Source organism: Musca domestica, unplaced genomic scaffold (genome assembly GCF_030504385.1).
Source record: "Musca domestica strain aabys unplaced genomic scaffold, Musca_domestica.polishedcontigs.V.1.1 201, whole genome shotgun sequence".
NCBI lineage: Eukaryota > Metazoa > Arthropoda > Insecta > Diptera > Muscidae > Musca > Musca domestica.
The window spans coordinates 1-101,711 of record NW_026712252.1 but is presented as its reverse complement, the minus strand read 5'-3'; the positions used below and the strand labels follow the sequence as shown (position 1 = coordinate 101,711).

At 37.6% G+C, this 101,711-nt stretch overlaps 9 protein-coding genes across 9 annotated transcripts; 7 read left to right on the top strand and 2 right to left on the bottom strand.

Moving 5' to 3' along the window:
- The first annotated feature begins 4,392 nt into the window (after window positions 1-4,392).
- Window positions 4,393-4,677, top strand: LOC131802396 (enhancer of split m4 protein-like). The gene has a single exon (XM_059122590.1). It carries the CDS (start codon window positions 4,393-4,395, stop codon window positions 4,675-4,677), a length of 285 nt encoding a protein of 94 aa, XP_058978573.1.
- Window positions 4,678-8,071: 3,394 nt separating this feature from the next.
- LOC101888374 (enhancer of split m4 protein-like) lies at window positions 8,072-8,401 on the bottom strand. The gene has a single exon (XM_005187137.2). The coding sequence runs from the start codon at window positions 8,399-8,401 to the stop codon at window positions 8,072-8,074; it is 330 nt and encodes a 109-aa protein (XP_005187194.2).
- Window positions 8,402-12,645: 4,244 nt separating this feature from the next.
- LOC131802395 (enhancer of split m4 protein-like) lies at window positions 12,646-12,992 on the top strand. The gene is made up of 2 exons (XM_059122588.1): window positions 12,646-12,870; window positions 12,915-12,992. The coding sequence occupies exons 1-2, from the start codon at window positions 12,646-12,648 to the stop codon at window positions 12,990-12,992; spliced, it is 303 nt and encodes a 100-aa protein (XP_058978571.1).
- A 4,588-nt stretch (window positions 12,993-17,580) lies between these two features.
- On the bottom strand, window positions 17,581-17,910 carry LOC131802394 (enhancer of split m4 protein-like). Its single transcript, XM_059122587.1, has one exon. It carries the CDS (start codon window positions 17,908-17,910, stop codon window positions 17,581-17,583), a length of 330 nt encoding a protein of 109 aa, XP_058978570.1.
- A 2,558-nt stretch (window positions 17,911-20,468) lies between these two features.
- On the top strand, window positions 20,469-20,792 carry LOC131802370 (enhancer of split m4 protein-like). Its single transcript, XM_059122557.1, has one exon. It carries the CDS (start codon window positions 20,469-20,471, stop codon window positions 20,790-20,792), a length of 324 nt encoding a protein of 107 aa, XP_058978540.1.
- A 2,715-nt stretch (window positions 20,793-23,507) lies between these two features.
- Window positions 23,508-50,558, top strand: LOC131802403 (neurofibromin-like). The gene is made up of 24 exons (XM_059122594.1): window positions 23,508-24,026; window positions 29,138-29,284; window positions 29,350-29,876; window positions 29,940-30,045; window positions 30,107-30,573; window positions 30,630-30,951; window positions 31,014-31,566; window positions 32,575-32,722; window positions 32,787-33,266; window positions 33,330-33,881; window positions 33,942-34,076; window positions 34,144-34,812; window positions 34,914-35,140; window positions 36,209-36,623; window positions 36,685-36,876; window positions 36,943-37,204; window positions 37,270-39,093; window positions 39,160-39,426; window positions 39,491-39,769; window positions 39,850-39,945; window positions 45,325-45,414; window positions 49,189-49,391; window positions 49,456-49,811; window positions 50,163-50,558. The coding sequence occupies exons 1-24, from the start codon at window positions 23,967-23,969 to the stop codon at window positions 50,282-50,284; spliced, it is 8,499 nt and encodes a 2,832-aa protein (XP_058978577.1). The 5' UTR covers window positions 23,508-23,966; the 3' UTR covers window positions 50,285-50,558.
- Window positions 50,559-68,289: 17,731 nt separating this feature from the next.
- Window positions 68,290-68,754, top strand: LOC109613370 (enhancer of split M1 protein). Its single transcript, XM_020038075.2, has 2 exons — window positions 68,290-68,592; window positions 68,657-68,754. Exons 1-2 carry the CDS (start codon window positions 68,379-68,381, stop codon window positions 68,692-68,694), a joined length of 252 nt encoding a protein of 83 aa, XP_019893634.1. The 5' UTR covers window positions 68,290-68,378; the 3' UTR covers window positions 68,695-68,754.
- Window positions 68,755-76,357: 7,603 nt separating this feature from the next.
- LOC101889256 (enhancer of split mdelta protein) lies at window positions 76,358-77,445 on the top strand. Its single transcript, XM_005187142.4, has one exon. The coding sequence runs from the start codon at window positions 76,897-76,899 to the stop codon at window positions 77,437-77,439; it is 543 nt and encodes a 180-aa protein (XP_005187199.1). The 5' UTR covers window positions 76,358-76,896; the 3' UTR covers window positions 77,440-77,445.
- Window positions 77,446-87,723: 10,278 nt separating this feature from the next.
- On the top strand, window positions 87,724-88,798 carry LOC101901371 (enhancer of split mgamma protein). Its single transcript, XM_005187127.4, has one exon. It carries the CDS (start codon window positions 87,819-87,821, stop codon window positions 88,473-88,475), a length of 657 nt encoding a protein of 218 aa, XP_005187184.1. The 5' UTR covers window positions 87,724-87,818; the 3' UTR covers window positions 88,476-88,798.
- Window positions 88,799-101,711: the final 12,913 nt, after the last annotated feature.

Genomic DNA, 101,711 nt, shown 5'->3' with positions numbered 1-101,711 from the left:
TTGTGGTGTTACGATTTGGAAACGATTCCCACGCATAGGAAAAGTGAAATATGACGCGTGGGGTTGTTTTTCTATTTTGTTTCGTTTTGTTCGGGATCCTTAATAGAGCATGTTTATTTTTGCTCACGAGTGATTGGGAATGCTTGCTGTTGTGTGCCATGCCAAGTTATGGAATTGCGGCTTCGTAGCGTGTTCCATAGTCGTGTGTTAAGCGCTAGTTAACACGAGCTTAATGGCTTGGCCGTTTGCCCTCAGTTTATACTTGCCATTTGGGGTTTTCTCTAGGGCAAATACAAAATTTTGAATAGGATTTTTGGAAAGATTTGAGGTATCATCTTTTTTTCCAGGAGGATTTGTATTCATTATAAAGTGTTAATGTGGTCTTACTTTGAAGAGTCGAATCTGAAAAGATTTTTGGCTTGGCATGCCTTTTATGCACTTGCAAAATAGTTCCATAAATCAAAGTCCCCTTTCATATGACATCCAGAATGTCCTTAGGAGACATCCGAAACACATATTAGGGCATTTAATTATGGGAAATTATTATTGTGTCCCTTCTTTGGTCCACTTGATAAAAAAGAGTTCTGCAAACCAAACACAATTTATGTGGCCACATCACAGACACAGCCAGAAATGCATTTCGTAGCTATTTTGGGATGGCGCCCAACAGTCCAAAAATGAGATTTTCAAGCAAAATTTTCTGCGAATATTAAATAAATAATATTTTGAGAAATGGTTGTTTATCGGCCTTTTTATTTGAAAAAAAAAATCTTATTATTTATAAATTAAATAAATTTATCATTTCGGAAGGCGTGCCTGTCTGTATTCTAACTTCTTCGGTGGCAACCATAATTGGTGCTTAGTACCCCAAAATTCAAATGACCTCTTGGGACTCCAACCCAAATTCCTAGGGGACCACTAAATACACATGTTGGGAGATTTAATCAGGGGAGTGTTTTGTTTGGCTCCTCACTTGTTCACTTCCCAAAAATGGTATTTAAAACCAGTTAATTTTATATGGCAGCCATAATCAGTACTTACATCACCAAATGAATCAAAATCCTTGGGGATTCCTAATACACATATCAGGGTATTCAATAGGAGAGATTTTCGTTTTGCTTCCTTTATTTTTTTTCACTTCATAAAAAGTTCTACATATCCTGGACATTTTATTTATAGTTGGTGCTAAGTACCAAAATCCATTAGGCTTTTGAGACTACAATCAAAGTACTTAAGGAACATCCATCTAATACACATATTAGGCTATTTGATCAGGACAGAATTTTCTACTGTCTTCTCATTTGATCACTTCTTCTAAAAGTTCTTTGAAACCAAGTATTTTTATGTGACAGCCATAATCAGTGCCTAAGACTCCAAAGCTTGAAGACCAGAGGAGTATTTTACATATGGAAGGCCAAGGGGGTCTTCTATAAGAGTAGGTGGAATGAATCACCAGTTCAAGGCACCTTTTATGGATAAATGCTCTTTAGACCTAATGGGTCTTCTATGAATAAAAAAAATCAAAGGGGTTTCTTAGATGGAAGGCTGAAGATGCCTTCGAGAGGTCCATTGGCCTTTTTGGACTGCTATCAAAATTTTCAGGGGATATTTTTACATACATATTAGGATATTAAAGAAAATGTAGATAGACTGTATGGGCCATTCAAGGAAGGCTGCTTATGTCTCACTAAACCTCCCCTTGGAACGTGGGAGACCGTTGCAAAATTAGTTGAGAATCAAAGGAACTCTACAAAAATTACCACAATGAACCATTTGAAAAATGCACCATGAATTTTATTAATGCAATCCTGCCATCACTGGGTATTTGCTTAAATTATTCACATTAATATTCCATTGCTGTTCGTGTTCGATTTTTTGATGGAATCTCAACATTTGCATTTTTCACTTCAAAATGTAATAAAATTCCCCGTTTTTGCAAGAAATTCCCTCCAACATCAGTCCGATCGTACTTTGAATAGCTGCCATTAGAGATTGTATTTAAATGTCAGATTAAGACTAAGTAAGGAGTCGCCTTGGAAAATTTACAGGGCTAACAGAGTCATGTGTATTTTTGGCAGGCTGGCTGTATTATTTGTCCACTAGTTCTAGAAAAACTGGTGTAGGAATGAATTATTGATATATAATGATGAGAAAGGGTTTATAGAGCCAGAGGTTTGGGTAATTCCCACTATAAAGCCGCAAAACATGGTGTCCTTGCCTCATCTTTAAGGTATTTTTTTCCAAACCAAACATACACATTAATGGAGATCCCCTCTTGCAGAATATCAGGATACAGTATTTTGTCAATACACCTGAGGGGCGTAGGAGTCATTCAGTCAAACAACGAATGAAAAATACTAATCCCACATATTCTTGGTGGCAACAACCATAATAGACCCTGAGAAAATTCAATGGTATCAGAGGTAATAAACATATTCAAAATTACCTCACTTGTATTTGTATGCCAGGTTGACACGGGGGTAAAGAGTCGCCTTGGAAAATTTACAGGGCTTACAGAGTCATGTGTATTTTTTAGGTTGACTGTATTACTTGGCTACTAGTTCTAAAAGAATTGATATGGGAATGAATTATTGATATATAATGAGAGGTAAAGGTTTATAGAGCCAGAGGTTGGGGTAATTCCCGCTATAAAGCCGCAAAACATGTTGCCCCCCTCCATCCTTGGTAGATTTTCCAAACCACACATATAATTAATCAAGATCCCTTTTTGTACAATATCCGGACAAAGTATTTTGTCAATTCATCTGAGGGGAGCGTAGGAGTCATTCAGTCAAACAACAAATACAAAATACTAATCCCACCTATTCCTGATGGCATCAACCATAATAGACCCTGAGAAAAATTCAATGGTCTTAGAGGTAATAAACATATTCAAATTTACCACACTTGTATTTGAATGCCAGGTTGATACGGGGGTAAGGAGTCGCCTTGAAAATTAACAGGTTTTACAGAGTAATGTGTATTTTTTTTAGGTTGACTGTATTATTTATCCACAAGGTCCAGATAATTGGCATAGGAATGAATTGTTGATATAAAATACAAAGGTAAAGGGTTTTTAGAGCCAGAATTTTGTGTAATTCCTACTATAAAGCCGCAAAACATATTGCCATCCCCACCTTCTGGTAGATTATCCCAAACCACACACATTAACCAAGATCCCCCCTTGCATAATATCAGGATACAGTATTTTGCCAATTCAGCTGAGGGGGCCAAGGGGTCATTCATTCAACAACAAATGCAAATAATAATCCCATCTACTTTTTGGTGGCATCAACCATAATAGACCCTGACACGAATTCAATGGCATTAGAGGTAACAAAGGTATTCAAATGTACCTCATTTCTTACAGAAACCGAGTGGACCACTTCTCTATAACATACCCGTGCTATTAATTAGAGGCGGAAAGTACTGAATATTTTAAATCTTCATTAATAATGTATTCCATGGAGGCATAACATTCCCCTCAATATTTGGATAGGTGATACTCTTTAAATCTATTACTCCCATACACACCATTTTCTATTATGAAAAACTGCGCGACAACGGCATCAAAGAAAAACTGCAGAGGAATCCCAGAAAGGCACTTGTTTTCAAATATGGGCGGCTTTACTACCTTTTCAAATATTTTGATAATGAATTCCACCATTAACTGAAATAACACCTAATGTTCCACCTAATACAATGGCTTAAAAGCCGGTGGAACCCCAAATTGATATTTCTTGTTTTGAAAAATCATTTCACTTTTGGGCACGAGCCTAGTTTGAGTTTCCCAAAAGCCATGGGTTCTTTTTTGAAGATTCAAGTCATCCATAAAAAACTTAGTATTGCCTTATATTCCCCCATACTTTAACAAAACTAACCTATCCTAAGAACCTAATTGACTACTTTCCTATTGCCATGAGTTGCGTGGGAATCACTTCGAAACCTTACTTTCATTCTTATTTCATTGGCATTTACGAGTCCTGGGAAAGTAACATTTTTCCTGTCCACGTGCAAAACTAACAATTTGAAGAGAACAACAACAAAAACCATTTCAAATCCTAATCTCCTTTGTTTAGAAATGATTCAGTAAAATTTCGAATTTCACTAGACGTTCCCACGATCAGAAAGGTACATCACACACAATTGATAAGTAGAGTCTTTTGCCCAGGAGCTGGTAGATTTTCTCTTACCTGCATGTCCTTGCAACCTGGCTGAGAGTATAAAAGGCCCAACACTCCCGGAGTACAGCATCATTCTCATTCGATTAACCTTCTTGTAAAGAACTCACTCTGAACATTAAACATTAAAAATGTGCGTAGAAATCACACAAAATCAATACCAAAACATGGATATCATCAGCATCTCCCAAAAGAAAACTCCAGCAGCAGCATGAAGAAGCTGTTCAAACAAATCTTCAAATCCAAGAAAACTGTTGCTGCCTCTGACTCAATGGAATCCTTTGAATCTTTGGAAAATAGCCGCAATGCCAGTCTGGAATCATCTTCAGATTGCGGCTCAATGGAATCTTATGACAACGACATCAATGAATCCTATGAAAAGCAGGAGGAATTTGATTACCCCACCACCGTACCGGTTCACTTTGTACGCACCGAACAGGGCACCTTCTTCTGGACCTCTGCTGCCTATATGCAAGATCGTTGGGCCCAGGCTTAGATTTTTCTTATTTTGCAAATTGGAAAAAAGAAATAATCTTTAGATGTCTTCCGAAAATGTCATCAACTGTTATATGAAATCAACAAAAGAAGCTTTACAAAATCTGTGATAATTTATGAAAAAACAATATTTTCCAAGAAAATAATTTATTATTAAAAAAAAACAAATGAAAACAAAATATATTTTTACAAATTTAAATTTAATTATATGATTTTTTAATTTTCATCATGGGATTTGGGCGGGATGTTAGAAAATTAAAAGAGGCCGTGGAGAGTTCAATTGGAAATATAAAACTAATCTAGGCTTCCAACAAAAATCCTTTAGAATTAGGGTATCTTGTGAACTACAAGTCTTCTAAATAAAATGAAGCCACCTACAGGTCTTCAAAGAAAGATGGCGTTCTATAGGTCTTCGTTTGAGAGCGACGGTTGAGGATCCAAAGAGTAAAGAGGGCTATTGGAAGTTCAATGGAAAAGTTAAAAAGTCCTGACTTCCATAGCCATGGCTTTCTTCTAAATTAAGATTGGATAATTATATGAACTCTTCCATTTGTTCGTATTCTACCAAAAAATATCATCTCCATGTATTCTATAGAAAGAAGTTCTTCTCTAGAAGTAATTCTACAGATACAGGCCTTGATAATGACAAACTATTTATAAGGCTTTTTAAAGGCCGGTAGTTAATTAAGAGGTCTTCTACTGATCTTCTGTTGGCCGATCTCAAAATTCAATAATTGACAAGAGAATTTCTTTAGAGAAGAATTATAATAGATCTGCTATAGAGAGAAGATCAATGCTTATATATAATACCTTTTATAGATAGAAGACCGTTTAAAAGCCCCGATATTGACAACAACTCTTTTATACTTTTCACAGTTCGCCAGTTGATTAAAAGACTTCCACTGAACTTCTTTAGTTAAAATTCCAAATTACGACATCTGTAAAGAGAATAATGGACAGAAGATTTTCTATGGGGAAGAAATATCAAAACTCTCTTATAGAGGGAAGATCCCTAGATAGCACACCTTCTACAGCATTTAATAGATAGAAGACCTTTCGTAGGGAATTTTATAGAGGGAATACCTTCTATAGATCTCCTATACGAAGATGGGCTTCAATAAAGTTTAGATGTTCTACAGTTATTTTATAAAGAAAAGCTGTACTAGATTTCTTCTATAGGAAAAACGGTCCACCGGTCTTCTATAGACAAAAGATATTCTCCATACCTTCTGCTTATAGGAGGCCTACTGGAGATCTTTTTAGAAACAGAAACTCTAATGGGCAATCTGCAAATAGAAGACCTTATAGGGATCTTCTGTTGTTAGAAGATCTTTTTTGGATCTTCTCTAGTTAGAAAGTATTTTAGGAGTCTTCTGTAGGTAGAGGACCATTTGCAGATCTTCTATACAATGATCTTAACCAGGGACTGACATTTTACGGGTCATTTATAGATACGTTTAACATGTCTTCATCAGAGAGGGGGATTATTTCCCAGTTCTTCTATAGAGACGAGACCCTCAAAACTCTGCCATAGCTACATCTTAAAAAGAAGTTTTATTTAGAGGGTTTCTTCTATAGGACTTTAAGAAAGGAATGCCTTTTACGGGGTTTCTTTATAGAATATATGTTACAGGTACCCCATTGAGGGAAGATCTTTGAAGGTCTTCTCTTAATATAAGTCCTGCTGATTTGTTCACATAAGGATATTTTCTTTTCTTATAAAGAATGCTTTTTATAGAAACTCTGAAGAAGGAAAATATTCTATTGGTCTTCTCTCAATAGGAGCCCGTTTGATTTTTCATATAAGGAGACTATAAAAAAACCTGGAGAATTCTTATTCTATGGAGGTTCTGTAAAAGTATTCCCCCATTGAACATTTTTCTCCGCAGAAGCTCTTTTCTGTATTGATGAATTATAGTAAATCACGTCTATTTTGAAGACCTGTAAAATATCTCTTTATAAAAGGCCTGCAGAATATTTACTCTCATTAAAGATCTGTTAAAGATCTTCTCTCAATAGAAGTGCTGCAGATTTTTTCTCACAAGGATATTTTTCTTTCTTTACATAGAAGACTTTTATGGGAGCTCTACAGGAAGAAGATATTCTATCAGTCTTCTCTCAATAGGAGCCTGTCTGATTTTTCATATAAGGAGACTATTCGAAAATTGTCTCTCTGTAAAAGAGTTCCGTCTATAGAAAACTTGGTGGGTTCTTATTCAATGGAGGATCTGTAAAAGTCTTCTCCCCTTGAACACTTTTATTTGTAGAATTTAGTTTCTATATTGGCGACTTATGGTAAACTACTCTATTTTGAAGAGCTGTAAAATATCTCTTTATATAAGGCCTGCGGAATATCTAGATTTCATAGAGGTCTTCCTTCTTTACATAGAAGACCTTTTATAGGAACTCTACAAAAAGAAGATATTTTATTGGTCTTCTCTCAATAGGAGCCTGTCTGGTTTTCATACAAGGAGACATTCTGGGAATTGTCTCTTTGTAAAAGAGTTCCGTCCATAGAAAACCCTGGAAAATTCTTACTCTACAGAAGATCTGTAAAAGTATTCGACACTTGAACATTTTTTCTGCAGATTTTTTTTCTATATTGATGACTTTTGGTAAATCGTCTCTATTTTGAAGACCTGTAATAGATCTATTTAAAGAAGGCCTGCAGAATATCTACTCTCACAGAAGATCCTCTCTCATAGAAGATCTGTTGAAAGTCTTCTCACAAAACCTGCAAAATATTTCTCTAGAAATGATATTTTCCTTACCAAAAGATCTGTTCAAGGCTTTCATTTCATATGAGAACTGTAAAGGATCTTCTCTGTTTAGAACGCCTGTAAAAATCGTTGCTCTATCCTTAGGATCTTTTATTTAGTATAAAGCCGCAGTAGTTTCCCCTTCTTCTATTATAAAGGCCTTCATGAGGTCTTCTGTGTAAAACATATGTTATAGGACTTCTAAACTGTAAAATACCGTCCTTCTCAAACGAATACCTATAGAACGTCAACTTTGTTTGAAGACCTGTAGAGGGCTTCATTTTGTCTACAAAGCTTGTAGTTCATAAGGCAATCCTAATTCTAAAGGATTTTTGTTGGAAGCCTAGATTAGTTTTATATTTCCTATTGAACTCCCCACAGTCCTTTTTAATTTTCTAACATCCCGCCCAAATCCCATTATAAAAATAAAAAAAATGTAATTAAATTTAAAATTGTAAAATATATTTTGTTTTTTTTTTTTTTTTTTTTTTTTAATAATAAATTATTTTCTTGGAAAATATTTTTTTCTTAAATTATCACAGTTTTTTGTAAAGCTTGTTTTGATGATTTCATATAACAGTTGATGACATTTTCGGAAGACATCTAGAGATTATTTCTTTTTTCCAAAAGAAAAATCTAAGCCTGGGCCCAACGATCTTGCATATAGGCAGCAGAGGTCCAGAAGAAGGTACCCTGTTCGGTGCGTACAAAGTGTACCGGCACAGTGGTGGGGTAATCAATTTCCGCCTCCTTTTCATAGGATTCATTAATGTCGTTGTCATAGGATTCCATGGAGCCGCAATCTGAGGATGATTCAAGACTGGCATTGCGGCTATTTTCCAGAGATTCAAAGGATTCCATTGAGTCAGAGGCAGCAACAGTTTTCTTGGATTTGAAGATTTGTTTGAACAGCTTCTTCATGCTGCTGCTGGAGTTTTTCTTCTGGGAGATGCTGATGATATCCATGTTCTGGTATTGGTTTTGTTGAATTTCTACGCACATTTTGAATGCTTGGTGTTGAAGGTGAGTGAGTTCTTTACAAGAAGGTTAATCGAATGAGAATGATGCTGTTCTCTGGGAGTGTTAGGCCTTTTATACTCCCAGCCAGGTTGCAAGGACATGCAGGTAAGAGAAAATCTACCAGCTCCAGGACAAAAGACTCTACTTATCAATTGTGTGTGATGTACCTTTCTGATCGTGGGAACGTCTAGTGAAATTCGAAATTTTACTGAATCATTTTTAAACAATGGAGATTAGGATTTGAAATGGTTTTGATGTTGTTCTATTCAAATTGTTAGTTTTGCACGTGTGCAGGAAAAATGTTACTTTCCCAGGACCCGTAAATGCCAATACAATAAGAATGCAAGTAAGGTTACGATGTGGTTCCCACGCAACTCATGACAATAGGAGTGTAGACAAGGCAATAAGGTTCTTAGGATAGGTTAGTTTTGTAAAAGTATGGGGAAATATAAGGCAATACTAAGTTTTTTATTGATGACTTGGATCTTCAAAAAAGAACCCATGGCTTTTGGGTTTCCCAAAAGGCTCGTGCCCGAAAGTAAAATGATTTTCAAAACAAGAAATATCACTTTGAGGGTTCCACCGGCTTTTAAGCCATTGTATTAGATGGAATATTAGGTGTTATTTCAATTAATGATGCAGTTCATTATCAAAATATTTGAAAAGGCAGTGAAGGCAGTACTTAATTTGAAAACAAGTGCCTTTATGGGCTTCCTCTGCAGTTTTCTCTTTGATGCCTCTGACACAGTTCTTCATAATAGAAAATGATGTGTATGGGAGTAGCAGATTCAAAGAGTATCCCTTATCCAAATATTTGAGGGAAATGTTATGCCCCCATTGAATAAATTATTAATGAAGATTTCAAATATTTAGTACTTTCCCCCTCTAATTAATAGCACGGGTAGGTTATAGAGAAGTGGTCCACTCGGTTACTGTAAGAAATGAGGTAAATTTGAATAACTTTGTTACCTCTAATGCCATTGAATTTTTGTCAGTGTCTATTATGGTTGATGCCACCAAAAAGTAGATGGGTTAGTATTTTGCATTTGTTGTTTGTCCGAATTACCCCTTGGACCCCGCAGCTGAATTGACAAATTACTGTATCCTGATATAGTGCAAAAGGGATCTCGATTAATTTATATGTGTGGTTTGGAAAATCTACCACAAGGATAAAGGGAGGGCAACATATTTTGCGGCTTTATAGTTGGAATTACCCAAACCTCTGCCTCTATAAACCCTTTACCTCATCATTATTTATCAATAATTCATTCTTATGCCAATTATATGGAACTAGCGGATAAATAATAAGGTCAACTTACAATAAATACACATGACTCTGTAAGCCCTGTAAATCTTCCAAGGCGACTCCTAACCCCCGTTTCAACCTGGCATCCAAATACAAGTGAGGTATATTTGAATGTCTTTATTACCTCTGATACCATTGAATTTTTCTCAGGCTTTATTATGGTTGATGCCACCAGGAATAGGTGGGTTTAGTATTTTGCATTTGTTGTTTGACTGAATGAATCCTACGCCCACTCAGATGAATTGACAAAATACTGTATCCTGATATTGTCGAAGAGTGGATATCGATTAATTTGTATGTGTGCTTTGGAAAAAATTACCACAAGGAAAAGGGGAGGGCAACATGTTTCGCGGCTTTATAGTGGGAATTACTCAAACCTCTGCCTCTATAAACCCTTTACCTCATCATTATATATAAATAATTCATTCCTACACCAATTTTTCTAGAACTAGTGGACAAATAATACAGCCAACCTCTCAAAAACTACTCATGGCACTGTTAGCCCTGTAAATTTCCCAAGGCGACTACTTACCCTGGTGTCAACCTGGAATTTAAATACAATCTCTCATGGCAGCTATTCAAAATACGATCGAGCTGATGTTGAACATAATTTCTTGGAGAAACGGGGAGTTTTATTGCATTTTGAAGTGAAAATGGAATTGTTGAGATTCCATCAAAAAATCGAACCCAAACCGCAACGGAATATTAATGGGAATAATTTAAGCAAATACCCAATGAAGATTGCTCCAATACAATTTCAGAGTGCATTTTTCAAATGGTTCATTGTGGTAAATTTCTGTACAGTTCCATTGATTCTCAACAAATTTGCAATGATTTCCCAAGTTCCAAGGGGAGGTTTAGTGAGACATAAGCAGACTTCATTGTACGTCCTATACAGTCTATCTACACTTTCTTTATTATCATATTGTGTGTGTAAAAATATCCCCTGATAATTTGATAGCAGTCCAAAAACACCACTGGACCACTCGAAGTCATCTTCAGCCTTCCATCTAAGAAGCCCCTTTGATTTTTTATTCATAGAAAACGCCATTAGGTCTAAGAGCATTTATCCATAAAAAGGTGCCTTGAACTGATGATCCATTTCACCTACTCTTATAGAAGACCCCCCTTTGGCCTTCCCTATGTAAAATACTCCTCTGGTCTTCAGCTTGAAGTTTTAGGCACAGATTATGGCTGCACATAACAACACTTGGTTTCAAAGAAATTTTAGAAGAAGTGATCAAATGAGAAGACAGGAGAAAATTCTGTCCTGATCAAATAGCCTAATATATGTGTATTAGATGGTTGTTCCTTAAGTACTGGATTGTAGGTCCCAAAAGGTTGCTGGATTTTGGTACTTAGGACCAACTATAAAATAAAATGTCTGGGATATGTAGAACTGTTTTATCACTTTACCCCAAAGGAAGCAAAATCAAAATCTCCCCTTATTAATACCCTAATATGAGGATTTCGATTCATTTGGAGATTTAAGTACTGATTATGGCTGTCTTATAAAATGCCCTGGTTTTAAATACCCTTTTTTGGAAGTGAACAAATGAAGAGTCATACAAAATATCCCCTGATTAAAACCCCAACATGTGTATTTAGTTGTCCCCCTAGGAATTTGGGCTGCAGTCCCAAAAGGTCATTTTAATATTTGGGGTCTTAAGCATCAATTATGTGTACCACCGAAGAAGTCAGAATCCGGACCGACACCCCCTCCGAAATGATAAATTTATTTACTTATATTCGCAGAACATTTTACTTGAAAAATCCCATTTTGGTCTGTTGGGCGCCATCCCAAAAAAAAGCTACGAAATGCATTTCTGGTTGTGTCTGTGGTGTGGCCACATAAATTGTGTTAGGTTTACAGAACTTATTTTATCAAGCGGACCAAAGGGGGGACACAATAAAAATTTCTCCTAATTAAAGGGCCTAATATGTGTATTGGGATGTCCCTAAGGACATTCTGGATGCCTGGATGCTTTGTTTTATAGACTTATTTAGCAAGGGCATAAATGGAATTCAAAGCCAAAAATCTCTTCAGATTCAACTCTTCAAAGTAAGACCACATTAACACTTTATAATGAATACAAATCCTCCTGGAAAATTGAGGTAACCTCTTTCCAAAAATCCTATTCAAAATTTTGTATTTACCCTAGAGAAATCCCAAAGGCAAGTACTAACCGAGGGCAAACGGCCATGTCATTAAGCTCGTGTTAACTCGCGCTTAACACACGACTATAAAACACGCAGTGAAGACCTAATTCCATAACTTGGCATAGCACACAACGGCAAGCATACCCACAATCACTAGTGAGCAAAAATAAACATGCTTGGTAAAGGATCCCGAAAAACCGAAACAAATAGAAAAACAACCCACGCGTCGTATTTCACTTTTCCAATTGCGTGGGAATCGTTTCCAAATCGTAACACCACAACACAATTCTTACTGTAAGGGAATTTAGACACGATCCTAAACAAGCACAACACATGCTGACACATAACCTCCAACAACACCAGACGATAATAGCAAACAACAACTACATCGACATTAACAAGGATCACAAATTATTTGTCTAAAATCATTTTTTCAAAATTTCACTGAACGTTCCCACGATTCGAAAGGAAAATCAAACAATGGACAGACAGGCTATTGTTTTAGGAGCTGGTAGATTTTCAACTACCTGCCCGGACATTCTTCCCCCGGTTCTCACTAGGATATCCAAAACGGCTGAGGGTATAAAAGGCCAGGGGTTGCTAAGGGTACAGCATTATTCTCTCGATAACATTTCACCTAATCACAACCATTCCCTTACACACCGCCACACCAGCAGCATTCAAAATGTGCGTAGAAATTCCTCAATCTCCAGAATACAACAAAATGGATATTTCCAACAAGAAACCAACCACCATCGCCAGCTACAGCATGAAGAAGTTGTTGAAACAGATTTTCAAACAACAAAAATCCAAGAATATTGCAGCCAACTCAATGGACTCCCTCGAATCCTTGGAGAATAGCCGTAATGCCAGTCTTGAAATGGATTGTTCGTCATCATCCATGGAATCATTTGAAAATGACATCAATGAACAAATCTTGGCTGAGGAGGTGGAGCAAACCTATGTTCCAGTACATTCATTCGCACCCAACAGGGTACCTTCTTTTGGACCTCGGCTGTTGATTATCAATTGAGCTGCTTGCAGCAACAAGATCGTTGGGCCCAGGCTTAAGATGTGCAAAAAATCTACCTTCGAAAAAAAATCAGCAACTTCTGTCTTCCATTGAAAATGAAAAAAAAAAATAATTTAAGAAAAGCTTTAAAACAAACTGTGATATTAAAAACAACTTATTTTTAAGAAAATTATTTACAAAACAAAAAATGAAAAAGAAAATATAATTTTTACAAATTTTAACTGAGTTTTTGATATTTTATTTTTTAACATGGGAATGGGGGAGAAACTTCAAAATTTTCGTTGTTATTTGGTCAAGAGATTTTTGTCATTCATCCCATTTTGGTGTTGAGTTGAAATAGAGGTTCAATAATGCGAGGGCCAATGTCGATGGTCCACAAAAATCTGTTAGCTGATATAATTTGTACCCGGCCACTGCCACCTATCGTCCCGTTTGAGAACTATACATTGCAATGGGTTTCCCTTTAATTGTTCTTGATATTTCCCACTAGATGGAGCCTTGCTCCGATTCTCACTGCAATGTTGCTCTATGATGTTAATTTTAAGTTTAGAAAGAGAGACTTTTCAATTACTTTCCGATTCTTCTGGACCTCCATCTATAGAAGACCCCTAGTGTTGGCTTATCTGTAGAATAGTCACTCTGAATAGAGGATATTTTTTGTTTTAATTTATAAAATACATTTCTTTGACCTTTCATCCAAAGAGGTTTATTGGATGGTCTTTATAGAGAAGGCATCATCAGTCTTCGATTTAAGAAACCCCTTTGATTCTTTAGTCACAGAAGACCTCTATTAGGTCTGAAGAACTCTTATCCATTAAAGGTGCCGCTGAAATCTTTTGGATCTCTAGAGCCATTCTAAATTTAACAAAAATCAAGTAAACTACTAATCCCCTTATTGGATACCCTAATATAAGTGTTAGGATGTCCCCTAAGTATTTTGATGACAGTCCAAAAAGGGGCCATTAGTCTTTGGAGACTTAGGCACCTATTATGGCAGCCACATAAATGACTTGACCTTTAAAGAATTGAACAATCGAGAAGTAAACTTAAATTTCTCGGCCGGTTAAACCACTCTTATATGTGTCTTCGAAGTCATTTAAATTTTCGAACTTCAGTACCAATTATGAATGTTATATAATAATTGACAATAGGAAGACATAACAAAAAGTTCAGAAAACCTTTTTGATTTTTTATTCAGTGGGGCTTCAGTCCCTTATTGGGGCTGAAGAACCCTTATCTATAAAATGTGCCTCTGAACTGATGATCTATTTGATCTCTTCTTGCTCCTGTACACTTTGGTTTTCTATCCTTAGAATTCCACTTTGGTCGTCTAGCTATAGAAGACCCCTTCGGCCCTTCATATATTGATGAACACTTGGTCACTAATTGATTGAAGACCCCTTTGGTTGGTTAGAGAAGGCATCTTCAGTCTTCCATCTAAGAAACCCCCTTGATTTTTTTTATTCAAAGAAGAACCTTATTGGGGCTGAAAAAACCCTTATCTAAAATGTGCCTCTGAACTGATGATATATTTGATCTCTTCTTATAGAGGAGCACTTTGGTTTTCTATCTTTAGAATTCCACTTTGGCCTTCTAGCTATAGAAGACCCCTTCGACCCTCCATCTATTGATGAACATTGGTCACCATTTGATTGAAGACCCCTTTGGTTGTCTATCTATACTACACCCACCCTTTTGGTCTTCCATCTATGAAAGGTGGTCCTTTTGGTCCAGTAGTCCTCTTTCTGAAGAAAATCTCCTTAACTTCTTTTTATAGAGTACCGCTTTGTTATTCTGTCCATAAAGAGACCATTTTGATCTTCTATCTATAAAATACACCATCTCTCCTCAGAAGACCCTTTGGGTCTTTTAGCTATACAAAACCTCTTGGTCTTCTATTTATACAAGACCCCTTCTGTCCTCCATCTATTTATGATGCCTTGGGACTTCTATTTATTGAAGACCCCTTTGGTTGTCTATCTATACTACACCCACACTTTTGGTCTTCCATCCATAAAAGGTGGTCCTTTTGGTCCAGTAGTCCTCGTTCTGAAGAAAACCTCTTTAAACATCTTTTTATAGGGTACCGCTTTGTTTTTCTGTCCATAGAAATTTCCCGTCGATCTTCCATCTAAAGAGACAATTTTGATCTCCTATCCATAAAATACACCATCTCTCCTCAGAAGACCCTTTGGGTCTTTTAGCTATACGAAACCCCATGGTCTTCTATTTATACAAGACCCCTTCGGTCCTCCATCTATTGATGTCGCTTTGGGACTCCTATTTATTGAAGACCTCTTTGTTTGTCTACCTATCGTAGACCCACCCTTTTGGTCTTCCAGGTGCTTCTGGTCTTCTATCTGAAAAATACATCTTTGGCATTTTTTCTGAAGAAGACCTCTTTCAACTTCTTTCTATAGAATACACCTTTGAAGTTCTGTCCATAGAAAATCCCTTTGGTCTTCGACCCATAGGAGACTCCTTTGGCCTTCTATCTATAGAAGGTCCATTTGGTCTTCTCTAAATAGAAGACTTTGTTGATCTTTCTGTCATATAAAAACCCATTCGGTCTTCAATTTTTAAGAGATATTTCATCTAAAAAATTCCCTATTTATAAAATATGTCATCTACTTTTAGAAGACCCATTGGTCTTCTAGCTATTTGTAGTAGACCCCTTCGGTCCTCCATCTACAACTCGGGACTTCTATTTGGCTGTCTATCTATAGTTCACCCACCCTTTTGGCCTTCCCCCTATAAAGGACCTTTGGTCTTCTATCTGAACAAGATACCATTGGTCTTCTTTCTGAAGAAGACTGCTTGATTACCCCTTTAATCATCCATCTATTGATGATCCATTTGGTCTTCTATTTATTGAAGACCCCTTTGGACTTTTATCTGTAGAAGATCCCCTTGGTCTTCCATATATAAAAAAGGTCTTTTGATCTGAAGAATATCTCTTTGAATTTCTTTCTATAGAATACCCCTTTGGTGTTCTGTCCATAGGAGACCACCTTGGACTTTTTTTCTATGGAGGACCGCCTTGGTCCTCTATTTATTTATATTTGGTTTTCTTTCCCATTGACCTTCCACCTAAAAAAGACTCCTTTGATCCTTTATTTATAAAATACAGGGTTGCCCATATTCGACGGACCCATCTGGCAACGCCATAACTTTTAACAGAGATGTCACATCGATTAATGACATACCGCGTTTGAAGTGTCAGTCCAAGCAGATTTTTACCATGAACCAACACACCATTAAGCGTTTATACGAAAAATTTCGACTGGTAAAGCTCTTTCTAATCCGAAGAGGCCATATAAAAGTCGACCAAGGCGATCGGACGAGAATATCGCTGCCGTACGAGCCAGTGTTGAGAGGTCCCCAAGAACATCCCAAAAACGCCGTTCTCAACAGTTGGGCATGGCTCGGTCCACTTTAAAACGGATTATTCGCATTGATTTGCATTTCTTCCCGTACAAAATACAATTGACGCAAAGAATGTTGCCTGTGGACAAGCCTCGTCGATTGGAATGGGCCCATGGGTCCGTCGAATATGGACAACCCTGTACATCCCGATATTCGGTATTTTTATGATTTTTGCCCCACTTTTTCAAGGATTTGTCTGAAAATTGGTTCTTCTGTCCATAGAAGACCCCTTTGGACTTTTATCTATAGAAGACCGCCTTGGTTCTATATTTATAAAAGACCCCTTTGGTCTTCCATCTGGTCTTTCTTTCCAAATGATCTTCCACCTAAAGAAGACTCCTTCGACCTTCTATTTAGAAAACACACCAATGGGACCTTCTATCGAAAGAAGCCTCTTTGTTCATCTATCATTAGAAGACCCCTTTGGTCGTCTATCCCCTTTTGGTATCCTATTTATAGAAAATTCACTCGGACTTTAATATATAGAAGACCCCTTCTATCTATAAAAGATCCCCATGGTCACTTATGTATATATGGAAGACCCATTTAGGCTTCTAATCATGGAAGACACCTCAGATCTTCCTCATATATTAAATCTCTTCTATCCGTCTTTAAAAGATCCCCAGGGTCTCCATTATATAGAAGATCCAATGAGTCATCTAATAATGGAAGACCCCTTTATTTTCTAATAATGGAAGGCCCCTTTGGTATCCCCTATATAGTGGAGTCCTTTGGTCATCTATGTATCGAAGAACCCTTTTTTCTTCCCTACATAGCATTATTCATATGTCCCCCATAAATAAATGCAAGATCATTTTAATAGTCTATCCATAGAAGATTCATTTGATCTCCTAGCTTTATAATCCACATTTAATCTTCTCATACCCCTTTTCAATCGCCTTTTAATAAGAAAACCCTGAAAATGTAGAAACTACTATTAATTTTCTTCCCCAAAATCCCAACCCAATTCCCCCAAAGACAAACTCATATAAAATTTCATTTTAAAATTGTAAAAATATATTTTGTTTTCATTTTTTTTTTCGTTTCTTATAAAATAAATTATTTTCTTGGAAAATAAGGTTTTTTTCTTAAATTATCACAGTTTTGTAAAGCTTCTTTTGTCGAATTTTTATAACAGTTTAAAGTTTTCTTAGCCATGGGAAGACATCTGTATAGGTAGGCGAATAAAGTTTTCAGTATTTAAGCTTGGGCCCAACGATCTTGCATATGAACAGGAACAAGGTCAGCGGCTGAGGTCCAAAAGAAGGTACCCTGTTCGGTGCGTACAAAGTGAACAGGTACTGTTGTGATGGGGTAATCAAATTCCTCCTCTTTTTCATAGGATTCATTGATGTCGTTTTCATAGGATTCCATTGAGTCGTAATCTGATGATGATTCAAGACTGGCATTGCGGCTATTTTCCAAGGATTCCATTGAGTCGGCAGCGACAGCTTTGTGGGATTTGAAGAATTTTTTAAACAGCTTCTTCATGCTGTTGGAGTTTTTCTTCTCGGAGATGGTGATTTCCATGTTGTATTGGTTTTGGGTGATTTCTACGCACATTTTGAATGTATGATTTTGAAAGTGAGTTCTTCACTGGAAGGTTAATCGAATGAGAATGATGCTGTACCCTGGGAGTGTTGGGCCTTTTATACTCTCAGCCAGGTTGCAAGGACATGCAGGTAGAAGAAAATCTACCAACTCCTAGACAATGGTGGTGGTTATCTATTTTTTTTTGTGGGGTCTGGTTTACCTTTCTGATCGTGGGAACGTCTAGTGAAAAATTTTTGGATACAACAATTCTGGAGATAAGGATTGTATTTTTTTGGTATTGTTGTTTTCAATATTTTGGTAGGTTGTACACGTGCAAAGGTTTTTCCAGGTAAAATGCATTTTCAATTCAATTTTGTAATTTCCCAGTTTCCCACGCTGGGATACTCGGTGTGGATAGATTTCGAATGCACGTGTTCGGTTGTGTGAAGGAGTTTAAGGAGCTAAAACTCATAACGAATGGCCATTAAGTTGGTAGCCTTATCGTTGTTGTTGTCCACTTTACTCGTGCTGTAAGCAGGGCGTTTAAGATTGCAAAGTCGAATATGTATTGGAAGCACTTGTAGTTGTACCTTGGAAAATCCTTTTTTTAAGTCTAAGAGGAACGTGAGCCGCGCGAGTTTGGTATTTGACGAGAGGCAATGTAGACAAAATACTGAGGAGGCATTTTAATTTTTAAAAATTGTACTTTTGGATATTTGAAGATGGGGTTCGGATATTTCCAATTTGTGCTCAGGAGGTGCTAAATCATAATTTAAACTGTTGATTCAATAAAAATCCGAAATTTATATTCTATTAGGTTTGAGCAATCATTTTGAAAAGCACAAATTCTGATCAATTACATATTCACATTAGATTGTTGATTAAGAGGAATATTTGGATATAAAGCTGTATATAATCGCCGAACTGTTTCGCAAGTTATGACAGATATAAGTTTTGGAAATTGTGACCCTTTGTGGGTGAGGTACCAGAAGGGGTTGGCAGATATCTAGCATCTTCACAAGAGATCTTGCGTTAGCAAAAATGATTGATGTGTGAAATTTGAAGAGAACCGGATGCTTATTTCGGATTTTATGATCGTTTTGGTTATTCAAAACTTTGACCCTTTGTGGGGGAGGTACCAGAAGGAGTGGACCGACATATCCCATCTTCACATCAGACCTTGGGGTAATAAAAATATTGTGATTTGTGAAATATAAAGACAATCGGACTGTTATTTCACATTTTAGAAGAGTTATAATTATTCAAAATGTTAACCCTTTATGGGGGAGGTACTCGATGGAGTGGACCGATTTTGTCGATTTTCGCACCTGAACTAGCACAAAGATGTAGAAAAACGGAAAAAAACTCTTTCTCTTTCTGTAGTAAATTATTTTCTTTGAAAATGTTGACATTCTGAGTGGGAGGTACCAGAAGGAGTGTACCGATATGACCCATCTCCGAACTCTATCTAAGTTTGACAATAATATTACGATGTTCCAAGTTTGGATGAAATCGGATACTCCCTTCGAGAGTTATCGTGCGCACCGCAGAGCAACATTCGGGCAGCGTTTGACGGTTTCATTGGCCGTTTGAAGGCCATAATTCGTGCCAAAAGTGACCAATTCGAACAAATCTAAACTTATTCTAAAATGTGATGCTATTTCCGACATTTTTTGCTTTCATTCAATAAAATTTAAGATAAAATGTAAAATTATGGAGTTTGACTTTTTTGCAGTTGCATTCTCACCCTATAGATTGGGCGCCATAAGCGTGTCATCGGTTTTTATTGCTTCTAATTGAAGAGAGAAAGACAAAGTCCTTGTCTTTCCTAAGGCAAGGTTGAAGATCTTCTATAGACTTCAATTGATTTTTTTTTCAAGGAACAACACATTTGGCAGCAATCGTATACTCGGGAAATATTAATGTAATTGCTGTACATGTCTTATATTGAATGGGGTTCCAATGCTCGCACTTAGGGCACGAGTCTATTTTTTAACAACACAGTTGTATATTTTTTCTTCCCTACTAATGGAATGGCTTTCACTGAGGAAAGTTTTTTCATTAAAAAATACTTTCTCATCGAATCCTGTCATCCAATTATAACTTCTATCCATTATATCCTTGACTCGATCACAGTCATGCTGCGTGGGAATCATTTGAAAATGATTTTACTGTAAATGTATTTTATGTTCTATGGGGGAAACCTTTGCACATGCACAATTTTCAATAACAGAAAACAAATACAACAACATTATTGAAGATCCTTATCAGGATTAGTGATGCTCAAAAAAATTTTTGGTCACTAGACGTTCCCACGATCAGAAAGGTAAACCAGACCCCAAAAAAACAAAACAATAGATAAACACCAGCTATTGTCTAGGAGTTGGTAGGATTTCTTCTACCTGCATGTCCTTGCAACCTGGCTGAGAGTATAAAAGGTCCAACACTGAAAACGTACAGCATCATTCTCATTCGATAAACTTAACAGTGAAGAACTCACTTTCAAAAATCATACATTCAAAATGTGCGTAGAAATCACACAAAACCAATACAACATGGAAATCACCATCAACCAGAAGAAAAACTCCAACAGCATGAAGAAGCTGTTTAAAAAATTATTCAAATCCAACAAAACTACCGACTCAATAGAATCCTTGGAAAATAGCCGCAATGCCAGTCTGGAATCATCATCAGATTGCAGCTCAATGGAATCCTATGACAACGACATCAATGAATCCTATGAAAAGGAGGAGGAATTTGATTACCCCATCACAACAGTACCTGTTCACTTTGTACGCACCGAACAGGGTACCTTCTTTTGGACCTCAGCTGCTGACCTCGTTCCTGTTCATATGCAAGATCGTTGGGCCCAAGCTTAAATGCTGAAAACTTTATTCGCCTACCTATACAGATGTCTTCCAAATGCTAAGGAAATTTTAAACTGTTATAAGAATTCAACAAAAGAAGCTTTACAAAACTGTGATAATTTAAGAAAAAGATCGTATTTTCCAAGAAAATAATTTATTTTATAAGAAACAAAAAAAATGAAAACAAAATATAATTTTACATTTTTAAAATGAATTTTAAAGGAGTTTATCATTGGGGTATTTGGATGGGGTTTGGAAAACTATTATAGAATTTTCTATATTTTTTCAGGGGTTTCTTATAATCATAGGATTAAAAAGGGCAAAATTAAATCAAAAATGGATTACATAAATAGGAGATTAAAATCTAAAAACTTCTTGAATTAAAAAAAAAAACAGTAAGTTCTGCCGGCACGAACTTCGAATACCCTCCACCATTTAGAAAAAATTTGGAACTTTAAAAAATCCTTAAAAAATTCTGTTATAATTTTAAAAATACGAAATATAATGGCGTCTATACGATGTGGACCTACATAGGCATTGTTTGTCTTAAGCCATTACCATATTCAAATCCGAAACATGAAATAAACGGTGAATAACGCAGCTAAAATCATCAAAATTTCGTATATAGGGAGGTATCGTTATATCGTAGTTGTACGAAGTCCTGGACCAGCATAACAATTTTCAGTCATAGGCTGTAGTATCCATTACGAACTTCCAATACGATATCTCAAACAATTTCGGTGGGTATTGTACCTAAACTCGTCAAAATACCGAAAATAGGGAGGTACTGATATATGGGGCCTATACGAAGACCTAGACCTGCATTGACAATTTTCTATCACAGACTGTATCTTCCATTACGAACTCCTAATACGTAATTTGAAACAATTCCGTTGAATAATGACGCTAAAATCATCAAAATACCGAATATATGGAGGTACCGCTATATGGGGGCTATATGTAGACGTGGACCTGCACAGACAACTTTCTGTCTTAGGCTGTAGCATCCATTACGTACTTCAAATACGAAATTTGAAACAATTCCGGTTAAAAATTTCGCTAAAATCATCAAATACCGAATATAGGGAGGTACCGTTATATGGGGGCTATACGAAGATTTGGGCGTGCGTATGAAATTTTTAGGCATAGGCTGTAGTACCCATTACATACTTCGAATACAAAATTTGAAACAATTCCGGTAAATAATGTCGTTAAAATCATCAAAGTACCGAATAAATGGAAGTGCCGTTATAAGGGGGCTATATGCAGACGTGGACCTGCATATGAAATTTTTAGGCATGGGCTGAAGTACCCTTTACGAACTTTGAATACGAAATTTGAAACATTTCGGGTGAATGATGTCGTTAAACTTATCAAAATACCGAATATCGGGATGTACCGTTATAGGAGGACTATACGAAAACGTGGACCGACATGGCCCATGTACGAACTCAAGCTGACTACTGAGAAAATACACATGTGTGCGACATTTTAGCCTTCTATCTCAATTCGTTCGAAAGATAACGTAATTAGAAGGACAGACAAATAGACAGAGGGATAGGCAGACAAGCGGACATCGCAAAATCTTCTTAAAATTTTACGCTGTTCCAAGATATTCATGCTTCGTAGGGTCTATCGCGAATATTTCGAGATGTCACAAACGTAATGACAAAGCTAATATACCCTCCATATAATGGTGGAGGGTATAAACATAAGCATCTGATTCTTTCTTAAATTCAAGCATTTTAATATTTCTACTAACCCAATATCTGTCGTGAAGATGGTAGATATCAGCAAACCTCCCTCACAAAAAGGTTCAAAACTTTGAATAAGCGGAACGCATATAAAATTCGAAATATGTATTCGATTCTCTTCAAATGTCACTCATACCATTATTTTGAATCACACAGCAGAACCCCTCCCACAAAGGGTCAACAGTTTGAATAATCATAGCGCAAGTCAGAATATATTTAAACAAACGGACATTGGCTGAGAGCATGGTACTATAAGGAGGTATAACAGCTTCGTAAAACTACAGAAATACAGCCCTGAGGCTGTACCCACACTCTGTCAGACTCATTCAAAATACAAAGGGGTTTTGATTTTTTTTTTTCATATTTTTCTTCATTTTTAAAATTAATTAAATGGCGAGGAAAATGAATGAAATGCCTGGATTTTCGCTCAAAAATATGATCCAAATCTTTCAATTTCATGGCTAAACTGATTAATAGCTTTAATGCGCGAGCCGCAATCTACGTGTCTTCCAATCATTGGTTTAGAAAATATTTTGATTTCATTTTTCAAAACAATATATACATACATAAAATTGGCAGAAGTCGGACACAATTAGAAAAAAAAAAAAATGTAATCAGCTAGCAGCTCTACCATACCCTTGCACCATGTTTGAGAGTATATATCTGTCGGCAAAACCAATTAATTAATATTTTTTTATTTATTTTCTTCTATTTCGGACTATCGGACAAATAATAATTGATGTTTATTTATTTTTTGTTTATTTTTTATTATTTTTATTTATTTATTTTTTTTTATTCTTTTTTTTTTTTTTTTTGATGCAAAATTCTTGAAATGCCGAATTAATTGTCTTGATATTTTAATTATTATTTATTTAATTATTTTCATGTTGGAATATTTCATGTGTTCCTCCTCAAACATTGAATTTCCCTACGCTACTGCCGCCACAGCTGATTCAATCTACTCCGAAGTTAGCTGCAGTTGTTTGCTTCTCTCGCACATTCGCACCACTCTCCTTGCCTAAAAAAACATTCCACCAGCTGTCAAATAGACCAACAAAAGACGAAGAAGCAAAGGCATACACACACATTTTCCTCAACTCGCAAAGCAAATGAAAAACCTCAACTCTGTGAAAAATTGTGAAAATATTTATTGGAAATTGTACAAATTGCAAAATTCGAAATAAAAAATATCAATGTGCTCCGCATCGAGCACTCGCGCCGTGTGGAAGTGAATGCAAAGAATAAAGTGAAACCCAATAAAATCCAATTGAAAATTACGCGTCATAGTCAAAAATCTGTTCTGTATATACCTACCTATCTATACACATCCGTTTGGTTAAATTTCTTCACAATCTGTTTTTTTTTCTTGTGGAGAAGAATTGTTGATTTAATAGTTTTGGAAAAAAATGTTATAAAAATCAAAGATTAAAAAATGGCCACACAAAAACCCGGAGAATGGGCCAATTCGTTGCTGGCCCGTTTTGAAGATCAGGTAATTTTGCAAATTCGAAGAAAAAAGTCTTCAGCCATCATCATCACCATCAACGCTTCTTGGATCCTCCCAAAATTTTTTTTTGGTTGTATAGCAGCAGCCAGCAGTTGAAGAACGCAAAAAAAGTTGACAGCTCTCGTCGTCCCTCAAATCGATTGAAAAAATACATTTTGTGCGAATGCGACGCAAGATGTGTGTAAGCGAGATGGGGCAACCAAATGTTTATTGTTTTGGGATATTTTTTGTTTACGTTTGGCGGTGTGAAGGAATTTCATGAATGAAAAGTCCCAGAATTTATGAATGAAATTTCACGTGTGTTTTGGGAAATTATGTGAGTGTTTTGCTATTTTCTCTCTCTCTCTCTCTGCTCTGCTCTCTCTTGACGAAGAACACACGATTTGTTTGTAAACAAACTGACGGTGCTCACACCAACACACAAACAGCTGTAACAGGTGAAAAGGGAATTTTTCGTTGTTGTTGTTTTTTTTGTTGTGGTAATGACAGCCAGCTGTTGCAAAAATAAAAAGAAACTGTTGATTGTTAGAGAAAAAATTGGAATGAATCCAGGAGGATATTAAATGGTGTATTTTATGACTCTAGACCACAGGTGTTTAGCAGAGGGAAGCAGACTTATATATGTTCCTGTGTAAAATGTGAATGATAATTGTCCGATATAGGCATCTGTTTGCCGAAGTTTTCTTTAAGCTCGCCAAACTTCAAATTTCCACCAATGTTAAGAAAAACAAGTGAATAAGTATCAGTCGGTTTTGAGATTATTTAAATATATTTTGTTCTCTGTTATGATTATTCAAATATTTGACCCTCTATGGAGGAGATTCTGAAGGAATTTGACAATATTGTCCATTTCGTATCGGACCTAAATAAATATGATATAAATATTGCGACGTGCCTGGTTTAGACTATATCGACTACGTCCTTGGAGATATGTGAGAATTTTTAGAAATTTTAAAATATAGTCGACCGAAGTATGTATTCCATTTTCATGCCTCATTTAAAACAAATAAAAATAATGGTATGGGCAAAATTATAAGCAAATCGAACATTTATATCCAATTTTATGCGAAATCATAAATTTCATATCCATCTCAGGTTTCTGGTTGAGAGAAATATGACTTGTTTCGCAAGTTATGACTGATAAAGTATTGAACATTGGACCATTTGTGGGTGAGGTATCAGAAGGCGCTCGCAGATATATATCATATTCACAAAAGATCTTGCGTTAGCAAAAATGTTTGGAAGATTGTGAAATTTGAAGAGAGTTCGATGCGTATTTTGCCTTTGAGCGTTACGTTTTTCAAAATCTTTAACCCTATGTGGGAGAGGTACCAGAAAAAATGGTCCAATCTCTACCATCTTTACAACAGGACTTGTGTTGATGGAAATATTGAGATGTACTATGTCTGAATGGAATCGGATGTTAATTTCGCGTTTCATGAGCTTCATGGATATTTAAAATTTTGAGCCTTTGTGGGGGAGGTACCAGAAAGATTGGACCGATACATCACGTCTTCACAGCATATATTATATTCGTTAAAATATTGAGATGTGTGAAATATAAAAAGAACCGGTTGCTTTTTTCGGATTTTATAATCGTTTTGGTTATTCAAAACATTGGCTCTTTGTGGGATACGTAGCAGAAGAAATGGTTCGATCTCTACCATCTTTATAAAAGATCTTGTGTTGATGAAAGTATTGAGGTGCACCAAGTCTGAATGGAATCGGATGTTAATTTCCCGTATTATGGGCTTTATGGATATTTAAAAATTTGACCCATTGTTGGGGAGATAACGGAAGGAGTGGACCAATATGTCCCATCTTCACAGCCGTTCTTGTGTTAATACAAATATTGGGATGTGTGAAATATAAAAAGAACCGGTTGCTTATTTCAGATTTTATAATCGTTTTGGTTATTCAAAACATTGGCCCTTTGTGGGGCAGGTACCAGAAGAAATGGTCCGATCTCTACCATCTTTAACATATCTTGTGTTAATGGAAATATTAAGTTGTACTAAGTCTGAATGGAATCGGATGTTAATTTCACCTTTCATGAGCTTCATAGGTATTCAAAATGTTGACCTTTTGTGGGGGAGATACCAGAAAGAGTGGACCCATCATCACAGCCGATCTTGTGTTAGTAGAAATAATAGTAGGTGCGAAGTATGAAGAGAACCGAATGCTCATTTCCCATTTTAAAATCATTTTGGTTATTCAAAACTTGGTGCCCTCTGTGGGGGGTACCACAAGGAATGGTCCGATCTCTACCATCTTTACAACAGATCTTGTGTTAATGAATAGAAATATTGAGATGTGCCAAGTCTAAATAGAATCGGATGTTAATTTCGCTTTATATGGGCTTCATGGGTATTCGAAATGTTTACCCATTTGTGGGGGAGGTACCACAAGGAGCGGATCGATATATTCCATCTTCACCCGAGACTTTGGGTGGTAAAAATATTGTGATGTGTGTAATTTGAAGACAATAAGACACTTATATCACATTTTATTAGATTTATATATGTTCAAAATATTGATCCTTCGGTCGGAGGTACTTGTTGGAGTGGACCGATATTGTCCATTTTCGCACCTGACACTGATGGAAATATTAGGATTTGCAAAAATGAAGCAAAATCGGATTGTTATATCCCTTTTTGTGCAGTAATTTTTTTTGTGAAAATTTTGGACTTTTTTGGGGGAGGTATCAGAAGGAGTGGACCAATATTGCTCATCTCCGTCTCGATCTAAGTTTGATAATAATATTACGATGTACCAAGTTTGGACCAAATCGTATACTTTCTTCGAGAGTTATCGTGCGCACCAGCCAGCTGACAGACAGAAGGACGGACGGAAATCGCTAGATCGATTCCAAATGTCCTGAATTTGGTCCAAAGTGATCTGAGATCTAAAATCGTTATTTCGATGAGGCACGTTTTGGCCGTATCAAATGATACCCTCTCTAGCCAGGGCATAAAAGTCATAGAAGCTAATTCGAAACAACTATAATTCCGCTTGCCCGCCCCTGGCTATTTCCGTGGCTTTATGTTATTTTTGACGTGTCGAAGAAACCGCAAAGACAGCAATCTTTGTCATAAATACACAAATATCAGAAACTCATTAAATGAAATTTATAAATTGAAATATAAAATTATAGCACTGTGGATTCGAAAAGCAGTTCGACAAGATTTTGTGGTCACATAAAAAGGGACTAAAAATGAAGATGACTCACAAAAAATCGATAGCACTTGCCTCTGTCGATTCTAAAAAAATTAAAATTGCTGTAGGAGCTTCTGTTGATTTTAATGTTTTTATACCCTCAGCGATATGGCTAGAGAGGGCATATACAATTTGAAACGTGCCTTACCGAAATAACGGTTTTAGACCCTATGTCTCTTGGATCAAATCCGTTTCAGGACGTAGAGATATCCGTCCGTTCGTCTGTCTGGCCATTCCTTCTGTTACCTCCCCTACAAAGGGTGAAGTATGAAAATGAAATACTTCGGTCGACTATATATATTTCAGCATTTTCTAAATATTATTATCACATATCTCATATAAAGTGAAGGAAGTACCCAATATAGTCCAAACCTGGCATGTCGCAATATTTATATCATATTTATTTAGTTCCGATACGAAATGGACAATATTGGCCCATTCCTTCGGAACCAACTCCATAGAGGATCCTCAATTTTGGTTGATTCCTACTTGTTTTAAGAGCCAAATTATTGACCCAATTTGGGGGAGGTACTAGAAGGAGTCAACCAATATTTCCTATCTTTGAACTTGATATTAGCTTGATAATAATATTAGGATGTGTCATGTTTGGACAAAATCGAGTACTCCTTTCGAGAGTTATGATGTGCACCAGTCAGCCAGACGGAGGAACGGACTCCCCTAGATCTCCTCCAAATGTCTTGAAACGGATTTTGTCCAAAGAGAGAACCAAAGAGATCTAGGGTCTAAAACAGTTATTTTGACGAGGGGCGTTTTGGCCGTATTAAATGATATATGGCTTCCGTATCTATATGGCTTAGGGAATAAAAACCGATTAAAAAACTTGTCCCTTGGACAAAAAATCATTAGAAATGCACAAAAACTCCCTGAAAAATTTTAAAAAATCAACACGGAAAGTGTTAAAAAATCTTAAAATACTAAATTATGGTTCTGCTACTCCTTGAAAAATGTATCCTTTAAAAACCGCAATCATATGTCTGATGGTCCTTTGAAAAAGCTTCGACAAATATCAAAAAAAAAAAAAATCTTGAAAAACTCAAGACCATATCTCTGTTGGTTCTTGGGAAAATCTACTTTTGTAGCTCTGAAGGTTCCTTGGAAGAATATTTAAAACCCCGGTGATATTATATATGATAGCCCTAAGTTAGATGATCCCTTGGAAAACTCTCTCAGAGACAATGATTATGACTTTGATTTCTCTTGAAAATATTCTTCGAAGAATCCAAATGTATGGCCCAGATGCCCTTTTTTAAAAATCCATCTAGAAAACTTTGGTGGTCCTTTGGCAAAGTTCTTTAAAGTCTCACAATTAGAGTTGAGTTGAGTTCCAAGGGGCCAGAAAAATTCTTTGGAAATCCACTTTTACAGTTCTGGTAGTCCTTTCGAAATTTTATTTTAAAAATCCCCGATGATGCCTTGGAAAAAATACTTCAAACACACAAGATTACTGAGCCTTGATGCCTTAATAACCCTTACAGATCCTTGAATGTAGCCTTGATTGTCATTTGGAAAAAATCTACAAAGGATTCACTATTATGACAGTTGTAAACCTTTCGAAAATCTATCCAAAAATCTAATATTATGTCTGTGAGAGTCTTTTGGAAAAATACGTGGAAAGTTACGCATTTTTGAAAAATTATCTTAAAACCTCCTTGTCCTTTGAGAAAATATGTCATTGGGAATAAAATCTTAAAAATCCATCAGCCTTTATATTTCCTTAAAATTTTTAATATTTATAGATCTGTTTGCATCTTGGAAAAAAAAAAAAACACTTAAAAATCCACGATTTCAGTTCGGCAGATCCTTAAAGAAAACTCTTATTCACAAAAATAATATTTTCCATTACCCATGTATCTTTTCAGCTTCCCAACAAAACAAATGGTCCACATGGCACCCAGGCTCGCATGAGCCAGGATCAATTGGTGAATTGTTTGATTCACATATCGCGGTATCGCTTCTCTTTGGTGATATCGGGTCTAACGAAAATATTACAACGAGTTAATGAAGCGGTAATTACCAATACTTCCCCTCTCCGGATAATTTTTTTAACGTTTTATCAACTATTTTCCCACAGGCCATACAAAATCGCCACGAGACCGATCGTTATTACTTCGAATCTCTTGTTATCATCCTAACCACACTGGAGAGATGTCTAACCAATCAGACAAAGGACACAGCACGCTTCGAAGAGGCGATGAATGTAAAGTTGCTGCTACGCGAAATCACCCAATTTATCGATGTCCAGAGTGATAGTAACCCGAATGCCGCCCAATTGAAAATTCTGGCATCCAAAGTATTGTTTGCCCTCTCGCAGAATCATTTCTCGGCCGTATTCAATCGTATCTCGGCTCGTATCCAAGAATTGGCGGCATGTTCGGATGAGAATCCTGATTATTCGGATATTGAGTTGATACAACACATCGACATGGATATGACCAAGTTGACGAAGTTGCTGCAGGAGACAATAACGAAATTTCGTTCGAAGAGGGCACCGCCTTTGATACTTTTAAATTCCATTGAGAAGGCCATATGGAATTGGATTGAATATCATCCGCAGGAGTTTCAGGATTTGCAGAGGGGCATGAATCGGGATATATCAACGTGAGTTGAGATTGTGAATTAATTTCAGGGGGCATCAATGATTTCATTTCTTTCCCCGTTTAGATGCTGGGAGCCGTTGCTGGATTTCGTGGAGGCCTATAAGGCCGAGAACAAAAAGAGCAAGACCACTGTCTGGCCTCTGCAAATGTTGTTGCTAATTTTAAATCCGGTAAGTTTTTCTTTAAAAAACACATTACACCCTTTTAATGTCCTTCCCCTCCTGTTTTTAGGCCTGCCTGGAAGCCACCGTCAATGAGCTGCAGCAATGTGAAAAGGAAAAGGACAAAATGGCCTCCAAGACGCAGTCGCGAGACAAAGATTTCTCGGCCAAACAATTTATTGAGAGTGTCAAACGTGGCCTGGGTCCTCACTCCCCCTCGAAACTGGTCACCGAATCAGCGGCCATAGCCTGTGTAAAACTATGCAAAGCTGCCACCTATGTGAATATCAACGATTCGAACAACGTCATCTTTAAATTGGTGCAATACATAATCAACGACATCAAGGCTTTGCTGTTCAATCCCGTCAAGCCCTTCTCCAGGGGCCAGGGTTACAATTTTGCCGATATAGAGTTAATGATTGATTGTTGGGTTTCCTGTTTTCGCATTAATCCCCATAACATAGAGGCTTTGAAGGTATGCCTGAATCTGAATTCGCCGCAGGCCTATCATTTTGTTATTGTTTGTTCGTTACTGAGGTAAGGGATTCCGATTCTTAATCCTAATTTCTTTCACTAAATCATTACCATTCCAGGCTGGCCCACATCTATGTTGACTTTAGATTACAGAATAAAAACCCTTTCCGGGTGGTAAATCAACCACGTCTGCCCTGGTGGCCTCAAACGGATGTGGTACACTATCGGTCGGCCGAGATGAGAGCTCTCTTCACCGATACCCTTAACAAGGCCACCCAGGGCTATATAGCCCACACACCGCTGAGAATGATTACCTCTTTGACATTGAAAACCAAAGATACGCAAAAAGTTTTGGCCCGTTCTGAGGAGGGGCCAGCCCATAAAATGTTATTGTTGTTGTTAGTACGTTTAATACATGCCGATCCCACCTTATTGTTAAATGTAAGTTCAGCGCCCAAACACCCATCGGAATTAAATCTAAATTGCATTCTTTTATTTTCCAGACCCAGGGCAAAGTAGCACACGAAGTACAAAGTTCAACTCTCGAACTCATCAATGGTCTTGTTAGTTTGGTTCATCAACCGTCCATGCCAGATGTGGCCCAGGAGGCCATGGAAGCCCTGCTGGCTTTACATGCACCCGAAAAAATCGAAGTTTGGAATCCAGAGGCTCCCATTAATACGTTTTGGGATGTCAGCTCCCAGGTCTTGTTTTCCATTTCACAAAAGTTAATCCAACATCAAATAGCCAACTATACCGATGTCCTGAAGTGGTTACGTGAAATCTTGATATGTCGCAACACCTTCTTGCAAAGGCACAAGGATTATGCCCATGTCGGAAGTCAAATAGCCATCTGTAAACAGGCTCACATTAAATTGGAGGTGGTATTTTTTATGTATCTCTGGTCAGTGGATTTGGATGCGGTGCTGACATCATTGTCCTGTTTTGGTTTGTTGTGTGAAGAGGCTGAGATATGTTGCGGCTCGGATGAATTGACGGTGTCAATGCTTGTGCCGAACTATATGATCTATCAGGAATTGGCTCAACTGTCATCGGGTAAGGATATGATAGTTGTATTGGGAGGGCTTTTTAAAAAGGTCTTCTATTGCCCATAGGATATTTGTGGTCTTCTATTGTCAATAGCAGACCCTGAGGTCATATATGGTCTATAGGAGACGTCGAAGTCTTCTATTGTCTATAGAAGACTTGAAGGTCTTCTACGTCTATGCAAGACCTGGAGGTCTTCTATTATCTATAGGTGACCTTGAGGTCTTGAGGTCCATAGGAGACCTTGAGGTCTTCTATTGTTAATAGGAGGCCTTGAGGTCTTCTAATGTTTATAGGAGACCTTGAGATCTTCTATTGTCCATAAGAGATCTTGAGATTTTCTATTGGTTATAGGAGACCTTAAGGTCTTCTATTGTCTATAGGAGAACTTGAGGTCTCCTGTACCTTGAGGTCTTCTATACGTCTATACAAGACCTGGAGGTCTTCTATCGTCTATAGAAGACCTGGAGGTCGTCTGGAGGAGGTCTTCTATTATCTATAGGGGACCTTGAGGTCTTCTATTGCTTATAAGAGACCTTCAGGTCTTCTATTGTCCATAGGAGACCTTGAGGTCTTCTAATGTCTTTAGGAGACCTTGAGGTCTTCTATTGTCGATATGAGAACTTGAGACCTTGGGGCTTATAGATGGTTTTGAGGTCTTCAATGGCTTATATATGACCTTGAGGTTTTCCATGGCCTATAGAGGTCTTCCGTGGTCTGTGGAAGAGCTTGAGGCTTATACATGACTTTAAGGTCTTCAATGGCTTATATATGACCTTGAGGTGTTCCTTTGCCTATAGAAGGCCTTGAGGTGTTCCAATGGTCCATAAAAAACCTTGTGGTCTTCCAGGGCCTATTGGCTGAGGTCTTATTTTGACTTTATGAGAAATTAAGGAGACTTTTTGGAACTATTTTTGCTCTAGAAGACGTTGAGGTCTTCCATTTTTTATAGGGGACACTGAGATCTCTACAGGAACATGCCAAGTTTTAAACGTAATTTATTCTCCTTCCTTTCAGCTGCCACGGATTCCCGTATTTGTTTCTACGATAACAGTCATGGCAACGTTCTAAATCGGCTACACCTGCAAAAGCGCATTATGCAGCTGCTACGGAAGATTGAGCACTGTGTTCATGGTGTACAGCCTGCCTGGGAGGAGACTTTTAGGTACCTTACTTACCACACTATATAATATCTGTTATTAATTCTCCATATTTCTCTCCTCTTCCAGAAATTGGGAAATCATGAGTAAAATGCTGCAAACCTACCCGAAGTGTAAAACCGAAGACGGCCAAGCAGAGCTGTTCCATCGCGGCGTGGGAAAACGCCGAGCCAGCCATCAAAGTTCCGAACATGATATTGAGGAGCAAATAACAGAATGGGCCAACATGACATGGTTTCTGCTGGCCTTGGGTGGTGTTTGTTTAATTAAACGTCGCCAACAAGCTGTGGCAGCCCAGGCTTCACAGTTATCCCTAGCCCATCAGGCTCCCTTTCATCCATATTCCCAAAGTTTTGGTTCACTGCAACAGAATCTGCCGCCCCAGGTCCATATACATCAGGGTTCGATTAGTTCATTGGCACAAAATTCCCTGCATTCGCTGTCCAGTTCATCCAGTTCGGGTAGGGGTTCGTTGAATCCGAATTCAATTTCCTTGGCCGGAGTGCCACAGGGTCCACAGCAGGAGGTGCAATATTGTCCGGTGACACAGTAAGTTGGAAAAAATCCATTTTCCCTATTCCCTATGTTACCTTGGAAAATTCTCCCTTTCAGATTCATTGGGCAACTTTTGAGGCTCTTGGTTTGCAGCAATGAAAAAATCGGTTTGAACATCCAAAAGAATGTCAAAGAGCTGGTGGGCGAAGAAATGTCCACCTACCTTTATCCCATCCTGTTTGATCAGATACGTTCGATTGTTGAGAAATTTTTCGATCAACATGGCCAGGTCAATGTCACGGATATCAATACCCAATTCATCGAACACATTATCTACATTATGAAATCGATTTTGGATCCCAAACCGAGTAAAGATCCCAACAATGACCAACCATCGACGGCGGAAAATTTGGGTGTGACCAGCATCGAAGGTATGATGTTGGGTATTGTGCGCTATGTGAGACATTTGGATATGACGGTCTATGCCATACGGATAAAAACCAAGCTCTGCCAATTGGTGGAGGTTATGATGAAACGACGGGATGATTTGGCATTTAGACAGGAAATGAAATTTCGTAATAAATTGGTGGAGTACCTGTCGGATTGGGTTATGGGCACCTCACATCAAATTGCACCGCCCAGTTCAACAGATCCTTCGATGATTACCAAGTAAGGGGATACAATTTTCCCGGAATATAAGAGATCATTAATTTGGATTTTCTTTTCCAGTACCTCTTTGATTTTCCGTGACTTGGATCAGGCCTGCATGGAGGCAGTGGCTGCCTTGCTAAGAGGTCTACCCCTACAACCTGAAGAATCTGATCGTGGCGACTTGATGGATGCCAAGAGTGCCCTCTTTCTCAAGTAATTTATCTCGGAGGAGTAACTTTTCCTTTAGAGCTAACCATGGTCCCTTCTTTTTACCCCGCAGATACTTTACCTTATTTATGAATCTCTTGAACGATTGCATCGACAGCTCCGAGGCTGAAAAGGAGCTCAACAATCCCCCACTGCTACCACCTCGCCCCCGTTTAGCTGCTGGCAAACTAACGGCCTTACGCAATGCCACCATACAGGCCATGTCGAATTTGTTGGGAGCCAATATCGATTCGGGGCTAATGCACTCAATTGATCTGGGCTATAATCCGGATTTACAAACTCGGGCGGCTTTCATGGAAGTCCTAACACAAATCTTGCAACAAGGTACCGAATTCGATACTTTGGCTGAAACCGTTTTGGCAGATCGTTTTGAACAGCTAGTTCAGCTGGTCACCATGATCAGTGATAAGGGAGAGCTACCCATTGCCATGGCTTTGGCAAATGTGGTGACCACATCGCAAATGGATGAATTGGCTAGGGTGCTGGTAACCCTATTTGATGCTAAGCATTTACTCTCACCCCTTTTGTGGAATATGTTCTATCGTGAAGTGGAGGTGTCGGATTGTATGCAGACCCTGTTTCGTGGAAATTCGCTGGGCAGCAAAATAATGGCATTTTGTTTTAAAATTTATGGGTCGGCATATTTGCAATTGTTGCTGGAACCGTTGATAAGGCCTCTACTGGATAATCCAAATACATCGTTTGAAGTGGATCCGGCTAGGTAAGGGGGTTCTGTGATATTTAATAGCAGATGCTACGGCTGTAGCCATTCTAGACCGAACTGAGAGACAACCGAGTAATATTTACCCTTTTCTATTCCAGACTCGACCCAGGCGATGATTTAGATGTGAATCGCCGCAATTTGATAGCCTTGACGAAAAAGGTCTTTGATGCCATTACAAATTCAGTCGATCGTTTTCCACCCCAGCTGAGATCTATGTGCCATTGCCTTTATCAGGTGCTCAGTAAAAGGTTTCCCAATTTATTGCAGAACAATATTGGAGCTGTGGGCACCGTAATCTTCCTGCGCTTCATAAATCCCGCTATTGGTAAGTAAAGAACGACAACAATTTTGAAATGAGTTCAGACGGAAATCCACGATTGAGGTCTTCTGTTGTCTATAGCTGACCTTAAGGTGTCTATAGGAGACCTTGAGGTGGTCTATTGTCTATAGGAGACCCTGAGGTCTTCTATTGTCTATGGGAGACTCTGAGGTTTTCTGTTGTCTATAAGAGACCCTGAAGTCTTCTATTGTTTATAGGACACCTTGACTGTCTATAGGAGATCCTGAGCTCTTCTATGGTCTATAGGAGACCCTGAGATCTTCTATGGTCTATAGGAGATCCTGAGATCTTCTAATGTCTATAGAGACCTTGATGTCTTCTATCGTCTATAAGATACCTTGAGGTCTTCTATCGTCTACAGGAGACCTTGAGGTCTTCTATAGTATTTAGGCGACCTTGAGGACTTCTATCGTCTATAGAAGACCTCGAGGTCTCCTGTCGTCTATAGGCTTTTCATGGTAAATAGAATACCTTGAGTTCGTCCATGGACTATAGAAGACCTTTAGATCCTCCATGGTCTGAAGAAGACATTGAGGTCTTCAATGGCCTTTAGAAGACTTGCGTGGCCTATAGAAGTCCTTGAGGTCCTCCATAGTTTAAAAAAGACCTTGAGGTCTTCCATGGTCTATAGAAGATCTTGAGGTTGCCCAAGGTCTACAGAAGACCTTGAGGTCTCCCATGTTCCATAAAAGTCTTTAAGGTCTTCCAATTGAACACCTTGAGGTATTCCATGGCCTAAAGAAGACATTCAAGACACATTTTCCATAGTCTATAGAAAACCTTGAGATCTTCCATGGTCTTTAGAACACCTTCCATGGCCTATAGTAAATTCTGGGGTCTTTCATGGCCTATAGAAGACTCTATCTTCTTTCATGACATATAGAAGAACTTGGGACCTTCCACGGTCGAAAAAATACATTAAGGTATTCCTAGGCCTATAGAAGACCTTCAGGATTTCCTCAAGGTCTTTTATGCCCTATAAAATACCTTGAGAAAATACCGCCATGACAAATTTTAAAACCTTTGCTATTATTTATTTCTCTTCCCCTTCAGTCTCCCCCCAAGAACTGGGCATTGTTGGCAAACAGGTGCCGAGCACCGTGAAACGTGGCCTCATGTTGATGTCGAAAATCCTGCAAAATATTGCCAATCACGTTGAATTCTCCAAGGAACAGCATATGTTGTGTTTCAATGATTTTCTGCGGGAGCATTTTGAGGCTGGGCGGCGATTCTTCATACAAATTGCGTCGGATTGTGAGACTGTAGATCAAACCTCGCATAGCATGAGCTTTATATCGGATGCCAATGTTTTGGCTTTGCATCGGTTGCTGTGGACACATCAGGAGAAAATCGGCGATTATTTGTCAAGTAGCCGGGATCACAAGGCCGTGGGAAGAAGACCGTTCGATAAAATGGCAACGCTGTTGGCGTATTTGGGACCACCCGAGCACAAGCCCGTCGATTCACAGTGAGTCGGGGAATATGCTTTGAAATATCCATTTTTAATTGCTTTGTTTTTATCTTTCTAGCATGATGTTCTCTTCCTATCCCCGCTGGAGCTCCATTGATATGTCCTCGACAAATTTCGAGGAAATCATGGTTAAACATCAAATGCATGAAAAGGAGGAATTCAAGGCCCTTAAGGCCATGAATATTTTCTATCAGGCGGGTACCAGCAAACTGGGTTATCCGGTGTTCTATTACATAGCCAGGAGATATAAGTGCGTAGAAGTTATACCTCATCTCTCATTTCAAATTGGGAATCATTTATTTTGTCTTCATTCCAGAATTGGTGAAACAAATGGCGATCTTTTGATTTATCATGTCATCTTGACATTGAAGCCCTTTTGCCATTCCACCTTCGAGGTAGTCATTGATTTCACCCATGTCAACTCGGATAATCGGTTCCGCACAGAATTCTTGCAAAAATGGTTCTATGTATTGCCGGCGGTGGCCTATGAAAATGTCCATGCGGTCTATATTTACAATTGCAACTCTTGGGTGAGAGAATATACCAAGTTCCATGACCGGATATTGGCACCATTGAAGGTAAGCAGGAACAACTTATTCCCCTATTTCAGGGCTCTATTTATCCAATTTTCCACGATTTCCAGGGCAATCGCAAATTAATGTTCTTGGACTTGCCCAACAAACTGAATGACTACATCGACCCGGATCAACAAAAACTGCCCGGTGCCACATTGTCTTTGGATGAAGATCTCAAGGTGTTCAGTAATGCCTTGAAGTTGAGCCACAAGGATACCAAGGTGGCCATCAAAGTTGGTCCCACCGCTTTGCAAATAACCTCGGCGGAAAAGACCAAAGTCTTAGCCCACTCCGTGCTGCTGAATGATGTCTACTATGCCTCGGAAATCGAAGAAGTATGCCTGGTCGATGACAACCAATTCACCCTGTCCATTGCCAACGAGAGCGGTCAATTAAGTTTCATACACAACGATTGTGACAACATTGTCCAGGCCATTATACACATACGCAACCGTTGGGAGCTGAGTCAACCGGATTCGGTGACGGTGCACCAGAAGATCAGACCCAAGGATGTACCGGGAACTCTGCTAAATATGGCCCTACTTAATTTGGGTTCAGCTGATCCGAATTTACGTACAGCGGCCTATAACTTGCTGTGCGCCCTGACGGGAACGTTTGATTTGAAAATTGAGGGTCAACTCCTGGAGACTCAGGGTCTGTGCATTCCCTCCAACAACACCATTTTCATTAAATCGGTCAGCGAAAAACTGGCCACAAATGAACCGCATCTGACATTGGAGTTCCTTGAGGAATGTATCCAGGGCTTCCAGCGCAGTACCATCGAATTGAAACATTTATGTTTGGAATACATGACTCCATGGCTCAAGAATCTGGTGAAATTTTGCAAATCCAACGATGATGCCAAGAAGGTGAAGGTCTCTCAAATTCTGGATAAACTTATCTGCCTGACCATCGAACAAAAGGAAATGTATCCCTCGGTGCAGGCGAAGATATGGGGTTCCATTGGCCAAATTCCGGAACTTATTGACATGGTGCTGGATAACTTCCTCTACAAATCTGTTTTTTATGGCCTGGGATCGCCTCAGGTGGAGATTATGGCCGACACCGCTGTGGCTTTGGCCTCGGCCAATGTCCAGCTGGTTTCGAAGAAAGTCATTACCCGCATGTGTCGTGTCATGGACAAGACCTGTACCAGCCCTCTGCCCTGCCTGGAAAACCACCAGACATGGGATGACATTGCCATATTGGGTCGTTACTTACTTATGTTGTCGTTCAACAATTGCCTCGATGTGGCCACCCATTTACCCTATCTTTTTCACACCATCACCCTACTAGTCTGCTCGGGATCGCTCTCGATGAGGGCCTCCACCCATGGTTTAGTTATAAATATTATACATTCATTGTGTACCTGTACCAAGCCGATTTTCTCCGAAGAGGCCCAGCGTGTCTTGCGTCTGTCCTTGGATGAATTCTCGCTGCCCAAATTCTATTTACTCTTTGGCATTAGCAAGGTGAAATCGGCTGCTGTCACTGCATTCCGTTCGAGTTGTCGCCATCCACCGGACAAGTGGTTGGGCAATGAACGGGTTTCGCAAAATTTGCCACCCGATAGAGAACGTCTCTCGCTACCGTCCCTGGAAGTAATTACCGATGCATTGCTTGAAATAATGGAGTCATGTATGAGGGATATTCCCGATTGTCAATGGCTGCAGACATGGACGGCCTTGGCAAGGAATTTTGCCTTCGCCTTTAATCCAGCCTTACAGCCAAGGGCGTTGATTGTATTCGGCTGCATCAGTAAAAGTGTAACCGATCAGGAGGTAAAGGAGTTGCTAAAGGAACTAGTCAAGGCTGTGGAGGCTTTTACTGATATTACACTGATTGAGGCCATTGTTATGTGTCTGACACGTATCCAGCCTCTTTTGAGGCCGGTAAGTAATGGAATTCTTAAAAAAAATGGGAAAGTGTGGGGTCAATTATTTCCGAATTATTTTTAGGATTCTCCCATACATCGCAATCTCTTTTGGGTGGCCATTTCTGTTCTGCAACTGGATGAGGCTAATTTATATGGAGCCGGCCTGGCATTGCTGGAACAAAATCTGCATACCCTCAAGTCTCAGGGCTGTTTCGATAATGCCCATTTGGCAGAGGTAATGATGGGTACCCGAGAAAAACTGGAATACCATTTCAAGCAGCTGGATCATGCTGTGGGTCTTTCGTTCCGCAGTAATTTCCATTTTGCTTTGGTGGGACATTTGATCAAGGTGGGTAACCTCCCGACACCATCTGACATTAAATGATTTCAATTGCATTTCTTTGTTATTCTAGGGTTTTCGCCACCCCACTCCCACCACAGTGTCACGCACCTCCCGCATTTTGACGATTCTTTTGGGCATCATTGCCAAACCCTGTAGGCGTGATAAATTCGAGGTAACACCCGATAGTGTGGCATATCTAACTGCCTTGGTGGCGGTTTCGGAAGAGGTTCGTTCCAGATGTCATGTCAAACATGCTCTACCCCGTTGGCCTGCCGAGATGCCCACAGAAAATGGCAGTGGTGGTGGTGGAGCCACAGATCAGGCAGCCACCACAAATGGCACACAGAATGTAAGCAAAACCCCTAGATCTAACTGAAATTGGGAACTAATTACTATCCCCACTCATATGGTGTGCTTTTTTTCCAGCAGGGCAGCATGGCATTGTCGCGACGCCAGAAGTCCTGGGACATACTCGATCAATCGGCATTGAATTTGGCCCGTCATCATAAAGTACCTGCACCACCGGTAGGTTTCAACAATGGGGTTATATGTTATGGACCTCTATATATACATATACTATATATCCGATATATTTAACTATTACATATTCCTATTTTAGCTTCTTTGAAGTTGATATTTTATCGTGATATACTTTTGAATGTTTCGTTCTTTTGATAAACATAACTCCAGTAAGATTTGAGTGCGATTTGTGGCATGTGAGATTATGAAGAAGATAGATTCGGGAACCTGTTTGATAATTAACTCTATTCAAGATAGAAGAGCACCTGAGAGTCTTGTGGGATATGGTTTCAGAAAATTTCCAAATCTATTAAAATAGTGAAATGAGATTTTTTTTTGCCAAATGCTGTTGTGATCTTTGTCTCGGATGGGGCCAAAACTTGAATATATTTTTCCTCATGTAAAATCTACAATGGTTGATTCAGGAGCCTATCAAAGATTGTTGTAGCAGTTGGTACGGCTGTTCTCATCTGTCCTAATTTTGATTTTAAGTTCAAATTATATACCAAGACTTTTTGGTCCTCTACGGGAAGACTTTCTGGTCATCTATACGAAGACCTTCTGGTCTTTTATATGTATTTCTCCATGGGGAATAATGCATAGGTGGATTAGGTTTGACAAGCCATTAAACAGGACTAAAAGTTCCGCATTACGCCAATAACTCGAGACCAATATGGCTGAATCATTCTGGAGTCATCGAAAATTCGATCGATTTTTTTCGATATCAAGGAGAGAAAATTTGATATTACCCCAGTATTCTTAAATTATCTGCCAGATAGACGTATTTATCAGAATGTGTATTTTTATACCCTCCACCATTCTATGAAGGGTATATTAGCTTTGTCATTCCTCGTAAAATTCTGATAAGATTTAGCGATGTCCGTCTGTCTGTCAGTTCTATCGAACGAATTGAGATAGAAGGCTAAAATTGGGCACACATGTGTATTTTGCCAGAATGCAGGTTAAATTCGTAAATGTGCTATTTTGGTCCACGTTTTCGTATAGCTTCCATATAACAGAACCTCCCGATATTCGGTATTTTCATGATTTTAAGGATATTTTTCGTCGGAATTGTTTAAAACTTCGTATTTGAAGATCGTAATGGATAGTACAGTCTATGACAAGGTCCGCGTCTTCGTATAGCCCCCGTATAACGGGTTTTCTTTACGCGGTATTTTTCGGAATTTGTTGAAAATTTTCGAGTTTCTTCCAAATGGTGGAGGGCATTAAAAATTTGGCTCGGACTCGGACTTAGCTGATTTTTTACTTGTTTGTATCTACCTTTTTCCCTGAGGAGGTACTTACCATCTAAAGGCGAAGAATGTCTGTCCATAAAATGGGCGTTTAAGGACTAATATTTCATGGGAATCTTTTTGGGTTGACCCAAATATCGGACCTTTGAATCTCCATTTGAGTGGTTTATTGGCTCTATGAGGAGCCACTTCTCTGGCCGACGATTTGGTAGATTTGCATTCTTCTTCATTTTCTTTTTGATACCTTTGAGAGAACCCTATTGACAATCCATTGGTTAACACAAATTGGTTTAACGCTATAAAATAGGACGACTATTTCGAATCTTACATAGATAAAATGTAACCCATAGAACCACATTTTATCTCCATTATCGAGAGAGCTAATATATCTACTTTGTATCTGGTTTGTCCACACATTTTTAAACCCTCAGCCAGGGGCTTTATATCATTACATACGACCAAAACGTGCCTCATAGAAATAACGGTTTTAGGCCCTAGGCCACTTTAGACAAAATCTGTTTCAGGACATTTGGAGTCGATCTAGTGATGTCCGTCCGTCTGTCTGGCTTCCTGGCTGGTGCGCACGATAACTCTCGAAGGGAGTATCTGATTTGATCCAAACTAGGTATATCGTAATATTATTGTCAAACTTAGATCGAGTTCGGAAATTGACAATACCGGTCCACTCCATCAATTACTCTTATAAAATGTGATGAAAGTGTCAGATTGTCGTCAAATTACACACATCACAATATTTTTATTAACCCTAGGTCTGGTGTAAAGATGGGATATATCGGTTCACTCCTTCTGGTACCTCTCCCACAAAGGGTAAAATTTTTGAATATTCGTAAGACTCATAAAACGTGAAATTAACCTCCGATTCCATCCAGACTTGGCACATCTGAACATTTCTATCAACACAGGATTTGTTATAAATATGGTAGAGATCGGGCCATTCCTTCTGGTATCTCCACCACAAAGGATCAACGTTTCGAATAACCATTGCAATAATAAAATTCGGTTCTCATCATATTGCAGACATCCCATTATTTCTATTAACTGAAGATCTGCTGTGAAGATGGGATATATCGGACAACTCCTTCTGGTACCTCGCCCGCAAAGGGTCAACATTTTGAACGTCCATGAAGCTAATAAAACACGAAATTAACATCCGATTCCAAAATACATAATTTTTACATTTTTTTTTAATTTTTTGAATGAAAGCAAAACATGTCGGAAATAGTATCAAATTTTAGAATAAGTTTAGAATTTTTCGAGTTGAAATGAAACCATCACACGCTGCCCGAATATTGCTCTGCGGTATTTTGGCCCATTCCCGGTGAAGCGCTTGCTTGAGGTGATCGACACTTTGGTATTTTTTAGTGCCAACCTTGCTTTCCAAAATACACCAGACACAATAGTCCAACCGATTGGTATCCGGAGATTTTGGTGGCCATTGTGCGCTGGAAATGAAGCGAGGAACCTCATTTTGTAACCATTCTTGGGTGGCGCGTGCTGAGTGCGATGATGCTGAGTCCTGTTGGAATGTCTAAGGTCTGCGGCCGAAATCTTTGCGTGCCCAAGGCTTTAATATACCCTCTAGAATATTTTCGCGATAATATTCGGCATTTATTCCGATGCCACGGTCGATTAATACGAGCGGAGAGCGACCATCGACTGTTATGGCGGCCCACTCCATCACCATGGCCGGCGCTTGAGTGCCGGCGGCCAAGCGAAGGTGCACATTTTCAGCGGACAAGTAAGCACGATCATTTTGTTTGTTTACAATCTGCTGTGTAACGATTTTTTCTCATCGGAGAAAATCAAATTCGGTAGTTCACCACTTTCGGCCAAGCGAAGCAAATCTTTAGCTGTTTTGAGACTATTTTCTTTCTGGTGCTGTTGCGCTATAAGTTCTGGCACTTTTTGGAATTTCAATGGCTTTACCCCGAGCTCATTTTTCAATATTTGTCGAATGGAATATTGCGATATGTTCAGTTGACGAGCCATTTTTCGGCCACTGCGACGCGGCGGATTTCGTTCAAGTCGCTTCTTTACTTTTCGAACTATTTCTGCTGATGTTGATGTTTTCTTCCGTCCACTTTCTTGACGTCGGGCTGCGCTACCTGTAACACGGTAACAAGCGATGGTACGATACACAAAAGATTTATTCACATTTAAATGCTGGAGTGCTGCTCTAACCATAGCCACTTGTGGTTTTCCAGCCAAATATAAAGAAATCACACTATCACGCTTGAATTCCATCACGAATAACATTTTTGTCTGGAAAATTCTCACCAAAATGCTTTTGTACGCTTCTAAACAGTATAATGAGCTGTCACTGGAATAATTTTAACAGCTGTCGGGCGAGTGGCTTAGAAATGACAGCAGTCTGAAGTTGATTGCAGTTTTTTTTATTTCACCCTGTATATCAGCCAACCTCTTTCTTTTACCTCACCCCTTTGTAGGTGACAATTTCCAATACTTATACAGTGGTTTCTATTTACCTGCATCAACATTAGCTGCGCATTGGCCTTTGCAGACCAAAAAACTTTTTTATGCCATTTTTTTCTGAATCCCTTCATTTGAATTGTATTTAAGTGCCCAATCGATAGCTGCACATTGGACATTCCTGCCTCGAAAATTTTGTAATTTTTTTTTTAATTTGGTTACAAAAGTTGTATTTATCTGCACAAGAAATTTTTTTGCAAACTCAAAAAAGACACTAAGAACTACCACTTCGTTTTTGTTTTTGTATTCGCAAAAACAATAACAACACAAGAAAAGAGCATGCATCAAAAACATATTCTCGCTTCCTCTCCCACACTAAAAGATGGTTATGCTGGATAAAACACCACTGAACCGAATAGAAAATTAAAGATACCTGCACTTTTGTGCACGTAAGTAAAATTAAAGATACCTGCTTCATTGTGCAGATAAATGCAATGAAGCTACCTGCATTTTGGGCATTGCTGCACAAGATGTCGTGCATTTTTTGATTGTGCAGGTAAGCAAAAAATACTGTATCTGTCATAACATGCAGAACAAGCCGGCGATTTTTTACAACTTGCTGTTTCCAAATATCTCTCTTAACCAGAAATCTGATATGAAGATGTTATTTATCGGAATTTATGATTTCGCATAAAATTGGATATATATGTTCGATTTTCTTCAAATTTTACACATACCAATATTTTTATCTGTTTTAGATGAAGTATTAAAATGGAATTCTTCGGTCCGCTATACGTGTTACCTCACGCATATTTCCATATTTTTTCAAAAATTTGAAAATATCTCATATAAAGTATAGGAAGTAGTCTACAAGTCCAAATCTGGTACGTTTTGATATTTATATCAGTTTTAGGTCAGATATGAAATGGTCAATATTGGCCAACCATAAAGGGTCAACAGTTTGAATAATCATAACTCAAGACTGGGGGTATACATCTGTCGCCAAAACCGACTGATACTCTTTTACTTGTTATATCCCAAAACCGCTTATGCTCGATAGAAATTTTAAATTTTCTTGAATTATTTTTATACACAGATAGGTTATAGGCATATATTGGTTCCTGAATCTCTTCATAGTCTTACAAAATGCTCCTCTATATATTCAAAATTCATATTATTGCTTTTAACTAATTTATGATTTTCAATTTTTCGTTTTTTAAAGTAAATCTCTATAATAATCAAATTTCAATTTCTTCTTTTTTTAACTTATTCAAATTAAACCTTATTTTATTTAATCGTTAATCAAACCATTCCCTGTCTTTATATACATACGATAATGCCTGCTCTGATTGGTGTTGTTTTTATATATTCTGTTAAAAAAAATTGAAACAAAAATTTTGCATTTAATTCTATTCTTTCTCTCCATGTCTTCACCACTACCACCATCACAACTACCTCTTCTCACACCCACCAACCAATATCGTCATCGTGCCTAAATTTATTTTTCTATCATTTTCTAAATTATATAATTATACTTTTTTGTTTTTATTGCATGCCCCGATAAATCCAAAAAAATTCTACTCCTCTGTCTCCTCCTCTCATTTGGGTTTTGTTTGTGTTGTGTGAACTCAAATATTTTTGCCAAAATCAAAATCGATGTTAACATATTTCTTGACTGAAGAATGCTCGAGTTTTATTCAAAACTCAACGCTCGTTTTCGGTACCCACCACCAAAGATCCAAATAATGCGAGTGGAATCGAAGAACGTCAGGTATAAAATAAACGAACATTTCTGTTATCAATACAACTTTCTTTCTTCCTACTTTCTTTTTTAGACTTTCCTCTTTACCTTTTTTATTTTTTACACTGTTTTCGGTTTTTAGTTGAACTTTACTTGTTGTTGTCTTTTGTTCTTGCAAACCATGCACCTTAGATTTAAGTAAAACTATTTTGAAAACACTTGAAGGGTAATACTTTATTATTTTCCGATTTAACACCTACTTCAGTAACAAGTTAATAGATTTTTTTAAATGTCCTTTTTCTCAAAAACATAACCTCACTAATGATCAATTTTGTATTTCCAAAAATTATACATCGAAATTAACGTTTACTGCGATTGAGGACTTGATATTTCCGAAATTGAAAACCAGCCTATAGATGATATTTTAGAAAAAAAATAATAATAATATCCGCAAATCGTTTCAAATTTGTGTTAACATCGACCATTGCTTCCTCCATATTCTCTCTCGAACAATGGAATTTCGAAGCAATTTATCCATGACCAATACCACAACTATTCATAGATGACCTGTTGGTCTCCTGAAGATCTTCTACGAGTCTTTTATCTATAGAAGAACTCTTGAGTGTTTTTAGCCTATAGAAGGCCTTTTGAGCATCTTCTATTTTAAGAGGTTTCTCTACTCCTAAATAGCAATTTTACCAAGACCAATACTACAACTATTCATGATTAACCTGATGGTCCCCAGAAGACCTTCTGCGAGTATTTTATTCATAGAAGAACTATTGAGTGTTTTTAGCCAATAGAAGGCCTACTACTATGGGCCTTCTGACAGTTTTTATACTGCCTTCTTGTGAGTATTCTTTCAACGGAAGACCATCTGAGAATCCTCTATCCTTAGAAAACTTTTGTTTACCGTTTACCCCCATCAGACGGCTTTCTGAGAGTCTTCTTTTCACAGAAGATTTTCTGCGACTCTTACATTCCTGGAAGACACTTGGAAAAAACGTTGATGTCTTTTATCCATCACAGACTTCCTAAAGACATTCTAGGCGTAGAATAGCTGCTAAGAAAATTCCATCCGTAGAAATCCTTAAATCTTATATTTTTAGATTTTTTTTAGGAATTTTAAATCCGACGGTCCTTTTTTACCTCTTGAGATTTCCTGAGAGCTTTCTTTCTGGGTAAGGCCTTCTAAAGGCCCTCTATCTCTCGAAGACTTCTAGAAGGTCTTAGAGAGACTTTTATTTATAGAAGGGTTTTATTCATTGAGGACCTCCTAATGAACTTTCGTTCGTACCTTTTAAGGAACGTAGATCCTTCTGCGGTTCTTCTTAGGGTCTTTTACCTGTATGAGTTTCAGGGTCCTCTTTTACATTCTGAGAGTGTTCTGAGGGGTTTGTTTCCAGAGAAGACCTTCTGAAGGCCTTCTATAACTCGAAGACTTCTGGAAGGCCTTAGAGTTACTTTTATGCATAGAAGGCTTCCTGAGTGGTTTTTATTCTTTAAAGACCTCCTAAGGAATATTCATTCGTACCTTCTAAGGAACGTAGATCCGCAGAAGTCCTTCTTAGGTTCTTTTATCAGAGTAAATTTTCAGGGTCCTCTTTTATCTTCTGAGAGTGTACTGAGGGTTTTTTTTTCCAGAGAAGGCCTTCTATACCTCGAAGACATCTGGAAGGCCTTAGTGTGATTTTTATTCGTAGAAAGTCTTTTGAGTGTTTTTTTTTTTCATCCATTAAAGATCTCTTAAGGAGGTCATTTCATTCGAACCTTCTAAGGAACGTAGATCAGCAGAAGATCTTTTTGGGGCCTTTTTCTGTATTAGTTTCCAGGGCTTTCTTTTTATTGAAGATCTTTTGAAGGCCTTCTATGCCTCGATTTTTAGAAGGCGAAGGAAGAGATGTATTCGTAGAAAGCCTCCTGAGGTCCATTGAAGACTACATAGGGTGAGCGTCTGAGGATACTTAGATAAAAGGCCATCGACGCTTAGAAGGTCATTTGAGGGTCTTACGTCCACAGGGGACCTTCCAAGGGTCATCTGTCTGTAAAAGACTTTTTCCCTGGAAGACTTTTGCAGATCTTCTATCACTTATATCTTTTGAAGGAATCCAGAGAGCTTTAAGGGCATCTGAGGGTATGGGTTCCTACTACATTTTCGGGCTTCTCATGCCTATAGAATAATCTCTGAGGGTTTTTTATGTATAGGGCACCCTCTAAATGTCCTATATCTAATGAAAACCCTCCGGGCCTTCTAAAAAATTAAAGGCTCTTCTATCTATAGACCCACTAACAGTCATCTATCCACAGCAAGATCTCTGAGGGTCGTAAAATCTATAGAAGTGCCTTTTATGGTCTTCTCTCTACAAAAGAATATCTGGTGTCCTCCTATCTGAAAAGAAGCCTCTGGGAGTATTCTGTCTAGAAGAGCGCCTTAAGGTCATTTATCTATAGAGAGGCTGTATTGTTTACTATCTACCGAAGAGTCTCTGGGAGTCTTTTGCAGAGAGCCTCTGAGTGTTTTCCATCTATAGAAGAATCTTCTATTCTAAAAGGATTTATATCTATAGAAGATCCTCTTAGAATCTGTTATCTACAGAAGAGCCCTTGTGGGTCTCCTATCGTCAGAAGAGCTTTTGAGTGTTTTCCATATACCTATGAGCTTTCTATCTACAAAAGAGCCTAGGAAAGTCTTCCATTTCAGTTACCCTTACTGGACCTTTGGAAGGGCCTTTGAAGGATTTCAATCAGTAGACGGGCCTCCATGTTTTTTCCCCATAGAAAGACCTTTAAGGATCCATTTTCTTAAGTAGAATCTCTGAGATCCTTGTCTATAGAAGAGGCACTGGAAATCGTGTATCAATAAAAGTTTCTCTCTGTTTCTTCTAGCCACAAAAGGTCCTCTATATTCATTCTATAGAAGAACCTTTGAGGGTCTTCATTCTATAGAAGGGGTCTTTAGAATAAATATCAAGAGCTCGGAGGGTCTTTTAGCTATCCTATCTATTGGGCTCTTATATAATGAAAGGATAACAAGGGTCTTCTATCCTAGAGGAAAGCTTAGAAGGACCTTATTACACAGAATAGTCTTTAAAATGCCCTCTGAGTGTCGTTGGTCCTTCTGAGATATACAAGAGTCCATAGAGGACATTTTGGGGGTCTTTCATCCATACAAGATCTTCTTAGAGACTTTTATACAGGTGGACAGTCTCCTCTTTATAGAGGGTCGGCCTTATAAAGGCCTTTTAGAGAAGACATTTTTTGTTGGGTCTTTAAAACAGTTCTATCCATAAAATACCCATTTTCTCTCGATATGAGATCTTTTTGTAGTCTTCTTTTTTAGAAAATCTTTAGGGATTATAGTGTCCTAGCAGAACCATTTATGAGGACCCAGTTTAGGTATCAATCTGGTTTCGAGAAAAAAAATTGTAGAGTCCAGGAACATATGACACGAAATATTTTAACCACGGGTTATAATTTCCCCTCACTCCTCCTAACACAAGAACACATTTTCAGAACATGGTTATAACACCTAATATTTATGGCTTCTATATCTGCACCATGCACCCTATATACATACACACACACCTATACTTATATATTATATATTACTGTAGCACCTACAAATATTTACTCGATTTAAAATTTAAATGTTGATTGCATGACGACAATCATGCTTTAAATAGTGCAATTATTTCGTATCCTTTATCCCAATTTTTTTTTGGTTGAAGTAGTGTGTAGGTCATTATGGAGTCCTCTATAAAAATTTAATATTTTCCTCCTTCTATACTCTTTGTTTTGAAACAGGAACGTGGTTCACGCACCTCCGTTTCAAATGAATCGAATGTTTTGCTCGATCCCGAAGTCCTACCGGATCTATCGATACAGGCCTTGGTATTGACCGTGCTGGCCACCCTGGTGAAATACACCTCAGATGAGAATGAGACACGAGTGCTCTATCAATATCTTGCCGAGGGTTCGGTGGTGTTTCCCAAAGTTTTTCCCGTCATGTAAGTTGGAAATTCGGAATACATTTTTACAATCAAATATTAATTTTTCGATTTTTATTTCCAGCCACTCTTTATTGGACCAAAAAATCAACAACATCCTGTCGGTATCCCACGACCAGGTTGTCCTGAACTCAGTACAAAGCATCATTCAAAATATGTTGGCCAGCGAGGACCCATCGCAGCAGCAGTTGCATTTTCTGCAAAGTTGTGGTTTTGGAGGCCTGTGGCGTTTCGCCGGTCCCTTTACCAAGTACAATGTTATGGGTGAATGTTCAGAGCTGTTTGTAAATTGTCTGGAGGCCATGGTGGCCATATGTTTGCCCGGGGATGACCAACAAACGCCAATTGTTCCTTTGGTGCGACCCTACAATCTCAGTTCCAGTCTCAGCAGTCTTACTTTAGGGTCGCCCACGGATAAAGGTTAATATTTCCAACAAGATTTCCCGCATTTTCCTTTGTTAGCTTTTGTTTTGAATTGCATAGAGCTTGTAGAACAAAAATTTGTAGGACATTTGTTTTCAGTTTGCTTGTAAATGGCACGAAATTGCGTAGCAATTATATCCACCACACACCCCTAAAACCCACTCCCACCCATAACATCCTTGCAAATAGTTTTAACTGGTATCCCTTGTCCTTGTTGTTGTTTTTCTTTTTTTTTAATGGACGATTGTTGTAAAGTTGTTTCCATATTTCATTTTTCTTTGTCTTTCGTTCTCCCATTTTTTTCACTCTTTTTTCTTTCTTTCTTTTTCTCTCTGTAAACCGTTGTAGCTTTCTCATCGGAATCATTAGATCATGAATTCGGCGGCAGTGTAAGCTCCCTCCGCCGTGCCTCACACAGCAAAGCACGCGCCAAGCACCGCTTCACCGATAGCCCATCCCATAACAATTAACAAAGATTCTGGATGATAGAAACACAGGCACCCATCATCTACATCCGGGCCAAGAATTTCAAACGTCTAACCATCATTCACACTCACCGCCACTAGCGATAGCGTTTACTAACCTCAAATTCAACTGAGATCACCTAAAATTAATTAATCGAACACAGAAACAAACCACCACCATCACCACCAAGTAGTAGAACCAAAACTTAAACTAACTGTTATATAACACATTATTTAATAATTGTTAAAAAAAATGAAAGAAAATCACGTATTTTGTAAATTATTGATATGCTGGCTTATTCTATGGAAACACATCGAGATATTTACACACACATATATATAGCTAGTCAATCTTAAGATATTTTTTATTTTTAATTTTTTCTTCAATTTTTGAGTTTTAAAAAGAATTGGAAATGTAGTTGTTAAATTGATAAAAATGTATATGGGTGCGGAATAACTAAAATTATCCACAATTAAATATGAAAATTATAAAAAATCCACAAAGTATAAAAAAAATTAAAACTTCCACTTACCCCCAGACTCAAGGTGAGAAACCTGCAAAGAAACCAAATTATTAAAATCATTTTCATAAGTCATATTATAGATCGCATACATTTGAAATGTATATAGACAGAAATATTCGCCTCTTGTTTCTTATCTCGCATTCGAGATAAGGTTTTTTTATAGTATAGTAGACCTCCTGTATATCTCTACTTCATAACGAGTAGGGCTTCTAGAAGTACCTGAAACGGTGGTTTAGATTTCAAATTGCTTTTCCAAAACTCAAATTTTTGCCTTGAAAGATTTCTAGTCATACCCTCATTTGATACGGCCAAAACGTGCCTCATCGAAATAATGGGTTTATACCCTAGGTCTCTTTGGACCAAATCCGTTTCAGGACATTTGGAGTCGATCCGCCCGTTTGCCTGTCTGTCTGGCTGGTGCGTACGATAACTCTCGAAGGAAGTATCCGATTTTATAAAAACTTTGTACATCGTAATATTTTTTGCCAAAATTAGGTCGAGTTCGGAGATGGGCAATATCGGTACCTCCTACTCCTTTTGGTACCTCCTACACAAAATGTCAAAGAAAATAATTTACTGCACAGAAAGAGAAGGGATAATCCGATTTTGCTCCAATTTTGCGAATCCGAATATTTTTGTCAGTGAAAATGGTCAATATCGGCCCATACCATTAAGTACCTCATTCACAGAGGATCAAAATTTTGAATAATTATAACTCCTATAAAATGTGAAATAAGAGTCCGATTTTCACATCTCAATATTTCTACCAACAGAAGATCTGGTGTAAAGATGAAATATATAGGACCACTACTTCTGGTACCTCCCACACACCGGATCCAAATTTTGAATAATTATATCTCTCATGAAATGCGAATTAAGCATACAATTCTCTCGAAATTTTACACATCCAAATATTTTTGTTCTTAAAATATCTGGTGTGAAAACGGGATACATCGTACCACTTCTTCTGGTACCAAAATTGGCCCAAAATTGTGAATATCCATGAAGCTCATATAATGCGGAATTAACATCCGATTCATTTAGTCTTGACACATCTGAATATTTCCATCAACACAGGATTCGTTATAAAAATGGTAGAGATCGGACCATTCCTTCTGGTAACTTTCCTGCAAAGGGTCAAAATTTTGATTATCCATGAAGGTCATAAAACGAGAAATGAGCATGAGCTCATAAAACACGAAATTAAGATCCGATTCCATTAAGACTTGGCACATCTCAATATTTCTATCAACACAAAATTCGTTATAAAGATGTTAGAGATCGGACAATTGCTAGCCAAAACAATCATAAAATCCGAAATAAGCATCCGATTCTCTTCATAGTTCAAACATCCAATTATTTCTACTAACACAAGAACACGGTGCACTCCTTCTGGTACCTCCCTCACAAAGGCTCAAATTTTTAAATATCCATGAAGCTCATAAAACGCGAAATTAATATCCGATTCCATTCAGATTCGGTACATTCCAACATTTCCATTGACACAAGATCTCTTAAAAAGATGGTAGAGATCGGACCATTCCCTCTGGTACGAATAACCAAAACGATCATAAAAACCGAAATAAGTATTCGATTTTCTTCATATTTCACATATCCCATTATTTCTACTAACATAAGATCTGCTGTGAAGATGGGGTATATCGGTCCACTCCAAATTTCAATACCTTTAGCTATCATTACTTGCGAAACAAGTCAGCGATTCTTTACAACTTGCTATAACTAAATATTTCTCTCTACCAGAAACCTGAGATAAATATGGAATTAATCGGAATTTATGATTTCACATAAAATTGAATATGAATGTTGGATTTCCTTCAAATTTAGCACATACCAATATTTTTATCTGGAATACTTCGGTCTGCTATACATGTTATCTCACGCATATTTTCACATTTTCCAAAAATTTGCACATATCTCATATAAGGTATAGGAAGTAGTCGATATAGTCAAAATCTGGCACATTGTAATGTTTTTATCAGTCTTAGGTCAGATACGAATTGGTCAATATAGCCCAACTGTTTCGGAATCTCCCCCATAAGGGGGCAACAGTTTGAATAATCATAAGTCAAGGCTGGGGGTATAAATCTGTCGATAAAACCGACTGACACTATTTTACTTGTTTTCATCGAAAACATCATTACTGCATTTCCAATTCAAGGTATTTTTGGTTCGTAGATAGCAAAATTTATTATAAAAAAACACAACTAAAAGCACGGAAATTTCCAAAAATTAACTAAAAATAAAATCAATTCCATTCAATGCAAATTATGATTAAAAGAAAAAGAAGAACTTAAACCATCACAAAAGTAGTTAATGAATAATACGACCACTATTAACACCACCTTTGAATCTAAAACACAATGCATTTAATTCCAGAAAATAAAAATAATTTTATTTAAATTAAAAAAATAAAACGTAAACCTAGTACCTTTTAGTAGGAAAAATTATTGTCGCTTGTTGCTTGATGAAAGAAATTTCTGAAAAAAAAGATAAAATTATTTTACCAAACAGTGGAACCTCCGCATAAGATAACTTCCCAATTCTTGGGAATGAGGTTTTGAAATTGAATTTTGGGTAATCATTTTTGATTAATGTCATATAAAATTGAATAAAAAAATGCTGACAGTATTTGAGGTTCCACTGTAAAAATGCATTATAAAACTGCATGTTGTTCCAACAAAAAACGCAAACTTTATATTGAAAAGCTTTTTTTGTTTATAAATAAATTACAAAATATGTATGTATGTAGTTATTGTAAATGTTATTTATAACAAAGAAAATATATTGTAGCTTTTAAAAATAAATAATGCTTTAACCAATCTCACAACCCAGATTCGTAGAGAACGTACATGTGTACATTTTTATAAACCCATTTATATTTACAACAAAATTATTAAAATTTAGAATTTATATATAATTTTTGTAGATTTATTTTTATTAATTTTTATTTTTATACAACTAATTTTATTTTTAAAATTAATACCCAATTAATAATGAGACTTACATCGCATCAAGGGGCTCCAGGTTGTAAAAAACGACGGCCAGAAGCTCTTCTATAAATAGGAGGGCCTCAGGAGGTTGTCTTTCTTCAGAAGACCCTCGGGATGACTTTTATATATAGCAGACTTTCAGGAGGTCTTCCAGCAAAAGAAGACCACCAGGAGGAATTTTATCTATAGCAGACTTTCAGGAAACTCTTTTGTCTATAAGAGGCTTTTAAGAGGTCTTCTGTCTATTAAAATCTTTCAGAAAATCTTCTGTATGTAGAAGACCTACAGGAGGTCTTCTGTCTATAGAAGACCATCAGGAGGAATTCTGTAGACAGAGTTCTATAGACAGAAGATCTCCCGAAAGTCTTCTATAGACAGAAGACCTCCTGAAGGTCTATAGATAGAAGACCCCCTGAAGGTCTTCTATAGATTGAAGACTTCCTGAAAGTCTTCTATAGATTGAAGACTTCCTGAAAGTCTTCCATAGATAGAAGACCTCCTGAAGATCTACCATATACAGAAGACCATACGAAGGTCTGCTATAGTAGAGGACCTCTTAAAACCTCCTGAAGGTCTTCTATAGATAGAAGACTTCTTGAAAGTCTTCTATAGAAAGAAGACCTCCTGAAGATCTTCCATAGAAATAAGACCTCCTGAAGACCTTCAGGAGGTCTTCTATCGATAAAAGGCCTTCTGAAGGTCTTCTACAGACAGAAGGCCTTCCGACGGTCTTCTGCAGACGGAATGCCTTCTGAAGGTCTTCTACAGACAGAAGGCCTTCTGAAGGCATTCTAAGACAGAAGATCATTCTAAGACAGAAGATCATTCTGAAGCTCTTCTATAGATAGAAGACCTTTTGAAGCACTCCTATAGATAGAAGACCTTCTGAAGCTCTCCTATAGATAGAAGACCTTCTGAAGCTCTCCTATAGATAGAAGACCTTCTGAAGCTCTCCTATAGATAGAAGACCTTCTGAAGCTCTCCTATAGATAGAAGACCTTCTGAAGATCTCCTGTAGATAGAAGACCTTCTGAAGCTCTCTTATAGATAGAAGACCTTCTGAAGCTCTTCTATAGATAGAAGACCTTCTGAAGCTCTGCTACCGGTCTTCTATAAATAGAAGACCTGCTACCGCTCTTCTATAGATAGAAGATCTGCTACCGCTCTTCTATAGATAGAAGACCTCCTGCAGCTTTTCTATAGATAGAAGACCTCTTGCAGCTTTTCTATAGATAGCAGACCACCTGCAGCTCTTCTACAGATAGAAGACCTCCTGTAGCTCTTCTATAGATAGAAGACCTACTGTAGCTTTCTATAGATAGAAAACCTTCTGAAGCTTTTCTATAGATAGAAAACCTTTCGAAGGTCTTCTGCCTATAGAGAACCTTCAGGAGGTCCCCATTCTTAGAAGAACTTCAAGAGGTCTTCTGTGTTTAGAAACCCTTCAGAAGGTCTTCTATCTATAGAAAGGTCTTCTGTATATAGAAGACTTTCAGGAGGTCTTCTGTCAATAGAAGACCTTCATGAGGTCTTCCGTCTATAAAAGACCAAGATAAGGTATTTTGGAAGATATTTTAAAAAGGTCTTCTGGTTATAGAAGATCCTCAGGAGAATATCTCTCAAGGTCTTCTATAGATAGAAGACCTATCAATATGTATAGAAGGTCTTCTCAAGGTCTTTCATAGATAGAAGACTTTTAAGAGGTTTTCTGCCTACAAAAAACTCTCAAGGGGACCTCTGGCTAGAAGAAGATCTTCTGTTTATAAAAGACCTGTTGAAGGTTTTCTGTCTTTAGAAGACCCTCATGAGGTCTTCTAACAGTAGAAGACCTTCAAAAGGTCTTCTGTCCTCCCTCTAGACCCTCTGAAAGTCCTCGTCCTTACATCAAGAATCTCTCGAAGATCTCCGTTTCTTGTTTGTCCATCCTTTTTTATGTATCTCTGTAGACTTAACTAATCTCACCTATGTTTTGCATTTTTTTGCCTTATACTTGATTCCATATATGTGTTCTATATAATATTTCCCTCTCTTTCCGTTTTTTGTTTTCTTTCTCGTTTACTTTCAGCTGCATGAATAACAACAAATCAGCCACGCACTAGACGTACAATGTTCAGGAATTTTTTACGTTTTTTAAATCTTTTCAAAAAGTGTTTTTGAATTCAAAGAATTACCTACTACGAGAGTGGATCTGTAAAATTTTGTTATTCCTTTGGATTATTGAAAATATTTGAACATTTATCCTATATCATCGGTACAGCTCCCCTATTTCTATATGGAATTACACCCAGACTATTGGAATTTCAGAAAAAAAAAAACTATTGACGTCAAAATGCGTTGGTTTAAATGTATTTTGTGGTTGGCCTCCTCCCTGCCCCTTTTGGGTTCATTGTGAAATTTATCAATTCTTTGTTGGCAGTTTGGAAAATGGAGTGTGAATAATGGCCAGGGATCAAAGGTTGGGTTATAAAGCAAAATATCAAATATCTGATGCCAGGTCTTAACCTCTGAATACACCAATCAACAAACTCTGAGTAGACTAACAAAAAAACTTGGATAAAAATGAGTCTGTTTAAAATAGAAGAGGTTACTGCGATATCTACAGGGTGAGATAAAAAACTGCAACAAAGTCAAATGCCATAATTTTTACATTTTTTTTTTTTTAAATTTCATTGAATGAAAGCCAAAAATGTCGGAAATATCATCATAATTTAGAATAAGTTTAGATTTGTTCGAATTGGTCACCTTTGGCACGAATTATGGTCTTCAAACGGCCAATGAAACCGTCACACGCTGTCCGAATGTTGCTCTGCGGTATTTTGGCCCATTTGGCCCGGCGGAGCGCTTGCTTGAGTTGATCGACACTTTGGTATTTTTCTAGTGCCAACCTTGCTTTCCAAAAAAAAAAAAACTCTAGACACAATAGTCCAACGAATTGGTATCCGGAGACTTCGGTGGCCATTGGCGGCGCTGGAAATTAAGCGAAGAACCTCATTTTGTAACCATTCTAGGGTGGCGCGTGCTAAGTGCGATGGTTCTGAGTCCTTTTGGAATGCCCAAGGTCTGCGACAATCCTATTGGAATGTTTGTGTGTCCAAGGCTTTAATACACCCTCCAGAATATTTTTTGGCGATAATATTCGACATTTATTCTGATGCCACGGTCGATTAATACGAGCGTAGAGCGACCATCGGCTATTATGGGCCCACACCATCACCATAACCGGCGCTTGAGTTCTGGTGGCCAACATAAGGTGCACATTTTCATCTGACCTCTTTGGCTAAAGTAAACACGATCAGTTTGTTTGTTTACAAACTTCTGGACAACGAATGTTTTCTCGTCGGAGAAAACCAAATTAGGCAGTTTACCACTTTCGGCCAAGCGTTGACCACTTTCGGTCTATTTTCTTTTTGTTGCGGTGTAAGTTCTTGCACTTTTTGGAATTTCAATGGCTTTACCCCGAACTCATTTTTCAATATTTGCCGAATGGAATATTGCGATATGTTCAGCTCACGAGCCATTTTCGAGGCCACTGCGACGCGGGTTTAGATCAAGTCGCTTCTTTACTTTTCGAACCACTTCTGCTGATGTTGCTGTTTTCTTTCGTCCATTTCCTTGACGTCGGGCTACGCTACCTGTATCACGGTAAATGCTGGAGTGCTCTAACGATAGCCATTTGTGGTTTTCCAGCCAAATATAAAGAAATCACCCTATCACGCTTGAATTCCGTGGCGAATAACTTTTTTTCTGAAAAAATCTCACCAAAATGCTTTTGTACGCTTGTAAACAATATAAGGAGCTGTCGCTGGAATAATTTTTACAGCTGTCGAACTAGTGGCTTGGAAATGATAGCAGTCTGAATTTGGTTACTGTTTTTTCATCTTGCCCGGAAAATATAACTTCTTTAATCTACAATTTTTTTTCCTTTAATTTTTTTTGAATTTATTTTTTTGAGGAATAATTTGCATAGCATTTTCTGGGATTGGAAAATGTTCATAATTTTTTCCCCTATTGCTCCCTTTTTCATACTGCCAACAACAACAAAGAATCTCCCTGTTTTCTCCAAAATACTGTGGCACAGCTTTCGAAATCTCAAGAAAAAGAATATCTCTGTGCCAATTCTAAATCAAATTATTTATAAATATTTGTAAAAATGTAACTATTAATAAACTAATAATTTATGTGTTAATTTATCTATATCTGAGTTTTTAACAGTCTACTGTATATTTTAGTTATTTTTATTGTATAATATTTGTGTTAATAAATATTAATTTTTATGTAAGGCTATTTGAGAATTGGACCATAAGACTTTTTTTCTAGATTTCTTTATGTGTTCAATCAAATAAGATTTTTTAATAATTTATATAATTTACATTATTTTATAATTTATGTATACAAATTTTAACAAGGTCACAAACCTTATCTAAACTAAATGTTCTAAACTCAAACCTAACCTAGAAACAAAAAAAACTAATTTAACTCAAAAAGATGATGATATAATGGATTTTTTTTGTGGAAAAAAATCAAACCACTTACATATATATATTCCTGCTTTTAAACAATGAATTGTTATTTAATTTTTTAATATTTCTTTTTTTTTTGTCATATAAGTTCCATTGTAATGCACAAAACAAAAAACAAAAACGAAATGAAAACACAAACTTAAAAACCGATTTAAAATAAACAACAAAACTAACAACGTACAAAGAAACAAAGCACCAAAAAATAAAAACAAAAGAAAAAAACAACCACTTAAAACGATACTTATTTATATAAAAAAATAAATAAATAAAAATTATATATAGAAAATATTTTGCGAATTATATGTATATCGAATCTAAGAAAACTTTAAGAAAAATGGACAACAAATCAAAAAAAAAAAAAAAACGGAACAACAAACGAAAAAATGTTTTAAAATTAAAAGAAAAAAGAGGAATCACACAAAAACTCATATTCGAAAAAATAAAAAAAAATTAAGGGTCGCTATGTATTGACTGGGTAAAATACACTTACTTCAAAGATATCCCGCCTTTTTTGAATGATCTTTCAATACGAAACCCTAAGAAGGTTACAGGCACGTACACAGATATACATTTGGAAACCATTTCGGTGGGGAAGACCACCAGTAGGAATTTTACCCATAGAAATCCTTTGTCTATAGACGATTTTTAGCAGGTCCTCTGTCTATAGACAGATAAGTTTTTTTTTATCTTTAGAAGACCTTCAGGAAGTCTTCTCTCTTTAGAAAGCCTTCTGGAAGTCTTCTGTCTATAGAAGACCTACAGGCGGTCTTCTGTCTCTATAAGACCTTCAGAACCTCTTCGGTGTACAGAATACAAACGAGAGGTCCGCGGTCTACAGAAGACATTCAAGAGGTATTCGGTATATAGAAGTCTTTTAGAAGACCATCAGAAGATTTTTTATCTTTAGAAGACCTTCAGGAAGTCTTCTCTCTTTAGAAAGCCTTCTGGAAGTCTTCTGTCTATAGAAGACCTACAGGCGGCCTTCTGTCTCTATAAGACCTTCAGAACCTCTTCGGTGTACAGAATACAAACGAGAGGTCCTCGGTCTACAGAAGACATTCAAGAGGTATTCGGTATATAGAAGTCTTTTAGAAGACCATCAGAAGATTTTTTTATCTTTAGAAGACCTTCAGGAAGTCTTCTCTCTTTAGGACACCTTAAGGAAGTCTTCTCTCTTTAGAAGACCTTCTGGAAGTCTTCTGTCTATAAAAGACCTACAGGCGGCCTTCTGTCTCTATAAGACCTTCAGAACCTCTTCGGTGTGCAGTATACAAACAAGAGGTCCTCGGTCTACAAAAGACATTCAAGAGTTATTCCGTATATAGAAATCTTTTAGGAGGTCTTCTGTCTATACAAGACTTCAGGAAGTTATCTGTCTGTAGAAGATCTCTAGGATGTCTTCTGTTAATAAAACACTGCTAGGGATCTTCTGTCTATAGAAAACTGATTAAAAAAGTCTTTTAGAGAGTCTTCTGTCTAAAAAAAGACATACAGGAGGCCTTCTGTGTATAAAAAACCATCAAGAGGTATTCTGTCTATAGAAGACCTTCAGGAGAAGACAAACAAGGGGTCCTCGATCTTTAGAACACATTCAAGAGGTCTTCGGTCTATAACAGTCTTTTAGGAGGTCTTTTTTATAAACAGATATTCAGGAAGTCTTCTGCCTGTAGAAGGTCTTCAGGAAGTCTTCTGTCTATAAAAGTCCTGTAGGCGGCCTTCTGTCTGTAGAAAACCATCAAGATGTACACTGTCTATAGAAAACCTTCAGGAGAAGACATTCAAGAGGTATTCTGTCAATAAAAGTCTTTTAGGAGGTCTTCCGTCTATAGAAGACTTTCAGGAGAAGACAAATAAGAGGTCCACGGTCTTCAGAAGACATTCAAGAGGTCTTCGGTCTATAAAAATTTTTTAGAGGGTCTTCTGTATATAAAAAAGACGTTCAGTAATTCGTCTGTCTCTAAAAGACCTACAGGGGGCCTACTGTATATAGAAACACTCAAGAGGCATTCTGGCTATAGGAGACCTTCAGGAGAAGATAATCAAGAGGTCCTCGAAGACATTCAAGAGTTCTTGGTCTATAAAAGTCTTTTAGGAAGTCTTCTGTCTATAAAGGTCCTACAGGTGGCCTTCTGTCCATACAAAACCATCAAGAGGTATTCTGTCTATAGAGGATCTCATTGGGATTTTCTGTCTATAGAAGGCTGTTAGGAAATTTTCTATATTTAGAAGTCCTTCTGAAGGTCTTCTGTCTTTAGAAGAGCTTCAGGAGGTCTTCTGTCTATAGAAGTCCTCCTGAAAGTCTTCTAGAAAGCGAAGACCTCTTGAATATAGACCGAAGAGCGCCAGAAGATGTCTTATATAAGACTATAAAGAGGTATCGGGGATGTACGCAAACATAACTTTCGAAACCTTTCGAAAAATTAACTTTTCGGAGGGCACTGGGTATCTAACCTGTATACAACCCTAGAATCTTAGATGTAATTAAAATAACTGCAAAATATTAAAATTTCAGAGATTTTTAATCAGGAGCTCCTTTAAAAGATTTCTAAAAGAGATGGTCGCGCAGAAGGTTCTTGACAATTTTTTCTTTTTGTTTGTGTCAGAAGATCCTTGCATTTTTTCTTAAAAGATTCACGAAATCAAAGATATCCCTGATTTTTATTCATGCATTAAATTAAATTTTTTTTTGGAGCCAGGATGTCCTTGAAACATATTTCTTAAAAATATAAACGATGTTCGGCGAGGGAGGACCTCAAAGGAATTTCGGTTTTGAATCAGAAAGCCATTTAAAATTTTTTATTAACTCATTTCATCAACAATTTCTGTTAGAAGACCTTCGAAGCTTCAAGGACCTCCTGACTAAAAATCAATGATTTTATTTATGATAATTGTCTCAAGGGTTCCTGAATAAGGATTTTTGATTTATTTCTTTTTTAAATCATCAATTTTTCTCCAGAACGGCCTTGAAACATGATCCTTAAAAGAATACAAATTTCGTTAAGAAATTCTTTGAAACATTTTTCTCTTTCTAATCTACTGCAGATAGAAGGACCTCCTGTCTAAAATTCAATGATTTTAATTATGAAAATAGTCTGCAGGACTTCCTGAATAAAAATCGGTGATATTTTGGGAAAACGGGTTAAAGACTTCCTGAATCCTTGGACCTTATCAAATCTATGAAAGCATATTCAAAAAAAGTTTTTTTGAAAACCTTGAAACGTGTTCCTTAAAAGGAACCAATTTTTTACGAGCATGCCCTTGACAAAAAATTCTTCAAAAAACCCACGATTTAGGAAGTGTTTCCTTTTCAAAACATTAGCGATTCATAGTCAGAAGACTTTTGAGACAATTTTGGTGAAAAATATATTTGATTTTTAGTCAAACAGCCTAAAAATCAAATATGTTTCCGATTTTTTTTCTTAAAAAAATCCTCAATTTTTTGCCAAGTAGGCCTTAAAGGTTATATTAGGTTGTTTTTGAAACCATTTTCTCAAAAGATCAAGACATTTTTTTTATGCAGACAGAAGGACCTCCTGACTAAAAATCAATGAATTTATTTAAGAAAAAAAAATTCATAGAATTTCTTCTTGGAAATTTTTTAATCTAGGACATCTTCAATTTTTAGCCAGGAAGGCCTTGAAACATGTTCCCTAAAAGGATCTAAGGCGTTTGACAAGGATGTCCTGGAAAAATTTTTTTTCAAAGCTCACGATTCACTCACAAGATCAAGACCTTTATATTTAAAAATCAATGATTTTATTATATTTTGAGAAAATAGTTCCAAAGACTTTCTAAATCCTTGGAATTTGTTCATGTCAACAAAAACATTTTAAAAAAATGGATTTTTTCCTTTAAAAAATCTCCAATGATTAGCCAGGAAGGCCTTGAAAAATTTTGCTTAAAAAGGATGGACGATATGTGGCGAGAAGGTCCTTGAAAAAAAAATCTACCCAAGATTTAGGAAGTGTTTTTTTTTTTTTTTCAAAATATCAACTATTTTGGCCAGAAGACTCTTTAGACAATTTTCGTGAAAATATATTTGATTTATAGTTAGAAGGTTTAAAATCGTTGATATTTTGAGAAAATATTCAAAATTCTTTGATATTTTTTGACCAATTTCTGTTTTTTTTTTCTTAAAAAATCCTCAATTCTAACCCAGGAAGGCCTTGAAAAATGTTGTTTAAAACGAAATACGACTTTTGGCAAGGAGGTCCTTGACAAAAATCTTCAAAAACCATTGATTTAGGAAGTTCTTGAAATCTTTTTTTTAAAGATCAACGATCAAATCAAAGTTAGCAAAATTCTTGAGACAATTTTCGTGAAAAAAACATATTTGATTTTTAGTCAGGAGGTCCGGCAGAAATCTGAAGTTTGACAAGGTCTTCGTTATACATATACCTAGAACTTAAAGAGGGGGCTTTTATCAAAAAAAAAAAAAAAAAAAAAATATTAGGAAGGACTTTAGCCAAGAAAATATAATTTGAAGGTCCTCTGTAAAAGAAGGAAGGTCCATATCCATAAAAGATTTTCCATCCGGAGGAAACCTCAAGATGGTGTTGTGTGAGAGTTATCTGGCATAGAATAACATATTTTGCAAATATAGAACAGTAAGTAGGTCCCAAAGTACATTCTGGTGTACCAGACCTGCTGAAATTGATTCATTGACTGCAAGAGAGATTTTTTTTCATTTCAGACTCCATTTGAAGTAAGTGTATTCAGAATACCTTATCGAAATCCATGGCCGGTATTGTTGGCCCTAGCTATCCTATGTAAACAGGAAACAAAAAACAAAAACACAGTTGGCTTAAAGGCGTTTAACTAAAACTTACCAACTCACCCAAACACCAATCTCACCATTCTGCAAAGAACAAAAAAAGAAAAAGAAAACATTATTAAGTTTTAAAATTTTATTAGCGAAAAAGAAACAAAAAATATAAAATAGAAATATATTTAGTAAAAATTAATTAAAGACGAATGAAAAATAGTTACTAATCTCAAAAGTACTCGTATCACAAAAAAAAAAAACAAAAAATTTTTTCTCTATTGATATATAATACCAAAACCGAAAAAAACATGAAAAATATAAATGTTTATTTTTTAGTCAAATGTATGTGAATAAAAAAAATTCGAAACGATTTTTCGTCACCAGAAAATCAGAACAACTATAAATTATATTTACCAAAAAAAAGAACAAATGATTGAGAAACCAAGAACCATCCTAAAAAACTAAAGAAATATCTTTAATTATGTGAAGGCGATTTGAAACGAAATTCCAAACAAATGAATAAAAAAAATATGTATGTATGTATGTAAATGTTGCTTAGTCTGCAGCGCTGCTGTTGTGTGTGTGTATTCTTTTGTAATATAAATGTTGAAACTGTAACAAAGGTAATGAGAATTATTGTCATGTATATTAATGATGATGACGATAGTGTATGCGAGAGAGAGAAGCTGAGAACGAATGCTGTTGAAGTTGATGAAGACGAAGAACAACGATAAAAAACCCCGTTTAAATGTTCGTTTTAATGGAAAAATTTATGTTGAAGATGCTGAGACGATGACGAAAATAAAATGTTTGTTAAAGAAAAAAAAAAAATAAAAATAATTGTTTTTTTATTATTAACAAGTAAAAAAGTATCGGTCGGTTTTGCCGACAGATGTATACCATCAGCCAATGTTCGATTTTTTAAAAATATTTTGACTTCTGTTATGATTATTTAAATGTTTAACCCTTTATGCAGTTGGTTCCGAAGCAATTGCCTATTTCGTATCGGACCAAAATAAATATGATATAAATATTGCCACGTGCAAGGTTTGGGTTGTGTTGTGTTAATGGAAATTTGGGCATGTACCAAGTCTTGAATAGAGTCGGATGTCAATTTTGCTTTTTATGAGCTTCATGGATATTCAAAATTTTGAGCCTTTGTGGGGAAGATACCAGAAGGAGTAAACCGATATATTCCATCTTCACAACGGATCTTTTGTTAGTGGAAATTATGGGATGTGTGAAATATAAAGAGAACCTGATGCTTATTTCGGATTTTATAAACGTTTTGGTTATTCAAAACTTTGACCCTTTGTGGGGAAGGTAGCAGGAGGAATGGTCCGATCTCTACCGGTTTTTAACAGGTCCTATGTTGATAGAAATATTCAGATGTGCAAGTCTAAATGGAATCGGATGTTAATTTCGCTTTTTATGAGCTTCATGGATATCCAAAATTTTGACCTTTTGAAAGAAGGTACCATAAGGAATGGGCCGATTTATTCCATCTTAACACAATACCTTGGGTTAATATAAATATTGGAATGTGTGAAATTTGAAGACAATCGGACTCTTACATCAGATTTTATGAGAATTGTAATTATTCAAAATTTTTACAATTTGTGGGGGAGGTACTTGATGGAGTGGATCGATATTGCCCATATCCGAACTCGATCTAAGTTTGACAAAAATATTACGATGTACCAAGTTTGGACCAAATCGGATACTCCCTTCGAGAGTTATCGTGCGCGCCAGCCAGCCAGACAGACGGACGGCCGGACGGACCGACTGACGTACAGACATCGCTAGATCGACTCCAAATGTTCTGAAACGGATTTGGTCCAAAGAGACCTAGGGTCTAAAACCGTTATTTCGACTAGGCACGTTTTGACCGTATCAAATGATATATACCATCTGTAGCCATATGGCTGAGGGTATAAAAAGGATATACAGGGTGATATAAAAAATCTGCAACAAAGTCAAACGCCATAATTTTTACATTTTTTTTAAATTTTTTGAATTTTAATATTTGGCATGAATTAGGGCCCTCAAACGGCCAATGAAATCGTCACACGCTGCCCGAATGTTGCTCTGTTTTGCGATATTTTAGCCCATTCCCGGCGAAGCGCTTGCTTGAGGTGATCGAAATTTTGGTATTTGTCAGTGCCAACCTTGCTTCCCAGGATACTTCAGACACAATAGTCCAACGGATTGGTATCCGGAGATTTTAGTGGCCATTGTGCGCTGGAAATGAAGCGAAGAACCTCATTTTGTAACTATTCTTGGGTGGCGCGTGCTGAGTGCGATGGTGCTGAGTCCTGTTGGAATGTCCAAGGTCTGCGGCCAAAATGTTTGCGTGTCCAAGGCTTTAATCCACCCTCCAGAATATTTTCGCGATAATATTCGGCATTTATTCTGATGACACGGTCGATTAATACGAGCGGAGAGCGACCATCGGCTGTTATGGCGGCCAACACCATCACCATGACCGGCGCTTGAGTTCTGGTGGCCAACCGAAGGTGTACATTTTCAGCCGACCTCTTTGGCAAGTAAACACGATCATTTGTTTACAAACTGCTGAGCAACGAATATTTTCTCATCGGAGAAAATCAAATTCGGCATTTCACTCTTGAGTCTTTTGAGTCTATTTTCTTTCTGTTGCGGTATAAGTTCTTACATTTTTATACCCTTTACCAAACTATGGAGGGTATATTAACTTTGTCATTCCGTTTGTAACTCCTCGAAATACTCATGTCCGACCCAACAAAGTATATATATTCTTGATCAGCGTAAAATTCTATTCTATTTATGGATGTCCGTTTGTCTGTCCGTCCGTCTGTCTGTCTGTTGTAATCACGCTATCTTTCGAACGAATTGAGATAGAAGGCTTAAATTTTTAGCGACATTATTTTCCGGAATTGTTTCAAATTTGTTATGTGAAGTTCGTTATGGATACTACAGCCTGAGACAGAAAATTGTCTGTGCAGGTCCACGTTTTCATATAGTCCCCATATAACGATACCTCCCGATATTCGGTATTTTGAAGATTTTAGCGACATTATTCACCGGAATTATTTCAAATTTGGTATTTGAAGTTCGAAATAAATACTACAGTCTAAGACAGAAAATTATCTCGTCTTCGTATAGCCCCAATTTAACGATACCTCCCGATATTCGGTATTTTGATGATTTTAGCGACATTAGTCACCGGAATTGTTTCAAATTTGTTATTTGATGTTCGAAATGGATACTACAGCCTGAGACAGAAAATTGCCTGTGCAAGTTCACGTCTTCGTATAGCCCCCATATATAAGTATCTCCCGATATTCGGTATTTTGATGATTTTAGCAACATTATTCACCGGAATAGTTTCAAATTTAGTATTTGAAGTTCGTAATGGATACTACAGCCAATTACAAAAAATTGTCTGTGCAGGTCCTCGTCTTCGTATAGTCTCCATATAATGATACCTCCCGAAATTCGGTATTTTTATGATTTTAGCGACATTATTAACAATAATTATTTTAAATTTGGTATTTGAAGTTCGAAATAAATACTACAGCCTAAGACAGAAAATTATCTCTGCAGGTCCACGTCTTCGTATAGCCTCCATATAACGATACCTCCCGATATTCGGTATTTTGATGATTTTAGCGACATTATTCACCGGAATTGTTTCAAATTACGTATTTGAAGTTCGTAATGGGTGCTACAGTCTGTGACTGAAAATTGTCTATGCAGGTCGAGGTCTTCGTATAGGCTCCATACATCAGTACCTCCCTATATTCGGTATTTTGACGAGTTTAGTTACAGTCTATGCAGGTCCAGGTCTTCGCACAGCTCCGAAATAACGGTACAACCCCGATATAACGGTACCACCCCATATACGTTATACCATGTAGGTCCATGGTTCGATATTTTTAAAATTTTCACAGATTTTTTTAAGGAAATTTTCCAAATTCGTTCCAAATGGCGGAGGGTATTAAACTGCTGCTTTTTAACTTGTTGGAATTTCAATGGCTCTACCCCGAGTTCGTTTTCCAATGTTTGCCGGATGGAATATTGCGATATGTTCAACTCACGAGCCATTTTTTCGGCCACTGCGACGCGGGTTTAGATCAAGTCGCTTCTTTACTTTTCGAACCATTTCTGCTGATGTTGCTGTTTTCTTCCACTTCCTTGACGTCGGGCTATGCTACCAGTATCACGGTAACGAGCGATGGTACGAGACACAAAAGATCTATTCACATTTAAATGCTGGACTGCTCTAACGATAGCCACTTGTGGTTTTCCAGCCAAATATAAAGAAATCACACTATCAAGCTTGAATTCCGAACACGAATAACTTTTTTTCTGGAAAATTCTCACCAAAATGCTTTTGTACGCTTGTAAACAATATAATGACGTGCCACTGGAATAATTTTAGCAGTTGTCGGACGAGTGGCTTAGATATGACAGCAGTCTGAAGTTGGTTGCAGATTTTTCATCTCACCCTGTGGGGCACTTAGGGTTTACTGGAGCCATTTTAAAATGGTCATAACTCCTTAAATATTGACATTTCTGGGTTTTTAGCTAAGTTTTGTGATTAGTTTTTAAAGAGGAAAAATCCCTATTTTTAAATGGGCATAACTTCTTAAATATTGACATTTCTGGGTTTTTAGCTAAGTTTTGTGATTGGCTTTCAAAGGAGGAAAAAGAGGATCTTTTAAAATGGCCATAACTCCTTAAATTTTGAAATTTCGGTGTTTTTATCTATGTTTTGTGATTAGTTTTCAAAAGAGGAACAATATCATATTTTAAAACGGCCATAACTCCTTAAATATTGACATTTCGGGGTTTTTAGCTAAGTTTTGTGATTGGTTTTCAAAAGAGGAAAAATAGGATATTTTGAAATGACCATAACTCCTTAAATATTGACATTTTGGGGTTTTTAGCTATCGAAAATCTCCGAGGTCTTCCATTTACAGAGCGGTTAATTTACTTTATTTTGCTTCTCAATTAACTTTGGTGATATTAATATCTCTGCTTATGCAGTTTTAATATCCGCCAGACACTTGAAGCTTCTTGAATCGTGTTTTTTTTCGGAATATTTTTGTTTATTAAAACAAATCAATTGAAATTATCTTTTTTGCGATAATGACCCAAATAATTGAGCAGATAAACGTGGCGGCTATAAAAACCTTATACTCCGTTAGCAGTTGCTCAGTTGTTCAACGTAGCTTTCAAGTGAAACAATTATCCGGAAACTTCTCGGTGACGAACTACTACCACCCAATCGCAATAATGTTGGCAAAATTTGTGATTGTTTTTATTTTGTTATCAGTTTTGAGTTTTACGTGTCTGGCTCAACCGCTGGAGAATCGTTCCGGGTGTCCTCAGATATGCCCCGATAATTATGATCCGATTTGTGCCACCGATGGAAATAGCTTTTTAGAATTTCCAAATTCTTGCGAAATGGATGCCCATAATTGTCAGCTATTGAGTGATTCGAAACAAGGTGAGTTTGGGGAGGAAACTAAGAAAATATTAAGAATTGATAATTTTTCCAATTTTAATTACAGCCTTTGAAACAACTCTGGATTTGGATATGTGTCGCTGAAGACTATACTGAAAAAAATCTATTTTTTTAGGAAATAAAATCGGAAATTAAAAACCCAAGAAGTGTCATATATAAATTACTTAAAAATATTGGAGGATAATTGTGTTCCAAGAAAGATCCAGGGAAGACATACGGAGGCTCAAGAGTTATATCTGGGGAAAATTCCAATATTTTCCCCCAAATGACAATTTTATACTTCAAGGATTGTCATCTACCAAAATTCTTAAGTACCAAATTTTAAACAATGTGGCTATGATTATCAAAAAACCGAATGTACCTAAATATATGTTCTGCCGCCAGAGCTAGAACCCATGATGAACTACAAATACCAATTTTTAGACAAATCCGTGGAAAAATGTGGCAAAAATCATTTAAACACTGAATATCCGAAGGTACCATTATGTGGGGGCTATATACAAAAACGTGAATCTATACATACAATGTTTCGGCACCAAAGCTACAACCCATTATGACCTACAAATACCATTTTTTAGAAAAATCCGTAAAAAATGTGGCAACAATCATAAAAAACCGAATATCGGAAAGTACGACGGCTATACCAAAACGTGGACCGATATATCTCATTTTCAATTCAAACCATTCAAGATTTAATACAAATTGTAATGCCAAATTTTGAAGCTCTACGTGAAATAATTGTATCGTGATTTCAATAGACAGACAGACGGACATCGTTAAATCAACGTGGAGTTTTATGCAGATTATTAATATACAGGGTGAGATAAAAAAACTGAAACAAAGTCAAATGCCATAATTTTGACATTTTTTTGAATGAAAGAAAAAAATGTCGGAAATAGCATCAAATTTTAGAATAAGTTTAGATTTGTTCGAATTGGTCACCTTTGGCACGAATTATGGCCTTCAAACGGCCTATGAAACCGTCACACGCTGCCGAATGTCGATCTGCGGTAATTTGGTCCATTCCTGGCCAAGCGCTTGCTTGAGGTGATCGACACGTTGATATTTTTTAGTGCCATCCTTGCTTTCCAAAATACTTCAGACAGAATAGTCCAACGGCTTGGTATCCGGAGATTTTGGTGGCCATTGTGAGCTGGAAATGAAGCGAGGAACCTCATTTTGTAACCATTCTTGGGCGACGGGTGCTAAGTGCGATGGTCCTGAGTCCTGTTGGAATGTCCAAGGTCTGCGGCCAAAATGTTTGCGTGCCCAAAGCTTTAATACACCCTCCAGAATATTTTCGCGATAATATTCGGCATTTATTCTGATGCCACAGTTGATTAATACGAGCGGAGAGCGACCATCGGCTGTTATGGCGGCCCACACCATCACCATGGTTGGCGCTTGAGTTCTGGTGGCCAACCGAAGGTGCACATTTTCATCTGACCTCATTTGTTTGTTTACAAACTGCTGGACAACGAATGTTTTCTCATCGGAGAATACCCAATTCGGTAGTTCACCACTTTCGGCCAAGCGAAGCAACTCTTTAGCTCTTTTGAGTCTATTTTCTTTCCGTCGCGATGTAAGTTCTTGCACTTTTTGGAATTTCAATGGCATTACCCCGAGCTCATTTTTCAATATTTGCCGAATGGAATATTGCGGTATGTTCAGCTCACGAGCCATTTTTCGGCCACTGCGACACGGGTTTCGATCAAGTCGCTTCTTTACTTTTCGAACCATTTCTGCTGATTTCTTCCCTCCATTTCCTTGACGTCGGACTACACTACCAGTACCACGGTATCATGGTACGAGACAAAACGATTTATTCACATTTAAATGCTGGAGGGCTCTAACCATAGCCACTTGTGGTTTTCCAGCCAAATATAAAGAAATCACATTATCACGCTTGAATTCCATCACGAATAACTAGTTTTCTGAAAAATTCTCACGAAAATGCTTTTGTACGCTTGTAAAAAATATAATGAGCTGTCACTGGAATAATTTAAACAGCTGTCGGACAAGTGGCATAGAAATGACAGCAGTCTGAAATTGGTGCAGCTTTTTTCATTTCACCCTGTATATACTTTATGGGTCTACGAGGTGGAGAGTATAAAAAGAATTTCGACTTCATCTAACTAACGAAAAAATCTTTGTAAAGACTTTTAGAGAGGCCTGTGTATGTAGCAAATCTTTAAAAGGTCCTCTACCAGGATACACTAAAAAGGGTTTCCATTCATGGATATTTTCAATGGTCCAACCATAAAGAACACTGAAAAAAATTTACGATTGTTGACAGAAACCCCATATAAGCAGATGATGTTTAAAATGTCGTCTACAGACACGAGATCTCTTTCCACAAAATTAGAAAATATTTTCTGTTTTTATATCCAAAACCAAAACGTGTCTCATCGCAATAACGGTTTTTTTGGACCAAATCTGTTTCAGGACATTTGAATTCGATCTAGGGATGACCGAAGGGAATCTCCGATTTTGGTCCAAACTTGGTGCATGGTAATATAATTTTCAAACGTAGATCGATTTAGGAACATATTGGCTCACTATATTATGTCCCAGATTAAGCATTTGGTGAAGATTTTAGGAACATATTGGCTGACTATATTATGTCCCAGATTAAGCATTTGGTTGTTTCGAGAGACGGCTAACGAAGCATAACTCTTTCAGGTCACGAATTTACAAATATTATCCCCACAGACACAGGTTATCAGGCTATCACATATGTGGCACTTTTAGTATTACCAGTAATGACAACCACATACCTTCTGCATTACCATTACATTACCGGAGTCATACCTTTTGCATTACAAGTTAAGTAAAAAAATAATGAGTTATTCCTTAGGTCCGACTATAAAACCCTAGTTTTCTGAACGTATTCATTGGATCTTGGTGATAGTTCGGTAAGTACTTACTATGATTACCATGTAAGGGATTAGAATTCTGTTTTGTGAGCAGCAACCGGGACCAAAATGTACTTAACCAACCCATTATTTGGTAATGGGATTTTGCACTTAGACAACTTAAATTTGCAATAAAGTCGGTCTTTTGAACCCACATTCAAGAATTCCTTTACATTCATATCCTACCAAGTCCGAAGTGCTTTAGGGTTCAGCTTATTCGACTCAAACCGTTTGCAATATTTCATAACAGTTGGTACAAAATATAACTACACTTAGAGAAAATAATCAATTCTCTTTCTTTTTATATGTCCTCTCTTTGTTATACCCTACACCACAAGGTGGTCAGGGTATTATGTCATTGTGCATTTGTTTGTAACAGGCAAAAGGAAACGAGATAGACCCATAGTTCCTTTTGATGATCTGCATAGAATCACATTCTGAGTCGATTTATGCATGTCCGTCCGTCCGTCTGTCCGTCCGTCCGTCTGTCCGTCTGTCCATGTATTTTTGTAAACAAAGTACAGGTCGCATTTATTGCCCGATCCAGATGAAATTTTGCAAAGGCCTTTTGTTTGGCCCAAGGACGAACCCTATTGAAATTGGAGATAATCGGTCAAAATTTAGATATAGCTCCCATATATATCTTCGTCCGATTTGACTTTTATTGTGCACCAAACGTGTAATATCAGCCCGAATTTTATGGAATTTTGCATATGCACCCAAATTAGGCCTGAAAATATGTATGCCAAATTTGATCGAAATCGGTTCAGATTTGGATATAGCTCCCATATATAACTTCGTCCGATTTACTTTTTATTGTGCACCAAACGTCTAATATGGAATTTGGCACTTACGACCGAATTGAGTCTAGAAGCTAGTATGTCAAATTTGGTGAAGATCGGTTCAGATATAGCTATAGCTTCCATATATATTATTCATCCGATTTGTTATATTTGTTACCCACAACCGTAATATGCACTCCGTAACAAAGATATTCAGGGAAAAATATCAAATACAGCTCAGAAATATCTTTGCCAAATTTTATCGAGATCGGTTCAGATTTGGATATAGCTCCCATATATATCTTTATCCGATTTCAAATTAATTGTGCACCAAATGGGCAATACAATTCCGAATTTCAAAGATACAAATGCTTCGGCATATTTAGTCCTTTGAACTTTAAATTATAATTATAATCATAGGGTGTATGATTGAATTCTCCCATAAAAACTTTTAATTGTTATGTGGAGCTCTACTTAATTAGCAAAGTGGTGTAGGGTATCATAAAAGTCGGCCCCGCCCGACTTTAAGACTTTCTTTACTGGTTTTTTCTTCAGTTTTTGATTGTTTACTGGCATGGAGATTCGAGCAAGTCGGATGTGCTCACTCTGTGCCGTCATTAGCCTTCGAGTCATCGAAAGGCTTTCCAAAGGTCGCCCTCGAAAAACATGAACTCCTAAAGATCTTCGATAAATAAATGGTTAAACCAACAAAAGACATAAAGGATCTCCCTTAATGCATCTTCAGGATAACATATACCATAAAGAATTTCTAGAAATAAAAAAGCTCAAACAAGAAGTTTGAAGATAGAATACCCTCAGACGACCTTCTTCTGATCAACGATTCTCATAGGTTTTTCTATGGTTTTATTTTAGATCGAAAAACTACTTAGAAGATCCATTGAATTCTTTAGTCTACAGAAGACCCTTGAGTAATCATATGACCATTTAAGACCTGCAGAACATTTGCTATCCCTAAAAGACCTTCCTGAGATGCTCAGAAGACCTTTTACTGATCGACGATTCTCATAAGCCATTCTATGGGTTTCTTTTGGATTGAAAAACTCCTTAGAGGACCTCATACATATAATTCATTAGTCTACAGAAGACCCTTGAGCAATCATATGACGATTAAAAACCTGCAGGAAATTTGTTGTCTCTCGAAGATCTTCCTGAGACGATCTGCATACAGAAAATCCCCAGAAGAGTTTTTAAAAAGTGCTTCCAAAAGAAAAAAAAAATCTTTCGAATGGTCTTCTGCCGACCGAATCCTTCTATAGACAGAATTTCTGTATTAGGTCTTTCACATAGCGAATATTTTCAGAAGGTCTTCCTTACGTAGAAGCTTTAGTGACCGAAAGTCTTCTCTTGACGGTTAGAAGATCTCTAAAATGAATTTTGATAACTTCTAGAAATATGTTGTGAAGAAACCTAAAAATATTTTACTAGGCGAAGATCATCCGATGGACTACTGTAGAAAGAAGACTCCAAACAGGTCTTCTAGAGGAAAATCCCCTTATAAAAGTATTTTATGGAAAATTTTCTTTGATGATCTCCTGTAGACAGAAAACCTACACAATTCTTCTGAAAACCGATTATTACCTCCGCGGCATTGTGTGGATCGAAAACTACCCGAAGGACATAAAATGACAAGAAGGTCTCAACAAGATTTTTTAACAGCAGCAGGGCCCCCAATGCGTGTAAAACTTCCGGGATGGCTCCCAATAGACAGAAGAACTCATGGAAATCTTTTTTTAGCCAGAAGGGTCAATAAGGTCCCTATAGACATAAAAAATCCTGGAATTCCTCAATGAACAGATTACCACCAAAAGGCGATGTCTGACGAAGACTTTTGGAGGGGTAATATATATTTAGAATACATTCTATGCGGTTTTTATAGAAAGCAGTTCTCTAAGCATTCCTCTATTGGCAGAAGCCAAAGGCCTTCAGGAATGGGCAGATGCACAGAAGGTTTTCTAGAAATAAAATACTCCTAAAGGATTTTTTCCATAGAGACGAAGACCGCCAGGAGATCCAACAGAGAAATTAAAACTTCAAAGGCCTATTAAAAACGGAAGGAGAGCTCCAGGAGACTTTAAAGCTCCAGAAGGACCTCTTTCGACAGGAGACCTTCATAGGGACTTTTATGAACAGAAGATCGCCAGATAATCTTTTGCAAACAGGAAAAAACAGGTGTTCTGATGGCAGAAGACATTAAGAAGATCCTCACGGTCTTCTAAATAATTCAGGAAACTCTCTGTTTTTAGTAGGATCTCAGCGGGTCCTCTAGAGACAGAGTACCTCTCGAAAATCACCAAAGTGTCTTTTCACGACATAAGACATCAAGAAAGTCTTCCTGAGACATAGGACCACCAAAAAATATATTTCAGAAACAGAATAGCTCCAAATCTTCTCCCCGAAGTGTCTTCTATTGAGATAGAAAAGCTTCAGAGGATCTTCTGTGGACTGAAGAAGACATTAGGATGGACAGAAAATTTAATGAAGTTCTTTTAAAGGTCAAAGAGGACATATTCTTTGGGCAAAGACCCCCAAGAAAGTTTTTGAGGTCAAAAGCCAAAACTCTTCCACCTTCGAAATTTTTTTTCCAAATGGTCTTATGGTGACAAAAAACTTAAAATAGAAGGCCTTCTAGAAGCCGGAGATCTTTTGGTTTTCTATGGATAGCCTATTTTCCGAAGATCTTCCTTAAAAAGAAGTTCTTCTGTAAATCTTAAAGGAAAGACAAATTATGAAAATAAGTTCTTCAAAAAGCCTTTCGTAGACGAAGGAAATGCAGAACGTCTCCCATTCACAAATATTTTGCTAAAAAAGAGCTGGAATAGATCTCTTTAGACAGAAAAACTTAACATGGTCTTCAATCGGCTAAATGCTACTTGGGGTACTCTAAGAACGAAAGATCGTCAGAACTGCGTTTTTGACAGACGACAGAAGATTCTACACAGACAGAATATCCCCAGAAGATGTTCGGCAAAATAGAAGGCCTCGAGAGGGTCTACTCACAATACAATCTCAGAATTACAGCGCAGGAACACAGAGATCTCCAGAGGGTTTCCAGTAACAAAAGGGTATCTATCGCCTCCCATTCACAAAATTTAGCTGGAAGGTATACTATCGCCAAAAGAACTAAAATAGATCTCTTTTAGACAGAGAAAATTCAAAGATCTTCATTTGGCTTAATACCACTTGGGGGTCCTCTAAGAACCAAAGATCTCCAGAAGTGCTTTTGGCACAGAAGATTCTACACAGACAGAATATTCCCACAAGGTCTTCGGCTTATAGAAGGTCTGGAGAGCATCTATACACAATACAAACTCAGAAATTCAGGCACAAGAACACAGAGATCTCCAGAGGATTGTCAGTAACAAAAGGGTATCCACGCAGATCGCCTCCCATTCACAAAGTTTTGCTGAGAGGTATACTATCGCTAAAAAGAGCTAAAATAGATCTTCAATCAGCTTAATACCACTTTGGGGTTCTCTAGAAACGAAAGATCTCCAGAAGTGCTTTTTGGACAGACGACACAAGATTCTATACAGACAGAATATCCCCACAAGGTCTTCGGCTTATAGAAGGTCTTTGAAGCATCTATTCACAATGCAATCTCAGAAATTCAGGCACAGGAACACAGAGATCTCCAGAGGGTTTCCAGTAGCAAAAGGGTATCCAGCTCTCCTTCTGTATAGATAACTTCTCGAGGAGACCTTCCATAGACTGGCGTCCTCCAGTTTTTTATATACAAAAACTTAAAGTTGGTTTCTTACATAGAAGTTACCAGAAAGTATCCTCCAGATAGATGCCCTGCAGGATATCTGTTACATAAAATATAAAAAAATATTCCAGAATTAGGACCTTGAAAGAAATTTGATGATCCAATTTTTATTCCGAAGTACCGAAAAAGCATTCAATAGTTAGAAATTAAAAAACCCGATAAAATTGCAACTGTACTCTCTCCCCGACCGCTTCCCACCTGATCATGTAATAATGACATCACTTTTCTCCGTGTACAGTTTGTCACATTGCAGTTTATGTGCCATTCTGTCATTCATTCATTATTTTCGGATTAATCAATGAGCCGAACGGTGTGAGACACAGAACTGTCCCCCCAGGGCAGACAATGATCACAACCTCTCGCATGCACATGTAATTTGCTCTCCCAAATACAGGTTACCGGCAGCAGCAGCAGCAAGTGTTGTGCAGAGAGCTCTTGTTTTGACCAAAACTGATTTAAGGGTGGTTCGAGTACCCAACCTGACGCATGGGCAAACAACCACTTGGTGTACGAATCTTGGTGCACTTGGCGGCCCAGAAATCACTTGCACGTTCACACACACATACTTACACAGGTTACTCTCTGCCACAGAGTAGATCGTGGTGGTGGTTTAATGGCTGGCTGGCTGTTGATTATGGTACATAAAGGATCGTTTAGCTTACGGGCAACATCATTTACAATTCAGCTACCGTACAGCAAACACTTGCCAATATTTTTTGTCGTGTTTTATTTTTTTTTGGATTTTCGTTTCATCCATCCATCCATTGTTCGTCGTTATTCGTGATCGCTCAAAAAAAAAAGCATGGCTGTTGATGGACAGAAATTTATGACCAAAACCCAACATTATCGCAAAGTGACAAAACCGTTGCTGGAAAGAAAACGTCGCGCCCGCATGAATCTCTATTTGGAGGAGCTCAAGGAATTAATTGTGGATACCATGGAGGAGCAGGGAGAACATGTGAATAAATTGGAAAAGGCCGATATCCTGGAGATGACAGTATCCTATTTGCGCAATCAACAAAAGGAGGCCAGGCAACCTTTGTTGTACTCCAGTAACCACAACAACGGTGGATCGAAGAAGACCCTCAATGTGGAAAAGTTTCGTGAAGGATACACCCAGGCGGCCTATGAGGTGTCTAAGATTTTCTCTACGGTGCCGGGTATTGATCGGGATTTTGGCACCCGGCTCATGAAACATTTGGGTTATCAACTCAAGGATTTGAAACAGCAACTATTTGCCAGCAACATGAACCAGTCGCTCTTGGCCGATATGGAACAGCAACAGCAGCAATTGCAGCAACATCAGGCAGCTCTCAAGGAAGAGGATGTTTGGCGTCCTTGGTGAAAACAACAAAGAGTCCCGAAACACAGAAGAATGAGCGAAAAAAGTAAATAATGGCGCCCAAACTGGCTCAGGAACAGAACAACGAATTTATCATCATCACCACCGCCGACCTTGTCTCATATCTCATAATTAAGAAGCTTTATTAGCATTTTAAGCCAAGTTAACACTTATTTGCCTTAAACACAAACAATCCTTGTGTTCTTTTAGTTTTTAGAATTGAAATGTTTTTAATTTTTTGTATTTTTTTGTGATAATCTGTGATAGCTTTTAAGACAAAAATTCTGATGGTACAACAGCAACAACTTAACGATCTCCAATTGATGGACAAGTTGATATAAACAATGTTTAAGCTTTAACTTAGTTTGTAGGCATAACGTGAAACATGATCTTCCAAAATAATTTTTAAATGAAAATAAATAAAATTAAAAAAATATTTAAAAAAATTAATTTAATTTCATGAAAAAGTAACTAATGAAAAATTGTATATCAAAATGTGGTGCATACTTTAAGGAGGGTACACATAAATGCAGTTGTGGGTAACATGAAACCTGTTAGAACATTCCCAAACCAAGTAAACACATATGTATCTGAATTATTTGAAATAATGAACATTACCAAATATGATGCATACTTTTAGGAGTGAAACCTATTTAAATGAAAATAAGTAACAACACTCTTTGGAGTTGTTAAATATTAAAAATTGATAAAAACCGTCAGGACGTTCGTCGCCTAACTAAAAATTTCAAAATATTTTTAATGGAAATAAAGAAAAAATATATAAATGTTATTGAAGTAATGAAAAATTAAAAGACAATAACTGGTGCATACTTTTAGGGGTATAACGTCCCAAAACCAAATCAAATCAGATGGATCTGTATTATTGGAAATAATAAAATATGGTGCATACTTTAAGGAGTAAAAAAAAATATTTAAACAAGTTAAAAAGCAGAAAGTTCGGCCGGGCCGAACTTTTAATACCCTCCACCATTTGCAACGAATTTGGAAATTTTCAAAAAATAAAATCCTTAAAAAATTCTTTTAAAATTTAAAAAACCCGAATATTGCCGTTGTATTGGGGTCTATACGACGTGGACCTACATAGGTATTGCTTGTCATAAGTCATTACCTTATTCAAATTCAAAACTTGAAATAAACGGTGAATAATGTGGCTAAAATCATCAAAATATAGGGAGGTACCGTTGTATCGGAGCTGTGCGAAGACCTGGACCAGTATAGATAATATTCTGTCATAGGCTGTAGCATCCTTTACGAACTTAAAGTACGACATCTCAAACAATTTCGATGGGTGTTGTACCTAAACTCGTCAAAATACCGAACATAGGGAGGTATATGGGGCCTATACGAAGACCAGGACCTCCATAGACAATTTTCCGTCACAGACTGTAGTTCTCATTTCGAACTCTAAATAAGTAATTTGAAACGATTCCGGTGAATAATGTAGCTAAAATCATAAAAATACCGAATATCGGGAGGTACCGTTATATGGGGGCTATATGAAAACGTGGACCTACATTGCCCATTTACGAAGTTAACTTGCCTAATATACCCTCCATAGTATGGTGGAGGGTATAACAAGTAAAATAGTATCAGTCAGTTTTGCCGACAGATGTATACCCCCAGCCTTGAGTTATGATTATTCCATCTCTTGACCCTTTATGGGGGAAGTTCCGAAGCAGTTGGCCAATATTGACCAATTCGTATTTGACCTAAGACTGACAAAAATATTACAACGTGCCATATTTGGACTATATTGACTACTTCCTATACTTTATATGAGATATGTGCAAATTTTTGGAAAATGTGGAAATATGCGTGGGGTACCAGATATAGCGGGCCGAAATATTCCACTTCATTTAATACGCATAAAAATATTGCTACGTGCAAAATTTAAGGGAAATCGAACATTTACAGGGTGAGATAAAAAAAACTGCAACAAAGTCAAACGCCATAATTTTTACATTTTTTTTAAATTTTATGGAATGAAAGCAACAAAATGTCGGAAATAGCACCAAATTTTAGAATAAGTTTAGATTTGTTCGAATTTGTTACCTTTGGCACGAATTATGGCCTTCAAACGGCCAATGGAACCGTCACACGCTGTCCGAATGTTGCTTTGCGGTATTTTGACCCATTCCCGGCTAAGCACTTGCTTGAGGTGATCGACACTTTGGTATTTTTAGTGTCAGCCTTGCTTTCCAAAATACTCCATACACAATAGTCCAACGGATTGGTATCTGGAGATTTTGGTGGCCTTTATGCGCTGGAAATGAAGCGAGGAAGTTCATTTTGTAACCATTCATGGGTGACGCGTGCTGAGTCCTGTTGGAATTTCCAAGGTCTGCGGCCAAAATATTTGCGTGTCCTAGACTTTAATACACCCTCCAGAATATTTGTTGGCGATAATATTCGGCATTTATTCTCATGCCACGGTCGATTAATACGAGCGTAGACTGACCATCCGCCGTTATGGCGGGCCACACCATCACCAAGGCTGGCGCTTGAGTTATGGTGGCCAACCGAAGGTGCACATTTTCAACTGACCTCTTTGGCAAGTAAACACGATAATTTTGTTTGCTGGACAACGAATGTTTTCTCATCAGGAGAAAACCAAAGTCGCCAGTTCACCACTTTCGGCCAAGCGAAGCAACTCTTTAGCTCTTTTGAGTCTATTTTTTCCTGTTGCAGTGTAAGTTCTTGCACTTTTTGGAATTTCAATGGCTTTACCCCCAGCTCATGTTTCAATATTTGCCGAATGGATTATTGCGATATGTTCAGCTCACGAGTCATTTTTCGGCCATTGCATATGATCAGCATTAAATTCCAGGTCGATTTAGAGATGCCCGTCCGCCTGTCCGTCTGTGGAAATTACTCTAGCTTCCGAACGAAAAAAAGGAGGTTTATAAAATTTTACTCAAATGTATATTATGTCTGCAGGACTTTGAAAATGGGACGATCTTTGGAATTTTGATGATTTTAGCGACATTATTCAGCGGGATTGTTTCAAATTTGGTATTTAAAGTTTGTAATGGATACTGCAGAAAATTGTCTGTGCAGGTCCACGTTTTAGTATAGCTCCCATATAATAGTACCCGCTCTATTCGGTATTTTGATGATTTTAGCTACTTTATTCACCTATTGACCTTCTACAAGCCTACTAGAAGATTTTTAGTAGATTGAATATTTTCTTCAAGTCTTCTATAGATAAAACCCTTACTATGGATCGATTTATGTCAAAGGTTCAACAAGTTTTCTATAGATTAAAAAAAAAGAGGATCGTCAATATGTCTTCTAGAAAAATTTCTTCAGTTCTTTTTTAATGAATGACGATCTACAACACTTCCGTTCATAGAAGATCTTTCACATTGGTTAGAAAGCTTTTTGCAGCCATGTTATGGATGGAAAACCAAATATAAGGCTTCATAAGATATAAGACTTTCTTTCTACAGATTTTCTTTAGATAGGAGATAAACTAAAGGTTTTAAATACAACTTCATCTTCAACAGGACGTATGTAGTTGTAAGACCTGCTGTAGGCAGAAAGGCGTTTATACATAGATTTAATTCTCCAGATCTTCTATAGAACGAAAACCTTTTGCAGACCTTTGAAATGTGTATTAACTAGATAACTAGACGACCTACCAAAGCCTTCCATATGTACAACATCTAAGAACACCGTCTTTGGCTAGAAAAAGAGTTCTTCTACAGCTATAAGGCCTTGTCTTCACTCTAGTTTAGTAAAAACTCTCGATTTTTTGGATTTTTCCGGAGGTAGGTATCTGATTCCGGGAAAGTACGTTTTTCTTGTGGGGCGAACACGAATGCCCAGATATTTGACCCGAAAAACCGGGCCCAAACTGATATGGATAACATATATATCATTTGAAAGCTAATAAAAAACACATATCCACCCGGATCCGTTCCCCCAAAAAAAGTAAAAACCCTTTGGAACGTTAATTTAGTTAGGTGGTAATCTAAAAACTATAACTATAACTGGAAAACTTTCAAAAGTCTTTTGTAACACGGTAGAGATTTTTAATAGGTCTTCTCTTGTTTGGAGACCTTTTAAATGTCTAAATAGAAGACCTTTCATAAACAAGCCATTGCAGAATTTTGTATGTCTTCTATCTATAATCGTCGAATATACTTTTAAAGGCCCTCTAGCTAGAGGGAACCCCATAAGGGTCTTCTGACTTTGGAGTACTTCAAAAATTAGATTTGGAACGCCTTCTAATTTTAAAGTCATTGGAAAGGTGTTTTAACTATAAAAGACCTACAAAGTGTCGAATGTAGGTATTCTCGTTTGTTTTAGAGGATTTTTTTTGTTAAAAATATTCCCTTTTTTTGTTTTTAAATTCAGTAAAAAAAACAGTCCTTTAGTACATTATTGCCACCCACCTGATCTCTCGAAAACATCTATAATAGTTTAATATAAAAAACAAAAGAATCTCCATTGTATTTAGCTATTCTTATTTCGCTTTTCTTTTATTTACTCCGAACTTCAAATCTCCGCAAATAGCCAAATTTAAAATCAATTTCAAATTACAATAGCCCCGATTCGATAGTCCTTCCAGCGACTAGTTGTGACACTTTCGAACAAGTGTATTGTCTGTTGCAAATGCAGCGCTGTAGCGTTGCAGAACAATAGTAAAATCAATGATGTGACATTGCACTTGGCACAATGGCCAGCCAGCGCGAGAGACAATAGGACATTGCAAACAAAAGAAACGCAGTGCCAACGACTTGGCAATATTGCCGGAGTGCTAAAAACAAAAGGGAAGGGAATGAAAGGACAATTTGATTTGTAGTTCTCGAAGTGCAGGACAATTTAAAGTCAGGTGTCCAAAGGAGGCAACACTTGACAATGCATCTGGCGAATCACTTTACTTGAACAGATTGTTTTTATATAGGTAACGGAATTATTTGAAAATGGTTAATTGGGGTACAGTTGAACAGGTTCGTAGTTTGGCAATTGTGTGATACAAATTGCATCGCTTAAAACCTAATCAACCCAGAGAAAAATGTACTCATATTTGTGAATATTGAAAATTGTAGAGCATGAACAAAAATCAAGTGCAGTTCTTTCCTTATTGAATAGGAAAGGTTTTTTATCAGTGCTAGGTCAGGTGCAAAAACGGAAAATATTGGTACTTGATGGAGTGGTACCTCTCCCATAAAGAATCAAAATTTCGAATAATTATGATTCTTTTAATATGTGAAATCAGAGTCCATATCTGAATGTTTCTATTAACACAAGATCAGGTGTGAAAATGGAATATAGCAGAACACTCCTTCTGGTACTCCCCCCACAAAGGGTAACAATTTATCAATGCTTACATCTCTCATAACTTGCGAAACAAATTCGCGATTTTTTAAAGAGTATTGAAATAAATGACTGACTGACCTCAAATCAACGTCCAGACGAAACGGCATAAGAAAGAATTTTGAAATTTTGCACGAGGGCCAGTCTTAGTGCTTAGGCGTGTAATAAGGCAGGGTTTTAAGAAAATCGTACTAAAAAGGTACGAAAAATACTGAAAATTGAACACTTCATATTGAACAAACGAAATGAGCTACAATTTTGAAATTTAGAATGGAAGTCACTGAAGGAGTACAGATATCAAAGAATTTTTGGAAATTCGAACTTTTACGGTTGTGAAAAATTCACAAATGGTACTAAACTTCTAAAATGGTAATACGGATAGAGTTAAAAACTTTGAAATTGGGTCAGAGACTCTGGGTTGGAAAATAAGTTCGATATATGAAGGTGGTTTTGGAAATGTGTACTAAGTGGGCGAACTGTACTAAATAGTACTAAATTTGGACCAGCTTGGTTTAGGGTGAACGGATGAAGCTTCAATTTTAAATTTTGTATTGAGGACCCTGTTGGTGGTAGATTTGTTGAAAAGATGTGGTTTTGGAAATGTGTACAACAAAGCCACCAAGAGAAGTAAATAGTAACAAGTATCGTACTATTTAGTTCTCTTCTATACTACAATTCTATTCTACAATTTGGAATCGGTTACACATATAGTACCTGGAATCTGAAGTTTGGTATTAGAGTCGATTAGCCTGGACATAAGGAGGTGACTTCGGAAATTTGTACTATAATTGTACTAATGAGCTGGAATCCCGAAATTTGAAATTTAGGTCTCTCTGGGTATCTGGAATTGCGATATGGAGGTGGTTTGGAAATGTGTCACAAAATTGTACGAAAAGTACTTATTAGTACTAAATTTAGTATTGGGGATTGAGCTGGAATCCCGAAATTTGATATTTAGGTCTCTCTGGGTATCTGGAATTGGAATATGGAGGTGTTTTTGGAAATGTGTAACAAATTTTGTACGAAAAGTACTTATTAGTACTAAATTTGGTATTGGGTGAAGGAATAGGACTGGAATTGTCAAAATTGATATTGAGCTCTAAGTTAGTGTCTGTGGTTAGGATATGGAGGTGGTTTTCTAAATGTGTACTATATTTGTTTGAAAAGTACTAATTGAAACATAATTAGATATTGGGTAAAGGGATAAAGCTGCAATTCCGTAATTTGATATGTAGGTCTCTGTGGGTATCTAGGATTAAGATATGGTGGTGTTATCGGAAATGTGTACTATAATTGTACGAAAAATTACTAAATTGTACTAAATTTGGTATTGGGTGAAGGAATAGGACTGGTATACTCAAATTTGATATTAAACTCTGAGTTGGTGTCCGTGGTTAAGATATGGAGGTGGTTTTGGAAATGTGTACTATAATTGGTCGAAAAGTACTAATTGGTACTAAATTAGATATTGGATGAAGGGATAGAGCTGGAATTCCGAAATTTGATATTGGTATATGTTGGTATCTGGGATTGAGATATGGAGGTTTTTTCGGAAATGTGTACTATAATTGTAAGAAAAGTACTAAATTTGGAATTGAAAGAAAAGAACAAATTTTGAAATTTGATATTTAAATAAGAGTGGTTATTTGAGTTTGAGATATGGAGAGGAGTTCTAAAACTGGGTACTTTAACTGTATGAAAATAACTAAATGCTACTAAACTTGGTATTGGATGAAGGAATAGAGCTGAAATCCTGAAACTTGCAAAGAATGTCATTTTTAATGTCTGCAGTTGAGAGAAGTAGGTGGTTTTTAAGAAGCCTGCTATAAACGTAGCTATGTTGGGATAGTGATAGATATCGAAAAGTTTGCATCGAAGACACTGTTTTTGTTTAGGATGGAGAGATGGGATTGGTTTCGGGAATGCGTACTATGAGTATTCGAAAAGTACCAAGTGGTACTAAATTTCCCATTAAGTGAATGGGTGGAACTTGAATCCTGAAATTTGATATTGACAGATGTATACCCTCAGGCAATGTTAGAATCGTTGACTTGTTGCGGAAGTTATGACAGATAAAAAATTGAAAATTGTGACTCTTTGTGGGTGAAGTACCAGAAGGGCTTCGCAGATATACATTATACTCACAACAGATCTTGCGTTAGCAAAAATATTTGGATACGTGAAGTTTAAAGAGAGTTGGATGCTAATTTCGTTTTTTTTAACTTGAACCTTTTGTGGGGGAGGTACCAAAAGAAAAGGTCCGATCTCTACCATCTTTATAATAAATCTTGAGTTGAGAAAAATAAATAATATTGGAATATTGAGATGTGTCAAGTCTGAATGGAATAGGATTTAATTTTCCGCTTTATGGGCTTCATGGAGACTCAAAATTTGGATCCTTTGTGGGGAAGCAGCCAGAAGGAGTGAACCGATATATCCCATCTTCACAACAGATCTTGTGTTAGTAGAAATAATGGGATGTGTGAAATATGAAGAGAACATGATGCTTATTTCGGATTTTATGATCATTTTGGTTATTCAGAATGGTGACCCTGTGCAGGAGCGATACCAGAAGGAATGATCCGATCTCTAGGATATTTATAACGTATCTAGTTTTAATAGAAATGTTGAGATGTGCCAAGTCTGAATTTAAGCGGATGTTGATTTCGCGTTGTATGAGCTTCAAGGGTATCAAAATTTTAACCCTTCGTGTGAAGGAGTGTACCGATATATTCCATCTTCACGCCAGACCTTGGGTTTATAAAAATATTGGCATGTGTAAAATTTTAAGACAATCGGATTTTTATATCACATTTTATAAGAGTTATAGTTATTCAAAATTTTGACAATTTGGGGGGGAGGTACTTGATGGAGTGAACCAATACTGTCCATTTTCGTACCTGACCTAGCACTAGCACAAATATTAGGATTTGGAAAGTTAGAGCAATATTGGATAATCCTTTCTTTTTCTGTACTGTAACACATTTTCTTTGAAAATGTTGACATTTTGTGGGGGAGGTACCAGAAGGTGTGAACCGATATTGCCCATCTCCGAACTCGATCTAAGTTTGACAATAATATTATGATGTACCAAGTTTGGATCAAATCGTATACTCCCTTATAGAGTTATCGTGCGTACCAGCCAGTCTGACAGACCAACGGACGGACATCGCTAGATCAACTCCAAATTCCTAAAACGGCACAAAGAGACCATAGACATATGACTGAGGGTATAATTAGAAAAAACTTTTGATACAATATTTTCTAGATATATATTTGAAATAGAGATTTCAGTTCTTTGGTGGCTTATGGCGAAATTTGGTGAGGAATATGTTTGTCTTTAACATTATCCTTCTAGGATGATGTTTTTGTAGGACATTTTTGCATAAATTCACATTAAGTATGGATTCGCGGTTTTAACGCCAAAGTGTGCTTTTTAATGTTAAGGGATCTGGCTTTTAGGTACGACTTGGACTTTTGATGTCTTCTAGGACCCATAGTAGAATTTTATGACAAATAATTTTGTAGAATATTTTGTTTTTCTAGGATATCGTTTAAACAAGTTTTTAACCATATTTAAAAAATGGACCAAAAATACCGCTTTGGATCAAAGGACTAAAAATTCCGCACGTTTGACGGTTATATATTTTTACCAGTAATGTTGTTTAAGACACTAAACGCCGAATATAGCAGGATTGTAGGAAATCGTAACCCAAAAATTTCAAAAAAAAAAATCAATTTCAATAATGAAAACTTGTGTCTCCTATTTTTAGCTATACTTTCAGAATCTGTTGAACTTTCCCTATAATTATTTAAACTTTTTTATATTTGACAGGACAGCGGAAATTCGTATAACTGTAGGTTAAGCAACGCCTTTGCCTTAGTGGCACAAGTTCGGCATAATCTCACTCCAAATTACAAATATTTTACAACACCCATCTCATCTCTCCCATTACACATTGAATTTTTGGCAAAGGCCTTCCGAAGACCTTAGGTCAAGAACGTGCGCTACTTACATCATAGGTTATTCTTGGTGGCACCCAATAACCCAGCATAGGCCATGCTGGGCATACGCAAGACACGAGTACAAGCTTTTCCCAGCAACATAGCATACGAACACCCCACGATCCCATAATCAAAGTAGGAAAGGATCTCACGATGGTAGGACAAGTGCAGGCCAGCAGCTAAACAAGGACACCCTGGGAAGACACGCGCATTTGTTAGCTTGCTCCAGCTCCATGGGCTGAGGGATGACGCTCGCCCAAAATGCCATTGCATTTAATGTCTGAGAAGAAGAAAGCAGGAAACAATTAGATTCCGATGCAGTTCTTGTTGTTGTAGTTTTGTGTGGAAAACAAAAAAAAACGACAGCTGTTATTTTTCTATTCAGCGTTGAGATTGCTCGAAGGAGCAGAAAAAATATTCCCAGGCTTTTGAAACAATGGCCCAGGATTTCTTGGCTGCTTGTGGCCAGGTGAGCAAATGAAACTCGCGTGAGAATGTGGGAATGAAAGTGTTTCCCACGGTTGGTAAAAAGGTCCTGGCTGGCTGTCGGACTGGCATGACATGCCTTTGCATTAATTTTACTTCCTTAAAGGTAAACAATAAACACAAACAACAATAAGGGTGCATTTGCCAGCACCAGCCACCACCACCACCATTATCAGACAAGCCAAAGGGAGACAGAGAAAAAGAGAGGGAGAGAACTTCGTCAAGGAACACAATAAGAAATGCCAAGACACATGCCTGGCTTGGCTTGGGCCTCCAGCTTGCCATGGGGGTTGTTTCTTGGCCGATCGCCAGCACACTCTCATTGTTCTGTGGAGGTATTTTCAAAGAAACGGAGAGAGAGAGAGAACACATTCCTTTGGTGCTTCCAAGATAGGGGTGTTTTGAGAGCTCGGCCAGAGCGTGGCAGTATTTAAGCCAGCCGAATGTGAGGCAAGACACACACAACGTCTTGCGCTCTTCAAGCGACAACAGCTTAGTTTTTTGCTTCGTTAAACCCAAAAAAAACAAACACACACAACTCACACAAAATGTCTGTTCAAATGTCGGAAATGTCAAAAACCTATCAATACCGCAAAGTAATGAAACCCATGTTGGAACGTAAACGCCGTGCCCGCATCAACAAATGCCTGGATGAGCTGAAGGATTTAATGGTGGCCACTTTGGAGTCGGAGGGTGAACATGTAACCCGTTTGGAAAAGGCCGATATTTTGGAGCTGACCGTAACCCATTTGCAAAAAATGAAACAACAACGTTTGGCCAAGGCCTCCAGTGGAGCCAGCAATACCATGTCCCAATCGGAGGGCTTCCGTTCCGGTTACATTCATGCCGTCAATGAGGTGTCACGTTCCCTGTCCGAGCTGCCGGGTGTCAATGTCAGTCTGGGCACTCAACTGATGACACATTTAGGCCAGCGCCTGAATCAGCTACAGCCACCAGTTAAGCCATCGCTGCCTTTAAGTACCCCGCTCTCCGTGCAAATTGGCGCCCCCAGCTTCAAGGGTCAATATACCGTGCCCATTTCACCTGTGTCCAGTTACAGCAGCAGTCCCAACTCAAGTGTGGGCAGTGAGAAGCAATCCAACTCGCTGCTGACCACCTGTCCCAGTACACCGGCCATTGATGTGACCAGCATTGATGTCGATGTTGATGAAGAGGATGAGGAAAATGTATGGCGTCCTTGGTAAACAAAACAACAAACCATGGCCAAATAGCCAACCACCCACCAAACCAAGTCTTCCACAATGTTTTGCAACCGCCAACAGGTTCCTGACATCAATCAACCCACCCAAACAACACAACCAACAAAAAAGCTTTAAACAAACAAACACTGAGAGGAAAAGAGATCGAGAGAAAATGGAGAGAAGCCATTGATCATTAGCCACTAGATTTAATTATTATTTTTATTATTATTGTTTAACTTTAGTTTAATCCAACTTGTGATAGAGTTTAGTAAAGCCTTCCAATTCCACACACACACACATATACACATCTTACTTACACTCACATACATACACACAATCATTGTTAATTTATTTAGTTTTGTAAGGAAAAAAAAAACATTATTTAAAAAGCAAAATAACAAAAACAAATATTGAAAAGAAAATTTTGAAAAAAAAAAATGTTTTATTGTAATGATTATTCGGGGAGGAAATGGGGAAAATATTAAAAATTGTGTATAAAAAAAAATTTTAAAATTTTAAACGGGTCAGGGGTCATATTTCAGGATGGTACAAGAAGATTGACACCAGATCTCCAGTTGAGAGAAAAAATAAAAAGGAAAAGAATAAACTCTCCCACAAGTTATGAGAGATATAAATATTGAAAATTGTGATCCGTTGTGGAGGATGTACCAGAAGGAGTAATCCGACATCTATCATCTTTACACCAGATCTTCTGTAAGTAAACACATTAGGATAAACCCAGTATGAAAGTAATCGGATATTTATTTCGCATTTTAGGAGAGTTAAATTTTTTTAAAAACTTTGACCCTTTGTGAGATAGGTGCCAGAAGGGTTGGACCGATATGCACCATCTTCACACCTGATCTTGTGGTGATAGAAATATTGAGATATACCGAGTATAACAATAATCAGAAGCTTATTTCGCTTTTTGTTGTCTTCATGGTTATTCCAAATTTTGACCTCTTTGTGGGGGGAGGTACCAGAAGGGATGAACCGATATATCCCGCCCTTACACCAGATCTTGTGTTGGAAGAAGTATTGTTATGTTTGAAATTTGAAGATAATCGGAAGCGTTTTTTCGCGTTATGTGAGAATTATAATTATTCAAAATTTTGACCCCTTTATGGGGGAGGTATCAGAAGGATTAGACCAATATCTAACATGTTCACACCAGATTTTGTGTTGGAAGAAATATTGGGATGTGCCCGGTTTGAAAGTGATCGGACGCTTATTTCACATTTTATGAGCATTTTTGTTATTCAAAATTTTGACCCCTTTGTGGGGAGGTACCAGAAGGTGTATGCCAATATGTCCCGCCCTCGCAGCAGATCTTGAGTTGGAAGAAATATTGGGGTGTGTGAAATTTGAAGAGAATCGGATGACTTTTTCCCATTTTATGGGAGTTATAATTATTCAAAAATGTTGACCCTTTGTGGGGGAGGTACCAGAAGGGTTGGGTTAATATCTACCATGTTCGCACCAGATCTTGTGTTGGAAGAAATATTGGAATGTGCCGAGTTTGAAAGTAATCGGATGCTTATCTCGTATTTTATTGGCATTTTGGTTATTCAAAATTTTGACTCTTTTATGGGGGAGGTACCAGCAGGATTGAACCAATATGTACCATTCTCACACCAGATCTTGTGTTGGAAGAAATATTGGGATGTGCTGGATTTGAAAGTGATCAGACGCTTATTTCGAATTTTATGAGCATTTTTGGTTATTCAAAATTTTGACTCCCTTTGTGGGGGAGGTACCAGAAGGAGTGGTCCAATATATTCTATCTTCACACCAGATTTTGAGTTCATAGAAATATTAAGATATACCGAGTATGAATGTAATCGGATGCTTACTTGGCATTTTAGGAGCATTTTGATTATTCAAAATTTTGACCCCTTTGTGGGGGAGGTACTAGAACAAGTGGACCGGGTGGACTTATACATCTCATCCTCACACCAGAGCTTGTATAAATAAAATATTGGTGAGTGTGAAATTTGAGGAGAATCTGAAGCTTATTTCGCATTTTTAGGCAGCTAAAACTATTCAAAAAATTTGACCCGTTGTGGGGGTACAAGCAGGACTGAGCCGATATATTCGATCTTCATACCATATCTTATGTTAGCAGAAATATTGTGATGTGCCGTGTTTTAAAGTGCTCGAATGCTTATTTCGTATTTTGTAAGAATTTTGGTTATTTTTTTAAAATGTTAACTCCTCCACCAGGTCCGTTATATAAATTCTTCATACTAGACCTTATATAGGTAGAAATATTGAGATGTGCGAAAGTTGAAGACAATCGGACCCTTATTTCAGAATTTTTGAAAGTTATAATTGTTCAAAATGTTAACTCTTTGTGGGCGAAGTATTTAACTGAGTTGGCCGATACTGTCCACTTTGGCATCTGACTTACGCAACTGATACAAATATTGGAATTTGCAAAGTTTGCACTAAATTGGATAATGCTTTCTTGTTCTATGCTGTAAATTATTTTCTGTAAAAATTTTCACCTTTTGTGTGAGAGATACCAGAAGGAGTGGATCGATATTGCCCATCTCCAAACTCCATCTAAGTTTGATAATAATATTACGATACACCAAGTTTGGATCAAATCGGATACTCTCTTCAAGGGTTATCGTGTGCACCGGCCAGTCAAGAAGAAAGACGGACGGACATACGTAGATCGACTCCAAATGTCCTGAAACGGATTTCGTCCAAGTAGTCCTAGGGTTTTAAATTGTTATTTTAATGAGGCACGTTTTAGCCGTATCAAATGATATACACCCTTTGTAGCCTGTGTGTAGCCTAAGGATATAAAAATTAATATGAAAACCGAGGGAAAATACAAGAAATATTTGGGAATTAAAAATATAGTTCGAACGTATGCCAAGTCCACAAATGTCATTTTTAGATAAGAAATTAACAACTACAAAATTTTGAATTTTTAGAAAAAAATCTAAAATCAAAAAAATAAACAAATCCTACTCAATTTTATGCCATGTCATATAGGGGCCATTTCTTTGACCAAATTATCCTTTTTTCCTCGCGTCATCATTGTCCATTGTTTTCTTTATTTTTCGAAAGAAAATTCTAAACCCAGAATTTTCAAATTTTCATGGTGATTAATTTCATGTTGCCCCCGATTTCAATTCAATTTCTTTTGTTGCCCAATTCATGCTTCTTTTCAAACCAACGACACGTACAGAAGAAAGAAAGAAAAAAGCAAAGGTCCCTTGAAAAGAATTAAAAACAACAACTCACATAGCACAGAGATTTTGTGAAATTAAAATCCTGTCCATTGGGTTGTGAACACGTGTTCTAAAAAATCAAAAAACAGAGACTCACACACACCGAAGACTCTCGTTCGGTCTCTGGTAACCATAGTCTAAGAGAGAGTGAAAGAGAGAGTTGGAATCTAAGCCTGACAATTGATCGGTAATTGTTTCAATCACAAGACGAGAAAAATAATGGTTACCTAAAACAAGAACAAAAAATGAAAACACACACACACGCACCCCGAGACAATATTCTTTCAAAATGTTCCATTTATCCCTAAAAGGAAATAAGAAAATTTCGAGTAACAACAACAACCACCCTTTGATAAGATCTTCAACGGCAGTGGCATCATTCTTTCGGCAGCGGCGTATCTAATCTGTGTTTATTGTGTGGCGACGACTTCTTCATTGTTGTTGTTGTTTCCCTTCTCCTTGTCTCGCCTTCTTCTTCTTCTTCGTCGGTCCATAGGGGGTGCTCTGGTAAGATGGTAGGAGATGGCCTACCACACTCCTTGGGTCATTTTAAGTCCCTTCAAATTACGCTTGCTACGGCCAAACTACGTAATCAATGATTGATCCATTGAAGAGATAATCACCCCGTTCTTTTGTCCCTTCGTGAGATAACAACAACAACAACAACGTAATCGATTTTAGCTGGAGTTTTGATTTCGTTCCAAAACGAACAATGATACCTTTTTGACAGGGACGTGGGTCGTAAATGTCGGCTGAGGGTGGTGATAATGTAGGAGAGACAAAATAGCAAAGGTAAAAGAAAGTTACAGGGCCCTAAGAATTAGATGCCATTTAGAGACCCCTCTCTTTCAGGAAAGGACGTGGATAAAACGCAATTTCCGAGGGGTGACCAGCAAAATTAAGAAATTAGGGAGATACAGGGTGAGCTAAAAAACTCCAACAAAGTCAATCGCCATAATTTTTAATTTTTTTTAATATTATTGAATTAAGGCAAAAAATGTCGGAACTAGCATCAAAGTTTAGAATAAGTTTAGATTTGTTCGAATTGGCCACCTTTGGCACGAATTATGGCCTTCAAACGGCCAATGAAACCGACATACGCTGTCCGAATGTTGCTCTGCGGTATTTTGGCCCATTCCCGGCGAAGCGCTTGCTTGAAGTGATCGACACTTTGGTATTTTTTAGTGCCAACCTTGCTTTCCAAAATACTCCAGACACAATAGTCAAATGGATTGGTACCTGGAGATTTTTGGGTGTTTGCGTGCCCAAGGCTTTAATACACCCTCCAGAATATTTTCGAGATAATATTCGGCATTTATTCCGATGCCACGGTCAATTAATACAAGCGGAGAGCGACCATCGGCTGTTATGGCGGCTCATAACATCACCATGGCCGGGAATGAAGCGAGGAACCTCATTTTGTAACCATTCTTGAGTGGCGCGTTCTGAGTGCGATGGTGCTGAGTCCTGTTGGGATGTCCAAGGTCTGCGGCCAAAATGTTTTCGTGCCCAAGGCTTTAATACACCCCGCAGAATTTTTTCGCGAATATAATCGGCATTTATTCTGATGCCACGGTCGATTAATACGAGCGAAGAGCGACCATCGGCTGTTATGGCAGCCCACACCACACCATCACCATGGTCGGCGCTTGAGTTCTGGTGGCCAAACGAAGGTGCACATTTTTAACTGACCTCTTGGAAAGGTAAACACGATCATTTTATTTGTATATAAACTGCTGGACAACGAATGTTTTCCCATCGGAGAAAACCAAATTCGGCAATCCACCACTTTCGGCCAAGCGAAGCAAGTCTCTAGCTCTTTGGGTCTATTTTCTTTCTGTTGCAGTGTAAGTTATTGCACTTTTTGGAATTTCAATGGCTTTATCCCGAGCTCATTTTTCAATATTTGCCGAATGGAATATTGCGATATGTTCAGCTCACGAGTCGTTTTTCGGCCACTTCGATGCGGGTTTCGATTTTTATTTTTCGAACCATTTCTGCTGATGTTGCTGTTTTCTTCCATCCACTTCCTTGACGTCGGGCTACGCTACCAGTAACGAGCGATGGTACGAGACACAAAAGATTTATTCAAATTTAAATGCTGGAGTTCTCTAACGATAGCCCCTTGTGGCTTTCCAGCCAAATATAAAAAAATCACACTATCACGCTAGAACTCCATCACGAAGAACTTTTTTTTTGGAAAAGTTTCACCAAAATGCTTTTGTATGCACATAAACAATATAATTAGCTGTCGCTGGAATCATTTTAACAGCAATCGGACGAGTGGCTTAGAAATGACAGCAGTCTGAAGTTGGTTGCAGTTGTTTCATCAAACCTTTTAGTCCAGACACGACCAGTCCAACTGCTTCGGAACCTCTGCTATATTTTCCCTTGTAATTGCTTTTTGGGTTATTCAACATTTTGACCTTTTGTGGGGGAGGTACCTGAAGGGCTAGACCAATATTGTCCATTATCTTACGAGACCTAAGCCTTATCTTAATATTACCATGTACCAATTATTATATCAATTGAATTATATCTTCCATAGTTTAATATGTGATTTGCATTTATTTTGCAAAAATTTCAACATTTTGTGGGGAGGTATCCAAAGAGTGGATCCGATATTGCCAATATCGGGAGTCGACCTAAGTTTGGTAAAAATATTGAAATGTAGAATCGAATGCTACTTTCGACTTTTATCATACAGACACAGACAGACGGTCGGACAGACATGCGGACATTGCAATGTCGACTCCAAATGTCCATAAACGGACTTCGTACAAAGAGACCTAAGTTCTAAAGCGTTACGAATATTTCGATGAGGTAAATTTTGGCCGCACCAAGTGATGGCCAAAATGTGTGGTCTCTTTGAGAGAAATTTGGAGTCCATTTAGCAATGTCAGAATGTATATGTGTATATATCTCTTTAGTCATATGGCTGAGGGCATAACAAGAGGATAACCTTAATTTACTCCAATTCAAATCACGCCATTTACTAAAGACTACCCAACTATCCAGGATGGCTCTCTCCTTCGAAAAGCCTCCATTTTCTTTTCATTTTTAATTGATTTTACATGGAAAATTATTAGTTTGCCAGTTAGGCTCCCCGAAGTGCCTATTGGTATACGCTCCTGCCTACATTTAGCATGTGGATATAACTCTCACTTACACACACACACATGTATACCCACTGAAATTTAATATTGTTTTAGTCTCCCTCTGTTACACGCTAATCGAGTGGTTAAACTAAACATTTACGTTATATTTTAGGTTTTTGTTGTCTTTGTTTGTTGTCCTTCATTCTCAGTCTTGGCTATCCTCAGGGTTATCACTATTATGTTGGCCCCTCTTAAATCTTAGATTACACTTGTATGGTAGAAGGGTGTCATGTGATCGCTAGGGTGGATATTTGGATTAGAGAAAGTGTTATGACAGAACCAACAAAATATGAAAATTGAGACAATAAAAACAAAAACAAAGAGGGAAAGGAAAGGGGTAGCTATAAAGGACCCATTTTGCTCTTTTTTGAAATCTAACCTCATGTAATGGGAGATCCAAGATCTGATTGCCTTGAGTTGCTCTGATAATTTGATCAAAACGAAACGAAAGAGATAATGAAAATTTATGAAATATGGGTTTTAGACTCGATTTTTTTATAGCTCACTTCTTTATGCCTTAACCCTCAAAGATGTGAGACATGATCTAATCTGATCTGAAGCTCAAGGATTGTCACTTTGTTTTATCTTAAATTTCTAAATAAAATTATTATATCTCATATTTATTTGAATAAAATTAAGGACTATTCCGGTTTATGTAGGCTACACTTAAGTCACTCCATCCTCACCGGTTTATCCTAGATTATCTCCATATCGCAGCAGGCAAATACACAACATTGTTGCACCATAATAATTTCCAAAAAAATCTCGCTTTGGCAGTGTTAAACCTGTGTTGCCATAGCTTGGCACCTACATTCATATATCATTCTTTCTGTTATCCTAAAAGGGTACCTTAAGTGTCATTGCCATAATTCATGGTGCATTCACTTTTTTTCTGATCGCTTATCAGGAATGAAATAGTCATTACCGTTGACAATAATTTAAAGGTACGCCCTCCCCCTTTCTTCGTTTCTCCTACATGCCGTATGATGATGACCATTCCACAAGTTCGATAATCTTTCGGTGACCATCAATAATAAAACATGAATGCCACGTTTTGCTGTGTATTTCGATACGGAGCAGTGTCAACATAGAAAACTATTTAAATCAATGAACCCTTTTTTTTCCAATGACCATGTAAAACAAACCTGTGAACAATGGATCAGGTGGGGGACACAAAAATGAAGCGACAATGTAGGCAATAAGGAGGTTATTGTTAAAGAAGGGCTCTTATAGGCAAATATCTGACACCTACTGTACCAAAACAGGTATGTGGGAGAAGGTTTTGAAAATGTATTGAAATTTTTGTCATAGGTACGAAATTAACTCAAGGTTATAAATTTTCCAATATTGCTAAGAACCTCCCCGATATTTTCTTGGAAATCTGATAAAAAAAAAACTCCAAATATCTAAGAACGAAATTTGAGGGCTATAACAGCAATTGGGTCGAAATATTCCATTTGGACTAGACCGGACTGCAGTCAACAACACTTTCCGATAATAGCCTATATAGTGGCGGATATGGCTAATATAATTTTTTTGCTGCTGAAAAATACATGAGGCCTAGAATGACTCTCTGATTGATGGGGAGCCGAAAGCTGAAAGTCCCTGTAAGGCATAGAAAATCGAAATATATGGGACAGAGGCCCATATTTTTTTGGGGTATAGAAAGCAGAAACCTCTTGGTGGGACAGAATGCCACCAGTGTCTAATTGAGATAAATTACGACTAAACTAATTACTACAAAAATAAATAAATAATTAAAGAGAAAATCCAGCAGATTATTAAAGTAGAGCTAAAACAGGAAGACACTTGTGTCAATCTTTTGAAAGTAGCCTAAATAGGGGACACAAGTTTCCTCCTCTTCCAATATATTTGCTATTTTCATAATAAGATTCTTTGTAATCCGTACATTATAGGTATATAGCGTCCTGAGCAATATTGCAGAAAGGAACATGAGTTGACAATGGGGTCTTTTAGTCCCCTTAAAAACTACCTTTAAACGGGATCTCAGCAAGTCAAAATATTCTACAGAATTATTTGTTATAAAATCCAACTACAGAGGGCTAGATGAAAAAACTGCAACCAACCAACTAAGCCATTCGTCCGACAGTAGTTAAAAGTATTCCCGTGACAGCTCAGTATATTGTTTATTTAATTTTCCAGAAAAGCAATTATTTGTGAATTCGGAATTCAATCGTGATAGTGTGATTTCTTTATATTTGGCTGGACAAACCACAAGTGGCTATCGTTAGAGCACTCCAGCATTTAAATGTGAAAAAAATCTTTTGTGTCTCGTACCATTGCTCGTTACCGTGACATACTGGTTGCGTAGCCCAACGTCAAGGAAGTGGACGGAAGAAAACAACAACATCAGCAGAAATGGTTCGAAAGGTAAAGAAGCGGCTTGATCGATAACCGCATCACAGTGGCCGAAAAATGGCTCCTGAGCTGAACATATCGCAATAGTCGATTCGGCAAATATTGAAAAATGAGCTCGGAATAAAGCCATTGAAATTCCAAAAAGTGCAAGAACTTACACCACATCCGATGGTCACTCTACGCTCGTATTAATCGACCGTGGCATCAGGATAAATGCCGAATATTATCGCGAAAATATTCTGGAGGGTGTATTAAAGCCTTGGGCATGCAAACATTTTGGCCGCAGATCTTAGACATTCCAACAGGACTCAGCACCAAAGGCACTCACCATGCGCCAACCAAGAATGGTTACAAAATGAGGTTCCAGCGCACAATGGCCACCAAAACTCCGGATACCAATCCCTTGGACTATTGAGTCTGGAGTATTTTGGGGGCTATACGAAGACGTGGACCTGCACAGACAATTTTCTGTTGTAGGCTGTAGTATCCATTACGAACTTCAAATATCAAATTTGAAACAATTCTGGTGAAAAATGTCCCTAAAATCATTAAAATACCGAATATCGGAGGTACCGTTATGCACAGACAATTTTCGGTCTTATGCTGTAGTATCCGTTACGAACTTCAAATGCCGAATTTGAAACAATTCTGGTGAATAAATTTGCTAAAATCTTCAAAATACCGAATATCGGGAGGTAACGTTTATGGGGGCTATACAAAGACGTAGACCTGCACGGACAATTATCTGTCTTAGGCTGTAGAATCCGTTACGATCTTCAAATACCAAATTTGAAACAATTCCGGTAAATAATGTCGCTTAAATCATCAAAATACCGAATATCGGTAGGTACCGCTATATGGGGGCTATACCAAAACGTGGACCTTTATGGCCCATTTTTCAATGCTAAAAGTCCTGCAGACATAACATACATTTGAGCAAATTGTATCAATCTACTTCAATTCGTTCGGAAGCTAGAGTGATTTCCACAGACGGATAGACGGGCGGACATCGCTAAATCGACATAGAATTTTATGCTGATCAAGAATATATATACTTTGTGGGGTCTAAAATGTGTATTTCGAGGTGTTACAAACGGAATGACAAACTAACTATGGTGGAGGGTATAAAAAATCCGTGTCTATGTTTTTAAAATCTACGTACGTTCAGGCCTTGAAGATTAAACTTCTCTCCTACAATTTCCGAAGATCCTTCCTTTTTGGTTTGCAATTATTAAACCTACTCACCGAGATAGTGGCTGCGACAATGAGCCCCATTAGAATTTCCTATCTTCATCAAAAATCCTAAGACCACTCGCCAGCATCTAGACACACACTCATCTTCTAATCGCGACAAACGTTTAAATTTAATGTCATTCCTCTGTTGCCTTCAAGGAGCGACAATAATTCCTGCATTCCCTCTACCAGAAGACCTAATGAAAGTCTGTTTTCGTTTTATGAATAACAATATTTTTTCTGGCACCCTTTGCCGAAGTAATTTGCGACACAAGTTCTTTTTCCTTCTTGGATTGTGCCAGGCAAGAAAAAAACTCTAAAGAATATATTTCAGTACGATAAAGGAACCCTCCCCTTCACCCTCCTCGTTCTTAAGTTATAACATCGATCACCACCCCGAAATCACCCTTCAAGCTTCATCTGAGGCAATCCAGGTGGCCCTTACTTGCTTTGCCTGCCTACCTTCCCAGCGATCATGCCAGGCAAACTTCCTATGGAAGACAAAAGATGGGTTGGATGGAGGGACATACAAATGTGTGTTATTGCCGCTGTTGTTGTTTTTGTAGCCATTCAAGACACAAATAAAGAAAAAGAAATAATAACAACAACAAGGAACGTCAACAATACCACCACATAATGCATTTAAGGCCATAAGTATGGCAGCAGCAGCCGCAGCAACAACGGCAACAACAACCACATTTGTGATATCAAAAACGACGATCGTGAGAAAATGGTTTGGAACGTGGTTCTCACACGATCGACACACCTGCCCTTTTTTAATTTTAATTTCAAGATTCAAGACTACTTACGGCAAGATCACGACCGTCTCTATTGCCGTCCTCGTTGCTGTTGCTGTGGTTGCTTGGTGGTTATTTGTTCGCTGGCTTGCCGGCAGTGGTGTGGTTGGTTGGAGCACATTTCGTCTTGCATGGCTTGGCTATCATGACGTCTAAAGGCATGCCATGACAAGAGCCATTGGCTGGAGTGGTCCGTGGTGTGCTTTATGCCTTTTGCTAAAGCGGCATGAAAGTACTGCTGTGTCAACAACAGCAACAACAACACCGCGAGTAACATACAACAATAAACTACTAACGACTACATTGGTAAAGACGTGCAGACGCAAGCAAATCAAACACAAAGAGCGCCTTGCAGCCAAAGACAAACAGTCAGCCAGCAGCGATTCAGCCACCCATGCAGTCATCGTCGTTCATCCAGTCACATTGACTCAATATTTAAAAAGGGGCCACAGGCTCGTCGGGGCACACAAAACGAACCAGGCAAACTTGGCGGTGGTAGGGGGTGTTGGAGAGAGGACCCCCGGCCGCCATGTGAACATTGTAAACACAACTACAAAGTACCCAAAGCAACCCACCGCCAGCCATCCAAGCCTGGTTTACACACAATATCACCCAGCACTCATTCGCTCCACCACGCCAAAAACGTTGATTACTAATGGTGAGAAGTAGCTGAATGACGGCGGCCACGGTCGCCGTCACCCTTCCCCTCATCATGCCTCTCCAACATTAAACCAAACGACGGAAGAGTTGATGGGCTAACATTACAATGATTATGGACACGATCTATGTCGAGTTCCGCTGCTCTCATAGCCAGCTCCTGGGCAACATAATGAAGGGTAAATCCATAACACCAACCGCAGTAAAAAAAAAAATGGAGGGGGACGTGGTTGGGGACGATTTCTAAAGCCAGTACTAAAAAGTACGAAATTTAGTACAATTTCGAATTATCGGAAGGGATAGGATTTGACGTTGAATTGAATTCTTTAGTTGAGGGAGTAAGGCTCATAAGGAGGTGCTTTGGTTATCTTGGAAATAAAAGAACTGTACTAAATGGTACTAATTTTGGTACAATTTGGTGTTTTTGGTAAATGGAAGGAACTGGAATTTGATATTTTTATATGGGGGTCGCTGTAAGTGTCTACTATTTGAGATTTAAAGATGGTTTTCGAATATAGTACTAAAAATTACGGAAGGTACTAAATTGGAATTTTGGTATTGGGCGATGGAATAGAGCTGGAAATCTCAAATTGGAAGAGGGTCTTTGATGTTGTATATAAATTTGGTACCATTTAGTACAATATGGACGGAGAGAACTAACACTATATTTGGTGCAAAAATTGAGTAGGAGAAGTGGGCTGATGTAAAGATATGGTTTGGAAACGTGTGTGTCGGTGTAAGAATTGTACTAAATGGTCTATATTTGGTACAATTTGGGTTTTCGGTAAATGACGGAACTGGAATTTTGAAATGTTGAGATTGGGGTTACTGTAGTGTGCAATGTCGAGATGTCAAGAGCGTTTTAACAAAATGTACTAAAAATTACGAAACGTACTAATGGTACTAAATTTGGTATTTAGTGAAGAGATAGAGATGAGAATCTGAAATTGGAATGGGGGTCTTTCATGTTGCATAGGTTAGACGAACCAAAGGGGTTGGAATTTCGAAAAATAAGTGTACTAAAAGTACTAAGAAGCACTAAATTTAGTACCATTTAGTATTATATGAACGGATGGAGTTAAATTCTTAATTTTGTGTTAAGTTGCTTTGGGTAAGGAGAGCTGATATAGGGAGGTTTGTTCTGGAAATGTGTGCTAAGTGTGAGAACTGTACAAAATAGTACTACATTTAGTACAATTGGGTTTTGGTTAACAGATGGACTGAGCAGTAGGAAATTGGCTGACGTGGTGTATTAGGATATTCGATAAAGGTGGATGAGATGTTTATGTTCATCTTCGGATACGGGTTGGGGACTCATGATATTATCCTTAGGGAAAGGGTGTCCCTGTAGAGATACTTGGAAGAATATGTCTAGGTCGTCTTGATCGTCTATCCATTCGGGAAAAGCTATCCGGTCTTCTGATGGATCAGGCCATCAGGTTTGGCAACTCATTGTTGTTTGCTCGGGGCTGTCTGTCTGGGCCTACACAAATGGATCGGAGCTCGTTTGGGTTCCGGCACCTGCGGACAAAACGAGCCGAGGCCCCCTATTAGAGGCAGTTCAAAACAGAGTATTAACTGCTAACCATTCAGTTAGTCGGAATACAGAAAATAATTCAGAAAAATCACTACCTACTTTTTCCAGGCCCCGGCAATACCGAGTCTTGTCTTATCGTAACTCCAAACCGAACTCAATGAGAAATTATTTACCTCATGCAGGTAACGGCATGTAGCCGAAAACTGCGACAACCAATACTGGGCAGATGTTTG

What these genes read in the sequence shown, in the direction of transcription:
- LOC131802396 (XM_059122590.1), top strand. Translation starts at nt 4,393, where the DNA reads ATGAAGAAGCTGTTCAAACAAATCTTCAAATCCAAGAAAACTGTTGCT.
- LOC101888374 (XM_005187137.2), bottom strand. Translation starts at nt 8,401, where the DNA reads ATGGATATCATCAGCATCTCCCAGAAGAAAAACTCCAGCAGCAGCATG.
- LOC131802395 (XM_059122588.1), top strand. Translation starts at nt 12,646, where the DNA reads ATGGATATTTCCAACAAGAAACCAACCACCATCGCCAGCTACAGCATG. An exon ending in AACAAATCTTGGCTGAGGAG is followed by an intron (nt 12,871 to 12,914) that starts GTGGAGCAAACC and finishes CGCACCCAACAG; the next exon opens with GGTACCTTCTTTTGGACCTC.
- LOC131802394 (XM_059122587.1), bottom strand. Translation starts at nt 17,910, where the DNA reads ATGGAAATCACCATCTCCGAGAAGAAAAACTCCAACAGCATGAAGAAG.
- LOC131802370 (XM_059122557.1), top strand. Translation starts at nt 20,469, where the DNA reads ATGGAAATCACCATCAACCAGAAGAAAAACTCCAACAGCATGAAGAAG.
- LOC131802403 (XM_059122594.1), top strand. Translation starts at nt 23,967, where the DNA reads ATGGCCACACAAAAACCCGGAGAATGGGCCAATTCGTTGCTGGCCCGT. An exon ending in ATAAAGTACCTGCACCACCG is followed by an intron (nt 39,946 to 45,324) that starts GTAGGTTTCAAC and finishes TCTTGACTGAAG; the next exon opens with AATGCTCGAGTTTTATTCAA. An exon ending in AGGGTCGCCCACGGATAAAG is followed by an intron (nt 49,812 to 50,162) that starts GTTAATATTTCC and finishes AAACCGTTGTAG; the next exon opens with CTTTCTCATCGGAATCATTA.
- LOC109613370 (XM_020038075.2), top strand. Translation starts at nt 68,379, where the DNA reads ATGTTGGCAAAATTTGTGATTGTTTTTATTTTGTTATCAGTTTTGAGT. An exon ending in ATTGAGTGATTCGAAACAAG is followed by an intron (nt 68,593 to 68,656) that starts GTGAGTTTGGGG and finishes TTTTAATTACAG; the next exon opens with CCTTTGAAACAACTCTGGAT.
- LOC101889256 (XM_005187142.4), top strand. Translation starts at nt 76,897, where the DNA reads ATGGCTGTTGATGGACAGAAATTTATGACCAAAACCCAACATTATCGC.
- LOC101901371 (XM_005187127.4), top strand. Translation starts at nt 87,819, where the DNA reads ATGTCTGTTCAAATGTCGGAAATGTCAAAAACCTATCAATACCGCAAA.